Below are 101,534 nucleotides of genomic sequence, written 5' to 3' on the forward strand. Positions count from 1 at the left end.
AGAGACCACTAGCAAAAGGGAGGCTATTGGCATTCAGGGCTGGAGGTGCTGGTACATAGACTCAGAATGGGGACAAGGGACTGAGAGGAGGAGGCGGCGGCAGAAGCTGCAGGTGGCTGTTCTCTGGCCCTGTCAGGCCTTCCACATCCCCCCCCACCTGATAATCCGATTTACATCCCCTTTTCTTCCACTGAATCCTCCTGTTGCCATGGGAACAGGATTCTCACTATATCACCAGCATCCTAAAGACACCCTTTCCTTGTCTTCTTTCTGCAGAGGTTGTAGAGGCCCCTGAGACCTGGCAGCAGAAGGGTGGGTGGTAATAGGGGCCAAGGGGAGCCCTTGGGGCTGGAGAGGCAATGAGAGGCCTCCATCCTCCACCAGCAGAACATCTGAAACCTGCAGGCTTGCCTCTCCTTGCTGCTCTTTGCAATGAAGCTCACGGAGGGAGGCAGCAGTGAGTGGGCTTTCAAAGGACCCAGACTGGCGTTCCAGCTCCAAAAAGGCCTTTGGGGCCTCAATTCGAAGGGTAGTTCAAGATGCTTTATTGACCTGGTTCTCACAGCAAGGAAAAACAGCCTTAAAACTCCCAGATATATGAAATAACAGTAAGCTTGCCATGACAGCAAAGCACTTTTAATGGAGTGTCCGTCTATGTCTAAACCAGGTAGGCAGCCATGTTGGTCTGCCGTAGCCAAAAAAAAATAAAAAAAAATTCCTTCCAGTAGCACCTTAGAGACCAACTAAGTTTGTTATTGGTATGAGCTTTCATGTGTTATCATACCAATAACAAACTTAGTTGGTCACTAAGGTGCTACTGGAAGGATTTTATTTTTTTATTTTGTTATGTCTAAACCTTCTGCTTCAGTCCCCGATCATCTCCCCACCCCAGCAAGAACAAGATGCCAGAACCTGCCATGATTTCCTTCTGCCCACATCACACCTGGAAGCCACTTTTTCTTTTCAGGTGCGCTGGGCCTGGCTGCTCAATGAGGTCAGAAAACCACTCTGCACACGCTCAGAGGCACCTTTATTTATTTCATCCGTTGCCCGGCTGGGACCTGGCATTGCCAGCAGGCTCCGCTGGGTGTGTGTTCTGGCTCCGACGGGACGCACCAGCAGCTGCCGGTGGGGAAGCCGCTCCCTTCCCCGCCTGGGGGTAGCAGCGCGGGACAGACGGCGGAGCCGCTGCTAGCCGAGCCTTGGGCGCCAGGAGGCGCGCTCTCTGTCTCCTTTCAGTCCGTTGGGTGCTGCTCGACTCCGCTGGAGGGAGCGGGGGCCCGGCCTGGCCGCCAAGGAACGAGCCGCACCTCAACAGAGGCTGCACCACGGCATCCCGAGAGCCCGGAGGCGTCCCAGGAAGGCTCTTCCTGCGGTTCTCCCGCGGCCGCCCTAGCGGGCTCCGCTCTTGCACGGAGGGAGGGAGGGAGAGCGCAGCTGCAGGCGCCCGCCGCTCGCTTTACTGGCGCGGCTTTGCCGACGTCTCCGAGCCCGACCTGGGAGGAGGGCGCCCTGTCAGGATAAGAGTCCCAGCTAAGAGCGCCTGCCAAAATTTCCTGCGCCGGCCGAGCCCGCAAATACTCGGAGGACTCGGGGTCCCGCCCCGTCTCTATCCCGCGACCGGGCAGGAAAGAAGCAGCCAGGCAGCCCGGACTCCTGGGTTCCGCGATTAAGTCACTCGCTTCCCTTCTCCCACCCGCCACGTGCGCCGCCGTCCCTGTTTATCTTCGGCACAAAACAGCGACGGGCAGCCGGATCTCTGGGTATTTAAAGGGTTCCGTCACTTTCTAAAACTGCCTTTCTCTTTCAACACACCGCGCACCCCATGTGTCCACCAAGTCATGTCCACGCGCTAAGCCTGGCTTATAAACGACCTGGAACCACACTTGTAATCACACTTGCGTGGTTGGTTCAAGGATGTGACGCCGTCACTCGTGAGAAAAGGGTTTCCTTCGCCCTGCCTCACAACACGTGCAGACTCTGATCGATTCCTTAAGCTGGATCCTTGGAGGCGACTTCTAACGACGGGGCGCGCACGTGCCCTCACTCTCCTCCAGGGCCCACGCGCGCCAATGCAACAGGGCCGTCGAACACCCAGCCTTTGTGTTTGCCCTCAAAATTGTCGGACATTCGACGTCTATTACTCCGAACCAAATGCGACGACGATGGGGGGGAAGCCCCAAGCGGTCCTTCCGACGGCCGAGCTCGCTTTGGGCCGCCCACTGAGGAGAGCGGCCGGGAAGCGCTCGGGTGGGCTGGGCTTGTCCTCCCGCCTGCGACGGTGTTGCGCAAGGCGGGCGGATGGTGACAGCAACTCCCGTCGGTGGCCCTTCCGGCCAGCCGTGGGCTACGGCGCTCCCCAGAGCGGGCGGTGCTTGGTGGCGGCCAAGGGCGCTGCAGTTTGCAGTCCGTCGAGGAAGCCAGCTTGCTCGGTTGCCGCCGGTGGCTCCCAGCTGGAGCGCCCCCTTCCAAGCAGGAGTACGGGGCGGCGCCTCTTCTGTCTGGGCAGTTGTGGCCGGCCTGGGGGCGCCGAATTCGCGGCTCGCCCGCCCGGCCGCCCGCCCTTCTGGTTGCCAGCCGGGTGCTGGTCCCCGACAGGCCGCTGGGAGGCCTCGCCGAAGCGGAACCAGGAGGAGGAGGCGGAGGAGGCGGCTCTTATTTTGACACGGCGGCGTCGGCGCCTGCCTGGAGTAGCTCCTCGTCTGAAGCGGAGCGAGCGCTTCTCTTCCCCCCAAATGAGCAGTCGGAGGCGGGCAGAGGCAGGCGGACGCGGCGGCGGGCGCTGCCCGTTGGCACCGGCGGCGTCTTCTGGGCAGGGCGAGGCCGGGCCAGGCGCAGCGGCAGCGCGAAGGGGCGACGCGGGAGCCGCCTCCGCGGCGCGGCCCGGCAAGTGAAAGCGAAAGAGGCGGCCCGGCGGCGCTGGAGGAAGAGGAGGAGAAGGGAAGGACCGGCCGCCGCCGCCGCCGCGCGTCCCGCCTGTCCCCCCGCCTTGCCGAGCAGCAGCAACCGCGGTGCTCCTGCGGCGGCCATGGGCGAGCCCCGCGGCGGCCTCTCCTGAGCAGGTAAGCGGCGGCGGAGCGCCCTGGGCCGAGCGGGGCATTGTTTGGAGCCGCGGTGCCAGGCGAGCGCCGAGCAGGCTGCTTGCTTGCATGCTTGGGCCGCGCCTGGGCTGCCTCGGCGGGCCTCGAGCAGCCCGACCCGGTGGCTGCCCCCGAGACGGCGGCGGGCAAGGTGAGGCCTTCGTGCATGGCCTCTGGGCACCGTCTGCTCGCAGGAAGGAGGCCTGCGCGTCGGGGCGAGCTGCCTTGGGGACGTGACTCGTCCCTCTCGCAGGCAAGACGGGACAGAGCTCCTGTTGCTGCGGCTCCGCTGGCAGCGGCAGGGGTGGCTGCTTGGCTCCCGGCGTGGCTGGGACGGGGGCAGCGTGCCTGCTCCCCTGCCTTTCGGTGCGAGCACCCGGCCACTGTGGAGCAGCTCACCTGGCGCTCCTTAGGGCAACGATGGCAATGGTGCCATTGGCTGAGACCCTCGGAGGGGAAGCTGCATCTTGGCAGGAGGTTTTTGCAGGGGGTTGCGTGTGGAGCTGGGGAGAAGAAATCAGGAAAGCCTTTGGGTGCCAGAACCTGGCCCTGTCTTCCCCAGATGTTGAACTCAAACTCCTCCTGGCTTCTGGAGGGTGTTTCCAGGTGGGACTAAAGCCCTCCTGTGGTAAGAGCCACGTGGTTGTGGTGTCCAGCAGTGCCCTTTGCCACCAAATCCCATGTAGTTTTGTCATCTTCTGCCCGGAGGATCTCTCTCCTGCTGGCCTTCCCAACAAGAGGAACCAGCCCTGGGCAAGGTCTGTTTGTGAGCTTCCTTGGTGTGCCACTGCCATGTTGGGCCTGGAACAAGCCACGTGGTTGTGTGTGACTTGAACAGAGCAGTGGTGATGTCTCTGTCCAGGAGCCCTCTTTGACCTCTGAATGGAGAGGCGCCTGGCACTTATTTCCTGGCTGTAGGCGGGGGCGGGTTTGGATTGTGATCTTCTGCCTGTGAGAACAAGCTGTGTCTTGGTGCGCTACCATAAACCTCACAAGTCTGGAGCTGAGGGATGGCTTTGAAATGTTTTAACATTTTCCCTGGCAGTTGGGGCAGGTGACCTGTTAGGGGGGTGGTCTCTGGACCCAAGCAAGGTGGTTTCAGGAATTGACCCAGTTGAAGGTAGCTGCTGCATGGAGGAGGCTGACTCGGAGTCATGAAAGAGGCCAGCTCTTGGGCTGCTAAGCTGGGCCTGGGGGCCACTGCGGTCCCAGGCTGCCAAAACATCTTGGCAGGCTGACTTGTAATGCCACAGAGTTCTTGCCTTTATACACCTGGGCTACTTGTATGGGTCAAGAAGAAGCAGAGAGGTTATCGGTCTCCCTTGCCAGGCTACCTGAAGGCTCTTATTGCTTTCTGCAGGTGGCCAACCTGGAGGTGACTGGCAAGTCTGCTTTGGGCAACTGGGCTGCCTGATTTGTGCTTTTGCCTCTGCTTACACTGGGGCATGATTCCTTCCTGGCAGATTTGGGCAGGGTGATCCAGAGTAAGTTCCACAATGTTCTGGGAGTCTTCTTCTCCCCACACTTTGCCTGCACAGGATGATTGCAGCCCTAGGTGGCAGGCAGGCACTTGCAGGCTGCTAGCAGCGGCACAAAACTTCCAACTTCCTGGGAATCATCTGGCTTCCCTCCACTCAGATCTTTGGCCTGTTTCTCTGCCCTTCCCCCACCCCCTGTGGTGTCAAGGTGCTGCTTCTGCCACCAGGGAGGTGGTTTGCAGACAAGGCTGCTTATTGGCACTAGCTAGTCATCTGGTCATAGGTTCAGGAGTGCCAGCGATAGAGAGACATGCACCTGAGAGATGCATCCACGAATTGCATGTGACGCTGTGGGGTCCCGGGGTGCACCTCTCAGATTGTGTGGCCCCACTCTTTGCATAACCAAAAAGCCTTGGCCCAGCCTTGACAGGGATGTTGGATGGGCTGGGTTAGCCTACCTCATTATGTGTGCAAAAAATCATATTCTTTATTTTGGTAGATGTGGCTGGGGGGGCGAGGGGAGCAGAATTCCATTTAGCCAAATGGGCACTGTGGCTGTTGGTGGTGAGATAGACCAGTCCATGCTACAGCTGGTGCTTTGCAGTCATCTGGACTCATAGGACTGTTGTTATTCTCTGGATCACTCATGCTAATGATCTCTCACCTGGCACTAAGGAGAGTGCTGCCTGTTCCATCTTCAGGACTCTAAAGGTGCCCTGGCAGGGAGCATATCCAGGACTGAGCTGTAAGGCCTTGTGGGTGGCCATGTGCACTGTTTGCTGAGCCACAGGCTCTGTTTGCTGAATGTCTGAGGACAGCATCCCCCCCTCTCAATTCCTTTGCATGTTCTCTTTCTTGGCACTGTTTGTAGCAGACACTGTGTGTCTCCTGGTATTGGGTTGCCTCTCCTTGGAAGCGGCTGCATGCTTAGGCTTTGAGTGTCTTTCCATTGTGCCCCCTCCTGTCTTGGGCTGGACCAAGTCCCTCTGCCACTGAACTCCTGAGATTCTCCTGGTCTTGTTTTCTGCCTCTAGTTGTGGGGTTGTAGAGTGCATCCTCTGCCACACACATGCCTCTGTGGTGTGAAGATGAGCATTTGGCTTTGGGGAAGGGGTGCTGAGGCCAAAACAATGAAGCTGTGAACTGTTGAGTGGGCAAAGTGTGTGAGCTTGCTCCAACAGCTAGGCACGACACACTTGTCCCTGCAGTATATATTGGTTAAAACTCAGAAACTGGCCAAGAGCAGGGCAGTGAGAGGTTGAAACGTGATTGCTTTTTGTCCTTTTCTGATAATCTTCTTGATCTTCTGCTTTAGGCCCAAGCAGGCAGCCTAAGTGGGACTTAGAGGGCTAGAAACCTGGCTGGCGTTTTTGGGTTTCAGCAGTAGCTAATGAAGGCAGCAGTTTCCATTGCTTTCAGCTCAAAATTGCCCTGACCTTCTGCCTTGACACTTCATGGATTCCTGGGTTTCTGTCTCTGCTGTCTCTTGGAGAATTTTAGTGCACCTCTTTCCTTTCTCGCCACCCGTATTGGTAGGTTTGCTCTTGTGTAGTTCTTCAAGAGGGGAGCAGGTAGAATTTGATCCAGGGAATGGCTGCAAAGGGGTTCCTTACTCTACTGGGGTGGTTCAGCTGTTGAATGATACTAGGGTGATATCCTCAGTCCCAGCAGGATACTCTTTGCCCAAAGGGCTGGGTAAAAACTTTGTGGAGAAGGAAGGGATATAAAGAACTGGTTGTACTAAATCAGACATCCAGCTCAGGAGTGGCTGGCAGTGGGTTCCCCAGGGTTTTAGGATGGGGCAAACTAAGATGCTCTACCACTGAGCCTTTGAGACAGGACGTATGTGCCCTCCCAGCCATTGAGTATGGGGATTGATGGAATTCCATTGCTACCTCTGCTGCATCCTGGATTCCAAATTTCTGCAGGCATCTTGTGATAGTGCTCCTCCCGCAAATGTGGCTGGGCCTCACCCAGAGCAGGCTGCCTCCTATTGAGACAACCAGGAGGAAGAGGAGGAGGGGGAAAGAACCGTTTGCCAGCTGGGCTTTGGCCTCAGGGTGTTGCTGTTGGGTGTTGGGCAAGACAAGTTGAGCCTGGCTGGAACTGCCACGGCTGCACCAGTGGCCAGCAGCGGTGGGTTGACGGGCTGAAAGCAGCTTGTGTCCTGCCTGCCTGCTTGACTGTGGCCTGGTTTGAACTCCTCCCTGGCAAAGGAATCCACTGGGCCAGGCAGGCAAGCCGAGCTCCCACCAGCCCAAACAGGAGCTGCCACCTAAAGTCTCTGGGGCCTGGTGCAATGCCCAGCAAATCATCGTTGCTTGTGGAGGTCTCTGCTGGGGGTGGGAGCGGTGAAGAGTATGTGTATGTGTTTCTTGGGGGGGGGGGGATGTGCAGCTTGGAATCGGCTCTTTGCATGGCAAGAAAAGTGCTGAGTCGAGGCTTTCCAAGCGACTGTGGCCAAAGCCCAGCTTGGCTGCCAGAAGCAACAGAGCTGGAATTTCCTCTGCCGGGTGCCAGCTCATCTCAGGCTGGCCAATGTGTCTGCGACAGGGCCAGGGTGGTGGGGGGGAGGGAGGGGGGCTCCTGGAATGGGAGGGGGGCTTGATGAGAAGCCAAGGACTACCCCCCTCCTCTTCTTCCTCCTCTTGCTTTATGCCTGGTTCTTATTTTCTCTCCCAGGACTGAGCTGTTTTGCATTAGGAGGAGGAGGAGAAGGCTGCGTCCCTCCCTCCTATTCCTGCCCTGCTCCAGGGGCTCCCCATGCAGCTGCTAATGAGCTGAGCCTCCTCGTCTTCTCTCTTCTAAACCCCCCCCCCCCATCTTTGGCTTCACTTGGAAAATTTTACAGCCTTTTTCTGAAGGGAGGAAATGCCAGTAACGGCTGTCTCTTGTTTTTATGAGGGGGTCCCAGCTGAAAGGGGAGAGACCAGGGTGGGGGCTAATGTAGCCCAGCCGCTCCCAGTTCTCAAGAATCGCTTCTAATGAGGAGCAAGGCTGTGCTGGTTTTATGGGTAGGATCCTGGCCATAGAAGTGATGGAGACTGGTGAGTGGGTGGGTGTCTGTCAAGGGAGGGCAGCGTTCTAGGTGTCAGCCAGCGACCTGAGACCCCTGCCAGTAGCTCAGTTGGTTAGAGTGGGTGCTGATAACACCAAGGTTGCAGGTTTGATCCCCTTATGGGACAGTCTCATATTCTTCCATTGCGGGGGGTTGGACTGGATGACCCACGGAGTCCCTTCCAACTTTACAATTCAATGATTCAATGTTGGATTAAAGGAGTATGGAGCAGGGATGTGATGCTCTAACACAGAGTTTAGGGACGCTCTTTGGACCCTTCACAGGGAGTTGGAGACTCATGTTTGGATGACTCACACAACTCTTCCCGGATCTTTCATAAGTTTTCACTCTTATCAGCTTCACATCCATTTCAAGTCGCCGGCCTCCTTCCCCATCTCGGACTTGCTTCTAACCTCTGTTAGTTGGTTATGCTCTCCTCTGAATCTTCAGCAGCCTCTTCGGGGGGGGTGTGCCCTCAGTGCAGCATGGTGGTACCAGCCCCTTAGCTGGTGCTTAAATGAAGCAGCTGCCACTAACTTCCAGGGCTTTGAAGAGGTTGCTCCGGCTTGGGCAGCCTAGAACGGAACCCACCTTTGGGGCTGTTATCTCAGTTTGTTGTGGCTCTCCTCCCCTTCATTGTGAAGAGGCCAGGCTGCCCCTCCCAGCTGCCCCCACATGCTACCTGGCTGCCAGATGGATGTATTTGAGCATGTGCAGGTACAGCATTTGTAAGGAGACACGGTGGCCAGCAGCCACACAAACCTCTGCAGCAGTGTTAGAAATTTGCCGGGTGCCAGGCACATTTTGAATGTGGCTGTCGGCCACTTGCGACCAAGTGAAGATGCCTGGGTGCCAGGAATGTCTCCATCATCTCGACGTGCATGCCTGGGGATCCTTGGATCTCGACTGTTTTCACACACTAGCAGCACATCCTGTAGAATTCTATCTGATATTTTATCTGCACAATCGGGATGAATTTCAGGAACCAAAAAGTCGTATTGAAAAATATGACTTAGGAGCCGCCTGGCCCCAAAGTGGCAGCTAGGCATTCCGTTTTGGTGACTGTAACCCTGGTTTAAGGAGCCATTTGGTGCCTATCTTATACAGTGGTACCTCGGGTTACAAACGCTTCAGGTTACAGACTCCGCTAACCCAGAAATAGTACCTTGGGTTAAGAACTTTGCTTCAGGATGAGAACGGCGGCGGCGCGGTGGCAGCGGGAGGCCCTATTAGCTAAAGTGGTGCTTCAGGTTAAGAACAGTTTCAGGTTAAGAATGGACCTCCAGAACGAATTAAGTTCTTAACCCGAGGTACCACTGTAAATCTAAGTTGCTAACACCTCTCTGCAGACAGCAAATAACCACAAGGGGGGGTGGGGTGTGTGTGTTGTGTTGGATCACACGGAGGGGCTTGATACTTTGGTGTGTCCTGTGGCCCACCTTGATTTTATTGTTTCACCTTTTTGTAAGCCCTTTAAGGGTTTTGTTGTTGTTTACAATCAAGTGGTATATAAATTTTATGAAATAAATAATAGGGGTAGGTTGACTTGACCCTTAATTGTCTTGAGCTTCTGGATGGCTGCTCATGAATTGAGGTTGAATCCTGACAAGACAGAAGTACTATTCTTGGGGGACAGGGGGCGGGCTGGTGTGGAGGACTCCCTGGTCCTGAATGGGGTAACTGTGCCCCTGAAGAACCAGGTGAGCAGCCTGGGAGTCATTTTGGACTCACAGCTGTCCATGGAGGCACAGGTCAATTCTGTGTCCAGGGCAGCTGTCTACCAGCTCCATCTGGTATGCAGGCTGAGACCCTACCTGCCTGCAGACTGTCTCACCAGAGTGGTGCATGCTCTAGTTACCTCCCACTTGGACTACTGCAGTGTGCTCTATGTGGGGCTATCTTTGAAGGTGACTCAGAAATTGCAATTAATCCAGAATGCGGCAGCTAGACTGGTGACTGGGAGTGGCCGCCGGGACTATATAACACTGGTCCTGAGAGACCTACATTGGCTCCCAGTATGTTTCCAAGCACAATTCAAAGTGTTGGTGCTGACCTTTAAAGCCCTAAACGGCTTCGGCCCAGTATACCTGAAGGAGCGTCTCCACCCCAACCATTCAGCCCGGACACCGAGATCCAGCGCCGAGGGCCTTCTGGCGGTTCCCTCACTGCGAGAAGTGAGGTTACAGGGAACCAGGCAGAGGGCCTTCTCGGTAGTGGCACCTGCCCTGTGGAACGCCCTCCCCTCAGATGTCAAGGAAATAAGCAAATAGCCTGAAGGCAGCCCTGTTTAGGGAAGTTTTTAATGTTTAATGCTGTATTATGTTTTTAATATTTGATTGGGAGCCGCCCTCAGTGGCTGGGGAAACCCAGCCAGATGGGCGGAGTATAAATAAATTGTATTATTATTATTATTATTATTATTATTATTATTATTAGTCTGGCTTTGCAGTTTCAGGCTGTTTTGATTGCAGACGCGCTTATCCCAAACATAGTTAACAGAATCCGTCCCATCTTTGCACATACAGTAGACATTCCTCCAGGGCTCTCCTCTGCTCCAGGACTGATTGATGTGGAACCTCCAATAGATGCCTCTCTGTTGGGATGGTACTGAGGCATAGCTCTTGGTTTTGTTTTTAAACCAATGCAGCAATTGTGGTGATTGCTTGGAGTCCACAGTTCCTCTGCATTCTGAGGCAGATGCCCTGGAAGGCTTGGTCAACAATCTTGATGAGCTATTGGCTGCTGAACTATTTAGGCCTGAGCTTCTCTGTTGATTATTGTCAAGAGCTCTAGGCTCCAAATGCAGATAAAAGCCAGCTTGCATGGCTTAAACTTGGAGATAGGAGAGAGTTAGGAACTCAATAAGTCTTTCTTTCTCCACTAATGTTGAAAGAATTATTTCTCATTATAAAGCTATTGAAATTATACGTGGCTCTTCCTCTCCTTGTTGGGGGACAAGCATTCTGTTGAAATAAGAAACGAGCCTGGGGAGGGGAGGACTTGTTCAGACTAGGGTGGAAGAAGGCTGTGTGGGTGGGGCTTTAAATTCCTCCAAGAGTTGAGGAATCTCCCCCCCCCCCAGTCATGTCGATTCAGGTAATGGGAGGCTTCCGTCAGTGTTGGTGCTGACCTTTAAACCCCTAAACGGCCTCGGTCCACTATACCTGAAGGAGCGTCTCCACCCCCATTGTTCTGCCCGGACACTGAGGTCCAGCGCTGAGGGCCTTCTGGCGGTTCCCTCATTGCGAGAAGCAAAGCTACAGGGAACCAGGCAGAGGGCCTTCTTGGTAGTGGCGCCCGCCCTGTGGAACGCCCTTCCAGCAGATGTCAAAGCGATAAACAACTACCTGACATTCAGAAGACATCTTAAGGCAGCTCTCTTCAGGGAAGTTTTTAACGTGTGGTATTTTACTGTATTTTTGGTTTCTATGGAAGCCGCCCAGAGTGGCTGGGGAGGCCCAGCCAGATGGGCGGGGTATAAATAATAAATTATTATTATTATTATTATTATTATTATTATTATTATTATTAATCAAAGCAGTTTGATCGATTAAAACTAGCAGCTGCATTTCTAAGCCTTGCATGTCATGCCTGCTTTGTGAATTCTCCCTTGTTGGGATACTGGCTGCAAAGATGATCTTCTTAGCCACCTCTTTGTGTCACACATGCACAGGTGACCAAGTTTTCCATTGATGGCAAGAACAACCTAGCATTTCTTGCTGGGATGGGGAGTGGAGACTGCATTGGTCTTAATGCCTTTTTTGTGGATTCCCCCTCTGTATAGCACTGGGTGGTACCCACCTCCAGGTATGTTGCCAGTGCTAGTGTAGCAGCAGGAATTGTACTTAACAAGTTTATGTTAGCCGTTATGATTTAGTCCTCAGTCTTTCCATGTTGAGGTCCTGCATTGCAGGGGTTGGACTAGATGACCCTCAGGGTCCCTTCCAACTCTGCAATTCTGATTCTATGGTCTCTGGCTCCTTCCTTCCAGCATGCCTTTGGTATTGCACCCGTTCTTCATAAATTGCTCCTCTGTAAGACAGACAGAGTTTCTGAGGTGTGCCTAGCATGGGCTGAGATTGAGGATTTGGTGAGAGACTTTAGGTGTGTTTGCACAGCTCACTGATATGTAGTATCTCCTAGGGCCAAGGTCTTCTGATTACAAGGGGGAGAGTTTCCGAAGGGGCGTACCATCCTCCCCCACTGGGTGTGGGTCAGGAGGCAGATTACGGGCGGGTGGCATTGTGGGGAGGGGGTCTGGGGGAGGCAGCTGCTTGAATGCTCTGGCACATAGCTGTAGAAGCCCACCCATGAGCCACCTCTTTCTCCCCTCCTGCAGTTCAAAGCAACGTTCCATGCCAGAACACAGCAGGGAACGAAACAGGCAGCTGGGCAAAAAAGGATGCAGAGGATTTGAGCGAATGAGCCAAAATGCAACCTGCATGGAGGAGATTGAGAAGGGGGTGGATTTGGCATGTGTTGTGTTTGTGAATCACAGTGGCTCTGCTCAGCTGCTTAGTGCCACTTGCAGCGGCAACCTGGGAGCCACAGGTGTGCTGCCACCTTGGGTTCCATGATAGGAGAAAGGTGAGATACTTGCAGAAGGGAGAAATAAAATAATAATAATAATTTATTATTTGTACCCCGCCCATCTGGCTGGGTTTCCCCAGCCACTCTGGGCAGCTTCCAACAAAGACCAAATATACACTAAAATGTCACACATTAAAAACTTCCCCGAACAGGGCTGCCTTCAGACGTCTTCTGAATGTCAGATAGTTGTTTATCTTTTTGACATCTGATAGGAGGACGTTCCACAGTGCAAGCGCCACTACCGAGAAGGCCCTCTACCTGGTTCCCTGTAGCTTTGCTTCTCGCAATGAGGGAACCGCCAGAAGGCCCTTGGCACTGGACATCAGTGTCCGGGCTGAATAATGGGGGTGGAGACGCTCCTTCAGGTATACTGGGCTGAGGCTGTTTAGGGCTTTAAAGGTCAACACCAACACTTTGAATTGTGCTTGGAATTGTGCCATGATGAGGAACTTGCCCTGGGCTAGCCGCAGCTTGGGCAACCTTTGGGGTTCCACCTGTGTGTGACTTTTTATCTTTGGGTTGGGTGTGTCCCTGAACCCACTAGGCGGGCTCTGTCCTGTTATGCCACGCACTGGCAGAGACACTCTGCTCTCTCAAGAGTGTTGGGAGAGGCAGAGAGCACAGCGCATGGTCTAAAGTGCCAAGGCTTCAGCTGGGCAGAATCTGGCTGGTCTGGCCCACCCAAAGTGCCCTTTGGAGGGGATCTCTTTGTAGCTCGGCTTGTTTTTCTGCCTGGCCGGGGAAGGGGGTGGGTGGGCAGTGACTGCCTCCCACATCTCCTGTGCCATAAAATGGAGCATAGGGGGGTGTTGTTCTGTCAGCTCAGGAGGCTTTCCTTCTGTGAAAAGAAGCCGGAGGGGAGGGAAGTGGGACTGGCCAGGCCAAGCCAGTCTGGCCACTTCTGCTTTCCAGGGGTGGGAATGTTCTCAAGCCCCCCCTCCACCCCGCTGCCTTCCGGGCCTCTCCTCCTGCCCTTTGTGTGTTCTGCAGGCGCAGGGGCAGATGCCTGGCTGCCTGCAGAGGCTGCGGTTCTCTCCGGCATCAGCTGCTCCCAGTCGTCGTGGATGAGCGTCAGGCAGAGGAAGTGTGCTGCCCTGGGTGGAGGGAGGCCTCGCGCCAGTCCCCCCTCTCGGTCTCGCCTCTTTCCTTCTGTCAGGAATGCAGCTTGGGAAGGCAATTTGATTTGGCAGCTGAGGCCAGCCCAGCAGTGAGGGACAGGGTTGGGGGCGGGCAGGCAGCAGGCAGCTACTGCTGCAAATGTGAGCACACATTTTGCAGAACTGGACCAGCGGCAGCGGTGCAGGCGGCTGCTGCTCCCAGTGGGGCAGGATAGGGAGTGCTGGAGCTCCACCCGCTGACCACTGGAAGCCCTCCTCTCTGTGGCTGGGGGGGGATTTCCTCAGGGTCTGCCCACAAGTTTTTGTTTTGTTTTGTTTTTTATTTCTGCAGCCTTCAGGGTGGTTCAACACCTCCCTTTAAAGGAACACACACACACACAAGACTCTTGGGATGCTCCATTCCGTCCCAGGTGATTCTCTGGCTTGCATAGTGCAGTTTGTGAGGTGCCATTCCTGCTCAGCTAGGGCTGGGGCCTGAGGCTCCTGCTGCCTGGTTGGGGGAAGCAGGAATAAACCTACTTTCAGGGAGGGGGCATGGCTACCTCCCCCTCTCTGGCTCCAGCTGTGTGGACTACAGTGGGCAAGAGAACCAAGTACCTTTCCTTCCCAGCTCCTGCTCTGTGTTGGAAATCAGCTGTCAGCTTTGAGCCACCTGCACCTGCTGCTGTTACCAATTTTCTGTGGCTGTAGAGCAGGTTGGGTTGGGTCATCCTGAATGCAGGTTATCTGTGCCTTTCCCAGGGTGCTCCCTCTGGAGGTGCTGTTGGTGTCAGAAAGCCTTGCCAGCAGTGCGGTTCAACCCTGCTCACCAGCAGTTCCTAACTCTGATGGATATGTTCTGCCTCCACTGTCAGAGATGGCGTGCTTCTGAATATAGTGATACCTTGGTTCTCAAACTTAATCCGTTCCGGGAGTCCGTTAAGACTCCCGAAACCATTCGAAAACCAAGGTGCGGCTTCCGATTGGCTGCAGAAGCTTCCTGCACTCAAGCGGAATCGCATTGGGCGTTCGACTTCCGAAAAACGTTGGCAAACTGGAACACTTACTTCCGGGTTTTTGGTGTTCGGGAGCCAATTTGTTCGACAACTAAGCCATTCGGGAACCAAGGTACCACTGTACCAGTTTCTGGTTAGCCCCTATGAGAACTGGATGCAGGACTAAATGGGCTATTGCTCTTCTTGTGTTCTTACCTGCTTGGGAAGAGATGATCTTAGGCAGTGGTGCTGTTAAGTCATTTCAAACTCTAGACTAGATAGTCTTATGCGACATCCCCCTTCCAGGGTTAGAAACTCAGGTATCTAAGCTAGGTGCCAAGTGACTCCTTAAACCAAGGTTACAATTGCCAAAATGGAATGCCTAGTTGCCATTTTCGGGTAAGACTGCTCTAATATCTTATTTTCCAAACAATAGACTGACAGCTTGATTCTCAGTTAAATGTTTGGTTAGTTCAGATGACAATTTGAGCTAGTTAAGAACTTGGGGAACTTAAAGAAGAAAAGTCGCTTGATCCAAGGACAGCCCACACATATAATTGACCTTTTACAATGTTGACTGCTCGTGCTCAAGCTGCATAGAAAAAGCATTTTGGTTCTTGAAATTAATTCTGATGGTGCAGACAAAATATAACTGATAGAATTCTACAGGATGGGGTATTAGTGTGTGAAAACAGTTTAGATCCAGTGATCCCCAGGTATTCATTTCAAGATGGTGGAGATAGCAGGTGCTATCCTGGTGCCCAGGCATCTTCACTTGGCTACAAGTGGTCGAAAACCAGGTGCAAAATGCGCCTGGCTAATTTCGAACACTGCCCTTCCCCTGCTTTAGATGATGACGTGTATTACTTCACTTACTGCCAATGTGGTTAGCCTGCCCTGAGACTGCATTTGGGGCCCCTTCCGCTAATTCTTCTGAACAGAGAGCCCTGACTCTGCTGGCACCCCTGGTATTAGTGCTCTGCATCTCCTCACTGAAAATGATTGTGTTTCATGGGATGGCTGGACAGGATGCAAGCCTTTACATGACTTTCTGGATAGAAAGAAGCTGATTGCATGCCATGGGAGATGGGCAAGGGGAGCAGGCCAACATTACCTAGTGGGATCTGGGGCAGGCTGGAAGGAGTGTGGCATTTTCAGGAGGTGGAGCAGGTAGTTGTCATGGACTGGCTGGATGCAGAGAAGTAGTGGCAAGCCCCAGCTGGGTAATCCCCAAGGGGGAAAAGGCTCAGACCCAGGGCATTGGTGGTGAGAAGACAATGAGTGGTCAGAGGGAGAAGACTGGAAGGAGGAGGAAGCTGAAGAGGTAACAGGATTCAGTAAGCAGGGAGAGGCTGGGAGACAGAGTAGGCCTGATTCAGAGGCTGGAGTGGAGGGCAGGGGCCAGTAGACAGAGATGAGGTAGGCTGCTAGAGAATCCAGGGAATCTCCCCCTGCTGCTGCAACCAGCTCTCCTCACTCTCCCAGAACATGCAGAGAGATGAAGAGGGCAGAGGAGAGTCTGGTTGTGTGCAGGCACAGTCTCTGGTTGTTTGGGGGAAACCCTGGAGGGGAGGGGACTTAGGCATCTGTGGAAAGGCGGGGACCTTCAGTCCTTGCAACTGTCTCATTGGGGCAAGGCCTACCGGGAAGAGTTGCTGGGATCAGTAGGCCTGCACTGTTTTGGTTTCTTTGAATAAAGAGTTAACTTCACTGACACCAGTGTTTTGTTATTGCTGACCTTCACCTGACTCCGGCTCCTGACAGTAGTGGGCGGTGTGCTGCCTTAGCCTGGGGCCTTAGAGTTCCCTGGGAACTAGAGAGCACTTGGCTAAGGACCTCCTGGGCATGTGGGGTGGGGAATTGTCACTGCCCTTGCTTCGCAGCTGTGTGGGGCACTGATGATGGGGACAGAGAGCTTCATCACAAGTGCAGGAGGGTAGACTTCCTGCGTATATTGTGGGAGCTATCTTTGCCCTCTGCTGGAGCCCACATGCATTTCTTTTGCCCTGTCTGCGTTGCACGGGGGGCTCCTTTGCCACACCAGCCTGCTTCTGCTTCCGTGTTTGTGTTCCTGCCTCTAATGCTGCTCAGCATGTAAAGGATTGGGCCTGCCACTGAAGTCTCATCTTTCTCTGCTTCCGTCTCCGCTGGAAGTGGGGCTGATGCAATCAGCAACGTCAGGGGAACTCTGGATTGCCTTGAGAATGTGTTGCTGGTTGCAGTTCAGTAAGTGGTACAGCTGTCCACCGTGATAACATCCCGCCATGCTGCCCTCGAGTGACCTTACACGCTGCTCCAGTCAGAGCTGGGATATCCTACTTTGGGGGGTGGAGAAGGGAAGAGAATATAAGTTGGAGAAGTGCAGAGATGGACCAATAACCCTGGAAGCATGCTGTGTGCATGCACACAACATTTTCTGAGGAAGGAGCAATATTCTATTCTCATTGGGCTGCCTCCTTCCTTCCTTCCTTCCCTCCCTCCCTCCCTCCCTCCCTCCCTCTCTCCCTCCACTGCTGGGGGCTGAAGCATCCTATCCATGGAAAACCCGCATGTGCCCAGGCTTAAGTCTGGGCCAATAAGGAGTCAGCTTTAGATATGTTCTGATGTGCCCCAAAGTGCAGGTTTTGAGTGCTGCTTGCTTTTGGGTAGGCGACTGTCTGCAGGTGGGTGAATCTGCAGCCTGCTGCCCACCTCTGCCATCTGCTGCTTCTGTTGCATGTCTTCAGGATTCTCTCCCTCTCCCCCCTCCCTCCACCCTGGAAGGCCAACTGTCCCTGCTGGGACTGAACAGAGCTTGTTGGCTGCTTCCTGCAATGGGTTAAGAAAGCCACAGCTTGCTCAGTGCGGTAGGAGGGGGTGTTAGCAGTTTGCTCCAGTTGGCGTCTTTCCCAGAGTGCTTTGGAAAAGCACTGACCTTAGACCCTCAGTACAAACTCAGCCCAGCACGTGGGAGGCAGAAATTGCTCCCAGACCTTCAGGCTCCTGCCTGCAAGAGACGCCTGCCACAAAGCAGCCATTTTCTTGCTCCAGAGCAGGCTTCCTTGCCTCGAACTCCTTCTTCCTCTGCTGGGCTCGAGCATGGGCTTGGGGCTCGGGGTGAGGTGGCACTGGGCAGTGCCACAACAGTCCTGTGGAGCAGGCAGGCAGTCACCACTACACTTAGTAGAGAGCTGTCCCATGTGTGGGGTCTCACACATTTTGGTGTGTCCTGCTCTGCTCAGGGTTACATTTGCATGGCACACAGCCAGTCCTTCCCCATTGCAGGGCTGAAGCTGCTCTGCAAGAGCCACATATTTTATCCTGGGTTGACATTCTGCAACCGAGGGCTTGTTTGTTTTATTTGAGCTATTTATATACTGCTTAATCACCGGGATTTCTTGCTCTAAGGGGCTAGTGCATCGCAAACGAAATAACCTGTCCCGGATAGAACTCTGTGGGGGAAGCTTTGGAGAAACCCAAGAAGCTGTCCAAGCTCTCGGTCCACCTAGCTTGGCATTGTCTTCGCTGCACTGACTGGCAGCTGCTCCCCCTAATTTTCAGGCAGGAGTTTTCCCCAGTTCTACCTGGGGATTGAACCTGGCCCTTATGTATGCAGAGTTGATGCTCTGCCATTAAGCCGGTGCCACCAGGGGGTACCTGCTATGAAGCAGGCAGCTCCTGGCCCCCAGCAGCAGCAGCAGCAGCAACCCTGTGTAAATGCCTTCTGGAGCCAGGGAACCTTTCCTAGTGTCATTAATAGAAAATCGTCTCCTTTTTGCGCTCAGGGAAACTAGGAGCGCCCTGGGAAGGGATGCCACAAGCCACAGTTTAGCACTCAGTTCCCGCCTGCAGTGTTCTCCTGCCCATGGCTGATGCAGGATCCGCTCCTTGCTCTGCCCGCCCCCAAGCCCCACTGCTTACCCCCACCGGTTCCCGGCTGCAGAAAGTGTTTTGTTTTTAACTGTGCATGGCAGGCAACCAAGCTGGCTGAGTCAGTGAGCTGGCTGGCCACCAGAAATCAAACTGTGGTTTCTCCCCCTTTTCCCTCCCGCCTGGATTTTTTCTTTCTTTCTTCACTTAGCGACAGTTTCGTGTATGCACAACAAAGCTCTTGCTGCCTCCGCTCCCCTCTTGGGGCTGGAACAAGTGTGAGCTGGTTGGATTCCTCCATGGGGAGAGCAAGCTGGGTGGCAGCAGCAGCAGCAGCATTTGGTATTTCGGCACCGGGTGGAAAGAGCAGCCAGCTCCAGCCAGAGGGACTTCACTCTCTCTGAAAGCCCTGAGCATCCTGCCGGCCCCCAGCGGGTCTTGCAGGAAGGGACCTCTTGGGCCAGCCCTTGCTGGCTGGTGCTAGGTCCCCAGCGAGGAAGACCTCTCTGCTCCTTGGCTGTTCTGCATTCAGTGCCAATGCTTGTGTAGTGCCAGCGGGCACTTGCTTCCTTAGGCAAGGCACTGCCGGTGGGGGGGGGGAGCTCCCTCTTTGTTTAAAAACAGCATCACCAAGCCTTGTAGCATCTTGAAAGCCTAACAGATTTATTATGGCACAGGCCTTTGTAGATTAAAACCCACTTCATCCAATGATCAAGTGGACACAAAAAAGCTTATGCCACAGTATGTCTGTTAGGCTTTAAGGTGCCACAGAATAGGGCTGGGCGATACCTGGTTTTCAGCATCATGATATATCACTTGCTAAACATTGCAATATACCAATATATTACACTGTCTGAAATAAGGATGGAGTTATGTAGAGGCATTGGGTGGCTTTGCGGTTTTTCCCCACATCGTGATTTTTGCATAGTGTGCTCGCGTACACACACATAATAACTCGTGATATATTGCCAGGTCAAATATTATGAAACCAATATCATGATATGGACTTCAGACCAGTTTTGAACGATATATCAATATATCCCCCAGCCCTACCACTCCGGGTCTGTAGAATAGCAAGTGTGGGTCACCTCTCTCACTGGCTCTGTGCTGTTCTGGGTCTGAACTCCACTATTTTTTTCTGCACCTTACAAAGGGTTCTGTTGTCTATTGATAGCCTAGTGTCTGGGCAATTGTGGGGGTGCTCTTAACTCTCCCCAGCTCCTTTTGTTATGGGTTCAAAAGCTATTGGCCCAGAGCAGCTCCACACACTCAAGTAAACAAGGAGGACCTGCCCCTTATTGCACAAGACTTTCAGTTGAGAAGTGTGTGTTAGGAAATGTTGCTGGCAGGAGTGAGAAAAAAATCCTTGGCACCCGGACGACTCCTCAGAGGGGTGGGGGGGGGTGGGATGCTGGCACCCGGGACTCTGGAAGCCTTTATGGCCCTGGCTTCAGGGAAGTTTGCACGAGGAAGCAGAGACAGTTTCTTAAAGCAGACCAGCCTCATTCCTTAAAACTTGGGAGAATTCTCTTGGACTGTGATGTGGAAGCATCAACAATATGATCCTTGTATGAGCAAACTGCGGGAACTTTGCTAAATATTAATTCTCTCCAGGCGGAGTTTTCACCTGATTAGCATGTGTAAAGACTCCCAAAACGCTGCAGCAGTGTGTTACCATCTCTCTGTTGGAGCAGCGGACAATAACGACCATTCAGACCGAAATTGAAGTGTGAGCTGCTTGGGGTGTGTGTGTGTGTGTGTGTGTGTGTGTGTGTGTGTGATGGTGGGTTTGTTCTGGAGGGGCCGCACAAAAGGAACTTCCCCCAATAGGGTCCCAGGAACAAAGTGCCAGGCTGCCTAGCAGACCTTTCCCTTCACTCACTCCCCCCACCCCCCCGTAAGTGTGTGCTTGTGTCTGTGTGGTGGGAATAAATGATTAAATTAAAAACAAAACTTTACGCTTCAACTGTGTCATAGCGGTGGTTTTAAAAATAAACAGGCTCAAGGTGAAATCTAAATTTAATGCAGAATGTTGAAGCCTGCCATTACCTTACCTGCTTAAAAACCCCGTGGCCCTCTATGCAGCATGGACTGTGTGGCTGTTTTGCTTTCCCCTTCCTTTCCTTTCTCACATAAAAAAAAATAAATAAAGGAGGGAAACCATCTGAATCTCAGAGGCCAATTATTCCGTGCATCCTCCAGCATAGGTCTTGTATTGTTACCGTTTGATTACTATATGGGACGGATCCCTCTTGGTTCCCCTGGGATCCAAGCCAGGCACTTCAGGATCAAGTGCTCCAACCTGGAATGCTTGGCTACTTGATCTCTGTAGCGCTTGTCAAATGCTGTGGGTTAAACCACTGAGCCTAGGGCTTGCCGATCAGAAGGTCGAGTCCCCGTGTCGGGGTGAGCTCCCATTGCTCGGTCCCAGCTCCTGCCAACCTAGCAGCTCAGAAAAGCACGAAGTGCAAGTAGATAAATAGGTACCACTCTGGCAGGAAGGTAAACAGCATTTCCGTGAGCTCTGGTTCGCCAGAAGCAGGTTAGTCATACTAGCCACATGACCCGAAAGCTGTACGCCGGCTCCCTCGGCCTGTAAAGCGAGATGAGCGCCGCAACCCCAGAGTCATCTGTGACTGGACCTAACAGTCAGGGGTCCCTTTACCTTTTACCCACTAAAAAGAACAGGGGTTTCCTAGCCACTTTGTGTAGAAACACTCTTCTCAGTAAGGAGCAGTGTGACTCGCTTTGGGAAATTCTGGTTGAAATAGTGATGTGTCTCTTTCTCCTTCTGGGTGCAAGCATCTTGCTGTGGGGTATGCGATTTCAACGGGGAAAATACCCAAAGGCAGAAGAGCAAAGCAGCCCCCCACCCCTTCCTCTGCTCAGAACCCCCCCAAAAAAAGCTAAAGAGAGGCAGTTCTGACCTTTAGCTTTCAAGTAAGCAAGAGGCCTCTCTTGTAGGTGGGTTGGGGCCCCCCAAAACGAAATCTATCTATTTCCCAATTCCCACCTCCATCTCTCCTCTGACTCAATATAATTTTGATGGGGGGGCAGGGTGGGAGCTGCATGGTGCTGCCTTTCCAGAGCCTGTGATGGATTTGGGTCATCCTGGGTGCCAAGTCTTGCTCAGGAGTAAGCATCAGGGTGGATAAAAATGATTTTTTAAATAAAAAAATCAGATTTTTCAAATTTAAATTGGAATTTTTTTAATTTAAATTGGATTTTAAAAATTAAATGCTTTTGGAGGAAAAATCTTTCTAAAGATAATTTTCTATTTAAGTTACATTATAGTCCAAAGGCTATTCACCATGAAATGAGGATTTGTTTTAAGTTTTTCATGTATGCTAAAACTCAGTCTAAGTTTTTTTTTTAATTGTTTAACCACATCAGTTAAAAAACATGGATACATGTGCCATTAGGTTATTGTTTTAGTTAAAAAAATTGTTTAAATTGTTATTAAGTAAATGATTGTTTCCCCCCTTCCAATAAAGTACAGCAGAAAAGTTGTCCAAATATAAACTTATTAAACCACACAATAATTTCATAATTATCTGTCTATGTATTTCTAATAGCATAACCAAATCAGTAATTTCTGATGTAGCTGTAAAAGCTACTCTTTGGGATAAATTGATTATTCCAAAAATGAAACCTTCACCTGGTTGTAAATATTATACCAACAAGAATCAGTCTTTCTGCAAAAAAATGATTTAAATCAAGTCTTACTGACTAGCGATTTAAATCAATTTAAATCAAATCCACCCTGGTAGGCATGTTCTCTGTGGCCATATGTTGGCACTGGAAATGGGCATGTGAGTACCCCTCTGGCCTTTTGCAGACACTGGTCAGAAAGTACTTTCCAGCATCTCCTGCCTGATGCCTGCTGGCTCCCTTAGAAAGCACTTGCACAGCATGGGACCCACTGGAAGGAACAAGCTACCTGCTGCCAGCCATTTGTTTGAGGCCTGGCAATAGCTTGGTGCTGAGGAGCAGAATCAGGTGGCTTATTGACCCAGTGCATCACTGGTTGTGCTGGCAGGTTTAGAATAATGCTTTCTTAGGTGAGGGGAAGACTGTGGGTCTGTCTGGTTGGGCCCTTGGAAAGCCAGTGGGGTGTTGTGACTAGAAAAGGAGAGCCTTAGGCTCAAATGCTCACTCAGGTGTGAAGCTGACAGGCTGATCTCGGGCAGACATGCTCTTTCGGGCTTGCCTACCTTACAGGGTTGCTGTGAGAACAACAACAGCAACCGAACCACGTACCTCATTTAGAGCCCTGCAGAGGAAAGGCAGAATACAAATGCAGTAAATATTATTACTTTGCACATCTTGAAGGCAGCAGCCTCAGGGAAGGGGGGGGGGAAGGCTGTTGCAAAGTACAGTGGCCTAAGTTTGCTTTTTTTGTAAATTTCTCTGTTTTCAAAATATTTCTCTTGCGAGGGAAGAAGTGGCGTAGAAGCTGTTGCATCAGCTGACCTGTAAACAGTTTGCTTGTATAGGGAGGGTTCAAAGACTTCTGAGTATCTCAGTTCTTACCCGTGCCCTCGAAATAAATAAAGCAAATCTGAATGATGTTATGAAATAAGGGGGGGGCAGTTTTAAAGCTTGCTTGCAGGCACGACCCGAGGAAGCCACAGAATTTGGAACCAGTTTGAGAGGGAGGAGATTAAATATTGCCACTGGTCCCGGCCCATCACTAGGAGGTGCAAGGACTGTAGGGCAGCAGAGAGGATTCTTATGTTCTCTTCCTTACCAAAACACCAACCATTGTCTAAAAGTTCTTATGCCAAAAGATGTAGGGAGCTGCCAGTGTTCTTCCAGTTTGGGTCAGCGGGTGTTGTACTACAACTCCTGTCATTCCTAGCCAGCTTAGCCCCAGTGGTCAGAGTTGATGGGACTTGTAGTCCCAACGGGGTCCCAAGGTTGAGGATCACTGGTGTATAGGTCAGTCACCACTTGTGGAAATGAGTGCAGCCTGACTATCTTGCTTAGGAGCAGTTTGGGGCCTTGAATGGTTAATTCCAGAGCTGCGGTTCCCCAAATGGGAGGGGAGCCTCACTCCCAGGGGAGGCAGACAGTTGCCAGGGGAGGGCATGGGTTTCTCCCACCATACAGCAAGAACAGGCCCTGCATCACAGCACAAACTTGCCCTTCATCACACCAGTCCTTACTCTCAAAACAAATTATGTGCCCCACTTAGGAATTATGAATATTAAGCAGTGTATAAATACTTGAAGTAACTAAAATGGGGAGAGGCGCCCTGCCTCCTTTAAGTTGGTTGTCTTTGCTGAAAGGTAATGGGGGGAGGGAATTATCTTCTGCTTTAGACAAGGGGGGGGGACACGGGTGGCGCTGTGGGTTAAAACACAGAGTCTAGGACTTGCCAATCAGAAGGTCGGTGGTTCGAATCCCCATGATGGCGTCCCTGCTCCTGCCAACCTAGCATTTCGAAAGCACGTCAAAGTGCAAGTAGATAAATAGGTACCGCTCCAGCGGGAAGGTAAACGGCATTTCTGTGCGCTGCTCTGGTTCGCCAGAAGCGGCTTAGTCATGCTGTCTGCAGACAAACGCCAGCTCCCTTGGCCAATAAAGCGAGATGAGCGCTACAACCCCAGAGTCGTCCGTGACTGGACCTAATGGTCAGGGGTCCCTTTACCTTTACCTTTTAGACAAGGGATGTGATACTGCCCTTATTGGGGTCTTGTCATTTAGCCCCCAAAGAAAGAAGAAAATAAACTCCCACAAGGAAAATAGGCAGGCAGGAAATAAGACTCTTTCTGTCTGGGCATCACGGGCCACTTGTGGTGCGGAGAGGGATGGCAAGCAGAGCAGCTTGATCTGCTAGGCTCTTGTTAGAAAGCCAGCCAGCATTTCTTTTGGGGGGGGGTACTGCTCCAATGGCCAGGGATGCTCTCATCAGCTTCACCTGCTCAAGTTGTCCCTCTGCAGAGCTGAATAGGAGAGAATCTCCTCCCACTAACCTGAAGAAATGTTCGTTGAGAAACGAAAGGGCTGCCTGTGTGTGATTGCAGCCTGGGCTTCCTTCCTGGTGGGAAAGAGAGGCTGCCAAGGAGTATCCTGGAATGGGCAGCCGGGGTGTGTGTGTGCAAGGGGGGGAGGGCTCCTTTGTGTGGCTCGCAGATGCTTCATCCTGGGCCTGTGCAATTAGGTCCCTGTACTGGCCTTGCCCTCTGTTCTGTCCTTTGAACAAGCAATGCAAGTTATAACAAGGAAACGGTAGCAAGGAGTAGTATCCAGTGATGCTTTATGCAGAGCAGACACATTGAAATTAATGTACTTAAATTGGACCTGTATTCATAGAGTCATAGAATAGTAGACTTGGAAGGGACTCTGAGGATCATCCAGTCCAACCCCCGCTCCCCTTAGCAATGCAGGAATATACAGCTGTCCCTTACGGGGATGGAACCTGCAACCTTGGCGTTATCAGCACCCACGCTCTAACCAACTGAGCTATCCAGGCGTTAAAGTAAACAAGGAATTATGTCCAGGATAGCTGAGTCAGCAGAGCCTGGTACTCTTCATCTCAGGGTTGTGGGTTCGTGCCCCAGTTTGGGCAAAAGTTTCCTGCATTGCAGTTCTGTGATTCTATATTGGGGAGGAAATACCCTGGCAGTTGGGATCCTTTTGCTTCTCATTTTTACAGGATTTATGTTTTTTTATGTTTATGCTTTTCCTTATCAAAGTTTCAGGGTGGCTAGTGGCAAAAACATACCCCATTTTTTAAAAAAAGTTTTATTTTTATTTTATTTTTAAAGGGTGAGAAAAGTACATACAACATCTCTGTTTTCAATTCTTAAGAGTCCTTTATTCAATGTGAGACACTAACTGTTATAGTCAGTAGATATGAGGTCAGGAGAGAAGAGTTTTTGAACAAGATAGCAAAACCGAGTAATGCCAATCCATTGAAACAGCAGGTGAAAGCAAACAACAAAATCTGCATAAGAACGTAAAACAAGCCCATCTAGTCTAGCATCTTGTTCTCACGGCAGCTAGCCAGGTACATAAGCAGGACCTGAGCACAAGAGGTGCCTGCTGGATTTAGAAGGCGATTGGGCCGGATCCGGCCCCTGGGGCTGTAGTTTGCCTACTCATGCTCCAAATTGTGGAGGAAGAACATTGCCATTTCGGCTAGTAGCCGTCGATAGCTTTATCATCCAGCCTATACTTTTTTAAAAAAGAGGAAAGATCCCATTTAAACACAGTGTTAAAATACTGCCTCTTCTCTTTTTAATGAAATACCTTTCTAGTGGTGTCTCAAAATGTTTTGGTATTTTTAAGTACCTTGTTATGAAGGACACAAAATATGCGGAGTTGAGGCAAGCTGGCTAAATCTGGTGGAGCAGCAATATGGAAGCAATGAACATCCTGTGGACTTCTGGCAAGAGAGATGCATTCTGCAGGGGAGGGGGGCTCTCAGAGGCCACTCTTAGTCCTGGGGAAACAGATTCAGAGTTTGTAATGCAAGGAGGTGTCCGTGTTCTTCTTGGAACCGGAAACCAAGGGTTTAAAAAGACTGGGGTGTTGGGGGGGGTGTTAAGGAAAGCAGATAGGTTTTTTCTCCCTCTCTTGCCATATACTGGGTCATCCAGTGAAAAGGGACCAGCAGGAGATCTGGGATAGACAAATGAAATAATCTCTTTCCATGACCTGCCCAGTTAATAAACACATCTCCACGTGGAAATGGTCTCTGGCCTAGGTGGTCTAAGAAAGGGAATAGACATGTTCAGGAAGGAGGAGAAAGGTATTTCAGGGACTATTACTATGCGAAACCTCCTTGTTCAGAGGCAGTCTATCTGAATGCAAGTTGCTGCAACTGGGGGGAGAGGCTGCTGGGCTTCCCAGTGGCATCTAGTTGGCTAAAGTGGTAAAGAGGTTGCCGGCAATTTCTCTTAACTGTTTCTTTCTTTGCTCTGGCGTTGGCCTGATGAAGCCTCTCCCTGCCCTTGGGTCGATCTTTGTGGCATAGTGGGTGGCTGCCCAAAGGAGCCTTGTTAAGCCAGCTGCTCAAGTGTCCCTAGTCTTGGCTGGCAGGGTACTTGTACTTCCATACTACAGCAGCAACTGTCCCTGGTGCTTCCTTTCCAAGAGAAAGAACCACCCAGATTGGCAGAGCCCCTGAACATCCCCTCTGGGTTGCCTTTACACCTGCCTACCCAGTGGGAGCCGGGTGGCACTGTGGGTTAAACCACAGAGCCTAGGATTTTCCGATCAGAAGGTCGGCGGTTCGAATCCCTGTGATGGGGTGAGCTCCTGTTGCTCGGTCCCTGCTCCTGCCCACCTAGCAGTTTGAAAGCACATCAAAGTGCAAGTAGATAAATAGGTACCACTCCAGCGGGAAGGTAAACAGCTTTTCTGTGCGCTGCTCTGGTTCGCCAGAAGCGGCTTAGTCATGCTGGCCACGTGACCTGGAAGCTGTACGCTGGCTCCCTCGGCCAATAAAGCAAGATAAGCGCCAGAACCCCAGAATCGGCCACGACTGGACCTAATGGTCAGGGGTCCTTTTTACCCAGTGGACCTAATCTCCCTGCAGCAGGATGCTGAGTGCCATAGCTGGAGCAATCATGGCTGCTGGAAGGAGCCAGGTGCCTTTGCAGGAGGCTGAGACTCCTTGGCTTATGTTATAACATGTCAGGGCAGGATCCTGTGTCACTCCCTGGAGGCCATTGTGGGTAGTAGACTGTAGCCGTGTCTTTGGGACATGTGGCTTTGCACGGAGGGAGTGTCTGCCTCTTTTCTTACCCACTAAGCTGAGATTTGCATGTTTCCCCTTTTGTGGAGTGTGCTGGGCTTGCTTCTTCCTCTGCCTTCAGCCAGTCCCCCAGAGTGGTTGTGCCCAGGCAGGGGAGTGCTCTCTGTGTGTTTCCTCCTTATCCTTTTTATAGCGCCCTGGCAAGTGCTGAATACTGCTGCGTGGGCAGGGGTGGATACGGGCATGTGGACACACACAGAAGCAGGCTCTGCCATGCACGCTGGCTTGGCCGGCTAGTGCTCAGTGTGTGGTTGGTTGCAGGGTGCTGAGAATCAACAGACTAGCCTTGGAAGTTGCACAAGAGTTCTGGGTGCTGAGCAGCTGGTTGCCATTGCTCCAGTACATGTGGGACCGAACTGCTGATGTCCAATACTTAAAGGTGTATTTATTTCAGGGTGGATAAAAATCAATGATTTTTTTTATTAAAAACCCAGTTTTTTATTTATTTAAATCAGATTTTATTTTATTTAAATCGGATTTTTCAAATAAAACGCTTTTGGGGGGAAAATCTTTCTAAAGATCGTTTTCTATTTAAGTTACATTATAGTCCAAAGGCTATTCATTAGGAGATAAGGATTTGTTTTAAGTTTGTCATGTGTGCTAAAACTCAGTCTAAGGTGTTTTTTTTAAAAAAAAATTGTTTAACCACATCAGTTAACAAACATGGATACATATGCTATAATGTTATTGTTTTGAATAAATTGTTTAAATTGTTATTAAGGAAATGATTTGTTTTTCTCCTTCCAATAAAGTACAGCAGAAAAGTTGTCCAAATATAAACAGTTAACTTATTAAACCCTACAATAATTTCATAGTTATCTATGTATTTCTAAAAGCATAACCAAATCAGTAATTCTTGATATAACTGTAAAAACTACTCTGAAAATTGCTTATTCAAAAAAATGAAACCTTCATCTGGTTGTAAATATTAAGGTTATACCAGCAAGAATGAGTCATTTCTGTAAAAAAATATGATTTAAATCAAGTCTTACTGACTAGTGATTTAAATCGTGATTTAAATCAAATCCACCCTGATTTATTTATGCAATGCACCTTTCCTTTCTGGGTCCTGCAAACGCTTTTATGATCAGTGTCTGGGCAGGTTCTCAGCTATGTTATTGAGCTGCAGCTCCAGCATCGTTTACTCCTTCCCCGTTCACCAGTTACACAAGGGGTACACTCCCACCCGCTCCCCCATTTGTCTTCCAGCAGCCCAACAAGATGCCTCCTTCAGGATCCATCTTCAACTGAAGTTCTTCAGCTTGAGGCAAAGGGTTTGCAAAAGCAATTTCATTTCATTTTTCATTTCACTTTTTATTTGTATACCCCTTTCTTGTTTTACTATACTACAAGGCAGTTTGCAAGCTAAAGAAACAACAACATAGGCAGCAAAGATAATAACACCTAATAACAATCTGATCCAATACAAAAAAAAAACCATAATGAAAACATAACTTTAAGATAAACAACTTAATGTTTGTCAATTAAAGCAATCCATTAGAACAGTAAAATTAAATATCAGCAGATAATAATTATAAACAGTTTACACTTAACAATTGCAATAAAGAATTACTAAACTATAATCAATAAAAAATAACAGTAAGTCACAATGCATAAAATACTACAAAACCATGTAAAAGGGTCAAATTGAGAAACAAGGACCATTGTTTACCTTGTAGTTGAGGAATCTGTTCTTTAATCCAGGCCTTAATTTTCCCCAGTACATATCAGGACCGGCCCTCTGAGCAATTTTCAATACTACCATGAAGTCCTGAAATATTTGCAATAGTGTTTTCAAGTACCTCTGAACATGTCCAGAGTGCCTGCCGACACCCATAGCCTTAACCTGTCCCCACCTGCTCAGATCCAAGAAGCAGCAGTCCCAGCCATTCCAAGCTAGCAGATCTGCCTCTGGGGAGACTGAGTGGAGCCCATTGCCTTTGAGGTTCATGAGGAGAACTTCGGAAAGTTCACTGCCCCACAGAAGCCATTAAACGTTGGCTCCCTCCCCACCCAACAACCAGCCAACAATTGATGTCCAATGACAGTAAATAGGAGGAACAACATTACCAATGACTGGGAAGAAATGGCGAGCCAGTGTGGTGTAGTGGTTAGAGTGTCAGACTGGGACTTGGGAGACCAGGGTTCAAATCCCCACTTGGCCATGAAGCATAACCTTTGGACCAGTCACTGCCTTTCAGCTGCCTCAAAGGGTTGTTGTGGGGTTTAATAATAATAATAATTTATATCCCGCCCATCTGGCTGGGCTTCCCCAGCCACTCTGGGCGGCTTCCAACAAAATATTAAAATACTGTAATACATCAAACATTAAAAGCTCCCCTAAACAGGGCTGCCTTCAGATGTCTTCTAAAAGTCTGCTAGTTGTTCTCTTTGACATCTGGTGGGAGGGCATTCCACAGGGCGGGCGCCACTACCGAGAAGGCCCTCTGCCTGGTTCCCTGTAACTTGGCTTCTCGCAGTGAGGGAACCGCCAGAAGGCCCTGGGCGCTGGACCTCAGTGTCCGGGTAGAACGATGGGGGTGGAGACACTCCTTCAGGTATACTGGATAAATGAAGAAGCGAGAGAATCACGTGCACCACCTTCCCCTCCTTGGTTTGGGGTGGGCGTGGGGAAGGTGGAATATAAAATGCAGTAAATGTGAGTAGCACAAGAGGAATATGGAAGACCTTTGCCCAGAGAAATGAGAAGCAAATGTACATGGCTGGGTTTTTCTGGGATGGGCTACCTGGGGTGGTTTTGAAAAGAAGGGCTGCAAAGGCACTGCCCCATGGAAAGACCTACCACCCGAAGGCTGAACTTAGGGGGAGAGGGGGAGCGATTGCACTGGCAGGCTGTTAACCCTGGCAACTTGGGTGTCACAAATGCGGGAGCTGTGCTGTGGGCAGCCTTATAGACTGGGTGGGGAGGGGCCGGATTGGCGGCTTCCTGTGACCCTTCTTGTTTAACCAGTTCAGGCCAAGAGGTGGTGATCATACCATGCATATGCCATGAAAGCTGGGTTAGAACATGGTGCTCATAACACCAAGGTTGCAGGTTCGATCCCCGTGTGGGATGGCTGCATAGTCCTACATTGCAGGGGGTGTGGGAATAGATAAACCTCGGGGTCCGTTCCAACTCTACAATTCTATGATTCTGTGTGTGCATGGTAGAACTGGAAGCCTCCGGGCACAGATGCCACCTGTTGCCCTCCTGCTATAGGGCCCTGTGGCATGTGTGCATAGCCTTGGGTTACTCTTCCTGCTCCTCCACAACTTGCAGCGGTGAGCGTGCGCCCTCTGTGTTATCTGCGTCTGCCCCAGGTGAGAGCCCATGTGTTGCCTGGGGGCATCTCAGGCCTTTGGCCACATCCTGTTCCCCACCAAGGCAGACTTCGCAGCAGGCAAGCTCCTCTCTCCTCCCCCTACTCTGCATGTGTCTGTCCCCCCCCCCCCCCGCCAGGCAGGCTCTTGTGCTGGGCAGGCCTGGGTTAGGCAGCATGGAAATAAATCTCTCCTGGTGTGGAACGAAAGGGGTATAAATATCCCGGGAGTGATGTGATCTTTCCAGCTGCTATTAATAGGCCCCCAGAGACTGAGCCAGCCAGTGCGACAGGCTGACACTTAAAGGGACAGCGGCTCCCCTCCTTCCCTCCCTCCCGGATTGCAGGCAGAGAATTAATCTTCATCCCTGCCTCTGGGATTGCCACCATCAGATGGGAGTTAGAGATGGGCGCTGGTCAAGGGGAGGAATGAAGGGGCTGGCCAGGCAATGCTGCTGTCCCAAATTAAACTTTTCGCAGGCATGGAAGTGTTGACTGCCTGGGTGCCCTCTGGTCTCAGCTAGCTAGCGGGCATTGCTTCACCTGTAGGAATGAGTGCACTGGGTTCTTCAACTGTGGGTCTGGCACGGTGCCCATACATGTATGTCCCAAGGAAGCTATTCCATTCCTCTGTCGTGTCTCGGTGTGCTTGCCTGGTGGCACTGAGTTGGCAACCCTGGAGAGAGGGAGAGCAGTTCCATTCCCACGGCTGCCTCTGGCAGACTCCCTGGCAAGGGCAGCACGTTGGAGGGGAGGAACAACCGGCTGCTGAATCACAGAGAAATGGTAGGCCAAGGAGCCTGCTGCCTCTCCTGGAAGCAATAGGAAAACAATGCAGGCCCTTCCAAAACATCCACATCGTTTTCCATAAAGATCTAGCTCTGTTCCTCTGGAACTGGCTGAAGCTGTGCAAGTGCTTCTTTGCCAGCGCCTGGGGTTAGTAATGGGCTGCATGACGGTCAATGAGCTAAACCTAAATGCCAACAAAGCAGAGATACAGTGGTACCTCAGGTTAAGTACTTAATTCGTTCCAGAGGTCCGTTCTTAACTTGAAACTGTTCTTAACCTGCAAGCACCACTTTAGCTAATGGGGCCTCCTGCTGCCGCCGCGCCGCCGGAGCACGATTTCTGTTCTCATCCTGAAGCAAAGTTCTTAACCCGAGGTACTATTTCTGGGTTAGCGGAGTCTGTAACCTGAAGCGTATGTAACCTGAAGCGTATGTAACCCGAGGCACTACTGTACTGTGGATTGGTGGTTCCCATGTCTGGGAACTGGAGGGTTGGTCTCTTCTGGATGGGCTTACACACTCCTTGAAGGATCAGTCTCTTACTATCGTGTACTCCTTGACTTCCACCTGGTCACTGGCAGTACCTATGTCCACCTCCAGCTGATAGTTGGGCCACAGTGACTGGCCCATGCCTTTGTAACTTCTAGACTTGACTACTGTAATGCAGTCTATTTAGGGCTGCCCGTGGAGATGGCTTGGTGATGGCTGCTATTGCAGGCTGAGTTGTGACTGTGAGAGTGTTAACTGTGTGGCAGCACAGTACCGTATAACCTTGGTCATGAAGGAACTGTTGTGGTAATTGGACTGGGCACTTAGGTGGCAGTCTGGTCTGATTCTGGACAGAGGCTAGCAGTGGTTGCTCTCGCTCCACCACCCCCAGCTCTGACCGCCATTTTTCTTCCTTTTCTCTTTTCCCCGCCCCCTTGCACAGGTGTTTTGCCCAACAGGAAGAAGCAGCAGGGACTTGGAGCTTCCTCCAGTGTCGCTGCCAGAAGCCTTAGCCAATCAAATGCACCCTGACAATAAACTGACCAATCATGGAAAGACAGGTAACAGCAGTGCCCAGCCCCAGCACCATAACGTGAGCCAAAGCCCCACCTGCAACCTGGGCACGAAGGGCGTGGGGGCAGGGAATCATGGTGGCAAAGCCAGCCAGCAAACTCCTGGCAACTCTGGACTGAAAACCAGCCAGCCTCCTGTGCCCGTCTTTGGGGCCTTGAAGGGCAAAGTGAAGCGAGAGCGGAGTGTCTCCGTGGACTCCGGAGAGCAGCGGCAGGAAGCCACCACTACCTCACTGGACAAGGAGCTGAAAGGTGAGGGGCCTGTTGGCTGGAGGGAGAACGGCAGGCTGGAGCCATCTCCGCAGTGCTGCCCCCTGCTGAGGGCTCCTGCCTCTGCCCAACTTGGCTCTGCCTTGCCTCTCTTCCAGGCCGGAGGGTGGGGGCAGGACCGGCAGGGGGGGCGTGGCCATTCCCTGGGTGCCACCTCCACTAACACCTGCCTGCTTACCTGCCTGCCGCTTTCCCCTCTCGCTGCGCAGTTGCCCCTCTGGGCCAGAGGAGCAGCGGGAGGCTCACGGCTCGTTCCTTCCTTGTAGGCGAAGTGGCCCCCCGGAGCAAGCGGCGCTGTGTGCTGGAAAGGAAGCAGCCCTACAGTGGGGACGAGTGGTGCTCTGGACCAGACAGCGAGGAGGAAGAGGAGAAGCCTCTCAGCAGCGCCCACAGTGAGTTGTCCTTGTCTCCCCATGTGTGTCTTGCATGTTCAGGTGTGCATGGGGAAATACTGGCCCCTAGTGGCTTAGAATGAGCCCAAAGGGCTGCTTGACTTGCAGCATTTTGAGCGTCGCTTACTCTGGGATTTGCATGTTTTGCTTCCTGAAACTGCAGTGAATTGACACCCCAGGACCTTTGCCCACAGCCCTTCAACGCAGTGGGCAGCAGCCCCGCCGGAGCACACACACAAACCATACATTTAAACTACACCCCTGCCCCAAGAATATTGGAAGCTGTAGTTTGGTCAGAGTGCCAGGAATTACAGCTCTTTGAGGGGTGAACTACAGTTTGCAGGATACTGTGAGTGGGGTGGGGGAAATGGACTTTAAACATATAGGGTTTTTCACAGCGTCCGTCCCCTCGGGTTCTTTGCGGCTGTTCAGTTTCTTCTTATTATGGAGCGCATTTATTACCGATATGCTGTTTTATTTATGCTAAAATTTTGGTCTCACTTTTCCGGTTGGGTGGAGAGGCGCAAAGCAACTAACTGGATTGTTGTACATATGAATTGTTACATAGGATTTTTAAAACAACAGCAACAACACAATAACAATAATCTGGTCATTAAAAGCAGCAAAGTAAATAACAGACACCCCTTGAAACAGACACACGCACAGCCATGACTTCCCATCTCCTTTCCTTTGGCCATTCTAGCCATTTCCTTAGTGAGAAGCCTCCCCGCCCTCATCTCCCCCAGCAAAGAGTGATCTGTGATAGCTGGAACCAGCACAATGTGAAATGCATGGGGGACAGGGAGGGATGGGAACCTTCTCTTGCCGTGTTCTTTTTGCAGGTGTGACCAGAAAATATCATCACATACTAGTTGGGGATTGAAATAAACTGGGAAGGAGGTTGAGCCTTCCCTCCACGCTGGTTCATGTGTGAACTCACTCCCTGGAACTCTAGCTGTGTCCAGGCTTCTCAGCTCCCTGTTCTGAGGTTCTCCTGCTGGACCCAACAGCTGACCAACAGCTCCTGCACTTGGCTTTCTAACTCCTCCTCTCCCCTTCCACTGCAGATTGTAATGTAGCGGAGTCGGCAATGACCGCGGCCTCGCAGCTGGGCCCGGGACCCAATCCGCTGCCAGCCTTGAGTGAGAGCAACGCGTCCGGCACGCCCCATGGCGCAACCCCTGGCCTTAGGTCAGACACCAGGAACAGTGGCGGGAAGCAGCCGTTGCAGTTTGTTTATGTCTTCACGACGCACCTCGCTAACACGTAAGCCTTCATGTGGCGGGTAGCCTTCCTCTACCCGTGGCTTCTCCTGTGGGCACAGCTTGGTGGGTGGCTTTCCAAAAAAACCCACTTCTGCCTAGAGCTTGTGCCCCTCTAAGCTTCTCCCCTCGGCTCCCCTCCCCTGTAGATGAGGCCTTGCGGCTCATGCTTCTCCCCAACGGAAATTGAAAGGTCCTCCAGCCCCATGGGGGCAGCGTAGAGTCAAAGGAAGCATTGCATTCCCTGGGACCCTCCCCCTTCCTCAGCCAAGGCATCCCTTCCTTTGCATTCAGGGACCCCGGTCACGGGTACCATCGGTGGGGAAACAGCAGGCAGGGCAAGGGGAGAGCCCAGGTTTCTTAACGGGATGCATGTGGGCAGAGCCGGCAAGATGTCTGCTTGATAGCCTCCCTTGTTTGTGCTTACAGGGCGGCAGAAGCTGTCCTTCAAGGCCGAGCGGACTCCATTCTGGGCTACCACCAGCAGCATGTGCCCCGGGCCAAGTTGGATCAGGTAGGAAAAGGATGGGGGCTCAGGTCTTCGGAACTGCTGAGGTCAGAGGTATCACGGTCCTGTTCACAGGCGATCGAAATCCTGGCATGGGACATCAGGACCGGGGGCAAGATGGCAGGGTGGGAGCAGGAACGGGGGTGCAGGAGCCAGGAGTCAGGAAGCCAAGAGTCCAAGGGTCAGAGAGCCGGGAGTCAAGAAGCCGAGGGTCAGGAAGCAAGGTATCACGAAGTCAGGGGTCTGAGGATCAAGAAGCAAGGAGTCATGAAGTCAAGGGTCCGAGGATCAAGAAGCAGGGAGTCAAGAAGCTAGGGTTCAAGGATCAGGAAGCAAGAAGCCAAACACAGCAAGGCAGGAAACATGTTGCTGTGGCAAAGAGCCGAAGGGAAATGCTGATGTTATATCCCTTCCCAGCTCTTGCCACCAGGTGCTGTGAGTTACCAGTCAGCCTCACCTGTGCGGCTGCGCCTTGCGTCTTCAGAACAAACCTAGGAAGGCCCCAGTTCTGCAAAATCCTATTGGCTCCTGCACGCACACCTGACAAGGTCCCTCCCACCCACTAGTGGGCATTTCAGGATTCTAGGTGGGCGGTAGGGGGTTCTAAGGCACAAGCTGAATCCTCCTTCCATCCAGCACTGGTAGGCAGTAAGGAAATTTTACCATCAAGAAAGATGCATTAGTGGGCGGTAGGTATAAAATGGTTGACTACCCCTGGCTGAGGGTTTGGGTTGGCACGGGCCACACCATTGAAGGTGAAGGTTGGACGTGTGCACCCTGGAACAAGGCATCCACCCACCCCACTGACCCTCCTTCTTTCCTTCCCTGCAGGTGCCCATCCCAAAGATACAAGCCACTCCCGAGCCGCTGCCCATCAACCCGTCTCCTGCCAGCACCCCACAGTCCCAGCCCGCCGTGCCCCCGAGCAGCCAAGCCCAGGGGCAGCCTCCCGCTTCCGCACCACCACCTCCCCAGCCTCCGGCACCCCCACCGCTGGGTCTTGGCCAAGGACCGCTGCCCACGGCCGGCCCCCTCCCGCAAGAGGGGGCTCCCGAGGATGCCCGCCGGGACCTGACCCCCAACTCCGTGGGGAACGGCAGCAGCAGCAGCACCGCCCCCAGCGGCACCCATCCTAACACGCCCACCGCTCCCAGCTCCTTGCCTGCTGGGGCCGCTGATGGATTGATGGGGGAAGGGGCCAACGCCGGGCCCCCCTCAGCGGGGAACGGGCCCCGCAACGCCCTCAACACGGAGGGCCTCTCCAAGGAGCAGCTGGAGCACCGTGAGCGGTCTCTGCAGACCCTGCGGGACATTGAGCGCCTGCTCTTGCGCAGCAGCGAAGCCGAGCCTTTCCTCAAGGGGAGCCCTGGGGCTGGCGAGGGGGGCGCCATGCCTCCCCAGGCCCCTCCCCCGCAGGCCCCCCAGGCCCCACCCCCTGGGGCCCCCGGCTTGAAGAAATACGAGGAGCCCTTGCAGTCCATGATCTCGCAGACTCAGAGCCTGGGGGGCCCCAGCCTGGAGCAGGAGGGCCCTGTTCCCTCCGGAGTGGACATGGGGCAGCAGATGAACATGATGATGCAGCGGCTGGGCCAGGACAGCCTGACGCCCGAGCAGGTAGCCTGGCGGAAGCTGCAGGAGGAGTACTACGAGGAAAAGCGGCGCAAGGAGGAGCAGGTGGGCATGCATGGCGGGCGGCCCCTGCAGGACATGATGCTGCCCCAGCCCATGGGCACCATGATGCTGCGGGGGCCTCCGCCGCCCTACCACAGCAAGCCCGGCGAGCAGTGGCTGCTGCGGGGCGTGCCCATGGACATGCCCGAGCAGATGCAGCTGCGGCCGTCCTTCGCGGGACCGCGATTCCCCGGGAACCAGATGCAGAGGGGCTTCGGTGGCATCCCGAACCTGCCCCTCGAGTCGCTGGGCCCCATGGGCAGCGTGCAGCGCCCCCCGAGGCCTGGCATGGCCTGGAACGAGGACATGCCCATGGCAGGGCCTGGCAACTTCGCCCCCGGGAACCTGCCCTACCTGCCGGGACAAGGCGAGGCAGAGCGCTTTGTGACGCCGCGGGCTCGCGAGGAGATGTTGCGGCACCACCTGGAGAAGCGGCAGGGGGCGATGCAGCGGCCTCTGGGCATGGAGATGGAGCGCATGATGCAGGCGCACCGGCAGGTGGAGCCGGCCATGTTTGCCGGGGAGGGGCTGGGCATGGAGTTTGGGGGCTCGCGGGCCATGATGAGCCCGCCGCTGCGGGACATGGAGCCGGCGCTGGGCCCCGGCAACCTCAACATGAACATGAACGTCAACATGAACATGAACATGAACTTGAACGTGCAGATGACGCCTCAGCAGCAGCAGATGCTGATGTCGCAGAAGATGCGCGGCCCCGAGATGATGCCCTCCGAGGAAATGGCTCGGCTGCGTGCCCCCAACGGCACTGCAGCCATGATGGGGGGGCCCCCGAAAATGATGATGGGCTCACCGTTCCCCAGTCAGGGGCAGCAGCAGCCGCCGCCGCCGCCGCCACCTCAGCAGCAGCAACAAGGTTTCCCAGGCATGCAGGGCCCGTACCCTGCTGTGCCACAGGAGATGAGCAACACCCCAGACATGTTTGGCCCCGAGCAGGGGGGCATGGGCAGCACCACGCGGCTCAGCCACATCCCCCTGCCCCCCACCACCAGCGCCCCGTCCACAAACATGCACCAGGCGCCCGTCAGGGGCCTGGGCCGCCGCCCTTCCGACCTGGCCCTCAACATGGGGCAGATGAACTCTCCCAACGTGGGCCGCCTCAAGTCTCCAACGCTCAGCCAAGTTCATTCCCCGCTGGGCACCTCCCCTTCCGCCAACCTCAAGTCCCCGCAGACGCCCTCCGCCATGGTCAACCTGCCAGCCGCCAGTGCCACCAGCGCCCCACTCAAGTCCCCGCAGGTTCTCAGCTCCGTGCTCAACGTCCGATCCCCGACCAGCTCCCCCGGTCACCTCAAGTCCCCGTCCATGGCTGTCTCTTCTCCAGGGTGGGCGCCCTCGCCGAAAAACGCCCTTTCCAGCCCTGGCATTGGGCAGAACAAGCCAGCCCTTGGAATGAGCAACTCTGCACCCCTGGGCAGCATCGAGCAAGGTAATGGGCCTGGATTGTACCCTGAGGGCAGGGACTGCAAAAGGAGCACGTTGCAGTTTTAAATTGAAATGCGACTCTCCTGTTCTTTTTTTAAAAAAATTAAAAGAGTAAAGCCTACATTTATCTTAAAATCAGTTGTTCTTATCAAACATGAAGTAGGCATCTTTTTAAAAATGGAAATAAAACAGGGTGGGGGGGAGGGTGTCTGCATTTAGATGTCAAGCATTGCAAATACAGCTCAGTAGATTAACCGTTAGGGTGGCGCTGTGGGTTAAACCACAGAGCCTAGGACTTACCGATCAGAAGGTCGGCAGTTCGAATCCCCGCGACAGGGTGAGCTCCCGTTGTTCGGTCCCAGCTCCTGCCAACCTAGCAGTCCGAAAGCACGTCAAAGTGCAAGTAGATAAATAGGTACTGCTCCGGCGGGAAGGTAAACGGCATTTCTGTGCACTGTTCTGGTTCACCAGAAGTGGCTTAGTCATGTTGGCCACATGACCCAGAAGCTGTACGCTGGCTCCCTCGGCCAATAAAGCAAGATGAGCGCCGCAGCCCCAGAGTCGGCCACGACTGGACTTAATGGTCAGGGGGTCCCTTTACCTTTACCTTTACCTAGATTAACCGTTGTATTATTATTTGCTTGATGCTGAGGATCGGCTGCTAACAAGTTATCAGCAACATCTGAGTCCAGACACTCTCCTGCTGCCCTGCACGCCAAGCCCATTCTCTGAGCCCTTCTATGTGCTCCTGTCGCACTGCTTTGTGCGGTGCTTGCAGTTCTCAGGTTGATGTGCCATTCTGCCAACTTTCAATGAATATTTGCTTCCTGTTTCATAGGAAAACACACATTATTGGGAAGAAGGACCAGCCCTTTCTTGTTTCTGGAGAGAGCTGGGCAATGGGTCTGAAAGCAGGCGGTCTGTTTCTGTGTGCCAAGAGAAACCTCCAAATGGAAACCCTATAGAACTAGAAATACTATGTATGCCAGCTTTCTCCAACCTGGTGCTCTCTAGATGATTTGAACTGCAACTCCGTCGCAGCCTCTGCTGGTTGGGGTTACTGGGAGTTGTAGTCCAACCTATCTGGAGAGTTACAGGTAGGTAGCTGTGTTGGTCTGCCATAGTCGAAACAAAATAAAAAAATTCCTTCCAGTAGCACCTTAGAGACCAGCTAAGTTTGTTATTGTTATGAGCTTTCGTGTGCTGCCACATACATCCGGACAACACCATTACTGGCCCCAACAACATCAAACATACCATCTCAGGACTATTTACCGTATTTTTCGCTCTATAAGACGCACCAGACCACAAGACGCACCTAGTTTTTGGAGGAGGAAAACAAGAAAAAAAAAATTCTGAATCTCAGAAGCCAGAACAGTAAGAGGGATCGCTGCGCAGCAATCCCTCTTGCTGTTCTGGCTTCTGGGATAGCTGCACAGCCTGCATTCGCTCCATAAGACGCACACACATTTCCCCTTACTTTTTAGGAGGGAAAAAGTGAGTCTCATAGAGCAAAAAATACGGTAATTGCTCATCTTCTAACATTGTGTATGCCATCAAATGCCAACAGTGCCCTTCAGCTCTCTATATTGAACAAACAGGCCAAACCCTACGCCAAGGGATAAATGGACATAAATCTGATATCGGGAATCACACGACAGAGAAACCAGTAGGAGAACACTTCAGTCTCCCAGGGCATTCTACACAAGATCTCAAAGTAGCTGTCTTATTACAAAAGAATTTCAGAAATAGACTGGAAAGAGAAGTTGCTGAATTGCAACTTATTACCAAACTTAAAACCATGGAGAGACCTGGTCTGAATAGAGACATTGGATTCTTATCTCATTATACATGATATAGCTATTTTGAGCCATCTCACCCCTTGCTTTTTCCTGTAAGACCAACTGCGGTCGTTAACAGTCCTCAACAGGTTTACCACACCTATCAGCCAATCACCCAATTCCCACCATCCTTCTGAGTAATACCCCCCCACCCTCTCACTATATATAAGGGTCTGGTGACTTCTGTTTCAGTGTATCTGAAGAAGTGTGCACGCACACGAAAGCTCATACCAATAACAAACTTAAGTTGGTCTCTAAGGTGCTCATGGAAGGAATTTTTTTATTTTGTTTCGACTATCTGGAGAGCACTAGGTTGTGAAGGCTGATACATGTGCATGTTTTCATCCTGCAACTAGCAGCCACTTTTAATCAAAAATATACCTGAAGTATATGTGGGAAACGGTGGTTTAAAACATGACCTGAACATAGTTTTTCATCAACTCTTTGACCTTTCCCACACCAGTGGGTTGGGTGGGAGTGAAATGCAGTGGTGATTGTATCCCTTTGACAACAAATGCCACCCTCACTCTGGGGCCAAGATGTGCCACTGTCTTTGGCTGGCGTTGTTGGGGTGGGCATTTGTTCGTGTGCAAGGGCTGCTCACAAGTAGCGCTTGGAGGCAGAGGCAAAAAAGTAGGCGGAACAATGGATCTGATCCATACCCTTGGGGCAGTTGGCCACAGAAAATGTTCAGAGATTTCTACACCCCTCCATAGGAACCTTCCTAATACCCTGTTGGTCCAGTGGCCTAGTATCATTCCACACTGACTGGCAGCCGTAGGCCCTTCAAGGTTTCAGACATAGGTGTTCTTTCGCAGTTCTGCTGGGAAATGTGGTTCTCTGCCGCAGAACCACAGCCCTTCCACACAAAGATTTCTCCATGCGTCCAAGCAAGGGGTGTTGTCCCGGTTCAGGGATGCTGTGGAGGCTGCTGCCAGCTCTGAATCTTGGATCCTAAGCCACTTGCTGTCTCTCTCATTACAGGTCCGATGGCGCCTGGGCCTAGGAGCAGCTCCTCTGCCCCACCTAGCAACCCCTCTGGCCCCCTGAACCCCAACCTGCCTTTTCCTTCCTCTCCAGATCCACCCCCGTCCCAGAACCCCTTGTCACTCATGATGTCCCAGATGTCCAAGTACGCCATGCCCAGCTCCACCCCTCTCTACCACAATGCCATCAAGACCATCGCCACCTCGGACGATGAAATGATGCCCGACCGGCCAATGCTTCCGCCAGGTGCCATGTCTGGTAGGTATCGGTATCATGGGGCCCGCATCCGGCTGAATAGGGAAAGGAAGTGGGGCTGCCTGCTGCTGCCTCTTCAGCCATAGGGTTGTGCAAATCTCCTGCAGTGCCTTTTTTGTGGCTGGCAGGGAGAGTCTCCAGCTCCTTCCCCCAGTCGTCCCGGAGAGGCTGCTTCAGATATTCCTGCAACCCTGAGAACCCCAACAGGCATTTTGGCTAAATGGCACTCGAAGTGGCAGCTGGTCTCTTTGCCTTCCTTTGTGATCTCTGCTGCCAACTGTGCTGGCTAGGAAGGGCATCTCTAGCTGCAGTGGGGTGAGCCCCTGGCATCTTCCTCCAGCTATTTCTGGGGAGAGAAGTGGGGAATGTGCCTTTCCTCCCTTAATAAATAATTCTGTCTTGAGAGAGATTGGGGTGGGGTGGGGCTGCCGTTGCTGAGCCTCAACACGCCAGCCCTGCTTCTGTCCTGCCTTTGGGGGCGCGGGGGGGTGGTGCTTGGTCCCCATGGCTTCTTTGCTTCCTGTTGCCTTGCCTGCCACCTAACAGCCCCCCTCTTTCTTTCTTCCTCCAGGCATGGGTGGGAACCAGCCCAACCAGATGCACATGAACTCCGTGGGGCCAGCTCCTGCTCAGAGCCCCATGGGGATGAACCTGCCGGGGCAGCAGCCACTCTCGCACGAGCCCTCAATGTCCTCGCCAAGCCCCCTGGGCGCCAACATTCCCATGCACAGCGGTGCGCCCCCCCAGAACCCAATGATGCTGCCCCCCAATGCCCAGGACTCCCTGAACCAGCCCTGCGGCCCTTCCGGACAGCTGATCTTCCCCCCGCGCCTCCAGCAGCCCCCTGCGAATGGGGGCAATATGCCCATGGCTCCCGGGGGGGCCGGTGTCCAGCAACACTATCCGCCAGGCTTGGGACTGCCCCCGGAGGAGCTGCCCCCACCCCAGCCAGGGCAAATGCCACCGCAACAGCAGCAGCGCATGGCTGGGAGAATGCCGCCGGAGCCCTACCCATCGGTGCTTCCTGGTGTGGCTTCGGTGCTCAACGACCCGGAGCTGAGCGACGTGATCCGCCCCACGCCCACCGGCATCCCCGAATTCGACTTGTCGCGCATCATCCCGTCCGAGAAGCCCAGCAGCACGCTGCAGTACTTCCCCAAGGGCGAGGGCCCGGGGCCCAAGCCGCAGCCGCCCTCCAACCTGCACCTCATGAACTTGCAGAACATGATGGCAGAGCAGGCCCCGGCCCGGCCCGGCCCTCCGGGCATGCAGCGTGGGATGGCCATGTGCCACCCGGGACAGGTGCCCCCCGTGCTGGGCAGGACAGGCCTGGCGCCCCAGCAAGCCATGATGAGCAACAGCATGCACCAGGGCATGATGTTGCCCCAGCAGCAGAACCTCCTCGCCCAGCAGAACTTCCTGCTCATGCAGGCCAAGCAGCGCAGCATGTCCGTCTCGGGGGAGATGTATGCGCAGCCGGGTCACATGATCTCCCCGCAAGGCTCGCTCATGGGCCCCCCACCCCAGCAGAACCTCATGGTCTCACACCCCATGCGGCAGCGCAGCGTCTCCCTGGATGGTCAGATGAGCTACGGCCCAGGAGCGGGCGGCATGGCCAACCTGCCCTTCTGAGGCTGGCAGCGGGGAGCCTCCTGGTGCAGCCATGCTGATGCCAGCCCCTGTCTCTGCCCTGGCACAGAGTTTGGTTTGGATCTTTCCTCTGAGTGTGAATTTCTTTCTCTCGGTTTCTCTCTCTCTTCTTCTCTTTCTCCTTTTTTTAAGTAACCAAAATGTGCAAGAGGGTTTGGAACAGCTGTAAATAGGTTGGGGGGAAGCAGCAGCAGCAGCAAAGTTTTGCTGGCTTGGAATTGTTTGTATTTCTGTGTTTTAATAGAAGCCTCAAAACCTGTTTTTTGGAAGAAACAAATGAAAATACAACCCATTGACAAAGTTCGACTCATTGTGGACTGGAAATCCCGAGCTCGAGGGCCCAGATGCAGGTTCCACCAGCTGATTCTCTCTGCTAGGTGCCAGCTAGTCAGGTGATGCAGTGGCCCTCTGCGTAGTCTGGCGGAATGCCTCCTCCTCCCCCCTTTTCCCTATGTGAGGGAAGGACGTCCTTTGGCTTGTATGGTTTTGGTCCAGTCTAGCCATGCTGTCAGCCCAGCAGCTCTACTCTGGGTCACTACTTTGGCACACAACCATATATTTTCCCCCCCAGAACTCCGCACAAGACATTGGTCCCCTAGCAGGTTGGGAGTCTGCCTCTCTTCTCTCTCATGTGTGCAGTCATAGCATTTGGAAATGAATGGCCCTCTTCTACAAACACACACACACACACACACACACACAGCCAGAATGGGAAATGTAACTTAAATGTTGGCCACCTCCTCCCATAAGCACCTCACGTTTAGCACCCCCTTCTTCCACAGTTTCCCCTCCAAGGCTACTGATTTGCATCAGTAAGATGGGAGAACAGAAATGCCAGCATTCCCATCTTATTTTGGCTTGTTGCAGTTGCCACATACGTTCTCTCACAGGTCGAGCAACCCTTTGCCCTGGTGCATCTCTTCCTCTCCCCTGCCCACCCCCTCAAAAAAGAACACACCTCTATACACATATGTCACATAATGAGAGCAAAGTGGGGAGACGTCATAGTAACTGTGATTCAGTCCATGTCAAACGAGTGTTTCATTGATCTCCTTTACTTGATTTGGCTTGAATCGTAGAAACGAGCCAGTTGAGTGAATGGAGACTAAAAGCTGGCTTTGCCAGAGCTCTGAATCGGAAGGTTTGAAAAGCCCCGTCTGCACTTTTGGACTGTTCCTGATGGAAATATTTGCATACAGGAAAAGCGAGCAGCTTGATGACTAAAAGCAAATATAATGCAGATCTGTGATACGACAAAGTTCTAGGCATCTAGTATTAAGGAGAGGGTTCTCCCCACATCTCCCCATGCCCTTCTGCGCTTGTTCCAGTGCTACACACACCTCGGTAGCATTTATCTGTTTTTGCTTGAGAAAAGCCTTGTTCGTTCCCCACTAAGCCACTATAACAAAACACCATCACCAGCTGGGTGGTACCAAGATGGCACCAGGACCTGCAAGCTTGCGATTGCTCACAAGGACGACATTCCCAAGCCCTTAGAGCGTGCCATGTAATAAAGCCAAAATCACCTGCCCTATTTTAAATTCCATCTGGCCCTTTGAAAGGTGTGCAGTACTCCTTGCAGAAGTGTGGAGATGTCTTCATCCTCCCGCTGGCAGCGAAGATGACCTGGGAGGCATCTAAGGTGTTCTGCACTCAAAACCGATCAGTGAAAGGGGTACAGAAGTGAGGGAAGGGGAAGCGGGGAGTCAGTTGTCCTGAAAATCAAAGGGAAATGTTCCTGGTTTGCGTATTTGCCCTGGTGGCTGTTGCCCCAGCCGAAGCCTGCAATCCTGATCCTCTGTGGCAGCCACACCTGCCAGGTGTGTCACCTTCCAATCTGCTGCGTCTGGTTCATCAGCAATTTGGTGGTCCTGGGCCCCTTGCCACGCAGTCATTCGCACAGCCCTTTGCTCCCTCCCTGCCTCACCTTGCGCTGTGAACGTTGTCCAGTCTTGTGTCTTGTGCTTTCTCGCTCAGCTCCCCAGCTTGAGCGGCGTCTGCTGAAAGTCTGCCCTGTTCTCCTCTGTCTCTTGCCACAACCTGTCCATTTCCCGTTCTCAACACACACATACACACACACCTGACCCAAGCGATGCAATTTCAAGCAATCCAAAATGCCCACAACGGATGTGTTTGTGCCCAGGTAATGGGGACTGGCCCGCTCTCTTGTCATCCCATGTGGGGAGGGAGAAGGCCCCTCTCCCTGCCACCCATGCATTTTGTACCATTCTATAAATATATATATATATAAATATAAATATATAAATACAATATGTGAAGACATCTTATTGGTTTTTATTTTGAAATGATTTCTAGGCTTGTTTTTGGGTATCTGTGCTGCCTGTAACGTATTGATTGACCTGTTTTATAGGTGCCTTTTTATTAAAAAGACATTTCAAAACTCGCTTGGAAGGAGCCTTTTGTGGTGACTTTGAGTGTGGGCAGGAAAGGGCTGCTTGCTAGTCTAATGTATGATTGAGAGGGGCCCCGATTCTGCAGGGCTGGTTTATCTGGACTTTCCCTGGCCACAATATTCTGTGCATGTACACACACACCCTCGTGATAAGACCCATCTTCTGCTGATAAGGGTAATATGTTAGTCACTAGGTGGCTCTGGACTTGGTTGTATCCGATTCGATTCAGGGTATTCCATTTTCAGTCGTACTTTGGTTCTTGAACAGAATGCATTCTGGGAGTCCATTCGACTTCCGGAACTGTTTGAAAACCGGAACACCCACTTCCCGTTTTTGATCATTCGGGAGCCGAAATGTACGAGTTCTGGGGCGTTCGACAACCAAGGTACAACTATACTATTGCTTTAAGGGAGACCGCAAAGTCTCAGCCTTCCCAACAGCCTCTCCAGGCCTTTGCTTTGCCATCCTGAGCCTGTTTTGTTTCACAAACGGATGCCAACAGGAACAGGAGGGGAAAGTGGGCACAAAATCACTTTATTTAATGTACCCTCTGATATTATTTGCAATAGGAGCAAAGTTATGCTGAGTAACATTTCACACAAGCTTCTCATGCCCCCCCTCTCCACACACAGCCCTCCCCAGCTGCATGAGCAACACAGACACACCTTGCCAGCTCCCAAACAAACAAGGACTCCTGCGCAGGTAGCAGGTGCTGCACTGACAGGAGATGTTCACCTTGTTGAATGGGGAGCTGCACGCAATCCCAGGGTGCAAGTCCAAATGAGGTTCCCTGCTGAAAGAGGGCGGCTGCAGAGTTGGCTTTCCACAGGGTAAGGCAACATGTCAGGTTGCATTTCCCACTGGCCGTGGAGGATGTGGAAGGTGAGACTTTCACCCATTTGGTCCAAAGGAAAGCTGGGATGGGAGAACTGCGTTTGTTTACCAGGAAGTTAGTGGTAGAAGGGAAGCCAACTGAAAGAGTTCATCCTGTGCTGTTGGTGCTGGCTTCAGCCTTTCCACTGAGCTAGGAAGGCAAACGCCTGCCCTTTGTTTACTTCCTGGGCAGGGTACCCTGGCTGCAGACATCCTTACTTGAGCGCTGGCAAGACAGCCCAGCTGCCAAGTTGCACAGAGGCCACTTGGCACCATGGGATTTTCTCATCCAAGCAAGAGGAATTTAAACGGGCAGCCATAACGTGTCCATGGAGCATGGCGCTGCTCTTTTCCCTTTCAGAGTCTGTGACAACACCAGCAGCTTCTCTTTGGGTTCGCTTTGCCTCTTCCTGCTTGCTTAAAAGGTACTCTGGGGAATATCTGGATGGATCTCCAGTTGGGGAGTCCAAAACATCTTCGGGAGAACTGGGCAGTAGCCACAGGTATTTCCAGTTCCTGTTTGGAACAAGCTCATTACTGGGCATAGTCCAGTGCCAGGTAGGGGGAACTGTGATGGAGAGAGGGACCTGACCCTGTTTCCTTTCATGGTGGTTTCCTGCCTTTCCCTAAATTATTTTGTAGAAGGCTGCAGGGTGCAAGATTGGGTACAACTGTTGGGAAGGAAGTTTTGGAGGAAAATAAAATTCCGAGTTGCAAAGGTTTTAGGTTATAAAGCCCCTTTCACCCAGCATTTCATTTTAAAATAAAAATCATGTGGAACATTTGGTTAGGCCAGAACATAAGGAACTGGTTTTTATAGGCTTGTTGAGCATAGAATCCTGTACACAAAATATTGAAGATTTCCAACACTTAAAGAATAGATGGATAAAATATATGACTGTCCTTTATTTATTAAAATGTATATATAAACTTTTTTTTTATAGGCTTCTTGAGAATAGAATCCTGTACACAAAATAATGGAGATTACTTCCAACACTTAATATTAATGAATAGATGGATAAAATATGTGACTGCCCTTTATTTATTTAAAAATATATCTATACTGCTATTCATAAAATAGAGTGGTTAACAACAGTTGTACATAGAGCCATACAATATAAACGATATTAAAATGTTAAAATCAGAAATCAGCTATTACGGAAAGATGTATTCTTAATTGCCTGCATAAGCCTCATGGAACAGAAATGTTTCCAGGAGGTGTTTAAAAGTTGGAACAGAAGATGTCTTGAATCTCTTGTTTGCAGCTATTGCTAACTCCACAACCTTTTAAGGCTATCGAGAAGGAAGAGAGGTGTAAAAACTTGGTAAAATGAAATATATTTATTGATTATGGTTTATTCCCAAATATGAGTTATGAGTTTACCATGTGTTAATGAATAATTTGGTAATACGTAATGCAGTGTGTGTGTGTACACATACATATACGGGGTTTCCCATGGTTGCCATACATCTGGAAGCAGTGTCCGGGCAGAAATTGGCAAAATATCTGGGAAAATTTGGACGTATGGCAGTGTATTTTTTGCCAATTGACCTTTAAAATAGCTCAAAAACATCGTTTTTTGCGATTTTGCACAAAAAGCTCAGCAATTTGGGCAAAACTAAAAAAAATCAACAACTTTGGGCAAAAAAAGCTCAATAACTTTTGTGTCTGGATTTTCATTTTTTGAAATATGGCAACCATAGGTCTCTCTTACCCCCCCCCCTTGAAATTGTGCTTTTCGAAAGTGAGATTACGGTACATACTCTGCTGCTTTTTTCTGTTATAATCTGCCATTTTATTTCAAATTTACTTAATTTCTTGTTATAGTATCGTGTATGTTTTAGCAATAGAAAAAAAACATTTCACCAAAAAAAGAAAAAAAGAAAGCCTGGTGGGAGGGTCTGGGGCTTGTGGATTTCATCAAGAGCCCCCAATTCCCCCCCTCCCCGAATGTTGAGCACGGGGTAAGCAGCAGGATAGGAGTCTCTGCGGCCCCAGAGGAAGTCATGTGGGCCATAGCAGATTAATAGTGGGGCTCCCCCTTTGTATGCCTGGGCTAACCTTGTGCTCACAACTTGAGCAGATGCTTGTGAGTCGTCTTGGTTGAACGCTGGGGCACAGCAGAGCTCTGGATGAATAGGCAGGAGAGGAGAGTATTTCAACACAAAGGAGTGGCAGGGCTTGCACTGAAGCTGACAGTTACACATTCTCCGAGGCCCGGGGGGGCAGGGGGAAGCACTAAGGGAATATGAACCTCGGAAGCAAAAGCAGGATCTGTATCTGGAAGCATCGCATGTTCACCAACATCACGGGACTCTCTTCCAAGGAAGCTGGAAGGAGTGTGCACATTCATCACACACAGGATTTCAGGAAGGTGGTGCCTGGCTTACTAAGCGAGGTTTTGCTCGTCCAGTCTTTGGTCTGTCGATACTTGCTTCTGACTTGGCCTAAGCTGAGCCCCAGACTCTCCCTCCTGAGCCCTTTGGTCAGCTGGGGCTTGAGGACAAGAAGAGGAAGGAGGAGAGCCTTTGAATGTGGTTAGGGGATTTGTGGAAGATGGGGAGGAAGGGTGGCGGTTGACGAGCGATATGTTGGTCTCTGCAGTGCTGCTATCCATCCTGCAGGTGCCCAGGATGTCCTGCAGGGTGCTCTGGCTCAGGCAGCCCAGGCTGTTCAGAAGTCGGCAAGCGTCGTGACGGAACCGGATGCCCACAAAAGCATAGAGGATGGGGTTGAGGCAGCAGTGGCTGAAGGCAACCATCTCGCTCAGAATAATGGCCGTGTTCAGCTCAACCGCACACCCGTTGTTGGCGGTAGCTAGCTTATTGAGGGTGTCCAGGAAGATCACCACGTGGTATGGAGTCCAGCAGACCAAGAAGACGCTGGTGACCAAAATGGCTACTCGAACCACTTTCTGCCGCTTCAGCCGCTGGGAGCGGCACAGGACCCTGATGATGGCTATGTAGCAGAAGCACATGACCAGCGAGGGCAGGAAGAAGCCCACAATGTGATACAGGAAGCGTGTGGCCAACCACGCGTTGATCCCGTGTTTGCCGTATTCTCTGAAGTGGCAGATGCTGGGCTGGTTGTCCCTGCTCGGCCAGACTTCTGTGAAGAGCAGGTCAGGCAATGTCAGCAACAGGGAGACAACCCAAACTCCCAGGCATGTCAGGTGGACAGAGATGGCTCGCTGCTTCTGGAAGGCCCACAGCGCATGCACCACGGCCAGGTAGCGCTCCACGCTGATGCAGCCCAGCAGCAGACTGCTGCTGTAGAAGTTGATTCTGTTGGTGGCGCTGAGCACCTTGCAGAGGAAAGGTCCAAAGATCCAACCGGCTATGTTCTGGACAACCCCAAAGGGGAAGGTGAACACGAGCAAAAGGTTCGCCAAGGCCAGGTGGAAGAGGAAGAGCTCGGTGGAGCTGCGGGAGCGTCGGTAGCACCACAGGATCACGATCACCATCAGGTTTCCGACACCCCCCAGCAAGAAGATCAGCATGTAGACAAAAGGGACCAGGAAGGCCCTTAATTGATGGGTGGTGCTCTCATCCATCGTGGGGCACATGTAGTCGGTGTAATTGGAGAGTTGTTCTGCATAGTCCGACGTATTGTAATCATCTAACTGTGGAACAGAAAGCAAGACAAAGTCATTACCAGGTGATGTGGCAGGGATAGAAATGTTATTTCCCCAGGCCCTGCTGCACTGATATTCAGCGATGCCTCCATGCCAAAATGCTTGAAGACAGAGAAACATTCATGGAAAGACTGTGTGAGTGTCTGGAGGCATAGGTGTCAACGTTTCCCATTTTTTAAGGGGAATTCCCTTATTCTGAATAGGATTCCTCGCAAGAAAAGGGAAAAGTTGACAGCTATGGTCTGGAGGTGGTTGATGGATGCTGGCTAACAGATTGAGGTTGAATCCTAACAGGACTGGTGCCTGGGAGTAGCCGCCGAGACCATATAACACCGGTCCTGGAAGACCTACAGTGGCTCACAGTACATTTCCGAGCACAATTCAAAGTGTTGGCACTGACCTTTAAAGCCCTAAACGGCCTCAGCGCGGTATACCTTAAGGAGCATCTCCACTCCCATCACCCAGCCCAGACACTGAGGTCCAGCACCGAGGGCCTTCTGGCAGTTCCCTCCCTGTGAGAAGTGAGGTTACAAGGAACCAGGCAGAGGGCCTTCTCGGTTGTGGTGCCCACCCTGTGGAACGCCCTCCCATCAGATGTCAAGGAAATAAACAACTATCTGACTTTTAGAAGACATCTGAAGGCAACCCTGTTTAAGGAAGTTTTTAATGTTTAATGTTTTATCATGCTTTTAATATTCTGTTGGGAGCCGCCCAGAGTGGCTGGTGAAACCCAGTCAGATGGGCGGGATATAAATAATAAATAATAAATTATTTTTATTTTTATTATTAGGCTGCTTGGTTTCTGCCAAATTGTTTTTATTGATTTTCCGAATTTTATCAAACCCACCACAAACTAAAACAAATGTAATACAATCAATCAATCAATCATGTATTGTGTTTGACTAAAAGCCATTACAAATTCAGTTACAGATCCAACAAGTCAATCAAAACCTGTTAAAAGAAATCCAGAGATATACATCCATTTACAATAAGTCAAATTAATGAATCGCCTGCACAGCCTACAGCGTTGTCTTTTATATACTGCAGCTAACACGAATACTTTAAGTGGCTTTAGCAAATAGGGCTGTTTTGTACGTGACAAGCGGATCACAGTCAGGTAACAGTCAACATATTTTCACTTCAAGGTTCTGTCCCTGTAGCAGTGCCAGCATCTGTTCCAAAAAAATCTCTTTCTGGGGTTTTGATAGAGCTGACAATGGAGTATATAACAGGGGAGATCTTCTACCTCACCTACCCCACAAATACAAAGTCTTAAATGCCTTGGAACACTTCTATAACTTCCATCTAAGACTGATGTAGGCATTGTTTGAAAACTGAGAGCTGTAAATGCAGTTCTTGGGGAGGCAAGGTAAGTTGACTGCAAGTACTGAGCTCTGGTGTGGTTAAAAAGGTAAAGGTAAAGGTACCCCTGCCCGTACGGGCCAGTCTTGACAGACTCTGGGGTTGTGCGCCCATCTCACTTAAGAGGCCAGGGGCCAGCGCTGTCCGGACAAAGCTGCATCTGGCGAGCCAGCGCAGTACACGGAAACGCCGTTTACCTTCCCGCCGGAGCGGTCCCTATTTATCTACTTGCACCTGGGGGTGCTTTCGAACTGCTAGGTTGGCAGGCGCTGGGACCGAGCAACGGGAGCGCACCCCGCTGCGGGGATTCGAACCGCCGACCTTTCGATCGGCAAGCCCTAGGCGCTGAGGCTTTTACCCACAGCGTCAGCAAATAGTACCAATGGGAGAATTCTGAGGTGGATTAGTGTTAAGTCTTCCTCATTATCCTGTTTATAAATCCAATCCCTAAGCAGTCTTTTAACTCCAGGGAATACAAAAATATCTGTTGTCTGGTTTTTTGAGGCTAGCAGGTCTTGTACTAACTTCTTGTACTAACACCCTTCTTCCATTTTTCCTCCAGGCAGAGTCTAGGCAAGAGGTCCTCTGGCATATCCAGGACCCTTTTATAGTACGAAAAAGTAGCCATCTCCGCTTTTACATTGGTACCTCGGGTTAAGTACTTAATTCGTTCTGGAGGTCCGTTCTTAGCCTGAAACTGTTCTTAACCTGAAGCACCTCTTTAGCTAATGGTGCCTCCTGCTGCTGCCGCGCCGCCAGAGCACAATTTCTGTTCTCATCCTGAAGCAAAGTTCTTAACCCGAGGTACTATTTCTGGGTTAGCAGAGTCTGTAACCTGAAGTGTATGTAACCTGAAGCGTATGTAACCTGAGGTACCACTGTACAGACACCACGCCTGTCTCTGTCCTAAGGAAGGTAGCTGGGGTGCCAGGAAGTACTTGCCTGCAGATACTTTAGGAACCTATTCTGGCACACTTCTAGGTCTTTCAGGTTATTATTATTCATCCCCCAAATCTCAATACCGTACTGCATCTGAGCTACTACTTTCCCAAGATAAACCTTTAGGGCTGGGATTACCAGCCTGCCACCTTTAGAATAGAAAAACTTCAGGATAGCATAGGCTGACTTCTGTACTGTTGCTTTAAGAATAATCCTGAGTGGTGGTCTCCCCTCCTAGCAAAATTATTATATAAACTACTGGCACTTTCGCTGAGGACTGGAAGCAGAGTATTATCATCCCAATTCTCAGGAAAGGTGACAAACATAACCCCCAGAACTATCTGCCTATTAGTTTATTGGATATAAGCTCTAAAATTTAATATAATTTCCACCAAAATTGACTTCCCGCACTCCATCCTTGATGCGTCCATAATTTCCTCTTGTTGCCGCATTGTTTTGGAACCTCATAGCTTCTGGTACCCACCCCATACAGTCAATCTAGGAAGATACCATGGTCAGTGGTATTGAAAAACAGAGAGATCAAGAAAGAGTGATAGAGTTGTCCTCCTCTGTCCCTCATTCAATACCAGATCATTCAACAGGGCAACCCAAGCTGATTCAGTCCCCAAAGCTGGAAGTGGTATTCAACTACATTTTTACTCTGAGTAGACCTATTGGAATTCATGAATATGACAGGTTTATTAATTTCAGAGGGTCTGCTCTGAGTAAAAATTTAGCTGAGCATCACCCCGTATTTGCTAAAGACTCAAGAGACATATTTGAAGCAGGAACTGCCAGTCACAGCTTTCAATCTGCCAGATTGCAGATTCATTTGATGCCTTTGTTGGACCCGTATCTGATGCAAATACTTCTAAATAAGGCCCAAGCTGCTCCCTCAAGATAGCAATCATCCTTGCTGCTCACAATGACCCATTTCTTCAGTTTACTCATGAAGTTTGAACGAACTTTCTCTCAGAAAGGATGTTGTGGTTTTCAGCTGCAGAGAAGCAACTTGGTTGATACTTTCTGGTGCCCTGGTGCTGACAAGCTGCTTTGCTGTTTGTTTTGCTATCTGGACCTGAGAGGAATTATGCCTGTCTAACAATGGATCTATAGCTTCATTGGACTTGAATGACCAAGAGCAGCTAGTGCGCTATTCTTTAGCCTACAAGATCTGGACTTAAAACAGTCCAGTTTTGTCTGCACATGAAAGTACAAAACGTACACAGCCTTCTGGGTGAGATCAGACTCGTGGGGATCCCATTCTCAGCAGGTCCAGTTTTCATGGCGTTGATTGGTTGATTGTGCCAAGCAGCAAAGCCATCTCTTTCTCCTCTTTGAACAGTTTTTTAAAGTGTGCAATCCTCACCCTCCACATTTAAAGGTACTGAACAAACGATTATGCCACCATTGGGGGGGCAAGTTTAAGACTGAAATGTGATTTAAAAACAACATCGTTTCAAGTACTTGGAAGGGTGAACTACTGCTTTCCTGACATATACAGTAAAGGGAGCGTAAACACAAAGAGGCAATCAGAATTCAACTCCCAAAATGGGAGGGAGCTCACCTCCTGACCCCAAAACATACTCTTGATTATTTTAGTTTTGTCTGAATGAAACTATTCTTTTGTTTAACACTGCAATTTTTGTTCAGAGTCATTTAGAAGCTCTGATCAAAAACCACATCAACCTCATATGCCAAAGTGGTTGCAACTGCGCAGACTGCAGAGCTCCCATAGACATAAAGCCAGCTGAACTGGGATAACTTATTCCCAGTTCAAGCATATTTTGGCTCAGCATAGCAGTGACTGTGGCATAAGAATAAGAGAAGATCTCTGGATCTGAAGGTCAGTTAAGGTCAGTTAACTGATTGATTATTTTTACAAAGTTCTCAGACTATAACCCTACCTCTCTGCCAAGTAGAGATTGAGCGGTCTGTCAAATTTGGTTCTTTCACTTTCTAATTTTTCTATAATATTAATTTTTCTCTCCAAATTTCTGCAGAAATTTGCAATAACAAAACCTCATGAAAATTCATTGGCATTTCAGTGCAAATTTCTCTCATTTCTGTATAAAGTTTTGACTAATGTACACATTTTTGTAAGCAATCACCCCAAATGTAATGCATTTTGTATATCATTTTCACCAATTTATTTATATTCATGCACACTTTCCTCCAGTACCGTATATGCATTTTTGTAAGCACTGTTTAGTTGCAAAATGCAGATAAGCGTGAATATTAAAGGATGGTGGTGTTTTAGTTTTCATATTGTTTTGGGAAGTGCTAGTTTGAGAAATTTGCCTTTAAATGCAAACTGAATCGAATTCCCCCTCATCCCTATTGCCAGTTCCTCTCAAATTAGCTAACAATATGAAATATTCTTTGACAATTTGTCTCATAACAATACAACAATAAACACAGGCTTAAAAGCATATTCTCCAAGACTCTCAGCAGCAAAGGAGGCTGAATAGAAGGTGGAGCCTACACACACACACACACACACACACACACACACACACACACACACACTTGCATGGTCTTCTGTTCAATTAGCCTGAACTCCCCCAATTCTTTGGAAGGCTGAACCCAAGACTCTTTAGAGCTCTGCTACTTAGGTGAAATGTGCTTTGAGCCATTAAAGAAAAGATTGACAGGAGGCCATCGCAGTGTGGTACAGTCCAGCAAGAACTGAATGGAGAAGCAGGACAAGAATGACTTTTGTGCCACCTTCACACCCACGCACTGCGTTTTTAAGTGTCAGCTCACCAGCCGGAGAGAGGGAGGGAGAAATGAGAATTCATCTTTCTCTCTAGGGGGATGAGGGGAGCAGCTTTCTTGCTCTCTCTCCCATGGGACTCAGTGGTTATGGTGTCCTGCCTGCAGCGGAAATCTCACCAATCTGTGAAGTACCAGCCAAACCACCATTGCAAGCAACTTCCTCCTGTTGATGAAAAGCACCCAGATCCTGCTCTCAGCTTCTCAAAGGTGTCTTCTTCTGAAACCCATTTGCATACTGGGACTCATATCCCCTTTGCCATGGCACCCTCTTTAGGCTTCACTCAGCAACCACCACCCCCCCCTGCACACACATGCTATTCTACACACACGCAGCCGCAACTTGCACAGAGTGAGCTAGTCCAAAGCAGACAACTGCGTGTCAGTTGCCTCTGTGTGGCCATGCTGACATCTTAGCGATACGTGGAAGGAGCGATCCACAGACTCAAGAATGGACCACAAGCACCTTCTGAGTCTTTGCTGCAGAAAACCTTCCAATCAAATATAATTGCACAACTTTAATTTGACAGTACACGTGAATGAAACCCACCTAAAAAAGTTACAATCCAGAAGCACCCCAGAAGTTGCTCTGGCTAATACAGCTTGATCTGCCCACTCCTCTCTGCAACATTTCCTAGCCTTAGGATAGAACTCCCTCTCTGGGGCTGAGACTACATCTTTAGACTTGCACAGACCTCTTTCGGAAGGGAGATACTCTAGAGAGCCCAAAAAGCCACAAATCCACAAAGCTCCCCACCCTGAAAGATTTCAGCCCACAACTTCCATTCATAATATTTCCGATTTAAACTTGTAAGCATCCCAAATGACATGTCTCAAATCCCAACCCTCACCCTTCCGTTGCCCCACTGTGGAAGCTGAGCCTATGCCAAACTAGCCACAACTCACCATGAAGTTATCAATGGAGATGCCTGTCATTTCTATTACTTGGGAGTCAACCATCCTCAGCAGAGTCTCGCTTTGTCTTCAGAGACTGCAGCTAGTAGGAGGAAGGGACGGGTGAAGAAGGCTCCTAAATTGCTTTGCAAGGCAAATTGAGAATCTCCACCCACACACTCCACAATCACGTTTTTTTTAATTATCATTGTAAAAGTCCCCTGTTGTTTTTTTTGGGAGGGGGTGGAACAAAAAACTTCCTCCATTTCCTGGTATTTCAGAGTGTTCAGTGAAGTTCTCTGTCCCCTTTGCTTGAAATAAATACTACTACTACTACTACTACTACTACTAATTATTATTATTATTATTATTATTATTATTATTATTATTATTATTATTATTTTATACCCTGCCCATCTGGTTGGGTTGCCCCAGTCACTCTGGGTGGCTTCCAACACATTAAAAACATAATAAAACCTCAAACGTTAATAGTAACAATTTGATCCAATATAAAAGTCACAATAACTTTAAAATGAACAATTTATATCAAACAAAGCAACATTCAACAATCCATCAGAATCTAATGGTAAACAGTAAAAGTAAACATCAAGAAAGAATAATTAAACAGTTCACACTTATCAACCACAGTAAAGAATTACCAATCTACAATCAATAAAAATAACAGCAAATCACAATGCATAAAATACCACAAAACATACAAAACCATGTACTGTAAAAGGATCAAATGGAGAAACAAAGATACACAACTTATAAAAACTTTTTTTTATATATAAATATCCCTGAACTCTCTTCCCAGCTGCTTATTCCCAGCAGCTGCTGTTCTCAAAGTCATAGTCTGGGAATGGCTGGGTTGGGGCAAGGCAGTTGGAAACGCCACTGTCTGATGAGAAACAGAAAGTCTCTCCCCTCCTGGTTGTTCCTCTGGAGCAGCTCCCTTATGAAGGCTTTCAGGGTTCTAGTGTGGCGCAAGGCAGGTAGAAGTATGCCAAGACTTTTTAGGTTCAGCATCTAGGCCTGAAGCCAGGTAGAAATGGGTCAAGACAATCCTTTTCCCTGGAACAAGAGGGAGACAGATTAAAACTGCAGAGTTTTGAAAAATTAAAAAATAGAGTGCGAGACTGGCTCCATTATTACCAAATAATGGAGGCATATAATTTGGACAAAAAACTTGGCTTCCAGGTGGAAAAATCAAAATTGGAAACAGAATTGTTAGATCCCAAAGTTAAGAATTTGTCAAGAATGTATAACTTGCTGTTGAAATGGAACACTCAGGATGAAATGGTGAAATCTGCTATGATTAAATGGGCACAAGATGTTGGACACAACATTATGATGGCTGACTGGGAACAGTTGTGGACCACAGGTATGAAGTTTACGGCATGTAATGCCTTAAGAGAGAATCTAATGAAAATGATCTACAGGTGGTACATGACACCAATCAAGCTTGCAAAAATTTACCATTTGCCAGATAATAAATGTTGGAAATGTAATGAGACTGAAGGTACATTCTTTCACCTTTGGTGGACATGCCCAAGGATCAAGACTTTCTGGGAGATGATTTATAATGAAATGAAAAAGGTATTTAAATATACCTTCCTGAAGAAACCAGAGGCCTTTCTCCTGGGCATGGTCGGCCAATTGGTGCCAAAGAAGGATAGAACTTTCTTTATGTATGCTACAACAGCAGCAAGAATACTTATCGCAAAGCATTGGAAGACACAAGATTTACCCACCTGGGAAGAATGGCAGATGAAGTTGATGGACTACATGGAACTGGCGGAAATGACTGGCAGAATCCGAGAGCAGGGAGAAGAGTCGGTGGAAGAAGATTGGAAAAAAATTAAAGTTTATTTACAGAAATACTGTAAAATTAATGAATGTTAGAAGGATGCTGGAATGAAGTTATATGGCTTTAGCAGAAATGTTATAAAGAATTAAGTAAAAATAGATTGTTAATGGGCCAAAGTGGAAAAATTAAGGTTAGATTGTGTTAAGATAAATTACAGAACAAAAATTGAGAAAGATGGAAAGGATTTGCTGAAATAGCTAATTGAACTAGAATACAAAAAAGGGAGGTGTGAGGAGGTCGATGAAACAAGTAAATGAAAGATAAAGATATGGAAATATTGGATGTGTTTTTAATTGTTTTTGCTTTTCTTTTTGTCTTGCTGTATTGTTTTTTGTTTTTTTCCTATGTATTGTAATGTATTGATTTGTTTTGTTTAACTCTTTTTTTTCTTTCTGTAATCTTTAAACTTTTAATAAATATTATTTTTTTTTAAAAGACAATCCTTTCCCTTCAATCACATACCCTCCAACGTTTCTTCGATGAAAATAGAGGCATCCTATTCTATCATCATCATCATTAATGCCCCACTCATCTGACTGGGTTGCCCCAGCTTCCAACACATATAAAAACATAATAAAACATTAAACATTAAAAAACCTCCCTATACAGGGCTGCCTTCAGATGTCTTCTAAAGGCTGAATAGTTACTTATCTTCTTGGCTCAGGGGTCTCATAACTCCATCTCCTCCAACATCGGAGAAAATAGGACGTCCTAAGGAAAAGCAGGACATTCCAGAATCAAATTGGAGACTGGGGTGGCCTCTGTAAATCTGGGACTGTCCCTGGAAAATAGGGACACTTGGAGTGTCTGCAATCACACAGTTTCAGGTTAGGAATGGACCTCCAGAACGAATTAAGTATGTAAGCAGAGGTACCACTGTACAAATATTAAATCAAACATCAAACACCACCCCATCAAACTTGCTTCCATCATTGGCAGCCTTGTTGTTGTTGAGTGGTTTAGTCGTGTCCGACTCTTCGTGACCCCATGGACCACAGCACACCAGGCACTCCTGTCTTCCACTGCCTCCCGCAGTTTGGTCAGACTCATGTTTGTAGCTTCGAGAACACTGTCCAACCATCTCATCCTCTGTCATCCCCTTCTCCTTGTGCCCTCCATCTTTCCCAGCATCAGGGTCTTTTCCAGGGAGTCTTCTCTTCTCATGAGGTGGCCAAAATATTGGAGCCTCAGCTTCACGATCTGTCCTTCCAGTGAGCACTCAGGGCTGATTTCCTTAAGAATGGATACGTTTGATCTTCTTGCAGTCCATGGGACTCTCAAGAGTCTCCTCCAGCACCATAATTCAAAAGCATCAATTCTTCGGCGATCAGCCTTCTTTATGGTCCAGCTCTCACTTCCATACATCACTACTGGGAAAACCACAGCTTTAACTATACGGACCGTTGTTGGCAAGGTGATGTCTCTGCTTTTTAAGATGCTGTCTAGGTTTGTCATTCCTTTTCTCCCAAGAAGCAGGCGTCTTTTAATTTCGCGGCTGCTGTCAACATCTGCAGTGATCATGGGGCCCAAGAAAGTAAAATCTCTCACTGCCTCCATTTCTTCCCCTTCTATTTGCCAGGAGGTGATGGGACCAGTGGCCATGAGCTTCGTTTTTTTGATGTTGAGCTTCAACCCATATTTTGCGCTTTCCTCTTTCACCCTCATTAAAAGGTTCTTTAATTCCTCCTCACTTTCTGCCATCAAGGTTGTGTCGTCTGCATATCTGAGGTTGTTGATATTTCTTCCGGCAATCTTAATTCCAGCTAGGGATTCATCCAGCCCAGCCTTTCGCATAATGAATTCTGCATATAGTTAAATAATCAGGGAGACAATATATAATTGTTGCTTGTTACAAGTTTTTCTCATAGTCAAAGCAGCACAAGCATCCCTGATGCAAGGGGGGCCAGAAGGCCTGCCAGGTTTTTAAATGGTTCCCTACCTAGGTTAGGCTGAGTGACAGCTGGCACTTTTACCAGTTAGTCTGGGCACAAGGCACACTTGCTAGGCAGTCTGCAAACACCTTTCAGGAAGCTGGGAACGATGGTGGACACCTCCTGGGGCAGGGGGATGTGTATTTCTGCAGGTTGAAATTGCCACCAGGATTTTTCAGTCTTCCTGCTAGATATAACCTATCCTTTGCTTGTGTATTTCAGAAAAATCAGGAAGTGTGTCTCTCAGCTCAAAACGGAGGGCAAAAGATCGGGGATTTTCTCCAAAATCAATATATGGGCAATTATTTTAAAACGTTTTATTGGTAAAACCTATTGGTGTTTCGCAACTTTCTGATTAGTTTCAGGACCTTAGCCAGACCTAGCAGAGTATACGCAGAATCCATGGAAGCAATTGGCAACTTGGCTGCAGACAGGATGGACGAAGCAGGAACCAGGAACTTGTAGTTAGGTGTTTATTATATACAGTGGACTATTTACAGGAACAGAACACGGATCTTTTGCTAGCTCTCTCTGACACGACTCACAACTCCTACACTCACTGACACACTGAACCACTGAACTCCAAACTTTGAACTACCAGTTAGTAGGCCATTAATTATCACTCCCTTGAGAGAGCTTGACCAATCAGGGAGCCTCTGTTATCACCAGGCAGACTTACTCCTTCAGATTGCCTTCTGGCTGGCTGCCAAACCTTAATTGACTCTGTGAGTAGCTGCACGTACACAGTTTCCCAACACGTTTTACCTCTCCTACTGAAGTTCACGGGAGGGAAATTTCCTGGGTCAGATATCAGGTTAGTGTTCAGCTGCTCCATTGATGGAGGTGTAGCTGTGGACTGCAGAGGTATAAGATCTGGCATGGATGGGTTGCTCCCATCAGTGACCCACCCACAGCTCTTTTCCACCAGTGTTATCCATCCGGTGTCATTTTGGTGGCATGACAGAATTTTCACCAGCTGGTGGGTCCTCAGCAGTGGGTTGGGTCTTGAGTAGCAGTGGCTGCTTCCTAATCTGCAAGATTAAGAAAGGGGAGCCACATCTATAAAATCTGTAAAAAAGTTCTTTGATTTCGGTTTAAATGTTACCCGTAACTGGGAACTCTCAGGCTGTGGAACACACGAAGTGTGTTAATATGCATGTGGATTACACAGATCTAATGTTTCCATGTGTACCGGTACTTTGGTTTACATTTGTCCACACATGAGCGCTTTCTGCTGAACTCTGGTGACATCCATACCTGACATTTAAAGCACTCTTACAACACTTTAAAAGCCGTGGAGAATGCTGGGAACTGTTGTTTGTTATGGGCGCTGCTGGGAATCATAGATTTGTGAGGCCAGCTCCCTTAACAAAGTTTCCAGGATTCTCAGTCACTGTTAAAATAATTTAAGAGTGGCTCTTTATCAGATGCATTGTTATCTTGAGTTACAGGAGTATGCCTGTTGATAACACAGACATCCTGGGATTGGTAAGCCAATTAAAACCTGTAGCATGATTATTAAGTAGTGGGTGGACATAGCAGACGACACAGAGATTTCTCCAAGTAGTTCTTTATAAGTAAGCTGGAACTGAACTGAACAGCAAACAGCTCAGCCGGCCTGCTTTTATAGGCAGCCGGCTGTCAACATTGTAACAATAGCCCAGGGTTTCCCGCCTAAATTAACTTACGTGGACCTGAGTGAAAACTATATACACAAAACCCCCTGGTGGCCAGCGTGAGGACTTCAATACATAACAATGATAAAAACCCATTGTGTCCAATCAATCAAAAAATGGTAGCACTGATCTCTTCCTCCTGACGAATTGCATTTCAGTGGTTTCATACACGACCTGCCATTGGATTCACTATATTTAAAGTGCCTCTTAGATTGCCAAGTCAAGTCTGCCCAGACTTCTGGTTGCAGTCTGCCTTGATGGAGGCAGCTCCCACGACAGCAGGAGATCTTTAGCAAAGGAGAAACAAGGATGATTGAGGGTAATTATCCTTGCAAGTTACCCCCAGGGACAGGGGGGAACAGGCTTCATTCGCAGTTCTCTCTCAGTACCTGGCTCTCGCTGTGGCATGGAATGTGTGAGGCAGGGAGGCACTGAGTGCAAAAGCACTTCACCTGCTTATAATGCTCCATTGAAAAGCAGAGGTTCTCCTGTTAATTAGAGCCTAATTTGGACTAATGTACAGGTATGTGCTAGAAAAGATGAGATCACAAACTGTGGAACAGAACCAACTGCAAGGTTGTTAAGGTTTGAACTTGAGAGAAAACTTTATTCAGTGCAAAAGACGATGCGGGGGGAGGGGAGCCTATGGCTTCTTTATATAAAGTTTTTTCCCCCTTTACATTTATGATTTGGCAATGCTCCCTTAAATGCTAGTTCAATTTTTATATGTACAAGTGAGGAAAAAGGAGGAAACTGTAGATATGGAATACAACATTAAATGGAACTGTGTGTTGTTGTTTTTTAAAAAAGGACAAAGGGAGGGAAGCTCTATGTTGTAAAAAAAATATGATGGAAATTTAGATTTGACTTTTCCCTATCCTTTATTATTTACAGATTGAACTGGAAAATTTTAAAAGGACTTACAATGCAATTTAATTTAATTGGAAGTACAAGTGCATAATTACCGTATTTTTTGCTCTATAAGACTCACTTTTTCCCTCCTAAAAAGTAAGGGGAAATGTGTGTGCGTCTTATGAAGCAAATGCAGGCTGCGCAGCTATCCCAGAAGCCAGAACAGCAAGAGGCATTGCTGCTTTCACTGCGCAGCGATCCCTCTTGCTGTTCTGGCTTCTGAGATTCAGAATATTTTTTTTCTTGTTTTCCTCCTCCAAAAACTAGGTGCGTCTTGTGGTCTGGTGCGTCTTATAGAGCGAAAAATACAGTATCTCCAGCCGAATGGAAGGGTAAAAGGAATCTGCCAACATGCCAAGGAACTGATAAGGTTCATTACTGAGTCATCTCCAGTTTGACAGATCACTCTTTTTCCCAAGCTGAGAGGGAAAATGGCAAAAACAGGTTATTTATTGGGAAGCTGTGATTTTTGCAGCTATTGTCAAAGCTGCAAAACAACAAAGCATGGGACGGAGCATTGAAGAATCTCTGAAACAACAATGGGATATTAGCTCCGCCCAAGGCATGATGGAGAACAGCAACAACCAGGAAAAATAGACATAACATTTAAAAAAGTCAGGAAGAAACATCACAGACAGAATAATTGTCACACACAGGAAGAACAAGGATATAGTTTGAGTGCCTCACTTGCAGTTTCATAAACCATTTAATGTGTCAACACAAATAGAAGTTATTAATATTGCAGTTGTTATACATGGGATTATTATCTTGACTTGAATGTAATTGAAATTAATAAGATTTTGGAACGCAGATATAAAGAAAATCACCAAACCATCAATTCTAGCACATTGGGGGGGCACCTAAATTATATAATTTGGTATTTGAATTATTGGTCCCTTACTTCCCTAATGATATAGAACAGGGGTGTAATTGTATTATAATTTGGCATCGTTATAATGAGGTCATCATTGGGTTGTAATTGAAAACTAATAAAAAATATTTTCAAAAATCACACAGCCCCACCAGCCTCCAAGAAGAAACATGCCAATGAATATTAAGAGTTTTTCTGCTAGGCTGATCATAACAGACCCTCCAGGTGTCCCTATTTTCCAGGGACAGTCCTGAATTTACAGAAGCTGCCCCTGTTTCTGATTTGATCTCAGAATGTCCCATTTTCCCTTGGAAAAATGTTGGAGGGTATGGTAGTACATCCCTATTTTCATTGGAGGGTATGGAATTATGTAACCCCCGAGCCAGGGAGCTAAGTAACTATACAATATTTAGAAGACATCTGAAGGCAGCCCTGTATAGGGCTAGTAAGCCTGATATTTATTAAAGGAAAATAAACTGTTGCAACGGGACGCGGGTGGCGCTGTGGGTTATACCACAGAGCCTAGGACTTGCCGATCAGAAGGTCGGCGGTTCGAATCCCTGCAACAGGGCGAGCTCCCATTACTCGGTCCCAGCTCCTGCCAACCTAGCAGTTCGAAAGCACGTCAAAGTGTAAGTAGATAAATAGGTACTGCTCCAGTGGGAAGGTAAACGCCGTTTCCGTGTGCTGCTCTGGTTCGCCAGAAGCGGCTTAGTCATGCTGGCCACATGACCGGGAAGCTGTACACCGGCTCCCTCGGCCAATAAAGCGAGGTGAGCGCCTCAACCCCAGAGTTGGCCACGACTGGACCTAATGGTCAGGGGTCCCTTTACCTTTACCTATATATATATATATATATATATATATATATATATATATATAAATTTATTAGGGTTTTACAAAAAACAGAGATTTACAGAATAAAAAGAAAACAACAAAAGGAAAAAAAAGAAAAATACAACAAATCCAAAAATGCATAGAAGAAAAAGAAAAAAACAAAATACAAAAGAAACAAATAGATAGGAAAAAAATTAAAAACAAATCCATTTTTTGATATCTTTAAGCTCATTTGCTTGTCTCCTTGACCTCCTCACACCTCCCCTTTTTGTATTCCCATTTACATAATCAATTCAGCAAATCCTTACCCTCTTTCATTTATCTTAACTCTATATCTTAACATATTATAGCTATATGTTTTCATCCATTATCAATCCATTTTTGCATATTCTTATTAACCTTGTTGCTAATGCCACTTAATTTCAATCCAACATCATTTTAACATTCATTAATTTTACAATATTTCTGCAAGTAGTCTTTAAATTTCTTCCAATCTTCTTCCACCAACTCTTCTCCCCGGTCTTGGATTCTGCCAGTCATTTCCGCCAATTCCATATAGTCCATCAACTTCATCTGCCACTCTTCCAGGGTGGGTAAATCTTGTGTCTTCCAATACTTTGCAATAAGTATTCTTGCTGCTGTTGTTGCATACATAAAGAAAATTCTATCCTTCTTTGGCACCAATTGGCCTACTATGCCCAGAAGAAAGGCCTCTGGTTTCTTCAAGAAGGTATATTTAAATACCTTTTTCATTTCATTATAGATCATCTCCCAGAAAGCCTTGATCTTTGGGCACGTCCACCAAAGGTGAAAGAATGTACCTTCATTTTCTTTACATTTCCAACATTTATTATCGGGCAGATGATATATTTTTGCAAGCTTGACTGGTGTCATGTACCACCTGTATATCATTTTCATAATATTCTCTCTTAGGGTATTACATGCCGTAAATTTCATACCTGTGGTCCACAACTGTTCCCAGTCAGCAAACATAATGTTATGTCCAACATCTTGTGCCCATTTAATCATAGCAGATTTAACCGTTTCATCCTGCGTATTCCATTTCAACAGCAAGTTATACATTCTTGAAAGTATCTTAGTTTTGGGGTCTAGCAGTTCTGGTTCCAATTTTGATTTTTCCACCTGGAAGCCAATTTTTTGTCCAAATTATAAGCCTCTCTTATTTGATAATAGTGAAGCCAGTCTCGCACTTTATCTTTTAATTTCTCAAAACTCTGCAATTTCAATTTGTCTCCTTCTTGCTCCAAAATTTCCCAATATTTCGGCCATTTGGCCTCCATATTGAGCTTTTTCTGAGCCTTTGCTTCCATCGGTGACAACCACCTTGGGGTTTTATTTTCAAGTAAGTCTTTATATCTTATCCAGACATTAAACAATGCTTTCCTGACAATATGGTTTTTAAATGCTTTATGTGCTTTAACCTTGTCGTAGTCTTTACCTTTACCTTTAAACTGTTGCAACAGGATTGCCACTCACCACACGCAGGAGGGAGGAGAACCCAGAACAATGGTGGGCAAGCCCTTACATAGACTTTTGAAATTGCCCACCCTGTAGCCCAAGCCCACCCGCCCTAAACATCATACATACATCACAGAATGAGGCGGTCTCCAGCAGAAATCCTGTTTGCCAGGATACCTGATAATGGTCACTGATTGCATTACCTGGGCAGTCTAGCCATTCTTTTTTGATGGTTAATACTTTTGTGTTGGTTAATACTGAATCCAGGTCATAGACTCACCCTATTCATATGCAAATACGCCCTTAAGACAGGATTTGTAAGCAAATAGACAATGGGGAGGCTTTCCCATTTTCCTTCCTCACTGCAGAGGAATATTTGAGGTCATTGGGAAAGTCAAAATGGCTTAGGAATTGTTCTCCTGTGCTATTTCTGACATGTGGTATATATACTTATGTATGTGTTTGCCTTGTACATTTTATATTTGAGACCTTAGAATTCTTATAACAGTGGTAAACTCCCTAGGTTCCAGGCAGTTTTGTTAATGGGATTTGCAAGGGAAAGGACAATGGGAAGGCTTTCACCATTTCCTTCCTCCTACTGTAGAGGAATATTTGAGATCATTTTGGGAGAGTCAAAATGGCTTTTTGGGGTTGTTCTGTTTGCCAAAATAATGTGAGATTTTCCCGAAGTAATATTTCCTAATATTTTAAAGGGTGAGGGTTTGGTTTCTGTGGAGTGTGTGTCTACTATGTGTGTGCACCCTAACTTTTTATGACAGGAATAGTTCTGAGTCTCCTTAATCTCAAGACATTTGGAACCAAATGGCAGCTTTGTGAAGGAAAGAGGGGGATCCTGGAGGAGCAGAGGGAGCTGAGAAATCACTGCTGCAACAGGAAGGCTTCTTTCGTTCTCTCTCTCTTTCACACACACTTTCATTGTCTCAAAGCAAGAAGTGAAAATCTGAAGGGCCTCTTTCGATCTGAATGCTTCTTTAGCAATCAAGAATAAATATAATTTGAGGGGTTGCAGTATTACAGGACAGCCCTATGCATCTTAATGTGAAACAATTCCTCTTGAATTCATTGAGAATTACACCCAGATGTCCCACTTTGCCCTAGTGGATTGTAGTGCTTCTCTAGAAAAAAAACACCTCTGCTCATACAAGCAAAACTGAATGGCGTTTGGGTGGGGTGACGATGTGGGAGATTTGCAGTCAAATCTAACAGTGCATTTTATTGCTAGTTAGCATGTGAAAAGGTTAAGACCACAGAGCTGTATTGCTGATAGGCGGACTCAGACTATAGAAACATACTGGTAATTGGTAGAGAAGGTTCTGTGTGATGTCATTTCCCCTCCTCTCCTGGGAGGAAGAAGCAAATAAGTATTTCCTGTTCCTTCTCCCACCCCCCTTTAACCAGACATGGGAGTGGATGTATGTCTGCTTACTCCTGCATCAGGTGCATTTGCTGTAAATACTAGTATTTGTCTGCATTTGTTTTACTGCTGTTGCTGCACAGGACGAATGCTTGACTGTGAGTAAACTTTTAAAACTTACTTTTCAGTTTGTAGCCTGTTTCTTTGATAAGGTAACAAAAGGGGAAGATCGACCTAACGGCTAATTCCTATGCTTTCATTTAAACTGCCTAAGATAGGATTTAAACTCCGCTCAGCCCTGTGCTTTTAAATGCAAGCAGTAAGCTGATCCTTTTTGTAGGTCGGTAGAGGGATAAAATATAGTTAATATTGCTGGGAATGCGAGAAGAGGAAAACCAAAGAGATTCCATTTTGCCTCAAGTACTAGGCATAAGCTTGAAGCAAGAAAGGCATAACTTTGGACTTTTGTGTAAACTTTTCTGAAACATCTCCCACGCAAGAGAGACCCAGAACCAAGAAGAAACATCTCTTTTAAGGGTTTGCATTTTGGCATGGAGAAGGAGGACATCCCCTCTACAAAGAGTCAGAAATTACATCACACATAAGGTGGGGTTACTGTGCCTCAGGCAGGACAAGCCAGTTTATACACAAAGCATTAGCATTTGATAAGACAACCAGGATGTCTGTCAGACATCCCTCAATGCAGAGTATCTGGGCAAACAATGACAATTAATACAAAGGAGGTTCATAGATATAGAAGAGGAATCCCTTCAGGAACTTCCCCTGATTGCTATCTGCCTAAATCACGCATTCCCAATCTGCGGCCCTCCAGATGTTTTGGCCTACAACTCCCATGATCCCTAGCTAACAGGACCAGTGGTCAGGGATGATGGGAATTGTAGTCCAAAACATCTGGAGGGCCGAAGGTTGGGGATGCCTGGCCTAAGTGTTCTCAGGCAAGGGGGACTAAGGAGGCAGAGGAAATATTTAGAGACTTTAGGCGAGCCAAGATAGCTTTTGGATTGCTCTCCTGTACTATTTTAGACATCTGGTTTATATACTTATGTATGTGTTTACCTTGTGCAATTATCAACATTTATTCTATATTTGAGACCTTATAATTCCTATAACACTAATAAACCCATCAGATGACTGGAGAGGAGTGACTGTAGGACAGACACAAAGGACTTCTTCACATAGTGCATTAACGAGAATTCGTTCCCATGAGATGTTGTGATGGCCACTCGCTCCGGTGGCTTTGAAGATCGAACAAATAAATAGAAGAGGATAAGGCTATATCTGTGGCTACTAGCTATGCTCCACCTCTGTTTGAGTTAGTCTGCCTCTGAATAACAGTCACTTAAGTGTCAGAAGTGGGACCCATCCAAAGGCTTCCCATTGGGGTGTCTGCCTGGTTGGTTGGTCACTCTGAGGTTTGGTAAAGGTAAAGGACCTCTGGACGATTAAGTCCAGACTGTGGGGTGCAGTGCTCATCTTGCTTCTCAGGCCGAGGGAGCTGGCTCACCCTGTGGCGCAGATTCGAACTGCTGACCTTCCGTTTGGCAAAGCCCAAGAGGCTCAAGGGTCTAGACCAGAGGTCGGCAAGGTTTACCTCACCTGGGCCGGTTCGCTTCAGCGGAGATCCCTCCGTGGGCCGGATCGCTCATGCACCCGTGATTTTCGGCATCTGCGTCTGCCCAGATGCGATTTCCAGCGTCTGCGCAGACACAATTTCCGGCGCCGCAGAGGCGAGTCTCCTCACCTGTGTCGGTTTAGCGGACTCACCGAGCGGTTCAGGGACAGCTTGTGGGCTGGTTAAACAACCCCCGTGGGCCACTTGTGGCCCATGGGCCTTAGGTTGCCGACCTGTGGTTTAGACCACAGCGCCACCCACGTCCACTTTGAGGAAGAGATATTGGATTAGATGGGTCTTTGTCCTGATCTGACCACAGGAAAACGTGTGGTAGACACTGTCCGTGCAGACAGTGTGCTTGTTCATGTTGCACACATGATGTATCCTTGTGGAAACTGTTGCCACCAACTGTTATAAGAATTCTAAGGTCTCAAATATAGATGTTCATCAATGTACCAGGCAAACACATACATAAGTATATAAACCACGTGTATGAAATAGTACAGGAGAGCAATCCTGAAGCCATTTTTTACTCTCTCAAATTGACATCAAATATTTCTTTGTGCAAGGAGGAAGGAAAAGCTTTCCAATCGCTTTTGGACTGTAGGGACTTGCACCTTCCTGCAAATACAGTCTGGCGAGTACAGTGGTACCTCAGGTTAAGTACTTAATTCGTTCCTGAGGTCTGTTCTTAACCTGAAACTGTTCTTAACCTGAAGCATATGTAACCCGAGGTACCACTATATCTGAGCAAACTATCAATATGTTTAAGAGATTCAGGCACTAAAGTATTTACCATCTCAAAGGAATGGCCAGGCTACCCAGAAAATGCAATCAAGGAAGGCATTATCAGGTATCCTGGTAGGCAGGAGAGAAGCAACGCTTTCAAATTGTTTTGTGTGTATGTTTTGTGGGGGTATCTTAGGCTACAGGGTGGGCAATTTCAAGTGTAGGGGCTTGCGCAGCATTGTTCGGGGTTCTCCTCCCTCCTGCATGCGGTGAGTGTGGACCTTGTTGCAAGTTTATTTCCTTTAATAAAGATCAGGTTTTACTCTGGTGGGCCTCTGCTTTCTCTCCGACCGATAAAAATCTCCTGAGGGACTCTAGACAGAATCTAGATATTCCACAAGGGAATTACAGGTATTTTCTTATAACAGTGCTTAAGTGGTTTTGAAACTACAGTACTGTAGGTACATTTGACGAGGAGGGGGAGGAGGAAGCAGCGTCCATCTGCCGTAAGGGCGTAGTAGAGCCTCCATGTACAGGAGCAGAGTCTGGCCCTGAGCATCCGCGTCGAGCACGGGCCGAGGAGGCGCGCGCAGCTCGGGCCGAGGGGGAAGGACGGGGCGAGCGTCGCCGTTCGAGCGCTGCCGAAAACTCCTCAGGAGCCTCTTCCCTCCGCAGACAACGGAGCGGCGCTCGGAGCATGCGCGCCCAAGCGTTCGAACGCCGAGGGGGTGGTGTTTCCGGCGTGGGCGGGGCCTGCCCTGAGAGAGGAAGGAAGGAGGAAGCCGCCATCTTGTTGTCGCGTCGCCGCCGCCGCCGCCATAGTCCGGAGCAGACCCACCGAGTGACGGGCTAGGAGATAGGCCGACACCCGGAGCGGGAGACCGAGCGCAGCAAGGCAGGCGCGAAAGAAGGGAAGAAATAAAGGAAGGAGGAAGGAGAGAGCGAGCGAGCAGGCAGCAGGGCCGGTGAGGCGCTTCCCCTCTGTGAGGCGCGGGGGCGGCAGAAGATGGGGCGCGCGCGTGCGTAGCTGGGGCTGGGATCGGGGCCTCCCTTTTCCTCCTCACACGCCCCTCGGCGACAAGGAAGCAGAGAGGGGGGAGACAGCGGGACGGCCGGCCGACGGGCCTCGGCTTGTGGGGTCGGCGGGTGCCCGGTCAGGCCCGACGAAGCTGCCCCTGCTGAGGGACGGGCGGCGGCTTTGTCGGCCTTCAGGCCGCGCCCCCTCCCCTTCCTTTCTTCCCTCTGCTTCTCGGTCCAGGAAAGCGCGCGGAGGCCCCGGCAGTCGCAGCAGTTTCCCTTAAAAGCGGCGCTCTGCGGGTAAAGGGTTCTTGGAGTGCGCCGGGTGGAGGCTGTGGCCCCGCGGGATTCTGGCCTAGTCTGGTGCCTGCTCACTTGTCCAGCCAGGAACGGAGGGTGTGGAGGTGGTTCCCCACCCCCTTCCCTTTCTCAAAACCCCCCTCCGCTTTGCCGACACATAATCAAAATGGGGAAAGGGTGAGGGGAGAGAAAGAGACGCCCTGGAACTCTCTTGTTCCTTCCTCGGAGGGAAGCTGAAGGGCCTGGAAACCTTCATAATGAAAACGGTGCAGCCCCGCCCCCCAAAAAAAATCCAAAAGGGGGAAATGATCTTAGTGTTATAGCCAACTGGCTTCTACACGGAGTAGACCCACTGAAGTTGATGGATATAATCTAGCCATGCCTATTCATTTCACTGGGCCCCTTCTGAGTATGAATAGTAATGGATGCAAGCCATAATATGCAGCTTCGCTCCGCAGCCTGGCTGTGGAGAAAAATGTTTTTAAAGCTGCTACTTCTAACACCAAAATTTTCGGGGTTTTTTTTCAGGGTAGCAGGCCCTTTATTTTAATTTGTGGCAGCTGGTCAGCCAGTCTTAAGAAACGGGGTGGGGTGGGGGGGTGTCTTCTGACCAATGCTGTAGTTCCAGCAGGGGTTAGGGGGTTGCTTTGTGGGTCTTTTGTGATTCTCTGCCTTGGGCGTATTGAGATGCGGTTGGGGGAGTGTGCTACGCTCACGCACATAGTGACATTTTGGCCTGGGAATTTCTGGACTTGCCATTTTGGAAGAAATAGTAAATTAGTTCCTCAAATCACAACACTTGCAAAAGGAGGAATGCAGACTTTATTGAGTACACTTTTGTATAATCAAGCTTGTATCAGCTACACTCTTGAGCGCTTGCAAGCACTTTGGGGATTGCTCAGGGAGGCCTAGAGTGGTTTTATCTTAGTCACTTTTCAGCAGAGTAGAAAGAGAGCTAGCTACACTGCAATATCAGTAACACAAACATTTCAGAGGCCTCCCAGCAGCTTCTGTTTAGTTTTCTAGTGGGCTGCAGCCTCTCCTGAGTGACTATACTTTTGTAACATATTCTCAGAGGAACAGTTGAGTTTTGAGGGTACATACCCTTCTCTTTACATGTAACTTCAATACCAAGACTTCAGCATGTGCCATCCATAAAGAGGCTTTGCTCTGGAATCTTTGTAAGCCTGTAAGATGCATCTGGCAAACTTCACTCCTTATTTCCAGTCAGGTGGCTTTAGCTGAAGAGGTGCTCTGCAATTCAGAAGCCAAACTTCCTGCTTGGAGCGCTTGCTTGTGTCTGTGAAGTGCCATAGTTAGAGCTCCTTTCCCTTAACATGATTTGGAAGCATGTTTTGGGGCCACTAATTCTATATGTGCACAGGAAAGGGCTTTTCAAAGTCACCCTTTCATAAAAATTGGAGGGGGGACTTGTCACTGTCCCCATACTGTGTGCCTCCATTTCATTTCCAAAACAATTTCCCCTTTAGAAGTTTTTTTAAAAGGCAGCACACCAGTGTGCAGACTTCATTTGCAGCAATATTTTCAGCAGATAGGAGGTAGTGTAATAAAAACAATACTGAAAAGAAGAAGACAGTACATTCAGGATATTAAGCAAAAAATTTGTAGTTTTAGTAAGAGTTTTGGAAACAAAGTTTAGAGAGCTTATGGCTAGTTTATTAACAAAGACAATACACCATCTGTACTGGCATCCTTTTGCAATGCAGAGTTGCTGGGGAACTAGTGGGAGTCTTTTTGGATATGTATCAAATTTTCTCATTTCCAGAGGTGTGCCTATGTTAAGTCTGTTGCAGCAAAAATGAGGTTTACAGAACCCTCATGACACTAGGTCAGATCCATCAGGACACAAAGGATTCTCTTTTCTCTCCACCCCCTACAGCCCCCACCGGCCCCAGACGGTCCTTCAATGTTTGCAGTTGCCCAAGTGAAAGTCCCGTTGCCACAGTTGGGATATCACTGTAAAAAAAATTATTACTTGGTGGATTAGAGTCCACTTCATCAGATAAAGTAAGTTTGTTCTCAGTGGGCAAATTTATATACATCTGGGTGTAGAGAGAGAAATGAGAGAGAAATGTAAACAATGAGGTCAGATAGAAAGGAATGCAGAAAGCCTAGTAAGTGAAAATTGCATTAAAGTTTAAGACGTCATAAAATTACATAAAATAAGCAGGGTGATCATGATGATAACAATTTTCTGGCTTTATTTTTTGTTTTATTTCTAACTCATCTTAATGTTTATATTTCTCTTTTTCCCCTCATGTGTATATATATCCACCAACCCGGGAGCACACTCAGTGCGTTTGAAGGGGGCCCTAGTCCATCAAGGCTTGTGTCATAAGAAATTTGTTAAGTCTTTAAGGCACCACAAGACTGTTCATTGGGGGTTTTTCCTTATCAGTAGTCTATTAGTAAAATAGTTCTCCTAGTCTGTCTGCATCATTGAGGACATCCTTCCAACTGGTATAGCTTGCAGCAAATAATTAGAAATACTAACAGTATTATCTTATCTTTTTCAGATTGAAGTGAGTGGTTTTTGGATAGAACTCAAGTTTGTCAGAAGACTTTTTTTTTTAAAGAGAGTTGTTCCACAGTGCAAGTTACTGCTTTACTCTTGAGTGACTTTACAGGTGCTTGCCTGCGTTGCAATAAAAGACTCATATATTGAGCAGGACCTTATTTATCTCTTCATCTTGGAGAGTCTAATAAACTATTACAGTTTCTGTACTCACAAAGTTTTGAAGTTGAAAAAGACATCTTTATAAAGCAAAACATGAGTACAGCCAGAACAGAGAACCCTGTTATAATGGGTCTCTCCAGTCAAAATGGACAGCTGAGGGGCCCCGTAAAACCCACTGGTGGCCCAGGAGGCGGGGGAACACAGGCTCAGCAACAGATGAACCAGCTGAAACATCCCAACACAATCAATAACGGCACTCAGCAGCAAGCACAGAGCATGGCCTCCACTATCAAGTGAGTACTTGCCAAACTACTCAGCAGCCATGTTGGTGCTTAAAGGATGACCTCCAGAGTTCTTCCCGTGGGCCTGTTTTGCCAACCGGAGCAGTACTTGATGCCAAGCCTTAACTGCCATCCTTTCTGTTCTGTTAGTTCTCATGCATTCTAATTGTTGATCATGAAATGCCCTCATGTGTTTGTACAGAAAACCCAGTGTTTCCATTGTTAATGAGATTGACAAAATCCACTTTGGTTGTGCTAGGCTCTGAGCACTTTGGACTCCATAGCTGCATTAATCAGACCTTAACTAGTGTACTGTGTCAGGTTCTGGGTGCTATACTTTAAGGAGGATGCAGGTAAATGAAAATGATTTAGAGGAGGGCAACAAAGCTGATCAGCCATATGTAAAGGGAGTCATATGAAGGATGGTTGAAAAAACTGAGTGTGAATGCCCTGGAGGAAAGCCTAAGTGGTAACATGACAGCACTCTTCACATACCTGCCCCAGAGGACAGGATTAGGTCTAAGGAGCTTAAGTTACAGGTGGATAGATTTTGGTTGAAAATGAGGAGAGCCCTCTTGATGGTTCTAGCATCAAACAGGGAGGTGGGCTATATTTCCTACAAATCACCCTTCACCTCTCTGATTCTGTGGAGCTTCAACGATTTCAGCAAATACTTAATTGGGATTCTTGTACTTCATTGCTTAATGTGTATTTGTATCCATCAATGCACATGGTGCTTTAGAGAACCCTGAGAAGCTTATAATAATAATTAAGCATGTTAAACATATTAATAACATATGGTTTACACAATAATTCAGTATATGTAGCTGCAGAAAAGCTTTCCTAATCAGAGAAGCTTTGACTACTTCTCTGAGTAGCCTAGGCTCCTTGATCCAATAGCAAATTGCTGCAAGCACAGAAACACTATTGAGAGAGCTGTATTAATAATTGAGGCCAGCTACCCCAGAGAACAGTGAAACCCACAATCTCAGGAATATTGGACTTGTGCCTTAGAGGTAAGAACCATCATACTGATATTCACCTGGAAACAAGCTCATTGGCTACCAGAGGACTTACTCAGAATTGGTGTTGTGTATTCCCAGTAGCTGACATTGGTGATTATACTGGTGGCTGCATTTGTGATGGGCTGAAGTTTCTGCATCATCTTCAAGGTCAGCTACACATAGCTGCATATTGGAAGAGTGGGGTTTCCAGACTTGCATAACAGTGGCAAGGCTACTTGCCCCCTGCCTTATTGCTTGAAACTGTTGAAATGTACTGCTGTCCGTAACTTCCACCTAAGAGTCCAGGAGGAAACTCCAGCAATTAACTTATTTCAGAAGGAGTGTGACCTCACTCAGAGCAAACAGTTCCATCTCTTCTCCAGTTATAAGATTACCTACTATGAGCATCTGTCTTGTCTGGACAAAGTTTGATATTGACCTTCATCTTGATCATTACTGACTTCAGGCAGTCATTTAAGAATGACATTTAAGTCATTTATCTGGTTCAGATAGGAAAGGAATAGAAACTGGGTAATCTCTCCCAGTGGTTTCCTGTCTTGTATTAATATGGTGGGACAAAAGAGATACATGCAAGACCCCATAAGAGAGCTTCTGCAGGAAAGAAAAGCCCTTCATTATAATCACCTGTAATTGCCAGATAGGGCAGTAATGGAAGACCGCAAAGTGGTCTCCCCAGTACTTTTTTCTGGGGGAGATGCAGGGCTACGCATACCCCTAAACATTTTGTGAATCTTTGTACTTTTGTCCATTTAATGTATTTATTTTTCCCAATTTGAACTATAAAATGGTGGTTTTCTTGAGTCAAAATGAGAGCACCCCATATCATTTTTGTTTTAAAAAAAAGCACTGGGTCTCCTTATTCACAAAACGTGTAGCACTTCCAGAAAGATGCCATAATCATTAGTTACAAAAACTGCTGAGAAGTTCAAGAGCATTATTGGAGTTATGCTCCCCATGTCTCTTACTGGAAGTCATCAGCTATGGTGATTAAGGCAGTCTGCCTGAAACCACAGCCAGAAGCCAGTTTGATATGGACCTAGATAGACAGCTCCTTATCTATAGTTCACTCAACCACTTTGGCTATTAGGAATATTGGCCTAAAATTTCTTAGTTTATGGTAATCGGGGAATTTTTTTTAAAGTGGTCTTACTATAGAATTTTTTGGTTTAGATGAAAGGCATCTTTCCCCTAATGAAGAATTGACTATATTATGAATTGATTATAGTGTTTATTAAATCTCTTTAGACAACTTTTATGGAAAGACCCAAGACAAAATACATGGCTTATAAAATTTAAAACCATAATTAAAACAATTGTCCATAAAAATAACAAAATCAACAGTGGCAGAAAAAACTTAAAGAAGAGATATTTATTAATGTGCTGTCAAATGCACATGGTGTAGAAGGTTTTTACCTGGCACCATATAGATACAGCAATTTCTGTGCCAGGTGAGCTTTGGGAGAATATTACCGAGGTGCAGAACCATCACTGAAGAAGCCTTCCATGAACATTTATTGGAGCTGACCAAATAGATTCACGTCAATAGGCACCTTCTACAAAGATAAGTGCCCTGAACCACACAAGGCTTTATGGGTTAAAATCAGAACCTTGAATTGGCCTGGAAACATAGGCAGCTAATGTGGTTGGGTTAGACTTGTAGCCTGATCATCTGGCTGCTGCATTCTTCATTAATTGCCATTTCTGCACCTATGTTCAGCAAAAATCAAACAACTTCTTGGTTTTTAATACAATTTCAGGTGCTTGCTTAACATTTATTGGGTACTTGACTGCATAATGAGGGCTTTGGATCATATGTCAGAAGAACTTTGCGTCCTGAAACACAGACTAACGTGGTGCACTGTCAGTCTAGGGAATCTTGTCTTGCTTAGTTAGTAGCTAGATTAAATTTGCCACTATTGCTTTCAGTTAACTAATTCTGACAAGTTTTCTAAGGCATGCATTTTGCATCTGCCACATGCATAATGTAAGTACATGTTATGGACCTCATCTGACATAGCTGCACAGTATAGATTTTACACCATTTTAATTGTCATGCCTTCCCCAAAGTGTCCTGGAAATTGTAGTTTGGCATGTGCTGAATATTTTCCATTGCAGAGTTCTTGTTCCCTTCACAGTCCTATGAGAGAAGATGGCTATTATATGAATTTAAGCCTTGGGGTACATTTGAGGAAGCATTAGTTTTTCTTTTGTCATGTTCTCTGGTTTGCATTTCTGGCTCTGTGGTACTCTCAGTCTAGAGTGGAATGGTGCATCCTATCAGTGGCTGACAAGTCTTATTTTCTCACTTCAGACCTGGCGATGACTGGAAGAAGACTTTAAAACTCCCTCCAAAAGATCTGAGAATTAAAACTTCGGTAAGGAGTTCCTAAACCTAGAAAGCATGCAAATATTGGGCTTTAAATATAACTGAGGGAGGTGTGTAGGTGTTTGGACTAAAAAAGGTAAAGGGACCCCTGACTGTTAAGTCCAGTCACAGACAACTCTGGGGTTGCGGCGCTCGTCTCGCTTTACTGACCGAGGGAGCCAGCGTTTTGTCCGCAGACAGCTTCCGGGTCATGTGGCCAGCATGACAAAGCCGCTTCTGGCGAACCAGAGCAGTGCATGAAAACGCTGTTTACCTTCCCACCGGAGCAGTACCTATTTATCTACTTGCACTTTGACGTGCTGTACTAATCACATTAGGGGACGCGGGTGGCGCTGTGGGTAAAACCTCAGCGCCTAGGACTTGCCGATCGCATGATCGGCGGTTCGAATCCCCGCGGCGGGGTGCGCTCCCGTCGTTCGGTCCCAGCGCCTGCCAACCTAGCAGTTCGAAAGCACCCCTGGGTGCAAGTAGATAAATAGGGACCGCTTACCAGCGGGAAGGTAAGCGGCGTTCCGTGTGCTGCGCTGGCTCACCAGATGCAGCTTGTCACACTGGCCACGTGACCCGGAAGTGTCTGCGGACAGCGCTGGCTCCCGGCCTATAGAGTGAGATGAGCGCACAACCCTAGAGTCTGTCAAGACTGGCCCGTACGGGCAGGGGTACCTTTACCTTTACCTTTCACTACACATTGGCTCTGTAGAATGGACCGAAGGGCTTGTGCATGCAAGCAAGAGCATCTTTTAGTACATATTCTCCATGATGAGCAAATGAACAAGAAGCCAAGGAAGCTGCCTTACACTGTTGGTCTGTCTTTCTGAGTAGTTTCTACACTGGCTGGAAGCAGCTGTCCAAGCTTCCAGGAAGGGGTCTCCTCGGCCCTATCTATAGAATGCCAGGGATTGAACTTGGGAGCTTCTACATGCAAAGGAGGTGCTGTCCCACTGAAGTATCACTCTGCTACCTGCTTTTATCTGGTACTGAAATTGAATGTGTGAGAGGGCATGAGCTGACTGTTCTACTTTGCTTGTTCAGGATGTGACATCCACAAAAGGAAATGAATTTGAAGATTACTGCCTGAAACGGGAGTTGCTGATGGGAATTTTTGAAATGGGCTGGGAAAAACCATCTCCGATTCAGGTTGGTTTGTGTGACAGGAGCAGATGTAAGGTGCTTACCTGGTGAATGAAAATTCAGCTGGTAGAGGACTTTTTGAGCTGGATGGTGCATGATATGGTACTTTAGATTCCTGTTGAGCAAGATGCTTTATTTTGCCATGTTGCTTTCACTGGCACTCTGGCAATATCTAATAGATCAAACTTTATCTAGCTGCTGTGTGGATAACTGAGGCTCCTCCCTCACCCATGTATGTCCAGAGTTCAGGAACATTATTGTTCAATACAGTTAATGCAGAACTTTTCCTGCTTGAGTCATTCTTTTTCAGCAGTTATAAACTTCTTATAGCTGACCAACTAGGAGGAAAGCCATTATTTTCTCAATAGGCCATTGGTGTCGCAATAGCCTGAAAAATATTTATATGGATTCTGTATTAAATTGTTTGTGCATCCAGTCCTTGGCTGTATGGAGGGCAACAGGGAGAAATCTTGACTCGTTGCTTTTTCTGTGACTCTGTTTTACTGGAGGACAAGGCTCCTGTGCTTTCACTTTGGTTCATCCTGAAAACTGTATATCATCTGAAGAAACTGGAAGCAGCTATCTCTGCTCATTTTTGAAAAGGAAAAAAAAACCCTAGCTAGTTAGTTACCTGTTAGTCACCATACTGACAGGGTGAGAGCCCCTCTGTAGCTTCTATCACTCTGCTTGTGAGAGGTCCAGTTCATGATGGTAGACTTCTTGCTTGGGTCATGCATGGAAGATATGTGCTTATTTGCCCTAGGGTCTTAACTAATGCTACATTAGCTCCAGTGCATTTCCCCGCACCCTTTGCTCCCAGTAGAGGTAAGCATTGTGTTTTCTTATGCTGATCCTTGTTACTTATTTTAAGGAGGAGAGCATTCCCATTGCTTTGTCTGGGAGGGATATCTTGGCTAGAGCTAAGAATGGAACCGGAAAGAGCGGCGCCTACCTCATTCCCTTACTTGAACGGCTTGACTTAAAGAAGGATAACATACAAGGTGAGTTGAAGATGGGAAATAAGATGAGAACTTTGTCTAGAAAATTTCACCCATGGCTGTGTTGAATCCCTTACTATCTTTAACTTCCCACTTCACAGATGTCAGGAAAACAAAGCGTTAGACAGACTTTCTCAAGGTTGATAATGCTGCTTTATCCCTGCCTGTTCAACAACACCCTTTTAACCTTTAGCAGCACCTGTTAAGAAGGCTGTTCCTTTGATTTACAGCACACTTTTACAGGAAGTAAAATTTGAAGGGTTGAACTGCAAACTTGCCCACCCCAGAGTCGTGAAACAGTTGCTGAGATTTTCTCTGCATTGTAGAGATAAAATGCTTGAGAGTAGATTTAGTTGATGAAAATTACAATGGGATGCAATTAAGTGTTTCTTGTTACAGTATGCTCCCGCCAGCTAAGAACATAACTTATTTTCTGAATCAGTCGGTCTTTAGTCCAATATTCTTGGTCCAACTGGATGCCTCGGGGAAGCTCATTTGTTCATTTTGTTAATAACTTTTATGTCCTGAGCTTGCTGCCAACCTGTTTCATTGATCTTTGTAGTCTAGGTTTTTATATGTTTGAAGAAAAAATCTCTTTCCAATGCCTCTGTTTACAATTAACACTTTTATTGTATCTCTGTATAGCCTGGTAAGAACAATGGGATTTTTGAAAGTCTTGTGTTGAGCTCTTAATGGGTACAATATATGAATGCAAAAATCCTTGGACTGCCGTGAATATTTTTCTTTCTTGCACCTGAATATTCTTCTTTCTTGCAGCAATGGTGATTGTTCCCACACGAGAACTTGCCCTGCAGGTCAGTCAGATCTGCATCCAGGTCAGCAAACATATGGGAGGGGCCAAAGTGATGGCAACCACAGGAGGAACCAACCTGCGTGATGACATAATGAGGCTTGATGATACAGGTAGGATATCTTGTGATGCTGAAGTGTAGAGTCCTGGACGCCATAGGTGGCACCTGACTGTTTAGTTTCAGACTTCCATAATTCAAGTTGCAGCTCATCTCTGTGTGCTTCTGTGTTTTTGCAGTGCATGTGGTGATAGCTACGCCAGGGAGGATTCTGGATCTCATCAAGAAAGGAGTAGCAAAGGTGGACCATGTCCAGATGATTGTTCTAGATGAGGTAATATTAGCATTGCCAGACTCTGGAATCTGTTCTTTGCAAGTTAAAGTAGCAGCACGTGGCAACTCCTGTTCCTTGAAATGCATTTTTGAATCAGGCCTGTATCCTGGTACCCTTGCAAAGGATGATTCTTCTGCTTAAAAGGGGTAGGGGCTGCATGGAAAAATAAGGTCAAGTTGATTCTGGTTACATTAATGTCTTTAGTGGCTGGGAAAACCCAGCCAGATGGGCGGGGTAGAAATAATAAATTATTATTATTTAGGCAGGCATGTTATAGTGAAGCTGGAACTCTTATTTGGAACTACAGTAGTTGTAAAGACAGACCAGTAAGGATCTCTGAATGTTGAGCAAGATTTTATATGTTGCATGAAGACTCCAGTGTTAAATTGGTCCACTTGTATTTGCAGGCAGACAAGCTGCTGTCCCAAGATTTTGTTCAAATAATGGAGGACATTATTCTCACGCTACCTAAAAATAGACAGATCTTGCTATACTCAGCCACTTTCCCTTTAAGTGTACAGAAGTTTATGGTAAGTGCAGCGTTGATTATTTTCTTGGACTGTTGGCACTTGCTACAATATTTGATAAATCCCTCTTTTCTTAATGACCAAAAGAACAACTGTCAGGGTTTCCTGCAGGCTGCATATTTACCCAAATGTCAAAATGCTTCTCTTTCAGAATTCCCACTTGCAGAAACCTTATGAGATTAACTTGATGGAAGAGCTGACACTGAAGGGAGTTACTCAGTACTATGCCTACGTAACTGAGCGCCAGAAAGTTCATTGTCTCAACACACTATTCTCCAGGGTAAGCTGTGACATCAGGCTTCCAGTTCTGCCCCAAACTATGTTTCGTACATGGAATCAGATAGACCAAGTCATATAACTAAACAGTAAACTAAATAAAAGCCGTTCATCTAGAAAGCACAGGTCTGAAGACTCTGGAGAGGAAATGAGGGCTTACATGGTGGCCTCTAATGTAGTCCGAATGAAAAGCTGTGTTTGCATATCTGTACTTACTGCTCCTCACCCCCCATAATTTTTCCAGTAGAATAGAACTCTGAGTGAGAAATTGTCATTTAAGAGGATATACATTGGTGTATGCTTCATGTTCTGGATTGTTCTGAAGCTACATTTCTTTCCTGAGTTGGGGCTTAAGTTGTGAGGGGCTCAGGAACTATGCTGAACTGAAGCAGCCGCACCACTTGTTCATCTTGCAGCTGGTAACTTTTTACCAGAACCATTAGAACTACTTTGAACCACCTTTCCTAGCCTGATGCTATCCAGATGTTTTGAACATCCAACTCCTATCAGCCTCAGCCAGGGGAGGATGATACATGGTTATGTGTGGGAAGTGTTTGTGCAGTTTATAAATGAGATGCTTTGTTGTGATAGTTTTGTCTTTTTAAAAAGATTAATTGCCTTGGAATTTTCAGACATTGAACACTTTGTATTTGTATTTAGCTCCAAATCAACCAATCAATCATCTTCTGCAACTCTTCCCAACGGGTTGAACTACTAGCTAAGAAAATTTCCCAGCTGGGGTATTCGTGCTTCTATATCCATGCAAAGATGAGACAGGTCAGTATGAAGTTAAAAATTAACAAGCATCTATAGGATTTTAATGCAACTTGGTTCCTGATACTAAGGGTTGGGGGGGACAGATGAGGAGATAGATGCTGTTCAGATGTTCCCTTCTTGCTGCATGACACATTCAAATACTCTCTGGAACAACCTTTAGTTCTGTTACTACTCCTCGTATGGCACCGAAGTATGCCAGTGTTTGAAGAGATTTCCTTCAGTTCTTAAATGAGAGTCAGATTGGTACTGGCACAATGGGGGGCTAAACAGATGGCTAAATTAAGATAGAATTGGGGTAACCTAGTGTGAAAGTGGAAGACAGGAACTGATAGGGAGTTGCCCCAAATATAGCACTTCAGACTTGCAATATCTGGTGCAGCAGTTTTTCCTGCAGTAAGTTGTGCTTTGTGGCATGAATTGTGCAAACTGTTGTTTTCTTGCTGTTTCTCTGGAGATTCCCAGCTGCTTGGTCTCTCAACATCAGGGGATGTTTTGGTGAATAATCTCTTCCTGTTTCTTACCAGGAGCACCGCAATCGTGTGTTCCACGATTTCCGGAATGGCTTATGCCGCAATCTTGTTTGCACTGGTGAGTACCCCTTTTGTTTTCTCTCTGGCTCATGTCTCAAGCCTAGTGACTATTCAATATGAAATTGAAAGTAGACTTAGAATATCTTCTCTGTGCTTCCATTTTGGAAATTCATTAAGCACCTTCAGTCAAATAGGAGAATGCAAGAGGGGTATGGGCATTATTATGAATGGACGTAAGAATTAAGAAGGGGGAAAGCAGTTTGGATAACCTCCCCCAGCTTCTTGTTGGCTTAGTAGTTATTCTTGAAGAGCATTCACAACTGAATGGTGCAACAGTTTGAGTAGCCAAGAAACGCTTTGTCCAGGTTCTGAATTTTCTTGGTTGGGAAAAGTTAGCTATGGGACAACTGTGTATTGTTCATCATAAATATCTGTGTGGCTGTGAAGGGTTCTTCAGGGTTAGTCCTTTAAAGAATCCAGCAGCTCTTGAGGCTAAAGGAAAAACTTAGTGCAAAATTAGTTGTGTCTTGGTTTCCTGCCCTGCTAATGCCTGTTAGCAGACCATCTTACCACTTCTTGTTTGAGGAGGGCTCTCCTTGTCACTTTAGTCAAATTATCTAAACTGAAAACTTCATTTTTCAGATCTGTTTACCCGAGGTATTGATATCCAAGCTGTGAATGTTGTGATAAACTTTGATTTTCCAAAGCTGGCAGAAACGTATCTCCACCGTATTGGCAGATCAGGTGAGAAAGCTGTGCAGTGAAGAATGACAGCTTATTTGGTAGCTTCTCGCCAAATACTGCTCAGTGAGCAAGCAGCAGCCAACTTTGACTTTGTCCTTCATGTTGGAGACCATGGTCAGATTAGGGTTCTGTTAGTTCACCAGCAGAGCTGATGTCATCAAGCTCTTTTCCTTTGAAAAAAAAAACCCATGAGCAATATTGCCCTTATTGAGTCATTTATTTCTGCACAGTTCAGATTGCATAGAGGGGGGGGATGGGACCATGTGGGTCATCCCTGCACTGATACTACCCATGTGTTGGGGAACATGTAGGCTGTTATTGTTGCAGCTCATGTGGGTTTAGGAGGCTTCTCTTCCTTCAAACCTTTCTACAATATGTGGACAGCATGGAGTGAAACATAATGGCAGGGGTGAAGCTAATGTGTGGGGTATCTCTATCGCTTATCCAGCGATCTTGATAGGAACTAGTGTTGTTTCTGAAACCATTCAGAGGAAGTTAAACCAGGGGTAGCTGTCATGATACCTCCAGATGATGTTGGACTGCAGCCTCCATCATCCTTGACCATTGGACATGCTGGGTGGAGCTGATGGAAGTTGGGAGTCCCACAAAATCCAGCAGGCCTCATGCTTTCTATCCCAGAGTTTAAACAGAGAAGCCTTATTGAGTTCCCATCATCTATGCAGTCTCCTAACCTCCTGGTGCACTTTACAGAGGGCCGCCCTTGAAAACTCAGCTGGCGTAGTTGCAGTTCACCTGGTATGGTAGTGGGTTGACACAGATGCATTCTCTGCAGCAGCTTTGTTGACTTATGATTTGATTAGGAGCACAATGCAGTGCACCAGTGAAGTCCTACTCAGGCCAAGTTCTTCATGATTCTGTGAACCACACTCCCTGTGGTCGTGCCCCAACCCATTACACTCTGAGAATGGGCACCTTTCCAAGAAGATCTGGGGGGAATATTCTGAAGCAGGCTCCCCCCGCCCCCATTGGGATTGTTGGTTGCCCACTGCAGGTTTGAGGAAGCTTTGCAGGGGAATAACCTAATCTTTCTTCTTGTTTCAATTGCTATGCAGCAATTAGTTCCACAAATAGAAAGTTATTATCTATCTATTGTAGATAGCAACATATTTCATATGATATATATGTAATCTGTTTGGATTGAACAAGCAGAACAACATGCAAATAGCTTTATTACAGAGATCAAAATGTGAGTGGGCTAGCCTTGCTTGATTCTTAACTTTGTACTTTACCCCTCCTCACAGGGGAATAGTAAAATGCCCTTTTATTATTTTTGTTGAAAGTTGAAAATACCAGAATAAATGGGGATGTGAAACTTGAAAGTTCAGCTATACAGGGTGTGGGGAGGAGAACTGGCTGGCCTTTGAGTCTCGCGCTGGGGTTGAACAGTCTTCAGCACTGCTGCTGAACCAGCCATGCATTAACTGACAAGGGACAAAAGCTGCTGCAAGCCTGAGGATTTTCTCAACTTATGTCAGCCGATTTCTCTCCTTAAAGGTCGATTTGGCCACCTTGGGCTAGCCATCAACTTGATCACCTATGATGATCGGTTCAACCTGAAGAGTATTGAGGAACAGCTGGGTACAGAAATCAAGCCCATCCCCAGTAACATTGACAAGAGCCTGTATGTGGCAGAATACCACAGTGAGCCTGTAGAAGATGAAAAACCTTAACTGCTGCGTATGTATTTGACTTGGGGGCTGAAGGGAGAAGCAGGCTGAATTAGACTGTCCAGTCACTTCTGGAGAGGTGGCTGAATAGGTCACTTACCTGTCCTATGCATGTCTGTGCAAAGCAGTGCTACTTGTCTCCGCACTTTGCACTTATTAGTTGTTAATTCCCTATATTTATGAGGTATGATAAGAGTTTATAGCTTGGTCATAAGGATCACTGCTTTCTTGTGGCTTTTGGACTTGTGGAGTATCAGAGTGAGCAAATTTTCTAATTGACTCTTGGATGTACACCTTTCAAAGAGCCTGGGGCAAGTTTACTATTTCCCCCCCAAACAGTGGTTAGAGAGAATTTTCTTTCTGCTTTCTCAGGCTCCGTTAGTGGCTGTGAGAACAGATTGAGGGGCAGCTGATAGAAATAAGGGGCTGTAGTTCAATGGTAGAGGATCTGCTTTGCATGCAGAAGGTCCCAGGTTCAGTCCCCAGGGAAGGAGTAGGTAAAGACGCCTGAACTGAAACTTTGAAGAAGTGCTGCCAGTCAGTACTGAGTTACATAAGACCACTGGTCAGCCTTAGTATAAGGCAACTTCCTATATTGTTGACATCCGTCTGTCTTGAGAGACAATGGAGTGCACCTTCCAGGGTGAAGTCAAACTGCTGGAGAATCACAGCACCTGCTGTGGCTGCAGAGACGTGTACAATTGTTGGGTGCCTAAGTTGTTGATGTGTGTGTGTGTGTGTGTGTGTAAACAATTTCTCACATGTACTGGAGTGTAGATGTGTTACAGGAGTTTAAGGATGTCTTCCTATCAAATGGCATTCCTATAGCTCGAAGAATGTACAAAAGAATAATAGAATTGTAGAGTTGGAAGGGACTAAAATATTCAAGCTTCTTGATTAAGAAGTAGCAGGGAATTATTTTTTTAATCATTTTTCAAAATACAAATAATTCTTCTTAAAAGTATACAGAGAAAATATTATGCAGGAGGCAAAAAGATTATGCATGGGGAGCTAACCAGGAAGTATCTTTCCTTCTATTTATGCTGCCTTGCAGGCAGGCAGCAAAGCACACACCTTGCTGCCTGGTTTTGAGCTGTGATCGCAGCTTTGGCCTACACACCCTATAGCGAAAGTGTCAACTTTCAATGCATTTTGTGTGATACTAATGTGAGTATTTCTTCTTCCTTTCTAGGCTTTGCTTAAACACACAAGCTTAAAGCCCTTTGATCCGGATATGTGATACATTGTTTCTTTCGGGATGCCCTTCTCTTTGTGGGTTTTTCATCTATTGTTTTTGGAACTATGAAGATTAAAGAGCTGAGTTTTTTTCCGTTTTTTTTTTTTTTAAATCTGGCTGTGAGGATGGAAGCAGAAAATAGGAAGGAAATACCTTTGTTTTTCCCACATGTTTGCACTGTGTGCTGACTGAACATTAGTTGCACTAACTGCTGGTTTTAATTTCTTTCTTTGTGGTGGAGAAGAAGAACTCTGAAAAGAGAAGACTCCCAAATTCAAGCTTGACTCTGCAATTTCAGATTCACCCACAGCCGCCTGACTGAGTGCATTTCAACTTCTCCCTGGCTCCTCATCTGTCTTTTAAGCTAAAGAGCTTGTTACTTATTTGTGCAAAGTGCCTTATGCTATGAGACCATTCAGAATATCACCTTTCAGATACAGCCCAAGGAGTCATTTTGGTTCAGGTCAAAGTCTCTCTCCCCACCTCCACTCCCTTCCCCTCTCACACACATGCTGGGCCGGGAGGTGACACTTGTCAGTAATACTTTTTTTTTTTTTTGTTCAACTTTTTTTTTTTAAATGGAGGAGTTGAGATGCAGATGCAGTTCACCCACTCTGTAAATACGTGTATTTAAACAAAAGAACCCGGACCACCTGGGTTGATTTGAGTGCAACATCGACACCCCAGGAGGAAAGAGCCACTTGCCACCCACCTGCAATATGGAGCCATCCGAAAAGCCCTCCTTGTGCTCTTGTAGAACACTACAGACTGGTTTCCGTGAGTCTCCGTTGGTGGTCACAGCACTTGCTAGGTAGACTTGTCTCAGAGCCGTGGTGTTCTTTCCTTTCTGAAGTGTGTTCCACAGAAAATTGGATGTGTATACTTGTATAAACTCTGTAAATATGTGTTTTTTTCTGTTATGGGTTCATATATAACTTTCTTTTTTCTTTTTTCCTGTTTTGATGAAGTTTGCTGGGGTTAAAGGGATTATAGATAGATCTTGACAGCAGCTAAAGGTGAGAGGGGCTCAGTTTTCTGCAACACTACTCCATGCCAAGCACTACGACTTCAGACCTGGAAGAGATCTGGAGGTGGGGTAGAAGTGTGTCTGGGGAGCCCTTTTGGAGGCACACCTGGATTCCTGCCTACAAGAAACTCCAGGAAGGTGGCATCTGTGCTGGAGGGGGCACAGTCCTCCTTTGCCTTCTTGCAAGATAGAAAAGGACATGCAAAGTGTGGATTTGGGACTAAAAAGAGCAAAAACTGTTGGCCAATTCCAGAGTTCTCTTGGATTGCGTTGCCTCTTTCGACTTCTTTTTGACTTTGTCTCAAGCCTGTCTGCCTAGAGACTGGAGCAGGCCAGGGCAAGCCCCTCCTTGCCCCTGCCCAAGCCTTTGCTCTCCTCTCCCCTCTCTGCTGCAGGTGGCCCGCATGCCTTGATTACGACAGGCAAAAGCTTTAGGTCCAAGTAGTGTTGCTTTAAATTGTGCCCCTCCCAATATGCTTGATGTTTGGCCTGATCTGCAGGCAAAAGGAGTGAGTAAACTCGACCTGTAAACTTCTTAAGAATTCCCTTCCAGCCTGACCAGCAACAGGCTGCCAGGAGGCACCAGGGCAAGCACAGACCCTCTTTGCTCAGACATAGTCAGAAGCTGCACTTGCCACACCATCCTGCTTTCTTGCCCCAAGGAGCTAAGTTACCCTGATTTCTCCCACGATGGAAAACGACAACCTTACCCAGCCTACTGCTTAGAGATCTGTGCTTAGAACCAGGTGCTTCCTGGCAACACCTTTCAAAGTGAAAATGTTTTGTCTAGTAACTCCACAGTAACGTAGCAGAAGCTGCACTAAAGTATAGCTCCACTGCTGGGGGCTTTACTGCAGCTGCATCAGACTGGCAAGTACTCTGTGGGAGGGGGGGGAGGGATGCTTTGTGGGTGGGAAATTCTGACCAAAAGCAAAATCTTGCTCTTCTGCTGCAGCCAGTCTTCTGTCTTCCTAGCAGAGGAGGTAAGGGGGTCATTTTAGTGCAAAGGTGACAAGTGTGCAGGAATCTAGAACCTCGTAGGAGCATGCACACCTGACATGGTGCCATGAGTTGAGGTGGCCCCCATGCCCTGTGCCATGCTCAGCCGGTCACTCTTGAAGCACAGCATTTTTAAATGGAAAGTATTACTTTAAATGTGGCCTCCTAGCAGGGGAGCAGCATTTGCCTAGATTCTTGAGCGCCAATCTTGGGTGGCTTTTCTTGGGTCAGAAAGCCACTTGGTGCTGGTTAGAAGCCCTCTCTAGGGCATAGAAGGACATGTAAATGGAAAGATGCTCCAGATATTGACTAGGTAGACCCTGGTCTCCCTCCCATTTCCCCCTCTTAATCTGAATAGAAACCCTGAAGATTATGGGCTCGTGTTCCTAAATTGCCAATGTAGCTCCATTAATATTCATTGTGGCAGCCTAGAGCAATCTATTTTATGTTGTTCTGGCTGGGTCCAAAGAGAATAAAACACTGGTGTACCTTGTGGCTGGCTTATTCCCCTGGATTGTGCAAGGAGTAACCAATCTACATGATAAATCCCCCCCAGAGCTGGACAGGGGCAAAGCCAGGCTTGGGATACTTCAGTGTGTTCTTTCCAGAATGCCTGGCACTCGCCAGAGATTGCCCAGGAGGGTGGGTGGGGGTGGGTAGGTCTTATTTGCCTTTTTTTTTTTTTTGAGAAAAAAATATATCCAGAATGAGATGGGAGCATCTTTCCTTCACCTGCTTTTGTGTCTGTTGTGGAGCTGGATGAGATCATGTAAACAGGACACAAAGGCAGACGTGCTAACATCGGGCATCTCATTCTTATTTTTTATTTTTATTTTTATTTTGGGCTTGGGTTTACCTACACAGGACTCATGGACTGCTGCCAGTGAAGGGAGGCCTTGTGCGGCTTCTGGTGCATGGCAGTGTCTTTGCCACGGTGTGCCATTGTTGCCAGCAGCAGGCTGACCTATGCTGCTGGTGCCAAGCATGCCGTGGGTTTGTGGGGCACAGCTACCATTTCTTCCCTGGCAGAATATGGAAAGGGTAATCCCAAGAGGGAGCACGCTAGATCTGCTGCGACATTTGTGATGCGCCTCTGCTATGCCAGGATCTCCCTTTGGGCAGCATTCCAGAGTTCTGTGCAGGGGGTGGGGGGTGGGGTGGGATGCAGAAATATACAAAGATAACGGCTCTGCTGTGTCTTAACCAGGAATTGTGGGGAGGGGGTATCTGGAAGAAAAATTAGTCTCTATTCCCCTTATTGAAACAAAACTGGAAAACGTCAGGGGGAGGGATGTTTTGTTTTCAGTTCAAGCAACATTGTATTTCATTAGTCCTCGGTCCAGGCCATGTTCACTGTGAACAGGGGGGACTAGAATTTGGAAACGGGATGGGGTGGGGCGGGAGGGAAGATAAAACTTTTTTTGAACTGGTAACTGGCAAATGTCCAGTAGAGCTCATGTTTTTGGTTTGATACGTGTCTGCGCACACAAATATGTAATAGAAGGCTGACCATATCTGTGTCAGAGGGCAGAAGTGATGGATGATAAAAGCCTGACTTACTTTTCAAGAGAGAATTAGCTCAATAAAAGCTCACTGGGACTCAAGCTTGCCGTTTCAGTTTCTTTCTTGGTCCGGTGCGGTTGGTGAGAGTATTTAAGTCCAGGGAAGATGTGATGCATAGGCTTGTCTACAGGACCTTGACAGCAAACTATTCCCCTCAACTGCCGCCACCAATTTGCCTTGTGCCAATACTGTCTAAGCCAGGCCCAGAGGAACTGGCACCTGCTGAACACTTGCCATCAGGTATCTTAGCAAGCCCGGCTGGTAGAATTAGGGCTTTCACCCAAGTGCCAAAGTGGAGCAGCTGTGTTTGGATGCTCCCTTCCCTGGTGTTTGTGCCCCTTGTAAAGGAATGAGCAACACCAATTGTGTGGGGGAGGTAAAGAGAAGTAGCCAGGCAGAAGTAAAAGTGATCCTTCTTTGCAAGCACTTCATCTGCATTCATGAGCGGGGGGGGGGGAGAGGACTTCCTTTTTATAGATCAGTCAGTGCCAGATTCTGCTACTCTACATGGAGTGCCATGGGAGCATAAACTAGACTCTAGTGCAGAGTACTGTGCTCCAGTCCCTCCCACAGGTGCCAGTCTGCAGCAGGCTCCACCCAACTTCCATAGCCAAATGCTATTGGCCTGTGCTGCACAAGCCACACCTACACATTCTCTTAATAAGTCCCAGGTAAGGTTCCAGAGTTGCTTTTTGGTCTTCACATGGGCAAAGTCCAACAGCTTTCTTTGCAGCAATCCTCTACAGCAAATAATTGTTTCACCAGGATGGCCTGGTGGGTGCTCTTGGGTATCTGCATAGCTGTTGCTGGGCAGCAGGCAGTGGCAAGCAGCTTGCCACCACCCTGTGACAGGTGAGTGAGTTTTCTGGGGCTATGGAGAAACGGAGGTGGGGGAAGGAGGCAGGAGTATGAAGCTTCTCCAGGTTCTACCCAGGACAGCATTTTTGAAGACCTCCTTGCCACTGCACTAAAACTCAAGGGATCCAGAGTGTGCTGCAGTGGTTAGTGCTGGCCTAGGATACAGGAAGATCCCTTCTCAGCCATGAATCCCACTGAATAAACGTAGGCGGGCTGGTCTCTGGAGAACTGTGTGTATTGCTCGCTGGGGGAACAGCAGGAAATAAACGAGGTTATCAGAGATGTTACAGTATGTTCTCCCAGGATGGGAGGAGGCACCCCAGTCAGGGGTCTCAGATGCTCTTTGCTCTGAACCATGGTTGCTGATCTGATGAAAGGAGCAGCCGCAAGGGCCCCTTGCTTTGCCAGCATCAGGCAGGGCTCACTTTCATCTCTTGAGGGAAGTTGGCTGCGAGAGTGTCAAGTGGTCTGAGCCTCCCCCTACTGGTTCCACACTGTCCTGCTGTTCTCAGATGTTCTGTGCCAGGCAAAGTGGCTGGCTGGTTACTTGCCAGGGAGAGTAGAGAACCTCTGTCCCCTCCATGCCATGCTCTGCTCACTTTCCAGGATGACTGCAGTTTTCTCCCCTCTGGTCTTCCATTGTATCACCTCTTCCTCCTCAGCTGTATGCTGTGAAAATCTTTCACCTCTCAAGTCACTTTGATTGGGTGAAGATCATTAGTGTGTATTTGTAGGGTCCATGTGCAGCCCATGCTCACTGTAGGAAAGGATAACCCCAAGGTCTGGCAGGCAATTCCTTCCCCACTGCCTTTAGATCAGAAGGATTCTGCTGGCAGTGGTCTTTGCTGACCCTCTTGCACTTGCTTCTTTCTCCCCACCCCTCCAGTGAGATCTACTGCACCGGGGAGCTGCTGAGGCAGGTCCAGCAAGCCAAGCTCTTTACAGATGACAAGTTCTTTGTGGACATGCCGCTGAAGGAAAGTCCAGGTGAATGGCCAAGGCCCAGTCAACCCCACCCTCCACCCCATGGGGAGATGCAGGACCCTCATTATTCCCCCCCCCTTCTCACTGAGGCCAGAGCCTCTCCCCCCAAAGGGTGTATCTATTTAGCTTACCGAATACTAGGTTTTCCGGCTTCTGTAACAAGTCAAGGCAATTTGCTGGAGCTTTCAAAGTCTGAAACGTACACAGTTTGGAATGTGCCGGCTTTGGTTAACACCCGGAATGACAGCAAGACAAGCTTGCAGCTGGAGCATGCCAGCTCCTGAATGGCGTGGGGGTCTTGGGGGACAGCCACCCAACCTCTGTTGAAGTGGCCTAATTTGCTGCTTGTTCACACGGCAAGAAATGTGCTGGTGCTGTGAGGTTAGACTTCTTGGGGATCGAAGGCTGGGGCTTGCTAGGACCATCCTTATCTCCTATACCAGGGGTCAGCAAACTTTTTCAGCAGGGGGCCAGTCCACTGTCCCTCAGACCTTGTGGGGCCGGACTATATTTTTTGGGGGGCGAAAGAATGAATTCCTATGCCCCACCAATAACCCAGAGATGCATTTTAAATAAAAGGACACATTCTACTCATGTAAAAACATGCTGATTCCTGGACCATCTGCGGGCCGGATTTAAAAGACAATTGGGCCAGATCCGGCCCCCGGGCCTTAGTTTGCCTACCCATGTCCTATACCCTGAGTCTAGACAAGGCCTGGTCTTTGCTGTGATATCTCTCCCCTTCACAGAGGTGGTTCTGGAGCGATTCCAGAGGTTGGTGAACGAGACGCCTGGCAGGGATTTGTCCCAAGAGCAGCTGAAAGTATTTGTAGATGAAAACTTTTCCCCACGAGGGCAGGAGCTTGAGAACTGGGAACCTCCAGACTGGACAGACAGGTAGGGCTCTGTTGCTCAGTGTTGACCACCTCTACCCACTTCCTCTCTACCAGCACAGCTTGGGGGCAGGTTTCGGGGAGCAAAAGAGCTGGGGCTTGGCGCTGTGTGCTCCTGTTCTGTGCCTTTCGGACTGTGAGGTGTTTCAGAGCATTACAACGTGCTCTTATGTGGAGCTGCCGTCTAGGACTCTTGAGAAACTTCACTGTAAAATGTAGCAGCACAACTATTAAGTGGGACTACCAGGTCTTCAACAGTCACACTGGCTTCTAAGTCCTTTCTGGGTTCTGTTCAAAATGTTGGCATTGACCTATCCAATCCTAAATGTATTGGGGCCAGGTTACTAGAAGGGCTGCCTCTTCTCCCACAAACACGAACCTGCCTGGTTGCTAAGTTCAGGGGCTCCTCTTCATCTTGCCACCTTCCGAGGTGAGTTGGGTGGTGACTCATACAGAAGGTGCCGCCCTTGTGGTAAGAATGGGCTTCTGTGCCACCTTGCTCATTACTTGAGGGAACACACCGTAATCACATTAAGTTGAGCACTGCCCCATTGCAATAGAAGAAATAAATGCTGGGTCCCTAACTGGACTTGCTTTATTTCCTTGGCTCCACGTTTTATTTAAGAAGAAGACGAAGAAGAGGAGTTTGGATTTGATATCCCGCTTTATCAGTGCCTGAAGGAGTCTCAAAGCGGCTAACATTCTCCTTTCCCTTCCTCCCCCACAACAAACATTCTGTGAGGTGAGTGGGGCTGAGAGACTTCAAAGAAGTGTGACTGGCCCAAGGTCACCCAGCAGCTGCATGTGGAGGAGCGGAGACGCAAACCCGGTTCACCAGATTACGAGTCCACCGCTCTTAACCACTACACCACACTGACTGTTGTGTTCCCTCAACAAGGTGGTTTAGAAGTCCATTCTTACCACACCCTGTCATGAGAACATAGGAAGAGCCCTTCTGGATCAGGGCTCATCTAGTCCAGTATCGTGTTCTCACAGTGGTCAACCAGCTGCCAATGGGAAAAACACGAACGGGACCCCTGAGGACAAGTTCATCCTCCCCTCCTGTGGTTTTCAGCAACTGGTGTTCAGATGCATTGCAGCCCTCCCATCATGCTGACAGAGCATAGTCATAATGACTTAGGAAATCTCTGAGTGGTGTGCCTGGCACCGTCCTTCTCCTTTGCCCAGGGCTCTTGCAGGTTTTGAGAACTAGGTGAGAGAGCCTCGTGAAGCGCCTCAAGGTCTCAATTGTTGCCTTCTCTTTGGGAGTTGCCGTGTGGCCCTTGAGCAGATGGACTGGCCTCTCCATCACTCTCTTTGCTCTCTTTCTAGCCCCCCACTTCTTCAGAGGATTGTGGACAAGAAGCTGCAGTCCTGGGCCCGGGATCTGAATGCCATATGGAGGCAGCTAGGCAGGCAGGTAATCCCCAAGGGCCTCCAGAGCTGAGGGCTGGCTGTGCCCCAGCAGAGGTTGACAGACAAATCTTTGCGATTTCATTAGATCATTGGGAAAAACTTTGGAAATCAGATATTAATTTCACCACATGCATTACTATCAAAGAAAACATTATGAAGATGTTTTACAGGTGGTACTTAACCCCTGTAAAACTGGCTAAAATTTATAAATTAACATCGAATCTGTGTTGGAGATGTAAGGTATCAGAGGGATCCTTATATCATGTCTGGTGGGGATGTGATAAAATAATTTTTTTGGGGGGGAAATATACATGAGGAACTGAAAAAAATGTTTAAAACAACAATTGGTAAGAAGCCAGAAACATTCCTTTTAGGAATTATAACAAATGAAATCCCCAAAGACATGAAGAGAATCTTTTTATTTTATTTTTTTAAAGAATATTTATTAAATTTTCCAATTTTTTAAACAAACAAACAGAAACAGAACAAACAAAAACATTAAAAAAGACATAAAGTTCATAAACCATACTCTTAAATAACAAATTTCTCAGACCTCCTCATACTTCTCCTCCTTGTATCCCAATTAAAGTTATTTGTTCAGCAAATCCTTCATTTAAAGCATTACAGCTTATAACATTACCTTATTTTTCAAACCCTTTTTTCCCCATCTATGTTCCTTTGTATCATTACAGCTAGAAACCATTCATTTTCAATCCAACACCATTTAACTTTCCTTAATTTTACAGTATTTCTGTAAATAGTGCTTAAATTTTTTCCAATCTTCTTCAGCCGACTCTTCTCCCTGGTCACGGATTCTGCTCGTCAATTCTGCCAGTCCCATACAGTCAATCAGTTTCATCTGCCATTCTTCCAGAGTGGGTAGATCTTGCGTCTTCCAATACTTTGCGATGAGTATTCTTGCTGCTGTTGTAGCATACATTAAAAAAGTTCTGTCCTTCTTTGGCACCACTTGGCCAGCCATGCCCAAGAGAAAGGCCTCTGGTTTCTTCAAGAAGGTATATTTAAATACCTTTTTCAATTCATTATATATCATTTCCCAGAAAGCCTTAATCCTGGGACACGTCCACCAAAGGTGAAAGAATGTACCTTCATTTTCCTTACATTTCCAACATTCATTGTCGGGCAAATGATAGATTTTTGCAAGCTTGACTGGGGTCATGTACCACCTGTATATCATTTTCATAATATTCTCTCTTAAGGCATTACATGCCGTGAATTTAATCCCGGTGGTCCACAACTGTTCCCAGTCAGCAAACATGATATTATGTCCAACGTCTTGTGCCCATTTAATCATTACAGATTTAACCGTCTCATCCTGAGTATTCCATTTCAGCAGCAAGTTATACATTTTTGACAAAGTCTTAGTTTTGGATTCTAGCAATTCTGTTTCCAATTTAGATTTTTCCACCTGGAAACCAACTTTCTTGTCCAAATTGTAAACCTCCATTATCTGATAATAATGAAGCCAATCTCGCACTTTATCTTTCAATTTCTCAAAACTCTGCAATTTCAGTCTGTCCCCTTCTTGTTCCAAAATTTCCCAATATTTTGGCCATTTGGCCTCCATGTTAAGTTTCCTCTGAGCCTTAGCCTCCATTGGTGACAACCAATGAGAATCTTTTTATAAGCAAAAAATTGGAAATCAGAAGTACCAACATTGAAAGATTGGCTACATAATTTTTTTGAAATGATTGAATTAGCAAAAATGACAGCTACAATTAGAATGCAATCTAATCAAAATCTCAAACAGGAATGGAAATGTGTAGAAGAATACATGGCCAAAATATGCTCCCACGATAATTTATTGATACGTATAGACTGATTTCACAAAGTCAAGTTAAGCTAAGCAGATATATAAGACTGAATGTTTAATTATTAAGATACAAAAATACAATCTCAATAATAAAGTTATAAAATAATAACAAGGAAGTCACGCGCAGGTGAAGGGAAGACACAGGACAAGAAATAAGAAATGGCTAAATGTTGGGACATAATGAAATGTGAAAATGTGAATTTACGAATATAATGTATATGTATCATCATGTAAAGATTTCATATATGTATTGCAACATTAATAATAAATAAATGAAAAACCTTTGTCTTTCAGATGAAACCAGAAGTCAAAACTAGCCCTGACCGTCACTCCCTGATCTACGTGCCAAACCCACTGATAGTGCCTGGTGGGAGATTCATTGAATATTACTACTGGTGAGAAGTGTGTAGAGTCAAGGATTTGGCGGGGGGGGGGGGTCCTGCCATGCCTGGCAGCTTCTTTTCGGTCTCTCATTTGCTGCTGCCTTCCTCTAGAACCCTGGTCTTTTCCTGCAGGGATTCCTTCTGGGTCATTGAAGGGCTGCTGCTCTCCAATATGACGGCCACCGCCAGAGGCATGATTGAGAATTTCCTCTACCTTGTGGACAAGTGAGATTCTCCTGGGGTGACGGGGCGGGTCTCTTCCTTCTGCTCTGGCTATCTCCCGAAGGGATGAGAAGGGGGAACGAATGGCCAGCCAGAAGTGTTTGGGCTTATCTTTGGGAATGGAAGGGAAACACATACCCCATCAGCGCACTGTGTGCGCACACTTCATCGGCGCAAGCTGCCATACACTCTCCTGCTCCAATTTTGCTTCCCGATGACAGATTGGGCCACATCCCAAATGGGGGAAGGGTCTACTATGAGCGCCGAAGTCAGCCCCCCTTCCTCACGCTGATGGTGGAGAGTTACTGGAAACACACAAACGACACCGACTTTTTGAGGTAAGAGCCCTGGTTCTCTCCAGTCCCCCATCCTTTTTTTTGCAGGGGGCATGGAGGGAAACCCAGTTTTGTGCTGGTGCTTCCTCTTCTGCTTCTTCCCCTGCTGCCCTTGAAGCTGTCCCAGAATGCTGCAGCGAGGCTCCTCACGGGGTCTCTGCCATGGGAGCATATTCACCCAGTGCTTTTCAAGCTGCACTGGCTCCCGGTGGAGTACAGGGTCAGATTTAAGGTGCTGCTTTTGACCTTTAAAGCCCTTCACGGCCTAGGACCCTCGTACCTACGGGACCGCCTCTCCCGGTATGCCCCACGGAGAGCCTCAAGGTCCATAAATAGCAACACCCTAGTGGTCCCGGGCCCTAAGGAAGTTAGATTGGCTTCAACCAGAGTCAGGGCCTTTTCAACACTGGCTCCGGCCTCATGAGACCAGGGCCCTGCAGGATCTGATTTCTTTCCACAGGGCCTGTAAGACAGAGTTGTTCCGCCTGGCCTTTGCTTTGGAATCAACTTGATCCCTTCCCCCTCTTTCCTTTTTCCTTTCTCCTCCTGTGATGAGACTGCATTTTAATATTTTAATGTTTCAATATTTTAATGTATTTTAATCTTGTTTTTAAGTTGTAATCGTTCAACTTGTTTTTATTATTGCTTGTAAGCCGCTCTGAGCCTGGCCTTGGCTGGGGAGGGCGGGGTATAAATAAAAATTATTATTATTATTATTATTATTATTATTGAGATGCTGGGTGTGGGCAGGTGTTGGACTGCCTGCTCAAGTAGGAATGGAGCTGGTGACATGAGAAGGACAGAAAGGTGTCCATCTTCTTCCACCTGTTTCAGCCTCTGTGCTCAAATGTGGCTTCCAAGTGCCTTTCCTGATGCCCCTAGGACATGGGCAGGCAAACTAAGGCGCGGGGGCCGGATCCGGCCCAATCACTTTCTAAATCCGGGCCACGGACGGACGGTCCAGGAATCAGCGTGTTTTTACATGAGTAGAATGTGTCCTTTTATTTAAAATGCATCTCTGGGTTATTTGTGGGGCATAGGAATTCGTTCATTATTATTTTTTTCAAAATATAGTCTGGCCGCCCACAAGGTCTGAGGGACAGTGGACCGGCCCCCTGCTGAAAAGGTTTGCTCTAGGAACTTTCCCAGCCGGGACATACCTTGCCAATTGTGCCCAGTTGCTTTTTCCGTCCTACCTCAGGAACAATCTTCATCTCCTTGAGGCTGAGTACCAGTTTTGGCAAGACCATCGGGCTGTCAATGTCTCCTTTGGGGAGAAGGAATACACCTTGAACCGTTACAATGTCCAAGTTGGGGGGCCCAGGTGAGGTGTGCAATGCATCACATTTGGAATTGGTTGGGCAGTCACATGCCCATCTTCTGAGGTGGCGATGGGCTTCTAAGAACTGAATTCTCACTAAATCCACATTATTTCACCCTCCTCCTCCTCCTCCTCCTCGTCCCAGACCAGAGTCCTACATGAAGGATGTGGAAACTGCTGCTGGCTTAGATGAAGGTAACTAGCCCTGCAAGTGTCTGCGCTTTGCATCCCTGTAGGGCTGCTTTCTAGCTTGGAGCCAGAGCTGAGCCTGTGGGCAGAGGAGGGTTTCATGCTCCCCAGCCAGCCAACAGGGTCCCAGGGATTTCCCTCATGACCTGGTGGGGTGTTGCTTGGCCTTGTCATCCAGGGGGAGACAACAGGAGAGCTCCATCTAGGCCTTATTTGGGATACTGAAGGCAGTGCAAGGCACATTGGGGTGGTTCTCCCTGCCCTGCCTCGTTGGTTATCTTTTTTCTTCTCCTGTCCTGTTTCTTTACACAGGAGCCCGGGAAATCCTCTGGGCTGAGCTGAAGAGTGCAGCTGAGTCAGGCTGGGATTTCTCCTCTCGTTGGTTCCTCCCGGAGTCACCCCTGCTTGAGGCCTCTCTGAAAGACACCAAAACCAGTGCCATCGTGCCAGTGGACTTGAACGCCATCCTTTGCAGGGTGGAACAGCTTCTGGCCACATTCTATGGGGTTCTGGGTGAGACATCTGAGATGAGGTATCCCCTGGGAGCCCAATGAGGACAGAGCCTCCAACACGCCGCAGAGGAAAATTGGGATGTGTATCTTTTGGGGTGGCCGGTTTGTGGGAGCCAAACCAGAACATCTCGGGATCCAATGAGAAGCTGGGATGACTTCTGTAATTCCTGGATGTCATGCTTAAAGTTATGGGGTATGTGGCTGCAGGGGTCTTGAATGGTGCAGCCCACATCCCTGGTGGGTGCAGAGCATATGGTCTCTTGGACTGGCTCCCAGGCACAGAATGACACAGCTGCATAGTCAGGGGGAACCTCGTAGTCCACCTCTGCAGTTGGTGTTGCACAGCTGCTGTGAGTGCCACCTTGGCAGAGGTGAGCTGGCATCCCTGTGTGATGCTGGGGAAAGGAGGTCTAGCCAGCTGGGGAGAGAGGATCCACCCTGGATTAATCGGAAGCTGAGTTTACAGGACAGAGGTTTTTTGGAGCTGCATAAATTGAGGCTGCTGTTGCCTCTCCAGGGAACAAGGAGAAGGCCAACTTGTTCCAGGCTGCTCATGAGCAACGGGTGGCTGCCATCCGTGCTGTCCTCTGGAGCAACAGTACTGAAGTCTGGCTGGACTACAACCTACTACACCAGAGGCACAACAAGGCTTTTTATCCAACCAACCTCATGCCCCTGTGGATGGAATGTGGGGTGGATGTGGCCACTTCCGAGAAAGCCCTTCGCTACCTGGAGGTAAGCAGACGTAGGGAGGTGCGACTGGGCTGGGGAGAGGGGAGTATCAGAGGTGGAGGCTGGGACCTCTCCAGCTAGCTGGAGGGAATTGGGAACAGTTCCAAGAGCTGGGGAATGAGGGCACCCTTCTCTTCACCCAGATGGACTCCTGGGTGCTCTTGGGGGCACTTTGGAGTTTAAGGCAGGCTTCAAAGGAAATCTGCCAGAGCAGGCCTGCAGGAAGGAGAGTGGAGCCAGTGGCGAAGCTGCATGCACCACTACTGGGGGCAGAGAGCAGGCGGGGGCGTGGCTGGCACCCCTGGGGGCGTGACATGCCTTCTGGAGGGGGGCGTGGCACCTGGTGTGTGGGGTGGTGGTGCGTGTCCGGGGGCGGGGGCTGCCACGATGGCACCCTACCGGAATAGTGGTACCGGGGGCGGTCCGCTCCCTCCACACTCCCGTTCCTCCACCAGTGAGTGGAGCACTGTTGAAATAAGCCTTCCAAGCGCTTTGCCAAGTTTAGTGGGAGAGAAGCCCTCTGGGTTTTCAACAGGAGGCATGTTGAGCAAGAACTTCTGACCAGAAAGAGCAGTGGTGGAATGAACAGCCAGGGAAACCTTGAGGCCTTCTCCTTTAGAGGAAGGCTTTGTGGAAAACCTGCACCAAGTCCCTGGTCAGGCAGCTACCAACTGTACACAACTGTATGATGTGTGTGTGTGTTTTTGTTATGTATTTTGTGATTTTATATTGTAACTGTCCAGAGACCTGCGGGTTTAGGTGGTATACATATATAATAAAACAACACACTAAATTTCACCTGCTACTTCTACCTCCCTACAGTACCTGTGATTTGCACTTGCCCAACTCTATGCGCTGTGTTGCATGGGCGACACCATGGCACCCTCTGCTACACCAGCCTCACCCTCTGTCCAGGCCACTGGTCCCTTCTGTCCTGATTCCTGAAGGTGCCCTTCTGCTCATTGTTGCTCCAGACACACAGTGGCAGACTTTGGGCTCTCAATTATTAAAATGGTGCCCTGTGCAATGCCGAAATTTGGCACACACACCGCTTTCTTGCTCCACTCTATAGCATTGTTGAGGTGCCCCCTGCAGTGTGGCCAAACCGGTTGCACTGCCCTAAAACTGCCTCTGAACCACAAAGTGTGTTTGTGCCTGCAGTCGAGTTCAGCGCTCTCCTATCCCCACGGAGTGCCCACCTCTCTGGTTCGAACACAGCAGCAGTGGGACCTGCCAAATGCCTGGGCCCCTCTCCAGGACGTGGTGATCTCAGGTAAAGCCCTCTTCTGAAATGTTCTAAAGGGAAAACACACCTCTCTTTGGAGGTTTACTGGTTCCAGGTGTTGCAAATATATGCCCCTCTGACAGTTGCACAGAGGGGGTGCTTCCGCCCACCCCTTCCTGGTCTGCTATTGCCATTTGCAGCCTTGTCTCACCCAGGGAAAGATGCTGCACTGCTCCTCTGCAGGGCCGCTGCCACCCCTGCTTGCATTCTGACAGCACTTTGTGCTCGCCAGGTCTGGCCAAGTCCTCGTTGCCTCGAGCACAAGAACTGGCCTTCACTTTGGCACAGCGCTGGATCAGCATGAATCTGGCTGTCTATGAGAAATACCACTACATGTATGAGAAGGTAAGACGCACACACACACACGGTGCTCCCAGACCAGCCTTGTCTTGCTGCTGCCACATAGCACATAATCCCGTGTCTGGTACTCTTAGCCACTGCCATCCTTTATTCCCAATGAGGTTGGCGAACAGGCGTTTGCAAGCTCTCTTAGCTGTCCTCCAAGCCTGCTTTGGGTACAAGAAGTGAAATCCCTCTCCATGTTGCTCTGGGTGGAGTGATTGTCCTGCCACACACTCCATACCCAGTGTCATCCTTACCCACACCTTACTGAGGTTGTGTACCTGCCTGTCTGCCCTAACTCCCCCCTTTTTTTCTCCAGTATGATGTCGAAGGCGATGGGAAACCTGGTGGTGGGGGAGAGTATCAAGTACAGGTGAGGCAATAAGCCCTTTCCCCCATCAAAGCCATAAACGGGTGCCTGCTTCCACCACATATGGGGCTGGATGAAGTAGGGGCACCTGGCTGCAGCAGTTGTGATGCCTGGATTGACTTTCCCATCTCCCTTTGCAGGAGGGGTTTGGTTGGACCAATGGATTGGCCCTGCGTCTCCTGCATCTCTATGGCGACCGCCTCACCTCTGCAGGCACATTGCTCTTTCGCTCCTGGCTCTGCGTTGGGGCCTGTCTTGTTCTGTCCTTGATCTAGGAGTGGCTGCTGCTGCAGGTGATGGCCAGAATGTTGCTCCATCACCAAAAGTGGCTGTCCTTTTGATGTCTGTCTGGGTGGGCTGGTGCTCTGCATGGCTGGGGCCAGAGAATAAAGCCAACTTGCTTGCTTCTCCTCTGCATCTCTCTACATGCGATAACCCACCCTGACCACCACATTCCACTTGTGCAAAGCCTACAGGAAGCGAGGCAGTGTTGTGCAGTGGTTAGTGTTCGACTAGGACCAGAGTTCAAATCCCCACATGGCTGTGACACTCATGGGGTGTCCTTGGGCCAGCCACTGCCTCTCAACCTAACCTCCCTCACAGGGTTGTTCTGGGGATTGAATGAGGAAGAAGACCAGGTACACCATTTTAAGCTCCTTGGAGAAAAATTGGGAATAGAAATGCAATAATGGCTAAATCAGTGCCTTGGTAGATCAGGTCGCTCACCGTCCTCCTCCTCCTCCTTCTGGATGTTGCTTAACATTGGTCCCTTCCCACAAATATCCATTAGACCAGTGGTTCTCAACCTGTGGGTCCCCAGATGTTGTTGGACTACAACTCCCATCATCCCTCAGCTCTGGCCTTGCTAGCTAGGGGTGATGGGAGTTGTAGTCCAACAACATCTGGGGACCCACAGGTTGGGAAAGGCTGCATTAGATGTTGCTGTC

At 48.3% G+C, this 101,534-nt stretch overlaps 4 protein-coding genes across 7 annotated transcripts; 3 read left to right on the top strand and 1 right to left on the bottom strand.

Annotated features, from left to right (window-relative positions):
- Nucleotides 1-2,963: 2,963 nt before the first annotated feature.
- On the top strand, nt 2,964-42,659 carry BCL9L (BCL9 like). 3 transcript variants are annotated; one of them, XM_053367080.1, is made up of 8 exons: nt 2,964-3,062; nt 31,954-32,335; nt 32,620-32,745; nt 33,813-34,011; nt 34,437-34,521; nt 35,347-37,630; nt 40,452-40,712; nt 41,281-42,659. In XM_053367080.1, the coding sequence occupies exons 2-8, from the start codon at nt 32,032-32,034 to the stop codon at nt 42,339-42,341; spliced, it is 4,320 nt and encodes a 1,439-aa protein (XP_053223055.1). In that variant the 5' UTR covers nt 2,964-3,062; nt 31,954-32,031; the 3' UTR covers nt 42,342-42,659. The 3 variants fall into 3 exon arrangements, with proteins under 3 accessions (XP_053223055.1, XP_053223057.1, XP_053223056.1); XM_053367082.1 differs by having other exon boundaries at nt 31,954-32,071; XM_053367081.1 differs by having other exon boundaries at nt 2,965-3,062; nt 40,548-40,712.
- Nucleotides 42,660-47,536: 4,877 nt separating this feature from the next.
- CXCR5 (C-X-C motif chemokine receptor 5) lies at nt 47,537-55,338 on the bottom strand. Its single transcript, XM_053367097.1, has 2 exons — nt 55,264-55,338; nt 47,537-49,269 (listed from the first exon to the last, which is right to left on the bottom strand). Exons 1-2 carry the CDS (start codon nt 55,315-55,317, stop codon nt 48,037-48,039), a joined length of 1,287 nt encoding a protein of 428 aa, XP_053223072.1. The 5' UTR covers nt 55,318-55,338; the 3' UTR covers nt 47,537-48,036.
- Nucleotides 55,339-66,249: 10,911 nt separating this feature from the next.
- Nucleotides 66,250-88,952, top strand: DDX6 (DEAD-box helicase 6). 2 transcript variants are annotated; one of them, XM_053366457.1, is made up of 14 exons: nt 66,250-66,360; nt 72,419-72,872; nt 76,197-76,260; nt 77,304-77,408; nt 78,274-78,403; nt 79,178-79,324; nt 79,449-79,543; nt 79,951-80,073; nt 80,222-80,350; nt 81,007-81,123; nt 81,648-81,711; nt 82,296-82,397; nt 83,913-84,095; nt 85,278-88,952. In XM_053366457.1, exons 2-13 carry the CDS (start codon nt 72,673-72,675, stop codon nt 84,086-84,088), a joined length of 1,452 nt encoding a protein of 483 aa, XP_053222432.1. In that variant the 5' UTR covers nt 66,250-66,360; nt 72,419-72,672; the 3' UTR covers nt 84,089-84,095; nt 85,278-88,952. The 2 variants fall into 2 exon arrangements, with proteins under 2 accessions (XP_053222432.1, XP_053222431.1); XM_053366456.1 differs by lacking the exon at nt 66,250-66,360 and adding an exon at nt 69,322-69,529.
- Nucleotides 88,953-89,590: 638 nt separating this feature from the next.
- TREH (trehalase) lies at nt 89,591-100,960 on the top strand. Its single transcript, XM_053367170.1, has 15 exons — nt 89,591-89,763; nt 90,656-90,756; nt 91,503-91,650; nt 92,979-93,066; nt 95,191-95,291; nt 95,412-95,504; nt 95,723-95,839; nt 97,038-97,160; nt 97,303-97,352; nt 97,659-97,859; nt 98,376-98,593; nt 99,752-99,863; nt 100,108-100,220; nt 100,537-100,590; nt 100,728-100,960. The coding sequence occupies exons 1-15, from the start codon at nt 89,615-89,617 to the stop codon at nt 100,860-100,862; spliced, it is 1,803 nt and encodes a 600-aa protein (XP_053223145.1). The 5' UTR covers nt 89,591-89,614; the 3' UTR covers nt 100,863-100,960.
- The last annotated feature ends 574 nt before the right edge of the window (nt 100,961-101,534 follow it).

This window comes from Podarcis raffonei, chromosome 15, assembly GCF_027172205.1.
Source record: "Podarcis raffonei isolate rPodRaf1 chromosome 15, rPodRaf1.pri, whole genome shotgun sequence".
In the NCBI taxonomy this organism is placed as follows: Eukaryota; Metazoa; Chordata; class Lepidosauria; order Squamata; family Lacertidae; genus Podarcis; species Podarcis raffonei.

What these genes read in the sequence shown, in the direction of transcription:
- BCL9L (XM_053367080.1), top strand. Translation starts at nt 32,032, where the DNA reads ATGCACCCTGACAATAAACTGACCAATCATGGAAAGACAGGTAACAGC. An exon ending in GCCTCTCAGCAGCGCCCACA is followed by an intron (nt 32,746 to 33,812) that starts GTGAGTTGTCCT and finishes CTTCCACTGCAG; the next exon opens with ATTGTAATGTAGCGGAGTCG. An exon ending in ACGACGCACCTCGCTAACAC is followed by an intron (nt 34,012 to 34,436) that starts GTAAGCCTTCAT and finishes TTGTGCTTACAG; the next exon opens with GGCGGCAGAAGCTGTCCTTC.
- CXCR5 (XM_053367097.1), bottom strand. Translation starts at nt 55,317, where the DNA reads ATGGTTGACTCCCAAGTAATAGAAATGACAGGCATCTCCATTGATAAC. An exon ending in TCTCCATTGATAACTTCATG is followed by an intron (nt 49,270 to 55,263) that starts GTGAGTTGTGGC and finishes TCTGTTCCACAG; the next exon opens with TTAGATGATTACAATACGTC.
- DDX6 (XM_053366457.1), top strand. Translation starts at nt 72,673, where the DNA reads ATGAGTACAGCCAGAACAGAGAACCCTGTTATAATGGGTCTCTCCAGT. An exon ending in ATCTGAGAATTAAAACTTCG is followed by an intron (nt 76,261 to 77,303) that starts GTAAGGAGTTCC and finishes TTGCTTGTTCAG; the next exon opens with GATGTGACATCCACAAAAGG. An exon ending in CCGCAATCTTGTTTGCACTG is followed by an intron (nt 81,712 to 82,295) that starts GTGAGTACCCCT and finishes TTCATTTTTCAG; the next exon opens with ATCTGTTTACCCGAGGTATT.
- TREH (XM_053367170.1), top strand. Translation starts at nt 89,615, where the DNA reads ATGGGCAAAGTCCAACAGCTTTCTTTGCAGCAATCCTCTACAGCAAAT. An exon ending in GCCGCTGAAGGAAAGTCCAG is followed by an intron (nt 90,757 to 91,502) that starts GTGAATGGCCAA and finishes TCCCCTTCACAG; the next exon opens with AGGTGGTTCTGGAGCGATTC. An exon ending in GGGGAGAGTATCAAGTACAG is followed by an intron (nt 100,591 to 100,727) that starts GTGAGGCAATAA and finishes CTCCCTTTGCAG; the next exon opens with GAGGGGTTTGGTTGGACCAA.